The 144,179-nt window shown below is 45.4% G+C and overlaps 1 protein-coding gene across 1 annotated transcript; it reads left to right on the top strand.

Moving 5' to 3' along the window:
• The first annotated feature begins 10,810 nt into the window (after positions 1–10,810).
• On the top strand, positions 10,811–92,237 carry LOC123997539 (zinc finger protein 516-like). The gene is made up of 6 exons (XM_046301890.1): positions 10,811–11,018; positions 69,004–71,351; positions 80,586–81,947; positions 85,161–85,265; positions 86,848–86,915; positions 89,040–92,237. Exons 2-6 carry the CDS (start codon positions 69,557–69,559, stop codon positions 89,097–89,099), a joined length of 3,390 nt encoding a protein of 1,129 aa, XP_046157846.1. The 5' UTR covers positions 10,811–11,018; positions 69,004–69,556; the 3' UTR covers positions 89,100–92,237.
• The last annotated feature ends 51,942 nt before the right edge of the window (positions 92,238–144,179 follow it).

Genomic DNA, 144,179 nt, shown 5'->3' on the forward strand with positions numbered 1-144,179 from the left:
GGGAGGGAGGTTTTAGACAGAGCAGACAAGACCCAGAGCAGGGCCCCAGCCCAGCGAGTAGGAGGATGGGGCACCCTGCTGTGACCAGTCCCTCCTCATTAGATAAGGAGGATGTGATCATTCCTTTGTTTATTTGTATTTTTTACCTTTATTTAGCTAGGCAAGTCAGTTAAGAACAAATTCTTATTTACAATAATGGCCTAGGAACAGTGGGTTAACTGCCTTGTTCAGGGGCAGAACGACAGATTTGGACCTTGTCAGCTCGGGGATTTGATCTTGCAACCTTTCGGTTACTAGTCCAACGGTCTAACCACTAGGCTACCCTGCCGCCCCAAAGGACTGTCTCGATGATGATGATGATGATGATGATGATGATCGATGTGCACATTGAGTGAGTGAACCGTAAAGGCAAAAAGTGTTTTTGCAATTTCCATTATCCTTAGTGTGTCAACTGTGTAGCATCCTATTAATACACATTTCCTTTAGTTGACGAGAGTAAAACTGTTCCACTGTCCCATGCTTAGAAATGTCCTCTAAATGTAACTAAAGGTGCATATTGACTCCATAACATATCCTATAACTACACGCCGACACAAATACTTTGACAGACGATGTGTACTGTGCTTCTCTCAAGTTTGAGATATGTTGTTCTTCACTTGTTTATTGTATTTCAGGGTGTAGAGAGTGTTTTTCTTCAAGCACTCGAACAAAGATGAGAGGAGAGAACAGAGGAAGAGGGAGGAGGGAGAATCTAAAAACCACCCATCCCCCCTCTCACAAAAAGCGGTAGCTCCATGATTTCCTCCATTACCTTCTGATGTTGGCGCTGTTCTTTTCCCTTCTTTCTCTCCCTCTTTCTTTTTCTGAAACAATTCCATCTGCGCTTCTCGCACTTCAGGCTACTGCTGCTTCAACAACAACAAAATGAGTTGCCCTAATGTGAAATAGACTCAATCCTGTCAAGAATGCAACAGGTTTCCCAAACATATGTGAGAAAATGTACTTCGGTTATTCATACAGATAACATAACATTGTAGATGTAGTCGCTAAATTCTGAAATGTACTCATATCTCACTCCTAAAAGCTGGAAACATTTTCTCATTCACCTGTCGGATGATACTATATATCTCAAAGTCAGCTGGGCTTCTGTTGGCTTCAGCTATTATTGTCTGGAGTGTGTGTGAGTGAGTTCTTTTGTGTGTGCATGTGTCAGTTTGGGGGAGGGGTAGTGTGTCGAGGAGGGAGGAATTGGAGATTGGGGATTCCAGTTCCTCTATTTTTTTCCTCTACTCACTAAACTGAAGCGTTTGTCTAATTACAAGACGGGTTGAGCACTCAGCCCTACACAAACAACAGCTGTCTCTGACACACACACACACACACACACACACACACACACACACACACACACACACACACACACACACACACACACACACACACACACACACACACACACACACACACACACACACACACACACACACACACACACACACACACACACACACACACACACACACACACACACACACACACACACACACACACACGTGCAAACACAAACAAATGCACACACGCACGCACGCACACAAGCACACACACACAGTACTTACTTAGATGTAATTAGTGTGATCAAGATGAGTGAGGAGATAAGCAATAAATCTACATTGAGCCTGTGAATGTCCTAGTATGTGTTATACTGGTCTTGCAATATAATTGTACTTTGACATTTCAATTCTATAGACACCTAAAAGCAAGGCATTGGATTTGCATTATTTTGTAATATCTAATTTTAAGAATAAGTATTTAGGTTTTATTATGAGTCTACTGAGGATATCTCAGCAGCAATGTGCTAGCTGGAGAGCCCAGTCAATTGGGCTAATAGAATCCTAATGTCAGACCATGATGTGTATCAAAACCTTTAGAAGCTGCCGAGATGGTAAAATAAGATGATCAAATCAAGTAAAAAATCTAATCAAATGTTATTTGTCACCTGCTTCTTAAACAACAGGTGTAGACTAACAGTGAAATGCTTACTTCCTGGCGGATCGCCCCCAGGTGGTAAGGATAGGTAACAACACATCCGCCATGCTGATCCTCAACACAGGGGCCCCTCAAGGGTTCGTGCTCAGCCCCCTCCTGTAATCCCTGTTCACTCATGACAGCACAGCCAGGCACGACTCCAACACCATCATTAAATTTGCCGATGACACAGCAGTGGTAGGCCTGATCACCGACAACAACGAGACAGCCAATAGGGAGGACGTCAGAGACCTGGCTGTGTGGTGCCAGGACAACAACCTCTCCCTCAACGTGATCAAGACAAAGGAGATGATTGTGGACTACAGGAAAAGGAGGGCCCAAGCACGCCCCCATTCTCAGAGGAGCAGGTTGAAAGCTTCAAGTTCCTTGGTGTCCACATCACCAACAAACTAACATGGTCCAAGCACACCATGACAGTCATGAAGCGGGCACGACAAAACCTATTCCCCCTCAGGAGAATGAAAAGGTTTGGCATGGGTCCCCAGATCCTCAAAAGGTTCTACAGCTGCACCATCAAGAGCATCCTGACTGGTTGCATCACTTCCTGGTATGGACACTGCTCGGCCTCCGTCCGCAAGGCACTACAGACGGTAATGTAAACGGCCCAGTACATCACTGGGGCCAAGCTTCCTGCCATCCAGGACCTCTATACCAGGCGGTGTCAGAGGAAGGCCCTAAAAATTGTCAAAGACTCCAGCCACTCTAGTCATAGACTGTTCTCTCTGCTACCACACGGCAAGCGGTACAGGATCGCCAAGTCTAGGTCCAAGAGGCTTCTAAACAGCTTCTACCCCCAAGCCATAAGACTCCTGAACATCTAGTCAAATGGCTTCCCAGACTATTTGCATTGCCTCCCCCTCCCCCTCCCCCTCCCCTCTCCACACCACTGCTACTATCTGTTGTCATCTATGCATAATCACTTTAATTAACTCTACCTTCATGTTCATGCTACCCTCAACTAACCGGTGCCCCCACACATTGACTCTGTAGCGGCACACCCCATATATATTGTTATTTTTGACTGCTGCTCTTTAATTACTTGTTACTTTTATCTCCTATTCTTATCCATATGTTTTAAAACTGCACTGTTGGTTAGGGGCTCGTAAGTCAGCATTTCACTGTAAGGTTGTTGTATTCGGCGCATCTGACTAATAACATTTGATTTGATTACTTACGGACCGGGCCGTTCCCAACAATGCAGAGAGAAAGAAAATAGAGAAATAATAAAAAAGTAATAACATATAACAATAAATACACAATGAGTAAAAAATAACTTGGCTCTATTTACAAGGTACCAGTACCAAGTCGACGTGCAGAGGTATGAGGTAAATGAGGTTGATATGTGCAAAACATATAACTAGGAATAGAGTGACTAGGCAACAGGATGGACAATAAACAGTAGCAGCGTAGGTGAAAAGTTTTTTTTAAAGTATGCAGATAGTTAAATAGTTAACCAGATAGTTACGGGGACAAATGATTTAGCAGTCTGTTCAGGGTCCTGTTGGTTCCAGGCTTGGTGCACCGGTACCGCTTGCCGCGTGTTAACAGAGAGAGCAGTCTATGACTTGGGTGGCTGGAGTCTTTGACAATTTTTAGGGCATTCCTCTGATAGTGCCTGCTATAGAGGTCTTGGATGGCAGGGAGCTCGGCCCCAGTGATGTACTGTGCCGTACACACTGCCCTTTGTAGCACCTTGTGGTCAGATGCCAAGTAGGGATGCAGCCAGTCAAGATGCTCTCAATGGCGCATCTGTATAACTTTTTCTACAATTGCATGCCAAATATTTTCAGCATCCTGAGGGCGAAGAGGCATTGTTCTGCCTTTACTTCACGACTGTGTTGGTGAGTGTGGACCATGATATGTCCTTAGTGATGTGGACACAGAGGAACTTGAAGCTCTCGACCCGCTCCACTACAGCCCTGTCGATGTGAATGGGGGTTTACTCGGCCCTCCGTTTCCTGTAGTCCACGATCAGCTCCTTTGTCTTGCTGACGTTGAGGGAGAGGTTGTTGTCCTGGCACCACACTGCCAGGTCTCTGACCTCAATATACTGTAGGCTGATCAGCTCTGATTAGGTCTACCACCGTAGTGTCGTCAGCAAACTTAATGAATGCTGTTGGAGTCTTGCGTGGCTATGCAGTCGTGGGTGAACAAGAAGTACCATCTAAGGCACTGCATCTCAGTGCTAGAAGGTCAGTGCTGGTTCGAATCCAGGCTGTATCACAACCTACCGTGATTGGGCGGCACACAGTTGGCCCAGTGTCTTCTGGGTTTGGCCCGGTGTGGGGCGTCATTGTAAATTAGAATTTGTTCTTAACTTACTTGCCTAGTCAGGAAGTCCAGGATCAAGTTGCAGAGTGAGGTGTTCAGTCCCAGTGTCCTTAGCTTAGTGATGAGTTTGGAGGGCACTATGGTGTTCAATGCTGAGCTGTAGTCAATGAACAGCATTCTCACATGGCTGCTCCTCTTGTCCAAGCGGGCGCGGGCAGTGTGGAGTGCAATAGAGATTTCGTCACCTGTGGATCTGTTCGGCGGAATGCGAATTGGAGTGGGTCCAGGGTGTCTTGGATGATGGTGGTGATGTGAGCCATGACCAGCCTTTCAAAGAATTTCATGGCTACAGATGTGAGGGATACAGGTCGATAGTCATTTAAATGGATTACCTTGGCATTCTTGGCCACAGGGACTATGGTGGTCTGCTTGAAACATGTAGGCATTAACAAAATGGCATGTTTTGAATTAAATGACTGGTGGCTCACTCTACCTGATGAACTGTTACATGAAGTGTTACAATGACAAATAAATAAGGGGCTTATGTACAGGTGCCATTTTAGAACAATGTCATTGGACAACCTAAGCAGCAAAAAGTGCAACCAGCTAGCCAGTGACGTTACAGTACGACAGCAAACGTCTTGTATTGGAGTGTGCCAACGTAAAATGAGCTTGATAATCAGAAAATTTCACGTGCTGAGTTGCCACTCACACAGGCACACAGACACAACCATACACACAGTGTTGGTAGAAATGTATGTTCGACATGATTCAAGGGATAGTTCACCCAATCTACAAGATATTGGCTTCCTTACCCTGTAAGAGGGCAAGGTAAGACATTAAACCATGCTTTGGTTATGTTTACCTGGCCACTATCCTCAAATGCTAACTTTTTAGCATTACAAAACCAATACAAGTTAATATTATGTTAGCATTCTTTGCTCTTCATATCCAAATCATCTTAAAGTTACTATACCCCTAAATGCATAAGTGCATATTTTGCATTATTTTGTCACTATGAATAGCATCAAATACACTATATATACAAAAGAATGTGGACACCCCTTCAAATTAGTGGATTCAGCTATTTCAGCCACACCTGTTGTTGGGAAAGGCCCTTTCCTGTTTCCGCATAACAATGTCCCGTGCACAAATTGAGGTCCATACAGAAATGGTTTGGAAGAACTTGACTGTCCTACACAGAGCCCTGACCTCAACTCCATCGAACACCTCTGGGATGAATTGGAACGCCGACTCCGAGCCAAGCCTAATCGCCCAACATCAGTGCTCGACCTCACTAATGCTCTTGTGGCTGAATAGAAGCAAGTCCCTACAGTAATGTTCCAACATCAAGTGGAAAGCCTTCCCAGAAGAGTGGGGGCTGTTATAGCAGCAAAGAGGGGACCAACTCCATATTAATTCCCATGATTTTGAAATGATATGTCCGACGAGCAGGTGTCCACATATTTTTGTTCATGTTGTGTACTTCCTTCAAGGGCAGTGGGGTTTTCAACGAATTGTCAACAAGTAAAAGCCGTCTTAATGCATTCAAACAGCTACAAATGACCCTGCTAGAGGCAAGCGCAGCCCTGTATTTAAAAGATACTGATGAGGAGGGAAGGTTTTTCCTTCCTTTCTCCTCCATATAATGTGTCCTCAGCCACATACGATGAGACCATCATTCAAAGAGAAACCATGCATGGCAAGGAATGAGAAAGTACTTCCTGCCTCTGCGCTCCAAAACAGGATATGTATACAATGTATTCAATAAGCTGTAAAGGTAGGGTACGATGACAATGTGCAGTTCAGGAATCATATTACACTCTTTGTATCTTTGTATAAAACACATACATTCACGTCATAGACTCCTGGTGTTTTGTTTTTGTTGTTTGTTCTTGCGGCACCTGGTCTGTGTGCATGCTTCTCTTGCTTTGAATGGTCTCGTTCCTACACGTGTGGCAGCCGGGACTGCATGTGTGAGTGAGATAGGGGGGATACAGTGGTTTTGCAGAAGGGAGTATAGTGTGTGTGTGCATGTGTGTGTGTCTGCATGTGTGTTTGTGCCTGCGTATGTGTGTGTGTGCCTGTATGCATGCGTGCGTGCGTGCATATCTGCATGAGTGAGTGTGTGCCTGCATGCAAGTTGGCGTGCAGATATATGTCGAGGAGAGTGGGTTTTAGACAGTGATAATTCTGGTGAAGAGAGGCAGAGGAGGGGTAGGTGGGTGGAGAAAGGAGAGCTGAAGAAGACAATGTCAGCGCTGCAGTGGCATCACTGTGTGCCATATCCATCAGGCTCCCTCCTCCTCCTCCTCCTCCTCCTCCTGCAGTCACTGCTGTTAAAATGCACTGCCAGAGACACACACACACACACACAGCCCCCACAGGAAATGGGTTCACTTCCTGGGTTGGCTACTGGCTGCGCAGGAGTCCACTTTCTCATCCAAGATAGGATTAGCATGATATTACATGATTACACCACATGATTATATTAGCGGAGGAGGATGCAACCTGGGACTTCCCAATCAATTGCCTTATTCCCTGTCTGAGGCAGTACTTGTCAACACAATCACACACCCAATGAACAATGACGGGCATCTATTCATATTACACAACAATGTGGACCTGCATCAATATCCACTTCAATAGTCAAATGCAGACGAGACCAATGTGCAATGCCTAGATGTCAAGTATCGTCACCTTTTTATTAACGGTGCATAACACATTATTACAAAAGAACAGCATTTTAATGTGTGTGTGACGCCGTATGGTGTTCACTACCAACCCCGGTTGGTTGCCTGTTCTGTTGGCATTGATAACAGGGGTTGTTGTGATGTAATGCTTTGTGTTGCATGTCAAGGCCTGTGGTCGGATGTGTTCCCCGGTCCTGAACGACGTGGCTAAAATAGCATGATCAATGATGGGGGCGGATCCCCTCTCTAAAGCCACAGTGGAACATGATAAGAGGGAAAATCAAACAGTGCTTTAAAAAGACAGCGAGGTGGAGGAGAGAGACAAGGGGGGAGGAGAGAGAGAGAGAGAGAGAGAGAGAGAGAGAGAGAGAGAGAGAGAGAGAGAGAGAGAGAGAGAGAGAGAGAGAGAGAGAGAGAGAGAGAGAGAGAGAGAGAGAGAGAGAGAGAGAGAGAGAGAGAGAGAGAGAGAGAGAGAGAGAGAGAGAGAGAGAGAGAGAGAGAGAGAAAGGGGGGCGTTAAGGAAACTGATTAAAAAAACAACGAAGGATAAGGGATAGAAAACAGAGGGTAAATAGAGTGTTAGTTATTTGGCTCTTATTCAAAACAAGTAATCTGATATATCACATGAATATTTGATATTGTATAGCCTTATGGTGGGGATTGCGTGTGCTCATGATGTGGTCATTGGCCGTGAGGTAACAAAGCCCTCCCCTTCAATCCCAGTGGTAAGGCAGTAAGGTTATCGGTGCACACCAAACAGCTGACAATTAGCAAGGTGTCAAAATTTCACTGGGAGATAATTGAGCACAAGGGGCTGTGGTGTCAGTCAGTTGTGTAACACACCTTCACTGTTACTACAAACTAACTCAACTGAAGGGCTTTTAAAAATATAGTCTCTGTCGCGTTCCTGTATGAGTGGAATATTACATAGCGTATGGCATTGTGGTGAATACAAGTAGAAGCTATTAAAAGCCTGTCCTGAGGTTAGGACCAGCATGTGATTGTGTGTGTGTGTTTGTGTGTGTGTGTTTTTGTGTGTATGTGTGTGTGAGTGCGTGTGCACTACCCTAGTTACTTGTGTGTGAGTATGAATGAAGCCTAGAAGGCTAGGGTGACATTGCTTCGAATGACTCGTTGAAGTTTTGTTTACAACCCTGAAAGCAGCGTTATTGCAGTGTGAATAAAGAACCTGCAACAGGACGTTTGACAAATGACAGGGAAGCCTCTTGAATGAGTGGCTTACAGAGGACACCTTGTCTCTTGACCCTCCTTGCCTCTCAGATGGTAGAGATAGAGGGAGCTTGGAGTACGACCCCTCTATTGTGACAAGATGCATCTCAGAGCACTAGTCTAAGTCACTGCAGAACAACTTAAAGAGGAAGGGAGCTCTAGAGCCATGGTGTTATTATATGATATTGTGTGTTACTGTACACATGTACAGTGCATACACATTTTTTAAAAGGGTAAGTACCTCTCCCAAAATAACGGTTTGTCCGCTTGTCTTTGTGTATGTGTGTGTGCGCGCGTGTGCGTCTGTGTGAATATACAGTGCCTTCAGAAAATAGTCAGACCCCTTGACTTTTTTCACATTTTGTTACGTTACAGCCTTATTCTAAAATTGATGAAATCGTTGTTCTCCCTCATCAATCTACACACAATAACCCATAATGACGAAGCAAAAACAGGTTTTTAGAATATTTTGCAAATGTATCATTTAAAAAATATTTATACTGTATATATATATTACATGTACATAAGTATTCAGACCCTTTACTCAGTACTTTGTTGAATTACCTTTGGCAGCGATTACAGCATTGTGTATATTTGGGTATGATGCTACAAGCTTGGCACACCTGTATTTGGGAAGTTTCTTCCATTCTTCTCTGCAGATTCTCTCCAGCTCTGTCAGGTTGGATGGGGAGCATTGCTGCACAACTATTTTCAGGTTCCAAACTTCTTCCATTTAAGAATGATGGAGGCCACTGTGTTCTTTGGGACCTTCAATGATTCAGAAATGTTTTGGTACTGTTCCCCAGATCTGTGCCTCGACACAATCCTCTCGGCACTCTGCGGACAATTCCTTCGACCTCATGGCTTGGTCTTTGTTCTGACATGCACTGTCAACTATGGGACCTTATATAGATAGGTGTGTGCCTTTCCAAATCATGTCCAATCAATTTAATTTACCACAGGTGGACTCCAATCAAGTTGTAGACATATCTCAAAAAATGGTCAAAACATGTTGTCGCTTTGTCATTATGGGGTATTGTGTGTAGACTCCTGAAAAAAAATACTTGATCAATTTTAGAATAAAGCTGTAACCTAACAAAATGTGGAAAAAGTAAAGGGGTCTGAACATTTTCCAAAGGCACTGTATATGTGCATGCCCATGGAAGCCATTGTGAGCTGGAGGGTGGTGTGTCAGTGCATACCGATTCAAGGCCTTGTGGTTGATAAGATGTGTCAGTGGCTTAAATCACTGGTACATCAGAAGTTAGGAAGAAGGCTTCTTCCCTATGCATGTTAAGAAAACACCCCTATTCATGGCTTACTCACTGCAATGCAGATGTGAATCTACCCACAATCTAAATTTAACTCAAAGTGTAACAATTTAAATGTATTATCATATTATCTAGGCCTCTTAGTTTAAATTCAACCTACCTTAGACTAAAGTCAATTTAGGCTGTTCAAGAAATAACCCTCAATTTATATTTCAAATCGGTGTGCTTATACAGCCTTCCTATGCTAGTGAATCTACAAAAACCGGCCAACCTACCACGCAGATATTTTTTTCACTGAAAAAATATATGATTATTTTGACCTCTTAACACCACAAGTTGATTCCACTGTATCAAAAATAATAGATTATGTTACAACATATCCTGTATTAATGCAATTGACAAATTAATACACTTTGCTTTTAGCTATTTTTACAGAATAAAAATGTAATTACACCTTTGTAAAGGTTTTAATATAGCTAATGCATGTTTAATGAAATATATTTTAATAAAATGCCATGGTGTTGCAGCGAACGGAGGGAGCGGGAAGCTTACTGGGTCTCTGGAAAGGCAAACACCGTATGAATCGTACCAATAGGGTTAACTCACTTTGTGGAATTGTAATGTGGCTCAAATAACGAGGGCTTCACTGCCCTGTCGGAGCAGGAAGGTACGTCCCCATGCTTCGACTAACTTCAGTCTTACGATGCAATCCGATGGCCCCACTGCCCCCATCCCATTTCTGACACCGATATAGCTAACGAAGGGCGTGGGAAGCGAACCAGGGCCTATGTGAAAGGCATACAACCAACGCACCTTGCCAATATGTTAACTCGGTGGGAATTGAAACGTGGCTCATATATATACAGTATATTACTTATAATTACTTAGGCCAATTAGAAGTTAGCCTAGTTGAACTAGCCTATCTGTTTGGGATTTATCTGATTCCTCTGTCTGTAACTGCATGCATTCCAAACGGCTGTTGTCTATGACGTCCGTAAGCAGGTTTGAGAACCTGTCTGAATTGAATCCAAATGATAACACATTTGATACTCAATATTTTGGCGAATATACAAGTGTTAGGCCTACATGTCATGTCGTCGTGTATGTCAACCGAACACTTTATTTAGTATAGTATCAATAACTTTGTGCTGATGGAGACAATAGTAAATAGTTCATTTAATGCGGGAGAGACCATCCACAGCACTGAAAGGTGTTTCTATGAAACGATCGAGGCGCAAACGTCTTGGTTTTGCTCATAACGTAACACAGTCCAGGAAATAGGCTCTACTTAGGAGTTAAAGAAGCAATTGGAGGCTTTGCTTATCGTCATTGCTCGAGAGGAATCAAGCTCTTAGTGCATTGAATGCTTGGAGACCGCTGACTATCCCTATGTCACAGTGGTTTCGACTCACTCAATCATATGCACTTCAACATACAGCGCATGCTGCTTTCGCCTATTCTTTGGGAGTGCTTGCAGGATATGTTTCGATCACACACTTGCACACAGGTACGTAACTATATTAGATTACATTGATGTTTCGCTTCCGTGTGTTTTGGTGAGGGTGTTGAATGGCAGCCGAGTCGAGGAGTATGAGTAGGAATATGAGCGAATACGAACCTATTAACCCACTCGAGACTATATCAAACAAACCAACAAACATAATACACGTTCCATTAGCAATAGTCTGTATTGGTATCAATGACGACGTTAGTACGTGGTTATATCATATGGTTTTGATAGAGCTGCCCTAATATAGGCTACCTTTGCTTTGTCATATTCTTGAAAATGTGAAGTTGAAAACGTTGCTCTGTTATCATGCAACATCAAAACCCAAGGGATTAATCAGTTTGGAGGAACGTTATTGGAAGAGCTTGGTTGACTAGATTGATGACTGTTGTTATATAATCATAGTCAATTATTAAATGGTTATTTAGTAGACTTTGTTGTTTGTTCCTTAAAACAGGCAGAGACAGAGGAAAACAACCATATTAGGAAGTCAAATGTCCTACACATAGGCCTAATGGACATGCCATAGTTGTCATTTAGTTAGAGGAACATGGCACAAATGTCATGCGTACATAATAGCTGATTTTGAGATCGCTGACTCAAAAGTCCCCAACATCTTAAATAGCCTACCATCAAAATTATTTGGAGTTCATTAACATGTGGCGGGGGTGGGGAGTCGAAAGATGCGGGCTGAGTGGGGGTGTCGGGAAACAGCACAACTTTTGAACCACATGGTATTCATGTTTTATTGTCCTTCATAAACTTCAATAAACCATTGTGGACGTATGTCCTATGCTCTATATGGGGAAGCCTCAATCTCCTATACATGGAGATGTGTGTGACATTGTGGAAGGAAGAAAAGCAGGAGGGATGTGCCTTAACAATCGCAAAGTAGTGTCCACGTAGCGCAAGGGAGAATATCACAAGTCTGCGCACAGATTTCCGGCAATTAGGCTAAGCGTAGCCTATTCAAACCTCGTATATAAAAAAAACATGTATTTACATATTTGACTTGTTTTATTTACTGGCACAAAGGCTATAGGCACAGTACCCACATCTATTGCCTTATAGGCTAACAATGAAAGACGAAGGCCTAAACAATTTAAGCCAGCTGTGGGTTAGTATGCAATGAATAATGTTGATAAAACTTTTCTGTTTCCCTTTTTTCAACCTCGAGCTGCCTGTCCTCGGTTCTAGTTGCAGGGACGTCACGCGGGTGCTCTACATTCTTAGCGCAAGTGACACGAGAGAGAGAGAGAGAGCGGGTGACAGACAAACAGACAGAGAGAGAGAGAGAGAGAGCATGGAACCTGTACAGTCCTAGGGCAACAAGAGAGCAGCGCGAGGAAAGTACGCTAGAAACGTGTCATGCAATGGAACTAATAATGCATAGAATAAAAATATGATAGTGGAACCGGCACTCTCGAAATAGTGCCCCAAGTCGTCTAGGCCTATCTGGAGTAATTCCCTCATACTGCATAACCATATCTCTCCTAAGGGAAAACGGTTGTCCACTGTCGTACTGGGAAGGAAGTAGCTACATACATATTATTGTTCCTGGTTGCAGTTCGGAATAGTATTATAGCCTCAGACAGACTTCTTTGACTAGCCAAAGATTCAAAGCATTAATTTCCTTGCCCCTGTGAATACAGTGTTAGTTTTACTTGATGAGGAATGGGAGTGGTCATTAAATTAGGCTACTATTTAGTTTTATTTGCTTTTGCCCTGATTTGAAGAATGTCATAACATCAACACATGGCTGTTTTGTTTCGAGGACATTGCAACAATGTATCAGTATAGCAGTGTACTTGTCTGGCTACATTTCGGCAACAATGTAGTGTACAATCAGTGAGTGTTTTGAATGACCCTGCATGCTGAAAAAAGTTATGATGTAGTCCTACAACAAGACAAAACTTGAAAGATGGAAAAATAACCTGACATGTTTGATACAAAGCAGACTTTAGCAGGCTTATAACAGTGCAGCGGTCAGCATTGGGGACAGTTTCCTTAGCCTTTGCACACCTGTTTCACAGGATGCAGTTGTTATCTCTGGCGGAGTCAGGTTTCAGATTTATAGGAAAATTGTATTCACCTTTCAAAAGTCCGCTGATGAAAACTTTTTTTTTTGCGACCCACAATCTCTTCCGTGACATTTGGACACGATTGCAACACATGACGTAGCCTAATTGTTATTCTCCTTCATAACTGAGTAGCAAATGAAATTAGAATGATAATCCACCGGAGAGCCGCAGCCTGATGTAATAGGACGTAATGTTATCTTCAAATTCATTACAGTGAAAAGGTATCCATCCAACCTTTTTCTGAGCGTAAATCAAGTCGCATAAACAAAATGTCATGACAGGCCTGATGGAAAAGTCAAATTTTGTCGGTAAACTTTCCAAATGTCAACTAAACAAATAGGCTATGCAAGGTGGGATATTTTTGTGTTGGTAAAATGTATTATGCGAGAAATGGCTCTGGAAATGCTTGTGTGCGCAAATATTGATGTAATAACCGTTATATCAATTTGAAGTCACCAAATGAGATGTTATTTAGTCCTCCCACTACGACTCGGGAAAGCATGCAGTTTATTAGGCTACAGGTGAAAAAACAGGTTGATGAAAGTGCAAGGTGGCAAAGCAACATCCAATAACAACATTCACCTTTCCAATAAACATCAAAGGGTCTTATTCTGGTGGCATGGTGATCATCAATGCTTGGCTGCAGTTTGACAAATAATCATAATCTCGCTCTTTTGTCCTTAATAATCTCATCATGTAGGCTATACCTGCGCTGTAGGCCTTGTACGCAGTCTGTTGGTTAGAGCGAATGCGCATGTGCTAATACCGGATTGGGCACATTAGCTAAATGAAGCTTATTTTTTTGTTTGTGACAAAACCATTAGTAGAGTTTGAAAATGCGTCGGAAATGATTTTCATTTGTATTTTTATTAGGTACATGGGAATTTAACCCTCTATGGCATGACTTTTTTTTGTCGCTGGGGAAAACGATATGCTACGAGGGTACTGAAACACCAAGGTTTTCTATAATACATATAAGTGGAATAACGAAAACAAGCAAAAAATTCATTAGAAAAAGTTTTATTTTGACAAACATCAACCACAAATGGTTCCGACCAATCACAATCAGAAGCTTTAAAGTCAAAACATCAAACAATCAAACGAACAAACCACTACTAATTACAACTAACACCTCATGTAGAAATGTTTCTCACATTTCATATGAGCATATAGACCAACATCCAAATGTCTGTGTGTGTTTGTGTGTGTGGAGGGGTTAGCCCGTGTGTGCGGGTATATGTGCGAGTGTGTCGGAATGTGTGTTTGCTTGGGTGAACTGTTTGAATCAGTGTTTCTCTTTTTGACAAAGCATATTTTGATTTCCTATTCTGTGCGGAACCTCAGGAAGCAGTTGCTGGTGGATGTGAAACAGAGATGGACATCACATTTCCAGGCACTTGGCTTTTGGTGTACATGTGCACCCTGGCACCTTGCATCTCCCCTTTCTTTCAGCCATAATCATCCAGTAGGCTGTGGCATCCAGGCACCCATCAGGGACTAGAATTGGAGCAGCGGGTCCTCCTCTTCTCCTCATACTCACCGGCAATTGTGGAACCTCGACGACTAATCTTGCGCTCCCGACTCTTTCCACTTTGGCATAGGCCTTCAGCGATGTATAACTTGAAGGTTTGCAGCTTCATTTGTTCCTTCCTTCTCATGCCAGTGCCTTCACAATCTCTTTCGGTAGAGCCGCCAGGTGGTCACAATGATCATATCCAAGAAGTGGAACACCAGCTGGTGGTACCACTTCTTTGATCCAATTTTGTTCCGGTACAGTGCAATCAGTGAGTCAAGCAGATCCACCCCACCCATATTCTTGTTGTATTCTTTCACCACAGCAGGGCAGGGGACTTTGGTGATCGTCTTTTGAAGACAACGTTGCCACTTGCTCCCACATCTGCTAGCTCAGGGTTGTACAACTCTCCCTTTGCAGATTTCTGAGTTGTGCGGGACACCATCAGAGCCAGCCAAGACGAGTATCTTGTAGCCCCATTTCTTTGGTTTTGATGGCAGGTATTGCTTCAATCTATTTCTTCCCTTGAATGCGACCATCTGCTCATCAACAGCCACCTAGATAGATGTCAGTTTTGAGGTTAAATGAGTGACCAGTGGTCAGATTTTGTGGAGTGGATCATCATTTTCCTCCTGTCTCTCTTCATTGTTACTGAAGTGCAGGGAATTTTTTGATGGCCTCCCATCTATTCAGTATCATGGTGCCAGCTACTTGGGACACTTGGCAGGCTTTGTTCCAAAACATGAAGGTGCCTGGTAAACCAAACAATGACATGTACACCACAATACTCAGGAACTGCTCCAATTATTTTGTAGTGAGGTTAAGGGGCTTGTTTGCATTACATTGTATCACATATAGATTTGACTGCCCTACAATAACTTCCAGAATGTCTTCAGATAAAAACTGCTTGAAGTACTGGAGGGGGGACATGATATCATCAGATCTTGAAAGCAGTTCCTGCCATTCTGAGTAAGCATTGAAGTACGCATTGTGGTGTGTTCTCCATCAGGGTAGGCGTGGAACATCAATCTCTGCTACATCTTCATCCTCAGACTCAAGTCTCATTGTCAACAGACATATACCCATCTTCATCCACTGACACGCACACACACACACACACACACACACACACACACACACACACACACACACACACACACACACACACACACACACACACACACACACACACACACACACACACACACACACACACACACACACACACACACACACACACACACACACACACACACACACACACACACACATTACTTTGCTGACTGACCCCTAACTGACCCCTGACCTCCTAACTGTCTCTCAAACCTGATTCGGGGATCCACTCTTCCTGACTCTCCTCAAGCTCTGTCCTCACTGTCAGAGGGAATGACCCTAACTGCTTGATCATGTTCCTTCCGTCCATAAAATACTCTTGTGTCCATTTCCTGTAAGTATCAGTAGATAGTAAAGTAAATACATTGACTGTTGACTATGGTCATAATTATGCTTTCAAGCACATCTCCACACTTTAGCATGATATTGCCAGAACAAAAGTGGTCTAACTGCACATTGTTGCCCTTTGGCAACGAACCAAAAAACAGAGTTTTAGTATATAAATAAAAACGAAATAAGTCTTTAAACAATCAAACATACTTCTATACATACTCATGCACATGTATATATTTTTTTACATAAAGTTATTTCAATTTAAACATGTTAAAATTGATTTTATCTTACCAATTGGTGGCTCTGTGTCTCATGCGGCTTTGCTTCTCTGATGAGGAAATGTGTGTTTTATGCAGATTTTATAATATTAACTGTTGCAATTGGATGGAAACCTAGCTACTAACCATGTTTCCATCCACTGTTGTTATGCGAGTAAAGTCATACCATTTGATAAAATTAATATTGACAGCTGTGATTTTCTAAATGTTGACAGAAAATTTTTCATTTGAAAATGGTGGTGGAAAAGCCTTTATGCAATATTTTGATATGATAACCATCATATTCAATGTAAACTTGAAGTCACGCGATGATATGGTGTCTGGTCCTCACACTATGACTTGAGAAACCATGCAGTTTATTAGGCTACAGATTAAATAAGTTATTATGCACTTCACAGGGTGTTGAAAGTGCACAGTGATTTTGATGCTTTTCTATAAATATCGAGGGTCTTATTCTGGTGACATGATGATTGAGGCTTGACTGCCATTTGACAAATACAAATATTCTCGCTCTTATCCATAATCATCTCATGTAGACTAGCCTACCCGCACAACCAATCTGCGAGCTGTCGGCTAAAGCTCACATGCCAAGACCACAGTAGCCACATTTGCTATTTAACTCAACAGCCTTTGTGACAAACTCTCAGTAGAGTTGAAAATGCAATGGAAACACATTGAACTTTCAACTTGTTTTCGGTACATGAAAACGTAAGTGACAAAGTACATTTTGCGTGCACTATGTCATCACGGATGGATTTTTCCGCAACAAGTCTGTTTGGTCGGAACACGTCAATGGTGTTCTTTATGTGGAATTTAGAATATTCACATTAAAATCTGGCGCCAATTGAATGGAAACCAAGCTTGTGACTCAATGCGTTAGATTTGTATGGCTTTGTGAGAATGACACTTGACAGGCACATTTACCAGACTTTTTGTAAGTTAAAATTTTTACAAGAGTAGGGGATGTTATGGCTGTTGTGTCAGTTGAATTAAAGTCTGACATGAATTGAAATATTATGGTCATAATAGTCTAAAACTAAAGTACAGTACCAGTCAGAAGTTTGGACACACCTACTCACTCAAGGGTTTTTCTTCATCTTTACTACTTTCTACATTGTTGAATAATAGTGAGGACATCAAAACTATGACATAACACGTGATGGTGCTTTGATTGTGACACTGTCTGTGATTTATTTAGAATTCAAGGCACACTTAACCAGCATGGCTACCACAGCATTCTGCAGCCATCCCATCTGGTTTGCGCTTTGAAAAAAAAAAGATTTCACCTTTATTTAACCACGTAGGCTAGTTGAGAACAAGTTCTCATTTACAACTGCGACCTGGCCAAGATAAAGCAAAGCAGTGCGACACAAACAACAACACAGAATTACACATGGAATAAACAAACATACAGTCAATAATACAATAGAAAAAAGTCTATATACAGTGTGTGCAAATGAGGTAGGATAAGGGAGGTTAAGGCAATAAATAGGCTATAGTGGCAAAATTATTACCATATAGCAATTAAATACTGGAGTGATAGATGTGCAGAAGATGAGTGCAAGTAGAGATACTGGGGTACAAAGGAGCAAATTAAATGGGGATGAGGTAGTTGGATGGGCTATTTACAGATGGGCTATGTACAGGTGCAGTTATCTGTGAGCTGCTCTGACAGCTGGTGCTTAAAGTTAGTAGGGAGATATGAGTCTCCAGCTTCAGTGATTTTTGCAGTTTGTTCCAGTCATTGACAGCAGAGAACTGGAAGGAAAGGCAGCCAAATGAGGAATTGGCTTTGGGGGTGACCAGTGAAATATAACCTGCTGGAGCCCTACGGGTGGGTCCTGCGGGTGGGTGCTGCTATGGTGACCAGTGAGCTGAGATAAGGCGGGGCTTTACCTAGCAAAGACGTATAGATGACCTGGAGCCAGTGGGTTTGGCGACAAATATGAAGCAAGGGCCAGCTAACGAGAGAATACAGGTCACAGTGGTGGGTAGTATATGGGGCTTTGGTGACAAAACAGATGGCACTGTGATAGACAGCATCCAATTTGCTGAGTGTTGGAGGCTATTTTGTAAATGACATCGCCTACATCAAGAATCTGTAGGATGGTCAGTTTTCTGAGGTTATGTTTGGAACATGAGTGAAGGAGGCTTTGTTTCGAAATAGGAAGCCGCTTTCTAGATTTAATGTTGGATTGGAGATGCTTAATGTGAGTCTGGAAGGAGAGTTTAGTCTAACCAGACACCTAGGTATTTGTAGTTGTCCACATATTCTAAGTCAGAACCGTCCAGAGTAGTGATGCTGGACGGGCGGGCAGGTGTGGGCCTCGATCGGTTGAAGAGCATAGTTAACACCGTATCCAAAGAAGGGCCAGAAGTATACAGAATGGTGTCGTCTGCATAGAGGTGGATCAGAGAATCACCAGCAGGAAGAGCAACATCATTGATGTATACAGAGAAGAGAGTCGGCACGAGAATTGAACCTTGTGGCACCCCCATAGAGACTGCCAGAGGTTTGGACAACAGGCCCTCCGATTTGACACACTGAACTCTGTCTGAGAAGTAGTTGGTGAACCAGGCGAGGCAGTCGTCTGAGAAACCAAAGTTGTTGAGTCTGCCAATAAGAATGTGGTGATTGACAGAGTCGAAAGCCTTGGCCAGGTCGATGAATACAGCCGCACAGTATTGTCTCTTAATGATGGCGGTTATGATATCGTTTAGGACCTTGAGCGTGGCTGTAGTGCACCCATGACCAGCTCGGAAATCAGATTGCATAGCGGAGAAGGTATGGTGGGATTCGAAATGGTCGGTGATCTGTTTGTTAACTTGGCTTTCGAAGACCTTAGAAAGGCAGGGCAGGATGGATATAGGTCTGTAGCAGTTTGGGTCTAGAGTGTCTCCCCTTTTGAGGAGATGGATGACCGTGGCAGCTTTCCAATCTTTGGGGATCTCAGACGATGCGAAAGAGAGGTTGAACAGGCAAGTAATAGGGGTTGCAACAATTTTAGAAAGAGAGTGTCCAGATTGTATAGCCCGGCTGATTTATAAGGGTCCAGAATTTGCAGCTCTTTCAGAACATAAGCAATTTGGATTTGGGTGAAGGAGAAATGGGGAGGCATGGGCAAGTTGCTGTGGGAGGTGCAGGGCTGTTGACTGGGGTGTGGGTATCCAGGTGGAAAGCATGGCCAGCCGTAGGAAAATGCTTATTGAAATTCTCAATTATCGTGGATTTATCGGTGGTGACAGTGTTTCCTAGCCTCAGTGCAGTGGGCAGCTCGGAGGAGGTGCTCTCATTCTCCACGGACTTCATAGTGTCCCAAAATTTTTTGGAGTTTGTGCTACAGGATGCAAATGTATGTTTGAAAAAGCTAGCCTTTGCTTTTCTAACTGCCTGTGTATATTGGTTCCTAACTTCCCTGAAAAGTTGCATATTGCGGGGGCTATTCGATGCTAATGCAGTACGCCACAGGATGTTTTTGTGCTGGTCAAGGGCAGTCAGGTCTGGAGTGAACCAAGGGCTATATCTGTTCCTGGTTCAAAATGTTTATTTTTTATTTTCTATTATTATTTTTTTGAACGTTTACTTAACTAGGCAAGTCAGTTAAGAACAAATTCTTATTTTCAATGACGGCCTAGGAACAGTGGGTTAACTTTCTGTTCAGGGGCAGAATGACAGATTTGTACCTTGTCAGCTCAGGGGTTTGAACTTGCAACCTTCCGGTTACTAGTCCAACACTCTAACCACTAGGCTACCCTTGAATGGGGCATGCATATTTAAGATGGTGAGGAAAGCACTTTTAAAGAATAACCAGGCATCCTCTACTGACGGAATGAGGTCAATATCCTCCCAGGATAACCGGGCCAGGTCGTTTAGACAGGCCTGCTTGCTGAAGTGTTTTAGGGAGCGTTTGACATTGATGAGGGGTGGTCGTTTGACCGCAGACCCATTACGGACGCCGACAATGAGACAGTGATCGCTGAGATCCTGGTTGAAAACCTGGTTGTAGGATGGCCGGGGTGCTAAGCATGTCCCAGTTTAGGTCACCTAATTGCACAAGCTCTGAAGATTGATGGGGGCAATCAATTCACATATGGTGTCCAGGGCACAGCTGGGGGCAGAAGGTGGTCTATAGCAAGTGGCAATGGTGAGAGACTTGTTTTTGGAAAGGTGGATTTTTAAAAGTAGAAGCTCATTGTTTGGGCACAGACCTGGATAGTAAGACAGAACCCTGCAGGCTATTTCTGCTGTAGATTGCAACTCCACCCCTTTTGGCAGTTCTATCTTGTCTGAAAATGTTATAGTTAGTGGTGGAAATTTCAGGGTTTTTGGTGGTCTTCCTAAGCCAGGATTCAGACACGACTAGGACATCCGGGTTGGCAGAGTGTGCTAAAGCAGTGAATAAAGCAAACTTAGGGAGGAGGCTTTTAATGTTAACATGCATGAACCCAAGGCTTTTACGGTTACAGAAGTCAACAAATGAGAGCGCCTGGGGAATGGGAATGGAGCTTGGCACTGCAGGGCCTGGATTAACCTCTACATCACCAGAGGAACAGAGGAGTAGGATAAGGGTACGGCTAAAGACAATAAGAACTGGTCGTCTAGTACTTTTAGAACAGTGAGTAAAAGGAGCAGGTTTCTGGGCACGGTAGAATAGGTTCAAGGCATAATGTACAGACAAAGATATGGCAGGATGTGAATACAGTGGAGTTACATCTATGCATTGAGTGACGATGAGAGACCTGAGGTCACCCCATGTGTGGGAGGTGGAACTAAAGGGTTAACTAAGGCAGATTGAGCAGGGCTAGAGGCTGAGCAGACCTCGAGGCTCTACAGTGAAATAAAGCAATAATCCCTAACCAAAACAGCAATGGACAAGGCATATTGACATTAGGGAGAGGCATGCGTAGCCGAGTGATCATAAGGGTCCAGTGAGTAGTTACACGGTGATTCAGACAGCTGGCAGGCCGGGGCTAGCAAGCTATCAGAAGGGCCTGAGTGGGACGTCGTGACCGAAGATGTCTGTTGTTGCTCCCTCGTGCGGTTATGTCGGCAGACCAGTCGTGATGGATCAGCAGGGCTCCGTGTAGCAAAAGGGTCCAGGCCAATTGGCAAAATAGGTATAGTGGCCCAAGAAATTGGCCAATGGGCCGCTTCAGCTAACAGTCCGATATGCTCTAGACAGCTAGCAGGCCGCGGCTAGCAAACTAACAGATGGGCATTCAGGGGACGTCGCGATGGAGGAAAAGTTTGAAAAAAAACCTTGGGCAGATTACGTCGGTAGTCCAGTCGTGATGGATTGGCAGTTAAAGGGGTCCAGGCCAAATGGCAAAATAGGTATTGTAGCCCAAGGAGTGGCTGATGGACCTCTTCAACTAGCCGGGAGATGAGACTAGCATAGACTAGCTCCAGGGAAATTGGTGCTTGCCTCAGGACAGAGACGTTAGCCAGGAGTGGCCACTCAGGTAGCAGCTAGCTAGCTGAGCTGATCCAGGTGAAAAGTTTCAGAGCTTGTGATAGGAATCCGGAGATATGGAGAAAAATAAGTCCGATATGCTCTGGTTTGAATCGCGCTCTGCGGACTGGCAAGAGTTGTCCGGGATAAAGGTTAGCCGATGACCGCTAGCAGTGGCTAGCTGACTACTATCTAGTAGCTAGTTAGCTGGCTATCTCATGTTTGGGGTTCCGGTTCTAAAGTAAAGAATATCGCAGATCCATACCAGATTGGGTGTGAGGCAGATTGCAGGAGAGTATGTTGAAGTTGAGATTAAGAGAAATATAACAAAAAAAGATATGCGAAGAAAAAAGATATATGAAAATATATACACAGGACACGACAAGACGAAGACAAAGACGTCTGACTTATTACGCCATCTTGGAAATCCAAATCCATTTAAGGATCAACATTGTAGCAACATACCATGATCCACAGCTGATCCTGTTGGAGCTCCAAAAATGCAGAGCTTCACAAAAGAAAGCCACTGGTGGAAAAGCCTGTTGCAATGTTTTATATTCATGAATTCACACAGTGGCTCATACAGTACATGACCGAACAGAGATTTTATTTGATTGGGAAAGGGGGATACCTAGTCAGTTGCTCAACTGAATGCATTCGACCAAAATGTGCCTTCCACATTTAACCCAACCCCTCTGAATCAGAGATATGCAGGGGGCTGCCTTAATAAACATCCACATTATCAGCACCCAGGGAGCAGTTGTTGTTTGGGGACAATTGCCTTGCTCAAGGGCAGGATGGCAGAATGTTCCACCTTGCTGGCTCAGGGATTTGAACCAGCGACCTTTCAGTTACTGGCCCAACTCTTTTAACCACCAGGCGACCTGCCTTTTACCATCATGTGTTTTTTGACTCCAAATGAATGATGAATAAAATAAATCAATTGAAACATTGGTTTTTCTGTACAACTTTACTTTCCATCTCTTGGCTTATCACACTTAAACTTTACACACTGTACCACGAAATGTCTTTAAAAGACGTTTTGTTATAGTTCCCCCTCCCTTTCTCTATCTGTAGGAGTCAAATTAGCGATTTCATTTTTTTTGACCCGAACGTGTTTTATCGGCCTATGTGAAACAATGAGGACAAGGAAGGCCTTTGTGGTGGCTGCAATGCATTTTTAACTCATGTGAATGGTGCCTCACATTCCACAGCAGCAGGCCCTAGCTGAATGGCACCAGTAACTCCCTCTGCTGTTTTCATTGCTGATTACTCTGTTGGGCTTTTTGATCAACACACACACACACACACACACACACACACACACACACACACACACACACACACACACACACACACACACACACACACACACACACACACACACACACACACACACACACACACACACACACACACACACACACACACACACACACACACACACACACACACACACACACACAGGAGTCATACACGTCTTAATATATCTTATTTCATATCATTATGGAAGATCCGTAGAACCCCATTTAGAGACGCTGGTTATGCATCTTCATTTCCTGTGTATCCAGTCTCTTTGTCCAGATAAAAGACACACAGTTGGTGTGTCTTTTGTTTCCTCCATTTTTGTCTACCATGGCGACACCTTTATGGGCTAGTCCGATGTGGTAAACACACCACACCTCTACTACAGTCTAGGATATATTAGATACGTAGTGTTGTTGCATAACCTGTATCCAGTGTAGAAAATACTTCCTATCGTCTTTCATCCATACACGCAGTGTTGACTCTTTTCTTTGTGGCTCACTTGGTTTGGGTAAAACAGCTACAACAGCTATTTGTTTTTATGAAATGAATTTACTGTAATGGAATCTCTACCTGATGGCTATCGACAGACAATCTCATAATTAGTTTATCGTCAGACTGATAGGAAGTGGTACCGGGCTGTGTTAAGTTTGGGGCCATGGCATTGATTTCAGCTGCACAGTGGGACTCCTCATGTGAAAGGGCAGTCTCTCTCTTCCAGCTCTGAAAGACTGTGGCTCCTGGATTAAATTATAAATGAGCCCCTCCATAGGAAACTCATTGCTTATGTCCTCAGTATAATCAAAAGGAATGTATTTGGCAAAAGACTGACTGCAGTCCCTTTAAGGCACTGCTGTATCTTCTCTCATCATCACTACACACACACACACACACACACACACACACACACACACACACACACACACACACACACACACACACACACACACACACACACACACACACACACACACACACACACACACACACACACACACACACACACACACACACACACAGGAGTCATACACGTCTTAATATATCTTATTTCATATCATTATGGAAGATCCGTAGAACCCCATTTAGAGACGCTGGTTATGCATCTTCATTTCCTGTGTATCCAGTCTCTTTGTCCAGATAAAAGACACACAGTTGGTGTGTCTTTTGTTTCCTCCATTTTTGTCTACCATGGCGACACCTTTATGGGCTAGTCCGATGTGGTAAACACACCACACCTCTACTACAGTCTAGGATATATTAGATACGTAGTGTTGTTGCATAACCTGTATCCAGTGTAGAAAATACTTCCTATCGTCTTTCATCCATACACGCAGTGTTGACTCTTTTCTTTGTGGCTCACTTGGTTTGGGTAAAACAGCTACAACAGCTATTTGTTTTTATGAAATGAATTTACTGTAATGGAATCTCTACCTGATGGCTATCGACAGACAATCTCATAATTAGTTTATCGTCAGACTGATAGGAAGTGGTACCGGGCTGTGTTAAGTTTGGGGCCATGGCATTGATTTCAGCTGCACAGTGGGACTCCTCATGTGAAAGGGCAGTCTCTCTCTTCCAGCTCTGAAAGACTGTGGCTCCTGGATTAAATTATAAATGAGCCCCTCCATAGGAAACTCATTGCTTATGTCCTCAGTATAATCAAAAGGAATGTATTTGGCAAAAGACTGACTGCAGTCCCTTTAAGGCACTGCTGTATCTTCTCTCATCATCACTACACACACACACACACACACACACACACACACACACACACACACACACACACACACACACACACACACACACACACACACACACACACACACACACACACACACACACACACACACACACACACACACACACACACACACACACACACACACGTGTGTTTTCTCCAAATTCTGAGCAAGGGGCAACAGCTGGGTGTGTAATCCCCATATTTGGGTCACACCTGTAACTCCATGGCTGGATCAATAAAATGCCATGCTTCGTAAGCATGGGCTTGATAGTAAGCTATCTAGCAAGATATCTGGCCAAATTAGACAGGAAGAAAATTATTTAGTCACCGGGGGATTAGGGGTTAGAGGAGAGGGGTTGGAATGAGGTTGGGGGGAGGCTGTGGCCAAGGGATTTAACGTGGCACATTTGAGACTGCATGGTTAGGTAGTGAAGAGGCTGTGCTGTTGTGATGGAAGCTCAGTTAATATGGTGTATTGGTAACACTTGATAACACACATTAATGAATAAGCATAAAAAAATCAACATTAGAAGCATTATATTTGTAAACATTAGAAGCATTATATAAAAACATGTGTTACTGTTGTTTTTCAGGGACTGTTGTTGCGATACTGATTTTGGAATGATGCATCTGAGACTGAGTGAGGAGTTTCAATGGAAGGTTTGATTGGGGGATTCCGAGACTGCCTGGTGTGTGTTAGATTTATCTTCTTACACATATAAATGCTTCCTTTCCAATTAACACATCATGCCTATTATTGGCCATTCATCTCACATGAGAGCGAGAGAGAACGATTGAACACCATGTTGAACACCATGTTGATTATGCATCTGTCCCACTCCTGGTGAGTCAACATCTTACCCCCACAGCAGATCACAAATACATTCTTAAAACACTACTTTGATTACAGTAATTATTTGAATCCCCATCGGTTGTGGTATGCTATAATAAAAAGAACATAAATCTAATAGATTGTTTGCCTGCTCTGTGAACCAATGGTGGCATTGTTGCTCTGATTGCTAAGGGATTAAAGAAGAGAAATACGATTAGGGAGAAGTAGCCCTGAGCCACGTGGATGCAATCGGGGATTGGAAAGAGACTCCGTGTGTGTATGTGTGTGTGTGTGCACGCGCTGGGGCTAGCTCATTGTCCAGCCCAGATGTCACTAGCGACTAGCTCACTGGTGTTATTGATCCCCTTTTTATAGACCCACTGCTCAATAGAATAATGACATTATAAGCAGACAGTGTGTTGAATAGGACCGACATGATACAGTAAAAATGACTGTTGGTAAACGCTCGCTAATAGAATCATATTTTGTCTTTGATCAGTTACCTTCTTCCATTGCCTTTTTATTCAAATGACAAAGGTCATCAAATGAAATTGATTCAATTATAGGCCTTTCACTTTTGAACATGCCTCGTCCGTAAACAAAGAAAACCTTTTGGTAAAATGTACCAGTCGATCAAATGATAATCATTAAATCAATAATAAGTGGGACTTGAAGGAGGCCATTGCTCCTGTTTTGTCTACATTAGCAGGTAATATGTCCTCAATATATTTGTTTTACCCTTTGTGGTATCTCTCTATGCAGACACAGATAAAAACAGGTTATCTATCCCGTCCGGTGGTGACTGTCTTGACTGCTTCAAACCAATGTAAAGAAGCTTGCTAAGCTAGCTACCTAGGCTACTTGAAGCTATTCTGTTGCGCTTTCCATCCTTGTCCACAACAGCTCCATTCAGATTAAACAACAGCCTACCTGATGGTTGCTCATTGTAGCATACTCCTTCTCATTTAACTATCTTAATTCTGAAATTTTAACTCCATTTTGCATTGATTAGAGATCTCTCACGTTGGTTGCTACACATGGAGCCACTGACAGTGCCACTTTGATTTGCCAACAAACGTGTGAAACTGGTGTAGGTTTCGCAAGTAGTCAAACACTAACATCCGTTCGGATATTCGAATAACCATGCCCATTCCTACCTAACACTACTAGTGCCCTAACACTATTCCCCCAACACTATGCCTTCCACTGGCCATGCCTCTGTGTCTGTCTCTGCTGTGTGACTGAGGCCGTGGCCTTCCTCACGACCTTGTTCATATTTGATGAGCCACGCGAGTCGCTAAGCCCCAGCGAGCTCTAAACATCCACTGTCAGGCCTGAAGAGAGGAGAGGTGGAGGGTGGGAGGGGTGCAAGGGTAAAGGGGAAGAGAGGTGGAGGGTGGGAGAGGTGCAAGGGTGCAGGGGTAAAGGGGAAGAGAGGTGGAGGGATTGGGGTGAAGGGGTGGAGAGATGACGACACTTACAAACTTATTCCAAACTCTGTGTTCTAAAGGGAAACAAAGTGGGGTGGGGGTTGGGGCAACGATTCTCAAAGGAGCCTCCTCTGTCCATGGTTTTGGCCTATATCGCACTCAAATCTCGAGAGGTGACCACCGTTTTTAATGACAACGCTGGTTTAAAAATACATACTACTGTTTTTCTGCCACGGAAGTGGTGCTTCGAATTCCTTTGAATCCCAGTCGGATACAGAGCTCTTATACTTGTAAACAAACACGTCATTTAGCTGAGAGTTATGTAGAGTGGGACAACTAGCTGGCATGTTATTTTTGCTGGTCCATGAAGTGAACAACAGGAGATGTGATCCTGCTGTGAATGAGGCTGCTTGATGGTGGTTAGTGAATGTTCTTATTAGATGAGATTAACACGACATCGAAGGCTGGACAGGCTCACACAAAGACCACACCCAACAGTCACAGTCGTACATACAAATAGCACAGCAGACTCATTGAAGCATATTTAAAGTGGCTATACGGAACTTTTGCCTCTGGGTTGCACTTGAGCCAAAAGGGGTCCCGTAAAATAGACTGAACTATTGTCAAGAAAATACCTAATTGGAATGAAAGGGGCATATGTTTCCATAACCGTGAGCCAAAACATATATTGTTTACCCAAAACAAAGGATCTGTTTGGTCATCCCTAATATTTGTGGATGACAAATGTATTTCATTTATTTTATTTAACCTTTACTTAACTAGGCAAGTCAGTTAAGAACAAATTCTTATTTACAATGGTGGCCTACCAAAAAGCAAAAGGCCTCCTGCGGTGACGGGGGCCTGGGATTAACAATAAAAAATAAATACAATATAAATATAGGACAAAACACACATCACAACAAGAGACAACACAACACTACATGAAGAGAGACCTATGACAACAACATAGCAAGGCAGCAACACATGGCAACACAGCATGGTAGCAACACAACACAACAACAACATGATAGCAACACAACATGGTAGTAGCACAAAACATGGTACAAACATTATTGGGCACAGACAACAGCACAAAGGTCAAGAAGGTAGAGACAACAATACATCACACAAAGCAGCCACAAATATCAGTAAGAGTGTCCATGATTGAGCCTTTGAATGAAGAGATTGGGATAAAACTGTCCAGTTTGTGTTTTGTTGCAGCTCGTTCCAGTCGCAAGCTGCAGCAAACTGAAAAGAGGAGCAACCCAGGGATGTGTGTGCTTTGGGGACCTTTAACAGAATGTGACTGGCAGAACGGGTGTTGTATGTGGAGGATGAGGACTGCAGTAGATATCTCAGATATGGGGGAGTGAGGCCTAAGATGGTTTTATAAATAAGCATCAACCAGTGGGTCTTGCGACGAATATAAAGAAATTACCAGTTTACAGAGGAGTATAGAGTGCAGTGATGTGTCCTATAGGGAGCATTGGTGCAAATCTGATGGCGAATGGTAAAGAACATCTAGCCGCTCGAGAGCACCCTTACCTGCCGATCTATAAATGATGTCTCCAAAATCTAGCATGGGTAGGATGGTCATCTGAATCAGGGTTAGTTTGGCAGCTGTGGTGAAAGAGGAGCGATTACGATAGAGGAAACCAAGTCTAGATGTAACTTTAGCCTGCAGCTTTGATATGTGCTGAGAGAAGGACAGTGCACTGTCTAGCCATACTCCCAAGTACTTGTATGAGGTGACTACCTGTAATAACACCTGTTGTAAGAGGGGCATTATTCTTACCAAACCACATGACCTTTGCTTTGGAGGTGTTCAGAACAAGGTTAAGGTTAGAGAAAGCTTGTTGGACACAAAAAATGCTTTGTTGTAAAGCATTTAACACAAAATCCGGGGAGGGGCCAGCTGAGTGTAAGACGGCATCATCTGCATATAAATGGGTGAGAGAGCTTCCTACTGCCTGGGCTATGTTGTTGATGTAAATTGAGAAGAGGATAGGATCGAGCCTTGGGGTACTCCCTTGGTGACAGACAGTGGCTGAGAGCAGATTTTCTGACTTTATACACTGCACTCTTTGAGAGAGGTAATTAGCAAATCAGGCCAAAGACCCTTTAGAGACACCAATACTCCTTAGCAGGCCCACAAGAATGAAATTGTCTACCATATCAAAAGCTTTGGCCAAGTCAATAAAAATAGCAGCACAACATTGCTTAGAATCAAGGGCAATGGCGACATCATTGGGGACCTTTAAGGTTGCAGTGACACATCCATAACCTGAGCGGAAACCAGATTGCATACCCAAGAGAATACTATAGACAGAAAAGAAAGCCAGTCATTTGATTATTGTTAAGTTTTTCCAACGCTTTTGAAAAACAGGGCAAAATAGTAATAGGCCTATAACAGTTAGGATCAGCTTGATCTCCCCATTTAAATAAAGGACGAACCGTGGCTGCCTTCCAAGCAATGGGAACCTCCCCAGAAAGGAGAGACAGGTTAAAACAGTTGGAGACAGGCTTGGTGTCACGCCCTGGTCGAAGTATTTTGTGTTTATCTTCATGTCTTGGGTCAGGCCAGGGTGTGGCATGGGTTTTTTTGTATGTGGTGTGTATATATTAGGATTGCAGCTAGTGGGGTGATCTAGCAAAGTCTATGGCTGTCTGGAGTGGTTCTCAATCAGAGGCAGGTGTTTATCGTTGTCTCTGATTGGGAACCATATTTAGGCAGGCATATTCTTTGAGTTTGTCGTGGGTGATTGTCCTTAGTGTCCTTGTTCCTGTCTATGTGTTAGTGTACAATAGTATAGGCTGTTTCGGTTTTCGTTACGTTTATTGTTTTTTGTAGTGTTTGTATTTAGATTCGTGTTACGTTTGTTTATTAAAACATGGATCACAATCTACACGCTGCATTTTGGTCCGACTCTCCTTCACACCAAGAGAACCATTACACTTGGCAATGATATTGGGCAGCAACCTTAAAAGAAGAAAGGGTCTAAACCATCTGACCCAGATGGGTTTTTGGGGTCAAGTTTAAGGAGCTCCTTTAGCACCTTGGACTCAGTGACTGCCTGCAGGGAGAAACTTTAAAGAATAACTCGAAAACAAAATAGAACAGAAGTTATGTTTCTGCTTTCCACTTAACTTGAATTCTATGATGATGATCTAGTTTCTAGATAAAGACACTGAGTAGATGTGGGCTTTGAGAGTGGAACAGGATGGATGTAGGCCTAGTTATTGTGCTCTTTGATGCCTGGTGATGTTAGATGTCTGAATGACTTAGGGAAACAAGCTGGAAATGTCTCTGGGCTACAGCTAATCATTCACCACAGAGGAACTGATCGTTAGCCACTGATGTCAACCTAACCTTGCCATGATGGAGGGGGATATTTCTGTTCCTATTTGTATGGGTGTGTATTGGGTTGTGTGTGTGTACATGCATGTGTGTGTATGTGCATTCGTGCTTGCGTGTGTGTGTGTGTGAGGGAGGGGCCTCCCCCAGTAGCCAGGCCCAGCTGTTGTTAAACACACTACTTCACTAGAATTGTGTTTCTGTGTGTGAGTGTGTGCCTACGTGCGTACATATGTCCCAGTAGTACAGAACAGTAGTTCTGCTTTTACTTACTGTAATAAAGTGCTTTCATTATAGTATCCCCCCCCCCCAAAAAAAAAAAACCTGGGGAAAAAAAAACCCTGTTTGTTGTGGTTGTGTTCTCTCTTAGTTAGCATCTCTCTCACAAAGCTACTCATGTGGAAAGCCAGACGGAGGGAGGGATAGTCTAGGATGGTTATTTGATTTCTCTGTTTCTGTCAGTAGCTGTGTCTGCATTCTCAGAATGAGGGAGAGAGATGGAGACAGAGAAAGGGAGAATGAGGGAGTGAGAGTGAGAGAGGGAGAGAGCGAATCCATATTTATGTTTATTTAGGTTGTACTTGAACCTTTTCTACATCGTTACAACACTGTATATAAGACATAATATGACGTTTGAACATATGTTTCCCATGCCAATAAAGCCCCTTAAATTGAAATTCAGAGAGAGAGAGAGAGAGAGAGAGAGAGCTGTGGAAAAGGGAGACAGCGGCAGACTGGTTTTGAGGTCACTGAGGATGGGGGTGAGGATGATGACTGCCAGGGGCTAATGAACTTGCCCCATAGCCACGTGTGGAGCTGAATGTAAAGCTGGACAGAGGTAGCTACCACATTATCCACTGACTATGCTGGCCTCTCTCCACTACATCAGCCAAGGCAATGAAACATCACTGCTTCCTGAGTGGCATTTCTCTCTTCCACCCACCCCTCATCCTCTCTCTTTGCCTCCTCCCATCCTCTCTCTGCTGAAAGGCTCCACTATTGTCCCAAACTAAGCTTTTTTATTTTTTTTATTTAACTAGGCAAGTCAGTTAAGAACAAAATCTTATTTACAACGATGGCCTACTGGGGAACAGTGGGTTAACTACATTTACATTTACATTTAAGTCATTTAGCAGACGCTCTTATCCAGAGCGACTTACAAATTGGTGCATTCACCTTATGACATCCAGTGGAACAGCCACTTTACAATAGTGCATCTAAATATTTTAAGGGGGGGTGAGAAGGATTACTTTATCCTATCCTAGGTATTCCTTAAAGAGGTGGGGTTTCAGGTGTCTCCGGAAGGTGGTGATTGACTCCGCTGTCCTGGCATCGTGAGGGAGTTTGTTCCACCATTGGGGAGCCAGAGCAGCGAACAGTTTTGACTGGGCTGAGCGGGAACTGTACTTCCTCAGTGGTAGGGAGGCGAGCAGGCCAGAGGTGGATGAACGCAGTGCCCTTATTTGGGTGTAGGGCCTGATCAGAGCCTGGAGGTACTGAGGTGCCGTTCCCCTCACAGCTCCGTAGGCAAGCACCATGGTCTTGTAGCGGATGCGAGCTTCAACTGGAAGCCAGTGGAGAGAGCGGAGGAGCGGGGTGACGTGAGAGAACTTGGGAAGGTTGAACACTAGACGGGCTGCGGCGTTCTGGATGAGTTGTAGGGGTTTAATGGCACAGGCAGGGAGCCCAGCCAACAGCGAGTTGCAGTAATCCAGACGGGAGATGACAAGTGCCTGGATTAGGACCTGCGCCGCTTCCTGTGTGAGGCAGGGTCGTACTCTGCGGATGTTGTAGAGCATGAACCTACAGGAACGGGCCACCGCCTTGATGTTAGTTGAGAACGACAGGGTGTTGTCCAGGATCACGCCAAGGTTCTTAGCACTCTGGGAGGATGACACAATGGAGTTGTCAAACGTGATGGCGAGATCATGGAACAGGCAGTCCTTCCCCGGGAGGAAGAGCAGCTCCGTCTTGCCGAAGTTCAGCTTGAGGTGGTGATCCGTCATCCACACTGATATGTCTGCCAGACATGCAGAGATGCGATTCGCCACCTGGTCATCAGAAGGGGGAAAGGAGAAGATTAATTGTGTGTCGTCTGCATAGCAATGATAGGAGAGACCATGTGAGGTTATGACAGAGCCAAGTGACTTGGTGTATAGCGAGAATAGAAGAGGGCCTAGAACAGAGCCCTGGGGGACACCAGTGGTGAGAGCGCGTGGTGAGGAGACAGATTCTCGCCATGCCACCTGGTAGGAGCGACCTGTCAGGTAGGACGCAATCCAAGCGTGGGCCGCGCCGGAGATGCCCAACTCGGAGAGGGTGGAGAGGAGGATCTGATGGTTCACAGTATCGAAGGCAGCCGATAGATCTAGAAGGATGAGAGCAGAGGAGAGAGAGTTAGCTTTAGCGGTGCGGAGCGCCTCCGTGATACAGAGAAGAGCAGTCTCAGTTGAATGACTAGTCTTGAAACCTGACTGATTTGGATCAAGAAGGTCATTCTGAGAGAGATAGCGGGAGAGCTGACCAAGGACGGCACGTTCAAGAGTTTTGGAGAGAAAAGAAAGAAGGGATACTGGTCTGTAGTTATTGACATCGGAGGGATCGAGTGTAGGTTTTTTCAGAAGGGGTGCAACTCTCGCTCTCTTGAAGACGGAAGGGACGTAGCCAGCGGTCAGGGATAAGTTGATGAGCGAGGTGAGGTAAGGGAGAAGGTCTCCGGAAATGGTCTGGAGAAGAGAGGAGGGGATAGGGTCGAGCGGGCAGGTTGTTGGGCGGCCAGCCGTCACAAGACGCGAGATTTCATCTGGAGAGAGAGGGGAGAAAGAGGTCAGAGCACAGGGTAGGGCAGTGTGAGCAGAACCAGCGGTGTCGTTTGACTTAGCAAACGAGGATCGGATGTCGTCGACCTTCTTTTCAAAATGGTTGACGAAGTCATCTGCAGAGAGGGAGGAGGGGGGGGGAGGGGGAGGAGGATTCAGGAGGGGAAGAAGGTGGCAAAGAGCTTCCTAGGGTTAGAGGCAGATGCTTGGAATTTAGAGTGGTAGAAAGTGGCTTTAGCAGCAGAGACAGAGGAGGAAAATGTAGAGAGGAGGGAGTGAAAGGATGCCAGGTCCGCAGGGAGGCGAGTTTTCCTCCATTTCCGCTCGGCTGCCCGGAGCCCTGTTCTGTGAGCTCGCAATGAGTCGTCAAGCCACGGAGCGGGAGGGGAGGCCCGAGCCGGCCTGGAAGATAGGGGACATAGAGAGTCAAAGGATGCAGAAAGGGAGGAGAGGAGGGTTGAGGAGGCAGAATCAGGAGATAGGTTGGAGAAGGTTTGAGCAGAGGGAAGAGATGATAGGATGGAAGAGGAGAGAGTAGCGGGGGAGAGAGAGCGAAGGTTGGGACGGCGCGATACCATCCGAGTAGGGGCAGTGTGGGAAGTGTTGGATGAGAGCGAGAGGGAAAAGGATACAAGGTAGTGGTCGGAGACTTGGAGGGGAGTTGCAATGAGGTTAGTGGAAAAACAGCATCTAGTAAAGATGAGGTTGAGCGTATTGCCTGCCTTGTGAGTAGGGGGGGAAGGTGAGAGGGTGAGGTCAAAAGAGGAGAGGAGTGGAAAGAAGGAGGCAGAGAGGAATGAGTCAAAGGTAGACGTGGGGAGGTTAAAGTCGCCCAGAACTGTGAGAGGTGAGCCGTCCTCAGGAAAGGAGCTCATCAAGACATCAAGCTCATTGATGAACTCTCCGAGGGGACCTGGAGGGCGATAAATGATAAGGATGTTAAGCTTGAAAGGGCTGGTAACTGTGACAGCATGAAATTCAAAGGAGGCGATAGACAGATGGGTAAGGGGAGAAAGAGAGAATGACCACTTGGGAGAGATAAGGATCCCGATGCCACCACCCCGCTGACCAGAAGCTCTTGGGGTGTGCGAGAACACGTGGGCGGACGAAGAGAGAGCAGTAGGAGTAGCAGTGTTATCTGTGGTGATCCATGTTTCTGTCAGTGCCAAGAAGTCAAGGGACTGGAGGGAGGCATAGGCTGAGATGAACTCTGCCTTGTTGGCTGCAGATCGGCAGTTCCAGAGGCTACCGGAGACCTGGAACTCCACGTGGGTCGTGCGCGCTGGGACCACCAGAATAGGGTGGCAGCGGCCACGCGGTGTGGAGCGTTTGTATGGTCTGTGCAGAGAGGAGAGAACAGGGATAGACAGACACATAGTTGACAGGCTACAGAAGAGGCTACGCTAATGCAAAGGAGATTGGAATGACAAGTGGACTACACGTCTCGAATGTTCAGAAAGTTAAGCTTACGTAGCAAGAATCTTATTGACTAAAATGATTAAAATGATACAGTACTGCTGAAGTAGGCTAGCTGGCAGTGGCTGCGTTGTTGACTTTGTAGGCTAGCTGGCAGTGGCTGCGTTGTTGACACTACACTAATCAAGTCGTTCCGTTGAGTGTAATAGTTTCTACAGTGCTGCTATTCGGGGGCTAGCTGGCTAGCTAGCAGTGTTGATTACATTACGTTGCGTTAAAAGAACGACAATAGCTGGCTAGCTAACCTAGAAAATCGCTCTAGACTACACAATTATCTTTGATACACAGACGGCTATGTAGCTAGCTATGTAGCTAGCTACGATCAAACAAATCAAACCGTTGTGCTGTAATGAAATGAAATGAAAAATGTGATACTACCTGTGGAGCGAAGCGGAATGCGACCGGGTTGTTGAGTGAGGAAGTTCTATTCAGTAGACGTTGGCTAGCTGTTGGCTAGCTAGCAGTGTCTCCTACGTTAAGGACGACAAATAGCTGGCTAGCTAACCTCGGTAAATTAAGATAATCACTCTAAGACTACACGCTCTAAACTACACAATTATCTTGGATACGAAGACAGCAAAGACAACTATGTAGCTAGTTAACACTACACTAATCAAGTCGTTCAGTTGAGTGTAATAGTTTCTACAGTGCTGCTATTCGGTAGACGGTGGACGTATGCTAGCTGGCTAGCTGCTGGGCAGATAGCAGTGTAGACTATGTTAGGACGACGAAATACGAAGTTGCAATAGAAGTGCTGACTGTTTCACTTTGTTGTCCTCTTTCTTTTCCTTTTTCTTCTGTCCTTCTTTTGTCCTATTTTGTCTTCCTTTCTTCTGTTAACTAGATATTTTTTGTTGTTATTCTTTGTAAGCTAGCTAGCTTCTTCCAGGAGAGTCCCTAGCAACTGCTTAGCAACAAGTAAACAATTCTGCTAGCAATTCAGCTAGCTAAGATAACTGTACAATTTTATGAAAAATAGTTAATTTTTCAAAAGCCTGTCTTTTTTGGTTTGTTCCTTGTTTTGTCTTCTATTGAGTCTTGCAGTTTTCTCTTGATTTTTTCGATGTACTTCACTCTAAAAAAACATTTAAATCTCAATATATACAGGAGCTCATTTTTCAGCAGCTGCTCAATTTAGAACTCTCTTGTTCAGGGGCGGAACAACAGATTTTTACCTTGTCAGCTCGGGGATTCAACCCAGCAACCTTACAGTTACTGGACCAATGCTCTAGCCACTAGGCTACCTGCCGCCCCTGCTGCTATTTGCCGCACTCGGCTTAATCTGAGTCTGGGAACCCGACCCTCTATGTTTTCCACCTTCCTCTAGTCCAGATTCTGTCTTCTACCTTCTGTCTTCGATGGGCTACTGCTGCCAGCGACCAGTGTTTTCCACTGGGGTTGCACGTTTCCCAGCTGCTGCCTCTGTACCACTCGCCCTGTGGCTTGGTGGTGTAGTAGAGGTTCAGAGAGGGGAAACCAACGTCAGAGAGCTCTTAGCAATGACCCCCGACCCCCCTCTCTCCCCTCCTCATTGGTCCATTGGTGTTTTTTAAAGACCTAGATCTCCTTGCACTCCCCCCGTATACTCCCCTATCCCGCTGACCTCGGTGTCCTATTCCCACATTATATCCAGATGTGTGTGTGTGTGTGTGTCCTGTATATGTGTGTGTGTGTGTGTGTGTGTGTGTGTGTGTGTGTGTGTGTGTGTGTGTGTGTGTGTGTGTGTGTGTGTGTGTGTGTGTGTGTGTGTGTGTGTGTGTGTGTGTGTGTGTGTGTGTGTGTGTGTGTGTGTGTGTGTGGGAGGGAGGGGCCCCCCAGTAGCCAGGCCCAGACTCAGATTATCTGAAGCTGCTGTTAAACACACTCATTCACTAGACTTCTCTGTTTACCCTACTACTGAGAGAAAGGAAGTCAGATTTCATCATGATGAACTGACTACCATGTCCTCTTACAACTCTTTCAATTTAAATGTATTTCCATATAAATAAACATTTGACATTTTCCAGGGTCGAGCAGGAACCTGCCAGTAAGCATTTCGCTGGACGTTGTATACCATGTGTATCCTGTACATACGACTACTATTATTATTATTTTTTAAAGCATGCTTCCTTTTCCCCTTCCTTTGAAGCATCACTTATCCAGCATGATAATAGGTGAATGGAACTCTTGCTGTCACAGTTAATGTCAGAACACTGATAACTTCAAGGATGGTAGAAAGCGTACGTTAAGTATTCAAACAGGGCCCTGGAGATATCTAACCTCGCTTCTCTTAGCGCTACTGGGTTATAAACACTTTAGGAATGACAACAAACTCTTTGTTGTGGTCTCGTTTTTGTTTCCGCGATTCACTGTAACTCGACTCATTTCGAATCACATTTGATTTGTCCCGTGCTTTGTAAACAGCAGGTGTAGACTAACAGTGAACTGCTTACTTCTCGACAATGCACAGAACAATAAAAACAATCAAATATATTTGATAAACGAGGTATAAATAGAAGTATAATAACACAAGGAATAAATACACAATGAGTAACGATAACTTGGCTATATACACGGGGTACGAGGTAATTGAGGAAGATGTGTACATACATATAAATCAAATCAAATGTTATTTGTCACATACACATGGTTAGCAGATGTTAATGCGAGTGTAGTGAAATGCTTGTGCTTCTAGTTCCGACAATGCAGTAATAGCCAACGAGTAATCTAACCTAACAATACCACAACTACTACCTTATACACACAAGTGTAAAGGGATAAAGAATATGTACATAAAGATATATGAATGAGTGATGGTACAGAACGGCATAGGCACGTTGCAGTAGATGGTATTGAGTACAGTATATAGATATGAGATGAGTAATGTAGGGTATGTAAACAAAGTGGCATAGTTTAAAGTGGCTAGTGATACATGTATTACATAAAGATGCAGTAGATGATATAGAGTACAGTATATACATATACATATGAGATGAGTAATGTAGGGTATGTAAACATTATATTAAGTAGCATTGTTTAAAGTGGCTAGTGATATATTTTACATCAATTCCCTTCAATTTCCATTATTAAAGTGGCTGGAGTTGAGTCAGTGTGTTGGCAGCAGCCACTCAATGTTAGTGGTGGCTGTTTAACAGTCTGATGGCCTTGAGATAGAAGCTGTTTTTCAGTCTCTCGGTCCCTGCTTTGATGCACCTGTACTGACCTCGCCTTCTGGATGATAGCGGGGTGAACAGGCAGTGGCTCGGGTGGTTGTTGTCCTTGATGATCTTTATGGCCTTCCTGTGACATATAGGTAGTGATAAAGTGACTAGGCATTGGGGAAGATAATAAACAGTAGCAGCAGTGTATGTGATAAGTCAAAAGAGATTAGTGCAAAAAAGGGTCACTGCAAATATGCTGAGGTAGTTTATTGGTTAACTATTTAAGAAACTATTTAGCAGTCTTATAGCTTGGGGGTAGTCACTCTTCATGGTCCTGTTGGTTCCAGAGAACACTATGACTTGGTTGACTGGATTATTTGACCATTTTTAGGGCCTTTCTCTGACACCGCCTGGTATAGAGATCCTGGATGCCAGGGAGCCCGGCCACAGTGATGTACTGGGCCATAAGCACTACCCTCTGCAGCACCTTGCGGTCTGATGACAAACAGTTGCCATACCAAACGGCGATGCAGCCAGTAAAGATGCTCTCAATGGAGCAGCTGTAGAACATTTTGAGGATCTGAGGGCCTATGCTGAATCTCTTCAGCCTCCTGAGGGGAAACAGTCTGTCGTGCCCTCTTCACGACTGTGTTGATGTGTGTTGACCATGATAGTTCCTTAGTAATGTGGACACCAAAGACATTGAAGCCCTCACCCTGTTCCACAAAAAGCTCCATCGATGTGGATGGGGGGGTGTGCTCGGCCCTCCGATTCCTGTCGTCCACGATCAGCTGCATAGTCTTGCTGACGTTGAAAGAGAGGTTGTTGTCCTGGCATCACACTGCCGGGTATCTGACATCCGCCCTGTAGGCTGTCTCCTCGTAGTTGGTGATCAGGCCTACCACCGTTGTGTCCTATGCGATCTTAATGATAAGAATAGTTTGCAAGCCCTGTCACATCCGATGAGTGTTGGAGTCGGTGTAGTATGACTCGATCTTGGTCCTGTAGTGACACTTTGCCTTTTGGTTTGGTTTGTTGAAGGGCGTAGCGGGATTTCTTCTACGTGTCCGGATTAGTGTCGCGCTCATTGAAGGCGGCAGCTCTAGCCTTTAGCTCAGTGAGGATGTTGCCTGTAATCCATGGCTTCTAGTTGGGATATGCTTTATATCTCCGGTCACTGTGGGGATGCAGTTATTAATGCACGTCGTCGATGCAGTTATTAATGAAGCCGGTGACTGATGTGGTAAACTTCTTAATGCTACCGGATGAATCCCGGAACATGTTCCAGTCTGTGCTAGCGATACAGTCCTGTAGTTTAGCATCCACTTCATCAGAACACTTCCGTATTGAGCATGGTACTTCCTTACAGGTTTTTGCTTGTAAGCATGAATCAGGAGGATAGAGTTATGATCATATTTGCTAAAAGGGAGGGTGAGGGAGAGCTTGTGTGTGTCTTTGTGTGTACAGTAAAGGTGATCTAGAGTTTTTTCGCCTCTAATTGCACAGGTCACGTGCTGGGGAAATGAGGTAAAACAGTTTTCCTGCATTAAAGTCACCGGCCACTAGGAGCACCGCCTCTGGGTGAGGATTTTCTTGTTTTCTTACTGCCCTATAAGGCTCGTTGAGTGCGGTCTTAGTGCCAGCATTGGTTTGTGGTGGTAAATAGACAGGTACGCAAAATATTACCATGAGGGCCTCCTGAGTGTCGCAGTGGTCTAAGGCACTCTATCGCAGTGCTAACTGTGCCACTGGAGATTCTGGGTTCGAGTCCAGGCTCTGTTGCAGCCGGCCACGACCGGGAGGCCCATGGGGCGGCGCACAATTGGCCTAGCGTCGTCCGGGTTAGGGAGGGTTTGGCCGGCAGGAATGTCCTTGTCTTATCGCGCACTAGCGACTCTTGTGGCGGGCCAGGCACAGTGCACGCTGACACGGTCGCCAGGTGTACGGTGTTTCCTCCAACACATTGGTGCGGCTGGCTTCCGGGTTGGGTGGGCATTGTGTCAAGAAGCAGTGCGGCTTGGTTGGGTTGTGTTTCGGAGGATGCATGGCTCTCGACCTTCGCCTCTCTCGAGTCCGTACAGGAGTTGCAGCGATGAGACAAGACTGTAACTACTACCAATTGGATACCATGAAATTGAGGAGAAAAAAGGGAGAAAAAAAAGAATATATATATATTTCCATGAGAATTGCAGAAGTTGTTTGGTCTCTAGCATTGCTTCAAGTTTGACCTGTGTCACCATAGGAAAACCTTGCCATGCAAAAAACTACACTTGTTTTTGCTGAGCCCACATATGAATGGTAATCTAATAGACCTCGGAGAGTCAGAGCTCATTGTCAGAATATTATTGATTAGAGGTGACACACACACAGAGACCTTCTCGAATAACACTATCTTGCTCGGAATGATTGTTGTCATGGTATTCCCATAACAAAGTCAACGAGACAGAGGCTCTTTTGATCTTGAGGCTCTTGGCCGGGATAATCTAATCTCTGGCCACAGAACTCTATTTAAAGAGCAAACTAATCTCATTAGATTATACCTGGCCGACTACCACAAAATCACCCAGTTCATGCCCCGTCCCGTGGCCATGGGTGGAAAATTCTGTTCGCCGCCGTAACCGATGGAATATACAGGAGGGCTGTGTTCATTTGAGCATGACGCATAAAATGTTCAAAAACATTTAGTAACAGAAAACAAAAATGTCTGTTCCTTATTGGACAAGTCGAGGTAGTCCCCCCCCTGGTTCAGTCTGTCTTGTCCTGTTTGGTGCCTAATGAACACGACCCTTGCTATTAAGGCAGAAAGGGAGTCAGCTTACAGGGGGGCTGCAGGCAGGTGTCATTGGCCCAGATAATGCTAGCGGACAATTGTGAAGTGAACACTTGTGTTGTCTGCAGCCTGTTCCGTTGTGCTGCTATGTTACAGTGGTCCTTTGTCTCTGTGGATCTTTACAGTCAGTGTACCACCACTACCTTATACTGTATGTCTTCAACTGTCTTCAGCTGTGCCAATATGTTTTTCTCTCCTCTCCTCTCCTCGGTGCTCGTCTATTCTGGTCTAAACCACCTCATTCTGTGCAGTGCAGACATCACTGACATGAGTTCTATATAGGCTAGTGTATTGCTCTGTGCAGGGCGCTGTAGCACTGAGCTGCTGTGTGTGTTTGTGTTCCACTGTGCTGTTCCATGCTGCTGATTTACACAGAATACACACCCATACCTATGTCTGCTATTATATGCTGCTCTCTACAGTCATGGCACCCTTCTCTGCGCTTATAGACACATACGTGTACATAAGACAAACACACAGACATACAGATGTCGTATCTTAATTTGACCAGTTTCTCACAGCCGAAAAATTATCATGCAGCAACAGGCAATGTGAATTATTGTGTGGATTATAAGAAATTGCCATTTTTGTAGGGGTTAATACATTTGTTGTTAGGGGAAATCAAGTCTGACATTATATATATTTTAATTTTGTATATATATATATTTTAGTTGTATTTTACCCCCTTTTTTTCTCCCCAATCCATGATCTCCAATTGCGATCCAATTACAATCTTGTCTTATAGTTGCGACTCCCGAACGGGCTCGGGAGAGGCGAAGGTCGAGTCATACGTCCTCCATACCGCCATACCGTGCTGTAGCGACAAGGAGTTGCCAAGTAAAGCTACCCAGGCTAAACCCTCCCCTAACCCGGATGACGCAGGGCCAATTGTGCACTGCCCTATGGGTCACGGCCGGTTGTGGAAATTGCAAACGTTAGAAACCTTTTTAAACCTTGCATAAACCTACACCCCTCAAACGCAAATATGGTCCTCGAAGCCAGTGCCATTGCGTTTTTTCATTATTCCATTGTAATCAGGGATTGATTTAGACCTGGGACACCAGGTGGATGCAATTAATTTTCAGATACAACAGAAAACCAGAATTCTCCAGACCTCATAGGGTAATAGTTGAATACCCCCCACTACATGTTTGCATTTCCTGCAACAACTGGGGAATCAAATTAAGAGCGTACACCTGTGCCGGTCTTGTTGATGTTTCCATCAGTAATGCATCCTCACACAGCTACAGTATATACGAGAAACCATGCAAGACATCTAGCCTAAATGCTGCAAAAGCACACGCTCACACACACATATACACACAGACAAAGTGTGTTGTGTAAGGAAGGGCAGTAGCTCGGCCTGATGTGAAAAGAACTACATGAGTAGTAATCCTTTGCTTATTTGTTGTGCAACAGGGCTGAGGGTTTAGCATCGCTTGGGCAGACAGAGAGAGACGCGCACAGCCCAGGTCTCTGTCGTCACGGCAACCTGGCGGGCCCGCCTGGCAGGTGAATCCCGTTGGAATCATTGAGCTCCGTCACTGACTGTCTTGAGTTCTCCAGAGACCTGTAGACATGCTGTAATCACCACTGTTTACAGTATGGTTATGTTCAGCTGTGTGTGTTCAGCTTAGCCGTGCATATTAGTCCGCGCAAACCCTCTGATGACATCATTGTCTATGCTACTTTACCTTACTCATCGTTTACCTCACATTACTGTACTGTCTAAAACCAGTGCAGAAATTTCATTATCTCACCCCAGGTTAATATGGCCCACCGGGACACTAACATTATGTTATAAGTAAAATGGAGTGTTTTGTAACACTAAAACTAGTAGCAACTAAGCTGCCACCATCATTAAGGAGACAAAACCTTAACTTTCCTCGAGTTTTAAAACACAGGGGTGTAAGGGTGTACTGAAACATTCATCCTGAGGTGTTCTGTAACATGGAATAGTGTGTCGTAACAACACTTGATCAAGAGTCGGGCAACAACTTGCAAGAGACTGGGAGTGCTAACCCGGAAAAGGTTGAGTACACGTTTATGTCGTTTCGAGTCCTGTCTAATGCAGAGTTTGATCCCTTATCTTTTGGTGCCGTTTCCTCTCTCTTAAGCTCCTAAACACCGGTATGGTGTGTCAAATCCTGTCTAGTGCAAAAAAAGTTTCCAAATACTGTAAATGGGAGTTCCCTCCTCTTGTTGTATATTCCTTGCTCTTATATGGTGTGCTGATAAACGCCTCATTGGTCATTCCCAAAGGTCAAATATACAGTATTATGCTGAAACAAAAGGTCAAAGGAAATGTCGTTTTGTGAAAGTACAAATGAATACGATTGTCCAGGATAATAATTCATGAGCACAAAATGTATTTTTCAAGAAATGATTTTGAAGCTTCAAATGCTTTCTTTTCTTTGCAAATGTATTTGTTCTGTTACCTCATTTTACCTCTGCTGCTATAACTCACATAGCCCTAAATATTTTGATTGTAACATCATTTATAATCTCACAATGGGCTTGGCAACTGTAGCCTGTAATTAGTGTCATTGCCTACCCTAGGAAAAGCATTCAACTCCCACTGTCTCCTTTAAAATGTTAATTAAAGAATCAATATGTTCGCTATAAACTATTGGCATTTCAAAATCATTGAAATGATTGAATGAGATGCACAGTTTGCCAAAATCAGCTTTTTGTGTTTTGATTTTGCCTTTTACATGCACTGAAACACCAACAATGGTTTTTACAAGACTCTCTTAAAAACATGAATATTTCTCTTTTTCAGAGTACTTCCATTCTGTTTTTTTAGATACATTGTATTATAACACTTACATTGGGTTTACATTCAAACACCGCCCACAGATTTACAGCCATGTGCCTTATCTCAAATCGACCCCTTACCCCTACGTCTGCATTTCCCAAACTCGGTCCTGGGGACCCCAAGAGGTACACGTTTAGTTTTTTGCCCTATCACTACGTAGCTGATTACTTTAATGAACTAATCATCAAGCTTGGATTATTTGAATCCGCTGTGTAGTGCTAGAGCAAAACAACAAAAGGTGCTTCTCTTGGGGTCCGCCACGACCTAAGTTTGGAAAATGCTGACGCATGTCTAAGCAATGTGGTGAACGTTTCACCTAGCTTATCAAAGGCCGAGGTAGATTTAGAACCATATCAATCAAATTATCTCCGATCGTCACTGTTAATTGTACCTTTAATTCTACAGGGAGTCTCATTGAGACCAAGGTCTTTTTCACAAGGGAGCCCAACATTTGACAATTTCACACATTTTACAAAATAAAAGAGAATTTAAATAAAAATGACATGGGACATGCTATGCTAACACACAGTGACTGTGGCGTTATACTTGGTTGCCTTTGGGATGCAGAAAGAGACTCCTGTCTTCAACATGCATGTAGCATCCATAAGCTATAAACTGACAGAAAGAGGAAGGCTCTGAAATACTAATCCTATCAGATTCTCCCCCACAGGAGCTTTCTTGGCTAGGAGTGTTTGGAGATTGGAGAGCATGTAGCATTTCCTTGGTGTGGTTTGAGCCTGTGGTTTACCCTCTCTCTGTATCTCTCTTTCAATCATTCACACAATATCTTTTGTTTTCTCTTCATCTTGCTTTCTCATACTCTTAATATCTCTCTATCTCTCTCTCAACCTTCCTCCCCTCTCCCACCGCCATGCTCTTTTCAGAGGGAGCTTTCACTACTGCTTTCCTTCTTAGTTTATACTTTCCACTTGGTGAGATAACAAGCAAGGCTGATGTTCACCAGCGGGAATCAGTCAGCCCTGTAAAGACATGACCCAGATGTCCATGGTTCTGCTATCAATCACATCATTAAGCTCATTGTAACGTCTCAGAGGCAGTTTGAAGGAACTATTTTACATGTAGCTTCCTTGTAAACAGGCCTGGGTTCAAATGCTATTTTAAATCATGTCAAATACTTTATCTGAGCTTCATTGATCTGGTCTGGCTCAATAAACCAATATAATAGTTCCAAAACAACAAACCTTGCCATTCTGGCACTCCCGACTGGCTAGAGCAAACTCTCATGGTATTCAAAAGATTTCAAGTACTATTTGAACCCAGGTCGGCTTGTGAACTCCTTGTAAAGTCCTGTGTGAAACTGTGAAATATCAAACACCTAAAGTAGTGGTTTTCCTGTGTGCTGTTTCTGACTTATTGTTGTTGGCTCCGAGGCCTCGAGCAGATGTTTCTTTCTGTTCCCAGTCCAATAGTGAAGTGGACTCCGTGACACAATAACAAAGTGTTTGTGGCGAAGAAATTGGATTTCACCCACTGGTTATTTTATTTAGGTTGCACCTCTTTGTGTTATTGTATTTGATTTGAACAGCTTGAGCCAAGTTAGTGTTTGAGCATCCACAGTCTCCATTGAGCTGAGGAGTTCTCTGTGAAAACACATATCCTTGAGGGAGAGAGAGATATTTTCTCCATATAAAGTTTTCCATTCTCTCCATCCCTATTTGTCGTGCCTCTTCATCTCATCCTCCTATGCACTTCATTTTCTATAATGTACACATGCTATGTTATCATTAGGTTTTTACCTCAAGTTAGACCGCACGATTAAAAAGGATTAGAATGGAATAGACCAAAAAGAAAAGACAGAGGAGAAACCCTGGCACAGCTATACGTTGATAATGTCCTTCTTTCCATCCATTAGTTTTGTTCCCAATTTGTTTGTGGCCACGTGTGTGTGTTGCTGTGGGGCTGGCTGGAAGTGTCTCTCGTGGGCCTGCGCTGCAGAGGGGGAATGCACGGGGAGTTCAGTGGCCTAATTGCATTCCAGAGAGGCTCATTTAAGTTGCTGTTCCAGGGTTTATTCTGGGCTACCTACACAGGTGGGCGTAGCGAGAGAAGACCCTGGGATAGAGCCTGGGTTGGAGGTTCCATATGGGAGTCTCATCCCAGCCTACTACGCTCTCCCTCGCCTCAGTCACACCAAGTCCATAAGAAACCTGTTAGAACTGGTTTGGCAAAGAGCTCAACATGAAATGACCAAAAACAAACAAATGCATCCTATCACTGTCCAAGTGTGTTTATAGTTCCAGCATCTTGTAACGGCTGTTGGTGGAAGAAGATGAGGACCAAAGCGCACGTGTTTATGTTATTTATTAAACTGAACACTAAATACAACAAGTAACAAAAGAACAACCGAAACAGCTCCGTCAGGTGCAAACCACACTAAATAGAAGATAACTACCCCCACCACACAGGTGGGAACAGGCTACCTAAGTATGGTTCTCAATCAGAGACAACGATAGACAGCTGCCTCTGATTGAGAACCACACCGGCCAAACAACACAGAAATCCAAAACATAGAAAATGAACATAGAATGCCCTCCCTAGTCACATCTACTATTTTTGTTTGAATTTTTCTGTTAAACCAGATGTCTTGTCTTGGGACCTTAAACCGGATTTCTTGTTTTATTAGTAAGACAAATCCTATATTCACGCTAGCTCTAGCGATCTCTCATTTAGGGCTGGGAATTGCCAGGGACCTCACAATATGATATTATCACGATACATAGGTGCTGATATGATATGTAATTGCTATTCTCACGATTGCGACTGGATATTGTGATTTTATTGCGATTCGATGTTCCGAACATATTTTTTATTTTTTATTTTTATTTCACCTTTATTTAACCAGGTAGGCTAGTTGAGAACAGGTTCTCATTTGCAACTGCGACCTGGCCAAGATAAAGCATAGCAGTGTGAACAGACAACACAGAGTTACACATGGAGTAAAAAATTAACAAGTCAATAACACAGAGAAAAAAGGGGAGTCTATATACAATGTGTGCAAAAGGCATGAGGTAGGCGAATAATTACAATATTGCAGATTAACACTGGAGTGATAAATGATCAGATGATCATGTACAGGTAGAAATATTGGTGTGCAAAAGAGCAGAAAAGTAAATAAATAAAAACTGTGGGGATGAGGTAGGTGAAAATGGGTGTGCTATTTACCAATAGATTATGTACAGCTGCAGCGATCGGTTAGCTGCTCAGCTAGCTGATGTTTGAAGTTGGTGAGGGAGATAAAAGTCTCCAACTTCAGCGATTTTTGCAATTCGTTCCAGTCACAGGCAGCAGAGTACTGGAACGAAAGGCGGCCGAATGAGGTGTTGGCTTTAGGGATGATCAATGAGATACACCTGCTGGAGCGTGTGCTACGGATGGGTGTTGCCATCGTGACCAGTGAGCTGAGATAAGGCGGAGCTTTGCCTAGCATGGCCTTGTAGATGACCTGAAGCCAGTGGGTCTGGCGACGAATATGTAGCGAGGGCCAGCCGACTAGAGCATACAAGTCGCAGTGGTGGGTAGTATAAGGTGCTTTAGTGACAAAACGGATGGCACTGTGATAAACTGCATCCAGTTTGCTGAGTAGAGTGTTGGAAGCAATTTTGTAGATGACGTCGCCGAAGTCGAGGATCGGTAGGATAGTCAGTTTTACTAGGGTAAGCTTGGCAGCGTGAGTGAAGGAGGCTTTGTTGCGGAATAGAAAGCTGATTCTTGATTTGATTTTCGATTGGAGATGTTTGATATGGGTCTGGAAGGAGAGTTTGCAGTCTAGCCAGACACCTAGGTACTTATAGGTGTCCACATATTCAAGGTCGGAACCATCCAGTGTGGTGATGCTAGTCGGGCATGCGGGTGCAGGCAGCGATCGGTTGAAAAGCATGCATTTGGTTTTACTAGCGTTTAAGAGCAGTTGGAGGCCACGGAAGGAGTGTTGTATGGCATTGAAGCTCGATTGGAGGTTAGATAGCACAGTGTCCAATGACGGACCGAAAGTGTATACAATGGTGTCGTCTGCGTAGAGGTGGATCTGGGAATCGCCCGCAACAAGAGCAACATCATTGATATACACAGAGAAAAGAGTCGGCCCGAGAATTGAACCCTGTGGCACCCCCATAGAGACTGCCAGAGGACCGGACAACATGCCCTCCGATTTGACACACTGAACTCTGTCTGAAAAGTAATTGGTGAACCAGGCAAGGCAGTCATCCGAAAAACCGAGGCTACTGAGTCTGCCGATAAGAATATGGTGATTGACAGAGTCGAAAGCCTTGGCAAGGTCGATGAAGACGGCTGCACAGTACTGTCTTTTATCGATGGCGGTTATGATGTCGTTTAGTACCTTGAGTGTGGCTGAGGTGCACCCGTGACCGGCTCGGAAACCAGATTGCATAGCGGAGAAGGTACGGTGGGATTCGAGATGGTCAGTGACCTGTTTGTTGACTTGGCTTTCGAAGACCTTAGATAGGCAGGGCAGGATGGATATAGGTCTGTAACAGTTTGGGTCCAGGGTGTCTCCCCCTTTGAAGAGGGGGATGACTGCGGCAGCTTTCCAATCCTTGGGGATCTCAGACGATATGAACGAGAGGTTGAACAGGCTGGTAATAGGGGTTGCGACAATGACGGCGGATAGTTTCAGAAATAGAGGGTCCAGATTGTCAAGCCCAGCTGATTTATACGGGTCCAGGTTTTGCAGCTCTTTCAGAACATCTGCTATCTGGATTTGGGTAAAGGAGAACCTGGAGAGGCTTGGGCGAGGAGCTGCGGGGGGGCCGGAGCTGTTGGCCGAGGTAGGAGTAGCCAGGAAGGCATGGCCAGCCGTTGAGAAATGCTTGTTGAAGTTTTCGATAATCATGGATTTGTCGGTGGTGACCGTGTTCCCTAGCCTCAGTGCAGTGGGCAGCTGGGAGGAGGTGCTCTTGTTCTCCATGGACTTCACAGTGTCCCAGAACTTTTTGGAGTTGGAGCTACAGGATGCAAACTTCTGCCTGAAGAAGCTGGCCTTAGCTTTCCTGACTGACTGCGTGTATTGGTTCCTGACTTCCCTGAACAGTTGCATATTGCGGGGACTGTTCGATGCTATTGCAGTCCGCCACAGGATGTTTTTGTGCTGGTCGAGGGCAGTCAGGTCTGGAGTGAACCACGGGCTGTATCTGTTCTTAGTTCTGCATTTTTTGAACGGAGCATGCTTATCTAAAATGGTGAGGAAGTTACTCTTAAAGAATGACCAGGCATCCTCAACTGACGGGATGAGGTCAATGTCCTTCCAGGATACCCGGGCCAGGTCGATTAGAAAGGCCTGCTCACAGAAGTGTTTTAGGGAGCGTTTGACAGTGATGAGGGGTGGTCGTTTGACTGCGGCACCGTAGCGGATACAGGCAATGAGGCAGTGGTCGCTGAGATCCTGGTTGAAGACAGCGGAGGTGTATTTGGAGGGCCAGTTGGTCAGGATGACGTCTATGAGGGTGCCCTTGCTTACAGAGTTAGGGTTGTACCTGGTGGGTTCCTTGATGATTTGTGTGAGATTGAGGGCATCTAGCTTAGATTGTTGGACTGCCAGGGTGTTAAGCATATCCCAGTTTAGGTCACCTAACAGAACAAACTCTGAAGCTAGATGGGGGGCAATCAATTCACAAATGGTGTCCAGGGCACAGCTGGGAGCTGAGGGGGGTCGGTAGCAGGCGGCAACAGTGAGAGACTTATTTCCGGAGAGAGTAATTTTCAGAATTAGTAGTTCGAACTGTTTGGGTATGTACCTGGAAAGTATGACATTACTTTGCAGGCTATCTCTGCAGTAGACTGCAACTCCTCCCCCTTTAGCAGTTCTATCTTGACGGAAGACGTTATAGTTGGGTATGGAAATCTCTGAATTTTTGGTGGCCTTCCTGAGCCAGGATTCAGACACGGCAAGGACATCAGGGTTAGCAGAGTGTGCTAAAGCAGTGAGTAAAACAAACTTAGGGAGGAGGCTTCTGATGTTGACATGCATGAAACCAAGGCTTTTTCGATCACAGAAGTCAACAAATGAGGGTGCCTGGGGACAGGCATGGCCTGGGTTTACCTCCACATCACCCGCGGAACAGAGAAGGAGTAGTATGAGGGTGTGGCTAAGGGCTATCAAAACTGGTCGCCTAGAGCGTTGGGGACAGAGAATTAGAGGAGCAGGTTTCTGGGCATGGTAGAATATATTCAGGGCATAATGCGCAGACAGGGGTATGGTGGGGTGCGGGTATGGTGGAGGTAAGCCCAGGCACTGGGTGATGATGAGAGAGGTTTTATCTCTGGACATGCTGGTTGTAATGGGTGAGGTCACCGCATATGTGGGAGGTGGGACAAAGGAGGTATCAGGGGTATGAGGAGTGGGACTAGGGGCTCCATAGTGAACTAAAACAATGATAACTAACCTGAGCAACAGTATACAACATTTACATTTACATTTAAGTCATTTAGCAGACGCTCTTATCCAGAGCGACTTACACATTGGTGCATTCACCTTATGACATCCAGTGGAACAGCCACTTTACAATAGTGCATCTAAATATTTTAAGGGGGGGGGGGGGTGAGAAGGATTACTTTATCCTATCCTAGGTATTCCTTTAAGAGGTGGGGTTTCAGGTGTCTCCGGAAGGTGGTGATTGACTCCGCTGTCCTGGCGTCGTGAGGGAGTTTGTTCCACCATTGGGGAGCCAGAGCAGCGAACAGTTTTGACTGGGCTGAGCGGGAACTGTACTTCCTCAGTGGTAGGGAGGCGAGCAGGCCAGAGGTGGATGAACGCAGTGCCCTTGTTTGGGTGTAGGGCCTGATCAGAGCCTGGAGGTACTGAGGTGCCGTTCCCCTCACAGCTCCGTAGGCAAGCACCATGGTCTTGTAGCGGATGCGAGCTTCAACTGGAAGCCAGTGGAGAGAGCGGAGGAGCGGGGTGACGTGAGAGAACTTGGGAAGGTTGAACACTAGACGGGCTGCGGCGTTCTGGATGAGTTGTAGGGGTTTAATGGCACAGGCAGGGAGCCCAGCCAACAGCGAGTTGCAGTAATCCAGACGGGAGATGACAAGTGCCTGGATTAGGACCTGCGCCGCTTCCTGTGTGAGGCAGGGTCGTACTCTGCGGATGTTGTAGAGCATGAACCTACAGGAACGGGCCACCGCCTTGATGTTAGTTGAGAACGACAGGGTGTTGTCCAGGATCACGCCAAGGTTCTTAGCGCTCTGGGAGGAGGACACAATGGAGTTGTCAACCGTGATGGCGAGATCATGGAACGGGCAGTCCTTCCCCGGGAGGAAGAGCAGCTCCGTCTTGCCGAAGTTCAGCTTGAGGTGGTGATCCGTCATCCACACTGATATGTCTGCCAGACATGCAGAGATGCGATTCGCCACCTGGTCATCAGAAGGGGGAAAGGAGAAGATTAATTGTGTGTCGTCTGCATAGCAATGATAGGAGAGACCATGTGAGGTTATGACAGAGCCAAGTGACTTGGTGTATAGCGAGAATAGGAGAGGGCCGAGAACAGAGCCCTGGGGGACACCAGTGGTGAGAGCGCGTGGTGAGGAGACAGATTCTCGCCACGCCACCTGGTAGGAGCGACCTGTCAGGTAGGACGCAATCCAAGCGTGGGCCGCGCCGGAGATGCCCAACTCGGAGAGGGTGGAGAGGAGGATCTGATGGTTCACAGTATCAAAGGCAGCCGATAGGTCTAGAAGGATGAGAGCAGAGGAGAGAGAGTTAGCTTTAGCCGTGCGGAGCGCCTCCATGATACAGAGAAGAGCAGTCTCAGTTGAATGACTAGTCTTGAAACCTGACTGATTTGGATCAAGAAGTATACAAGGCATATTGACATTTGAGAGAGACATACAGCGAGGCATACAGTATTCACAGGTGTTGAATTGGGAAAGCTATTGTTCACTATATCTGCTGCAGAGAGACGAGATCGAACGAGAACTAGTTTTGATCAGTCAGGGAAATAGAAGTGCTGAAAACATGTTGGCTCACTATTAATAAGGAAGATGGAGAACAAGCTATGGGATGAACCAGAGTTTGGCGCAAGTGCAGTCGACTAGCGGTACAAAACAAAAAAAATGGCCGCAGTCTCCGTACTAACCATGCGATTAGCAAAAAACTCCTGACTGCATGTGCTGTCATTCAAGTCCATGGTGGTGTAATGAGTGGACTGGTGGCCATTGTGAGTGTATCCATAGGGGCAAAGCAGGAAATAAAAGCAGGAAGTGTACCCATCAATATTTGTTGATTCAACTCAGCTGACATTACAAAAATACATTTGATTGCGTGAGCCATATCAGTTTACGGGCGAGTTCGTAAGTGTTCTTAAAATTGCTCTTCTATCTACTCCGATTTCAGAGCACTCTCATCTGAGTTGTTCTCTCATTTATGTCTGGAAGTAGCTAGCAAGCTAACCAGTTTGCTTGAGTGCTTGACTGCCATTGTGTGGTCCGAACACTCTGATCAACCCTACTCCCCGGCCAGAGCATCCAGTGTGCTCTCTTAACGCTCCGAGATCTGACAACTCTCTGAATTTACAAACACCCAGAGCGCACTCTGGCACTCCAGAGTGAGAGAGAGTGAGAGTGAGAACGCACCCTACATCATTTGAATGAACATTCTAAATGATTGCATCACAATACCAGGCAGCTATTGTGAGTGTACCCATGGTTTTACCATTAAAATGTCCACAGTTATGGGTTCCAAGTCTGTTCTATTTATTCTAATTCTATGTGTGCTGCTGCTGCATTGTGGATGTTGTTGCCTAGGCAAGTGAAGACTTGTTTGCTCCAGCGCCTTGCTTGTTTCAGAAAGGAACAACTAAGTTTTATCATATTGCTAAGAGTCCATGTTACCGCAGAAATTAAATTGCCCCGCGGAAACTAAATTGACTAAATTACCCCGCAGAAACTAAATTGACTAAATTGCCCCAGAAACTAAATTGAAACAAAATTGACTAAATTACCCCGCAGAAACTAAATTGACTAAATTGCCCCGCAGGAACTAAATTGACTAAATTGCCCCGCAGAAACTAAATTGACTAAATTGCCCCGCAGAAACTAAATTGACTAAATTTCCCCGCCGTCCTTTCTTCAGTCAGCTGTTAGTTGATGCAATCATTTCCATGGTAATGAAGAAGATTCATTCAAAGAATGTAAACTGATGGGGCCATACCAAGTACCAAACAAATCAACTTAAAACAACAGTAGTGTATACTTGTTGTCTGTATGTTGGTCTGTCGAGTCCAAATGTGAGAAGGATCTGAAAAAAAGGGAAGCACACTAAGGCTGCCCGCTTATGAAAGACATCCTTAACTGGCCCTCACATCTGCAGGGTTAACTCCAGAGGGCCTTGTTTGTTTGTTATATATATGTATATATAAAAGTTGGTTTAAACTGAGTTTAAATGTATTTGGCTCAGGTGTATGTAAACTTCCGACTTCAACTGTATATATATATACAGATACATATATACAAATACATTTAAACTCAGTTTAAACCAAGTTGTATATATATATATATATATATATATATATATATATATATATATATATATATATATATATATATATACAATTTATTTCTAAATGACTTAAATGTTAATGTTATGTTAAATGTTTACATACACCTGAGCCAAGTACATTTAAACTTTCTTTTTCACAATTCCTGACATTTAATCCTAGTAAAAATTCCCTGTTTTTGGTCAGTTAGGATCACCACTTTATTTTAAGAATGTGAAATATCAGAATAATTGCAGAGAGAACGTTTTATTTCAGCTTTTATTTTTTTCATCACATTACCAGTGGGTCAGAAGTTTACATACACTTAATTAGTATTTGGTAGCATTGCCTTTACATTTTTTTTTTACTTCGGTCAAACGTTTCAAGTAGCCTTTCACAGGATTCCCAAATTAAGTTGGGTGAATTTTGGGCCATTCCTCCTGACAGAGCTGGTGTAAGTGAGTTAGTTTGAAGGCCTCCTTGCTCGCACACACTTTTTCAGTTCTGCCCACAAATGTTCTATAGGATTCAGGTCAGGGCTTTGACTTTCTTGTCCTTAAGCCATTTTGCCACAACTTTGGAAGTATGCTTGGGGTCATTGTCCACTTGGAAGAACTATTTGCGACCAAGCTTTAACTTCCTGACTGATGTCTTGAGATGTTGCTTCAATATATCCACATAATATTCCCCTCTCATGATGCCATCTATTTTGTGAAGTGCACCAGTCCCTCCTGCAGCAAAGCACCCCCACAACATGATGCTGCGACCCCCGTGCATCACGGTTGGGATGGTGTTCTTCGGCTTGCAATCCTCCCCCTTTTTCCTCCAAACTTAACAATGGTCATTATGGCCAAACAGTTCTATTTTGGCTCGTTGCGAACTGTGTGAAGTCCATTTATTCCTAACAAAGACTGTAATTAATTTGCCAGAATTGTACATAATTATGACATAACATTGAAGGTTGTACAATGTAACAGCAATATTTAGACTTAGGGATGCCACCCGTTAGATAAAATACGGAACGGTTCCGTATTTCACTGAAAGAATAAATGTTTTTAAATTTATTTAATGATTTCCGGATTCGACCATATTAATGATTAAAGGTTCGTATTTCTGTGTGTTATGTTATAATTAAGATGGGTAACGATGCTTCGAGGGTGGCTGTTGTCGATATGTTCCTGGTTCGAGCCCAGGTAGGGGCGAGGAGAGGGACGGAAGCTATACTGTTACACTGGCAATACTAAAGTGCCTATAAGAACATCCAATAGTCAAAGGTATATGAAATACAAATGGTATAGAGAGAAATAGTCCTATAAATACTATAACTACAACCTAAAATCTCTTACCTGGGAATATTGAAGACTCATATTAACAGGAACCACCAGCTTTCACATGTTCTCATGTTCTGAGCAAGGAACTTAAACGTCAGCTTTTTTACATGGCACATACTTTTACTTTATTCTCCAACACTTTGTTTTTGCATTATTTAAACCAAATTGAACATGTTTCATTATTTATTTGAGGCTAAATTGATTTTTTTAATGTATTATATTAAGTTAAAATATGTGTTCATTCAATATTGTTGTAATTGTCATTATTACAAATAAAATAAAAACGGCTGATTAATCGGTATCGGCTTTTTTTTGGGGTCCTCCAATAATCGGTATCGGTATCGGCGTTGAAAAATCGGTCGACCTCTAGTGTGTGTGTGTGTGTGTGTGTGTGTGTGTGTGTGTGTGTGTGTATATATATATATATATATATATATATATATATATATATATATATATATATATATAGTTTGTATGTATGTTTACATATGTTGTTTTTTATCTAACAGCTGACAGAAGGGACGGCTGGGTGTTCATGTGATTTAGGTAGTTTATGCGGACCCTTAACGTGATAAAACTTTGCTGACCCTTGTTACAACAAGCAAGGTGTTGTAGCAAACTATTCTTCATATTTACATTACATTTAAGTCATTTAGCAGACGCTCTTATCCAGAGCGACTTACAAATTGGTGCATTCACCTTTCAGTTGCCTAGGCCTTCAATGCAGCAGCATACATTAAAACATAATTATTACAACAGACTTGGAACCTCTAACCCTGGAAATTGGAATAGTAAAAAAAAAAAAAAAGGTTTCAATTTTATTTTCATCCTTAAGCCTCAGTTTACGCGGTTATATGTTAATTGTGCCATCCTTAATCACTACTTTCAATGTAAAGCCACTGCTGCATCTCTCAATCTCTCTGGGTGGTTTAGCTCAGTAGTAGTTCGTTTGGTTAAGTTAAGTGGCCAACTCTGCATCTTTGTGTGGAATGCTATCATGAGTAGAAGAGGTCATTCAGATTTATACAAACAGGGCGTTCCTGTGGGAGCAGCTAGGGGTTAACGAGTGGTGTGAGAAAAACAGACAGGGGTGGTGGGGGGAGGGAGAGTGAAGCATTCACACAAACGGCCCTCTGGAGTTAACCCTGCAGATGTGAGGGCCAGTTTGGGGACAGCCTCAGTGTGTTTCCCTCTTTCTCACATTTGGATTAGACAGCGCAGCATACAGGAAACCAGTATACAGTACACTCCACTCTTAGAAATGAAAGGGTTATTCAGCTGTCCCCATAGGAGAACCCTTTTACGTTCCAGGTAAAAACCCTTTTTGGTTCCAGGTAGAACCCTTTGGGGTTCCATGTAGGGCCTTCTGTGGAAAGGGTTCGACATCAAACCCAAAAGGGTTCTACCTGGAACCAAAACGGGTTCTTCAAAGGGTTCTCCTTTAGGTTCTAGATTGCACCTTTATTTCTAAGAGTGTCCTGTTGTTTTAAGTTGTTTTGTTTGGTAATTGGTATGGTTTCTTACTAGAAATGAGTAAGCCGCTGCCAGTAAAGCACATAGAATCAATTAGCAAAGTAGACAATGTGAGAACAACTCAAACAGATTCCAAGGTGTCCAGAACAATTCAATTTAAGGGGCTTTATTGGCATGGGAAACATGTTTGCATTGCCAAAACAAGGGAAATAGATCATTAACAAAAGTGAATTCTAGTGGTGAGAGGCCGGGTGCTGCAGAACAACCTTTTTTTTTGTGGTTGAAAACCCCTCCCTCCTTTCCTTGACCATGGAGTAAATCCAGCAGCACGGCCCATTCTCCGAAATCTAATATGACATTGTTGACCCAAACACCTGCTCTGGCCCCTGTTCTCTCCTACAGCCCTGCTATATACACCCAAGCAGGGATCCAGTGGGTGCTTTTCATTTGTAAGACCCATCTCACGTAAATAGAGAGACCCCCACCCTCCTCTTCCACCCACCACTCACCACCCTCCTCCCATCCCACTTATCAAAGGTCTGGAGACAACCAGAGACAGAAAGAGAGAGAGAGAGAGGGAGAGAGACGATCCCTCCATTATTTTGTCTATGCTGACACATTAAAGGTGGGTTTCTGTTGGGGCTGTGGCTGGGGTTGGGTGGGGGGGTATGATTGGTATGGGTATAGGGGACGGAGAATGGGGGGGATAATGGACGCCGTGAGCCCCCCGCTGGTCTCCCAGTCTGTGAGCTTGACCTGCTTTGACAGTCCTAGACCCAGACCTTGGCCCAGGCAGTCCACAGAGTGCTGGGCTATGGGACTCTGCTGCCCTCCACCCAAACACTACATGGGCCTGTCCCACGCACACACCACAGTGCTCATGCGCACACACACACACACACACACACACACACACACACACACACACACACACACACACACACACACACACACACACACACACACACACACACACACACACACACACACACACACACACACACACACACACACACACACACACACACACACACACACACACACACACACACACACACAGCAGGACTGGGACTGCACTAGAACGCAAAGCCTCATTATTGTCATTGAAGCTAATACATTCAGCTATATGAACAGGGAGCATGACAGGAAGAGTTAAACAACAAAGTAAGCTACAGAGAATCAAATTGATTAGATTTTTATTTGTATGTTACAGGCGACACCAATTGGTCATACGCACATGTACATTAACATGCATTGCATACGTACACAAGTCATTAGATAACATAACTGTGTCTGAAAAGTTGTATGCACAAGTAGTAGCCGATGCGTTTCCAAACTGGGCATGCCATGGGTCGTCTACTGCCCTGTCCTCCTGTCGTTGTTTATCCCTCTCTTCTTCTGGTTCTCTCCATCACACAGCTTACAGCAGGGCTCTTTGTCTGCCTGCCGGGAGTGGGGAGGCAAAGCAGAGTTTGTTCATAATGGATTATTGATTGGTCTGAGAATCCGCTGGCTTGGGGTTGATGGAGGGAGAGGCGAGGGGACGGGGGCTCTGTCCACACCACTGCTGTCCCGCTCTGAGCACTGAATGTCCACTTTATGAGCCCCTGTCTCTGTACTGTGTGTGTGTGTGTGTGTTTTAAAGAGTTCTCTGTGTCTAATGCCCAAAGCAACTCTCAGTAATGTACCAGTCACTTTCAAAGCTTACTTTCTCCCTCTCTCTGTATGGAGCAGTGTTAGAAGCTCACAGTGTGCGTGGACCTCGTCGAAATCTGGGTGGATAACTTTTGTAAAGCACCCCTCTGTTTGGCAATTTCATTTCTGTGTGCGTGTTTCTGTGTGAGTGTGCAGGCGTGTGTATGTGTGTGTTTGTGCATTTGTTCAAGCATGTGTGTGGGAATAAGCAGTCCACTTTTCAGTTTCTTTCCGTACAGGTTCCTCTTAAAAAATGTATTTATTTTTATTTCACCTTTATTTAACCAGGTAGGCCAGTTGAGAACACGCTCTCATTTACAACTGTGACCTGGCCAAGATAAAGCAAAGCAGTGTGACAAAAACAACAACACAGAGTTACACATAAACAAGGTAGGCAGTAAATAGGCCCTAGAGGCGAAAATAATTACAATTTAGCATTAATACTGGAGTAATAGATGTGCAGATGATGATGTGCAAGTAGAGATAATGGGGTGCAGAAGAGCAAGAGGGTAAGTAATAATATGGGGATGAGGTAGTCAAGTTTGCTATTTACAGATTTGCTTTGTACAGGTACAGTGATCGGTAAGCTGCTCTGACAGCTGATGCTTAAAGTTAGAGAGGGAGATATAAGACTCCAGCTTCAGAGATTTTTGCAATTTGTTCCAGTCATTGGCAGCAGAGAACTGGAAGGAAAGGTGGCCAAAGGAAGTGTTTGCTTTGGGGGTGACCAGTGCAATACACCTGCTGGTGTTGCTATGATGACAAGTGAGCTGAGATAAGGTGGGGCTTTACCTAGCAAAGACTTATAGATGACCTGGAGCCAATGAGTTTGGCGACGGATATGTATTGAGGGCCAGCCAACGAGAGCATACCATGCTGTGCTCTGTGTAACCAATGGGGCTACAACATGCCCCACACTGAAATGGCCACTGAAATGGCCCTGAGCCATTTTCTTTAATAAAGCGTATAGTGAGTGAGAAGGAGAGAGAGAAAGTGTGTTTTTAAAGGCCAAATCACCCCCCCCCCTCCTCTGTGTTTGGAGATGTGTGCTGCATCTCCGTCTCTCTTTGCACTGTTTGTTGTGATTGAGAGCCCTCCCTCTGGCTGACAGTGTCGTCCATCACGGCGATGAGAGTAAAGCTCTGGCCCTCCGCTCTCCTCACCCTCCTGCCCCTCCTTCCTTGTCTCTCTCCCTGCCTGACACACAGATGAATGTGCTGCAAGACCAGCTCCGGATGTCCTAAGAACCTCCCTGAGATCTGAGATGGAAATAGGCCCCCTTCTTTGAAGGGCTCTGGGCCGATGGGAAAATTAAGAGCGGATTTCCTTGTTTCACACAGCAGCTAGACCTTCAGCTGTCTGAGTTCAACATTTTGCGTGTGTGTGGGGGGGGGTGCTTTTTTCTTCCTCTCCACTAACACCCCCCTTATCTCAGCTGATAACGGTTATTTGGGTTTTAAACTCATGGTACGATACATTTATAGAGCTACAGTGTAATAGACTTAGCCCTTCTCAAACCATCACGTCTGCATCAGGGTTGGGATCAACGCTAGCAAGATGGAGTGGGCTACATGACAGCCAAGGCAGTCATTTCAAGGTTGGGCTTATCATGTATATGAGGATCTTTTTGGATCAGTGGGGTGGGGAGAATTGGGGTGGACATGTTGAAATCATGTCTTTGATTCATCACAGAAGTCATAATAATGAATGGTAACATTGTCCCTCTGGGGACACACACACACACACACACACACACACACACACACACACACACACACACACACACACACACACACACACACACACACACACACACACACACACACACACACACACACACACACACACACACACACAAAGTATTGTACAGCTAACCTCGTGGAGACACACAATTTAGTCCCATTCAATATCCTATTTTCCCTAACCCCTAAACCTAACCCTAACCCGTACTCTTACCTAACCTTAACCCAAAAACCTAACCTTAATCCTAACCCTAGCTCCTAACCCTGGCCCTAAACCTAATTCTAACACTAATTCTAACCTTAACCGTAAACCCCCTAGAAATAGCATTTGACCTTGTGGGGATAAACAAAATGACCTCAGTTGGTCAGATTTTTGTTTGTTTACTATTCTGGTGAGGACTTCTGGTCCCTACCAGTTAAACACGTCCACAGAGACACACATACACTATTAGCCAATTTGTCCTTTTTTTCTTACTTTGTGTTGAGAGGGGAACACATTGTTTCTCCTTCAGCTAGGCTAATCTCATTACAGTTTCATTTGGACATGTGATCGTCTGGTGGATGACAGGCTTAATGCTCGCCGAATACTTACCCAATCAGCAAACCCCATTTAATTACAAATAAGATCATTATCCTCTTTTTTTACGATTAAACAGTAAGAAATAAACCAGGAAGTATTTATTGAAGGGGCAATCTGCAGTTCGAACAATAATGAAGTGAACTCCCCGCCACTGAGTTGGTTAACAGCTGAGGAATGGGGCTGGAGAAATGTAACCACTCTCAGACTAAATGGGGTAAGAGACAGATGGGAGGGATATTAAGGAAGAAAAAGGGGGAGAATGAAGATCTGTTCAGATCAAGGTGTTTACTTGTCAGTCCTTTCTAGCAATGTGAATTCCTTATGGGCGATTCCAAGGTATTTACGCTTTGACTTTAAAATGGATTCCAAACAAAAACCATTGATTTCAAAGTATAACTCTATGCACAAGGAATAGTTTGAACCATTTCTACAGAAAAGTTTACAAAAACAAATTCATTGGAATAACTGTGCAGATGCAAACTTTGGTAACAGAGTTATGGTAAAATCTCCGGTTTTTATGCGACCACGTTTTCCAAAAGCTCTGTTAAATATATGCTCCGAATTATGATTCAAAGATGTCTGCGGAAGAATGGGGAGTCAGCTATGACATGGTACCTTGAATTTGAAAAAAAATCTCTTGGTTATTGAACTACAGTAACTGAAGTGGATTTACACCCTGTCATGCAGGTGAAAGAGGACCCAAACGCGACTTAACAGAAAAACAACTGGAGAAGCGGCCACAGACTGCAGGTCGCTTCGGGTAGGCGCAGGCCGTAGTCGACTGAGACACCTGCTCACACGCAGCGTCTGAAGAAGGCACAAAACACGACAGGACAGGGTGATACACAATCACGGCAAAAACACGACAGGACAGGGCGAAACGCAATCACAGCATGGTGAATACAAAACAAGGAACCGACGGCACAGGAACGGAACACAAAGGAATAAATAGGGACTCTAATCAGGGAAAAGGATCGGGAACAGGTGTGGGAAGACTAAATGATGATTAGGGGAATAGGAACAGCTGGGAGCAGGAACGGAACGATAGAGAGAAGAGAGAGCGAGAGAGGAGAGAGGGAGGGGGAGAGAGAGGGATAGAAGGGGGAAAGAACCAAATAAGACCAGCAGAGGGAAACGAATAGAATGGGAGCACAGGGACAAGACAAGATAATAAATGACAAACATGACAGTACCCCCACTCACCGAGCGCCCCTGGCGCTCTCGAGGAGGAACACTGGCGGCAACGGAGGAAATCATAGATCAAACGGTCCAGCACGTCCCGAGAAAGAACCCAACTCCTCTCCTCAGGACCGTAACGAAAAACGATAAAAAGGGAAACTAGGGTACTACTCTAAAAAAAAAATGAGAACTAGGGACAGACTGAGACACAGCAAGGGCAGGGACAAGAACAGGAGAGATGCGATGGCAGGGAACAGACTGAGACCCAGCAAGACCAGGAGCAGAAGCAGAAAAAAATTACCAGACTTCTTCTGCGCGCAGTCTGAACACGCAGCCACGAAACGGCGCGTGTCACGCTCCTGAGTCGGCCACCAAAAGCGCTGGCGAATAGACGCAAGAGTGCCTCGAACACCGGGATGACCAGCTAACTTGGCAGAGTGAGCCCACTGAAGAACAGCCAGACGAGTGGAAACAGGAACGAAAAGGAGGTTACTAGGACAAGCGCGCGGCGACGCAGTGTGCGTGAGTGCTTGCTTAACCTGTCTTTCAATTCCCCAGACTGTCAACCCGACAACACGCCCATAAGGAAGAATCCCCTCGGGATCAGTAGAAGCCACAGAAGAACTAAACAGACGGGATAAGGCATCAGGCTTGGTGTTCTTGCTACCCGGACGGTAAGAAATCACAAACTCGAAACGAGCGAAAACAACGCCCAACGAGCTTGACGGGCATTAAGTCGTTTGGCAGAACGGATGTACTCAAGGTTCTTATGGTCTGTCCAAACGACAAAAGGAACGGTCGCCCTCCAACCACTGTCGCCATTCGCCTAGGGCTAAGCGGATGGCGAGCAGTTCACGGTTACCCACATCATAGTTGCGCTCAGATGGCGACAGGCGATGAGAAAAATAAGCGCAAGGATGAACCTTATCGTCAGACTGGAAGCGCTGGGATAGAATGGCTCCCACGCCTACCTCTGAAGGCCAACCTCGACAATGAATTGTCTAGTGACGTCAGGAGTAACGAGGATAGGAGCGGACGTAAAACGTTCTTTTAGAAGATCAAAAGCTCCCTGGGCGGAACCGACCACTTAAAACACGTCTTGACAGAAGTAAGAGCTGTGAGAGGGGCAGCAACTTGACCGAAATTACGAATGAAACGCCGATAGAAATTAGCGAAACCTAAAAAGCGCTGCAACTCGACACGTGACCTTGGAACGGGCCAATCACTGACAGCTTGACCTTAGCGGAATCCATCTGAATGCCTTCAGCGGAAATAACGGAACCGAGAAAAGTAACGGAGGAGACATGAAAAGAGCACTTCTCAGCCTTTACGTAGAGACAATTCTCTAAAAGGCGCTGTAGAACACGTCGAACGTGCTGAACATGAATCTCGAGTGACGGAGAAAAAAATCAGGATATCGTCAAGATAGACAAAAACAAAATGTTCAGCATGTCTCTCAGAACATCATTAACTAATGCCTGAAAAACAGCTGGCGCATTGGCGAGACCGAACGGCAGAACCCGGTACTCAAAATGCCCTAACGGAGTGTTAAACGCCGTTTTCCACTCGTCCCCTCTCTGATGCGCACGAGATGGTAAGCGTTACGAAGGTCCAACTTAGTAAAGCACCTGGCTCCCTGCAGAATCTCGAAGGCTGATGACATAAGGGGAAGCGGATAACGATTCTTAACCGTTATGTCATTCAGCCTCGATAATCCACGCAGGGGCGCAGAGTACCGTCCTTCTTCTTAACAAAAAGAACCCCGCCCGGCCGGAGAAGAAGAAGGCACTATGGTACCGGCGTCAAGAGACACAGACAAATAATCCTCGAGAGCCTTACGTTCGGGAGCCGACAGAGAGTATAGTCTACCTCGAGGAGGAGTGGTCCCCGGAAGGAGATCAATACTACAATCATACGACCGGTGAGGAGGAAGGGAGTTGGCTCGGGACCGACTGAAGACCGTGCGCAGATCATGATATTCCTCCGGCACTCCTGTCAAATCGCCAGGTTCCTCCTGAGAAGTAGGGACAGAAGAAACGGGAGGGATGGCAGACATTAAACACTTCACAAGAAACGTTCCAGGATAGGATAGAATTACTAGACCAATTAATAGAAGGATTATGACATACTAGCCAGGGATGACCCAAAACAACAGGTGTAAACGGTGAACGGAAAATCAAAAAGAAATAGTCTCACTGTGGTTACCAGATACTGTGAGAGTTAAAGGTAGTGTCTCAAATTTGATACTGGGAAGATGACTACCATCTAAGGCAAACATGGGCGTAGGCTTGTCTAACGGTCTGAAAGGAATGTTATGTTTCCGAACCCATGCTTCGTCCATGAAACAACCCTCAGCCCCAGAGTCAATCAAGGCACTGCATGTAGCACCCGAACCGGTCCAGCGTAGATGGACCGACATAGTAGTACAAGATCTAGATGAAGAGACCTGAGTAGTAGCGCCACCAGTAGCCCTCCGCTTACTGATGGGCTCTGGCCTCTTACTGGACATGAATTAACAAAATGTCCAGCAACTCCGCAATAGAGGCACAGGCGGTTGGTGATCCTCCGTTCCCTCCTCCTTAGTCGAGATGCGAATCCCTCCCAGCTGCATGGGCTCAGTCTCAAAGCCAGAGGAGGGAGATGGTTGCGATGCGGAGCAGGGAAACACCGTTGATGCGAGCTCTCTTCCACGAGCCCGGTGACGAAGATCTACCCGTCGTTCTATGCGGATGGCGAGAGCAATCAAAGAGTCCACATCTGAAGGAACCTCCCGGGAGAGAATCTCATCCTTAACCACTGCGTGGAGTCCCTCCAGAAAACGAGCGAGCAGCGCCGGCTCGTTCCACTCACTAGAGGCAGCAAGAGTGCGAAACTCAATGGAATAATCCGTTATGGACCGTTCACCTTGGCATAAGGAAGCCAGGGCCCTAGAAGCCTCCCCACCAAAAACTGAACGGTCAAAAACCCGAATCATCTCCTCTTTAAAGTTCTGGAATCTTGTTAGAGCAATCAGCCCTTGCCTCCCAGATAGCTGTGCCCCATTCTCGAGCCCGGCCAGTAAGGAGTGAAATGACGTAAGCAACCCGAGCTCTCTCTCTAGAGTATGTGTTGGGTTGAGAGAGAACACAATCTCACACTGCGTGAGAAAGGAGCGGCACTCAGTGGGCTGCCCGGAGTAGCAAGGTGGGTTATTAACCCTAGGTTCTGGAGGCTCGGCAGGCCAGGAAGTAACAGGTGGCACGAGACGTAGACTCTGGAACTGTCCAGAGAGGTCGGAAACCTGAGCGGCCAGGTTCTCCACGGCATGGCGAGCAGCAGACAATTCCTGCTCGTGTCTGCCGAGCATGGCTCCTTGGATCTCGACGGCAGTGTAACGAGCGTCTGAAGTCGCTGGGTCCATTCCTTGGTCGGTTCCTTCTGTCATGCAGGTGAAAGAGGACCCAAAAGCGACTTAACAGAAACAGAGTTTATTAATGTCCAACAGGGTGATACACAATCACGGCAAAACACGACAGGAGTAGGGCAGTAATGTAGGGTAGAGTACAGTGCAGTAGAGCACAGTAGAGTTCAGTACATGACAGTAAAGTAGAGTATAGTTCAGTACAGTAAAAAGAATCTCTACTGTGCTGTACTATACAAACCTGTGAATCATATGTTTATGATAGGTTCAGATTTGTCCCAGTGTAACGGTTTTCTTCCTCTTCTGACGAGGAGTATGAAGGATCGGACCAATGCGCAGCGTGGTAAGTGTTCATGTTATTTTATTGGGACAGAAAAACTAAACATAATAACAAAGTCAATGAAAGTAACGAAACAGTCCTGTAAGGCGCAGCAACACAAAACAGAAAACAACTACCCACAACCCATAGTGGGAAAACAGGCTGCCTAAGTATGGTTCTCAATCAGAGACAACGATTGACAGCTGCCTCTGATTGGGAACCATACCAGGCCAAAACCAGAAATACAAAACATAGAACAAAAACATAGAATGCCCACCCCAACTCACGCCCTGACCAAACTAAAATGGAGACATAAAAAAGGAACTAAGGTCAGGACGTGACACCCAGTCCAGTCTGTCTGTGGACGTTAACATCAACGCCAGTGTGGACTGACCAAATTTCAACTACTTTTCAACGTCCATGGACGTCCAGTGCTTAGTGGGTGAAAATGCTGGTTACAGTAAATGGAAAGAGAGGGTGCTTATGGGTAGGTGTCAGTAAGAGCTGGGAGAGGTGACCTGGAGAGGGAGAGAGATCGAGGGAGGAGTTGTCTAGACTCAGACTGTATTATATGTCAGCAAAATAACTATAGCTAATTGATGGGTCTACCTTTACTTGTTACTCCTGTGAGCTTTCATTATCCTCCTTCCTCGCGAGGGAGATATATTTGAAAATATCTTAAAGATATGTAGGTTTTTGGTTACGGAATTACAAGGCACAAGGCCATATTGCTTAAACCTACAGGTCAACAAAAACGAAATATAAGTGTTGATATTAATTGGCAAGGTCTGTACGTCAACATTATTGTGTTTGATGTATTTTTGATACCTTTTAAGACTTTTTGTGATAGATGTTTTCTCAGACTCCTTCTCGACCGGTTTATCAAAAAAACAAAGCCTTTACGTATGCCTCATGTTAAAAAAAATGGAAAATGGTTGAAAAATGTATCTATGCCTTATTTTCCCTCAACGAAAGACTCCTAGCTTTCATTTGACATGCTCCTATGAACTTCACATGTTGGTGCTCATGGGTCCTTTTCCATGGGAAATGCCCTTGTGTAATTTGCTTAAGGCTTGTTTTAGTGTGATTCATTGAAGTCTCTTTTCGTTTTTTTTTTTTTTTTGCGATTACTACTATCTGTGTTTTGAGGCTCAATGCTCTGCCAGTAAAATCATTCTTAGACTTGACTTTGATCAAATCAAATCACGGTGTATTGGTCGCGAACACGGATTTGTAGATGTTGTCGCAGGTGCAGCGAAATTGCCAGTTGTCAAATGTTTCTAGCTCCAACAGTGCACTAATATCTAGCAATACAATAGCAATCCACACATAATCCAACAAGTAGAAAAAGAATAGCAAGAAGTTGAGAAACATCCGAAGGACCTATGTCAGAGACCGGAATACAAAAACAGTAGGAGCACCTGCTCTTTTCATGACACAGGCTGACCAGGTGAATTCAGGTGAAAGCTATGATCCCTTATTTATGTCACCTTTTATAAACCACTGCAATCAGTGTAGATGAAGATTAAATAAGGATTGTTAAACCTTGAGACAATCGAGACATGGATTGTGTACATGTGCCATTCAGAGGGTGAATAGGCAAGACAACATATTTAAGTGCCTTTGAACAGGGTCTGGTAGAAGGTTCCAGGCGCACCGGTTTGAGTGTGTCAAGAACTGCAACGCTGCTGGGTTTTTCACGCTCAACAGTTTCCCGTGTGTATCAAGAATGGCCCACCACCCAAAGGACATCCAGCCAACTTGACACAACTGTGGGAAGCATTGGAGTCAACATGGGCCGGCATCCCTGTGGAACGCTTTCGACACCTTGTAGAGTTCATGCTCCAACGAATTTAGGGTGTTCTGAGGGAAAAAGCGGGTGCAACTCAATATTAGAAATGTGTTCCTAATGTATTGTACACTCAGTGTATATAAATGGTGTGCATAGACAGTGTGGACAGTATATGAATGGAAACGTTGTGTACAGCACTAGTTATATAGTATTATCCATGACTAGAATACAGTATATACATATAAAGTTAGTAAAAACCGTGTGTAAACGTTATTGAAGTGACCAGTGTTCAGTGACTTTATGTACATAGGGCAGCAGTCTCTGCAGGGTAGAGGACTTTGAAGCACCTGTACTGTCTCACTTATTTAACAGTGACTGTTTATCATTTAGGTTGTGGCTGGCAGTCAGACCTTGAATCTTTCAGTAATTCTCAATGGAACATAATGTCTTCAGCACCTTCGAGAACAGGGGGGGGGGATAGAGGCCCGAAACCAAAGGGTTCCAACTGGTTTTTAACTTTAAGCGGCTTAGATTGTAACATGTGGATCAGTGAAATCTTAATGTCTGAGATATTCACTCTCTCTGATACAATACAATGGGCTTCTGTCATAGGCAGTAGGCAGTATCATGCTCCCACATGCTCCCAACTATGTAGGCACAATACCTATTGCGTTTATGCCTGACTTGCTGTTGACATATTGCTCAATCCGTATGATGTCCATGTTTAGCAGATGATAACTGCTTTGTGATAACTTACACAGGCACGGTTAAACTGACATATAGTGCGTGTGTGTGTGTTACGAATAATGAGTGAAGAGGTGTGGAGTCAGGCGCAGAGAGCAAAAGGATGTGGGAAAAACACGCTTCAATGTCCAGGAAAAAATAACATGAACAAAAGTAGAAAACCAATGATCAGAAATAATAACGGACAGCGCGAAAACCCGGAATACAAACAACAACACTCTAACACAAAACAGACGAACAAGCCCGCACGAAACAGAAGCGGGCTGAACAAACTTAAATAACTCCACCCTAACAACCAAACAAGAAACAGGTGATACCAATTAGACAAAATCAAACGAACAAAGAACAAGGGATCGGTGATAGCTAGTAGACCGGTGACGACGACCGCCGAGCGCCACCCGAACAAGAAGGGGAGTCACCTTCGGTAATATTCGTGACAGTGTGTGTGTGTGTGTGTGTGTGTGTGTGTGTGTGTGTGTGTGTGTGTGTGTGTGTGTGTGTGTGTGTGTGTGTGTGTGTGTGTGTGTGTGTGTGTGTGTGTGTGTGTTTTGATAGCCCCTCATTTCCCACCTCATCCTCTTGTGATCATGGCCAATTATCCACTTATAACGATAGTCAGTCACTCAGCCTGGTGAGTTATGAGCTGTGAGTTATGTAATAACCTGTAATCGTGCTGTCAATCAACCTTCCTCATAACTCCAACTCACTCCGCTATTATTCTTCCTTTCTATATATTTATCATCCCTTTTAGTCTCTTCTGGTATCTTGTCAAATTGAAATGAATCTGAATACAGTAAGGGGCTTTTCGAGGTAAAAAGTTCACATTAGTTGGTGCCTTTGTCCTTTGTTGGTATGTGTCCTGCACTTCAATTGGGCTTTTGTTGAGCCCACATGCATAATTGTGGAACTTGCAACAGTGAGATTGAGACATGAGAGAGAGTGTAAAGCAACTCATAAATGATCTCTCTCTCTCTCTCTCTCTCTCTCTCTCTCTCTCTCTCTCTCTCTCTCTGGAAGAGTAAAGAGAGCCACTTCCTGTTGTGTGCTTAAGATCTCTGCCATGTGATAGTGTCAGTTGAAGCGGGCGTGGGGAATATGTTGGCTAGGCTCAGGCTACTGGTGCTGATCTTGCTGATGTGAATGAACGTTGCTCTGCGGTGCGATTGTGTTCAAAGTGTCGACTCAGCTGGAGTGGCGTCAGTGGCAGCGCCATGCACAATCACACACAGTGGCCCTCTCTGTCTGACATTTCAACAGACTTACATATGATATCACCCCATACACACGCTGACGTGCTTACTTACATAGAAACGTACACACGTGCTGCACGCTCTGACACATACCTGGAGATATGAATATGCAAATATTTAACGGATCACTATAGGTGAAGTGGCATGCTTTGGCTATGCTAACGCTGTCTCTTTGTTCTGTCTCTCTCTCTCTCTCTCTCTCTCTCTCTCTCTCTCTCTCTCTCTCTCTCTCTCTCTCACTCTTTTTTTTTTCTCTCTCTCTCTCCATTTCTGTATTGCCAAAATAAGCATGTTGCACAAGATATAAAAGACATTTAGAAAGATTTATCATAATTAGTGAGTACTTGATTTCATTTGATCTCTCTCTCTCTCTCTCTCTCTCTCTCTCTCTCTCTCTCTCTCTCTCTCTCTCTCTCTCTCTCTCTCTCTCTCTCTCTCTCTCTCTCTCTCTCAGGGTGAGGACCTGCACAGGCTGTACAGAGAGCTCACAGAGAGTGATGCAACCTGGGAGCTGCTGATGTGATGAAAAATAAAGCCAAAGAAAAGCCAGCCAGTTGAACTGAACAGGAGTGGGGACATGGAGTAACAGCGTCTGACTATACAGAGCCACAGATAGAGCTCAATGTGTTGCCATATTACCATGGCGGATTCTGTCTGACACAGTGTAAGGTACCCAGAGATGTGCGATTCCAGATAGCGCTTGATGTCTTCACAAAGGGCCCTATAGCAGGTGCATCGACAGTGCTGGATTCACTGACTGTCACTGCATGGATGAAGACCGATAGATGGCATTGGATTCACTAAGCAAAGAGTGTCAGATGAACACGGCCTAAATAGCACTGGATGCACCCTTACAGTTGGCAGTGGATGAGCACGGACAGATAGCATTGGGATCGGCTGATACAGACGGAGAACGCTAGAGCTAGATGAGCTACTGCAGATAGCAGTGTAAATCCACTGTTAGCGAGCTAGCGCAGGCAGGGAGTTGGAGTGGGAGGCATAGCACCATGAACCCCAGAGAGAGCGGAGGAGGAGTGGAGGACATGGAGACCCAGGCGGGAGGGTTGGCGTTGGGGGAAGAGGGTGGCAAGGCCAGCCATGGAGGAGATGGAGAAGAGGGGGAAGAAGACAAGGCCCAAGCCTACGACTGCAACGTGTGTGGCCGCAGCTTCCCCTTCCAGAGCTCTCTATCGCAGCACATGCGTCGCCACACAGGCGCACGCCCCTACAAGTGTCCCTACTGCGACCACCGCGCCTCCCAGAAGGGAAACCTCAAGGTCCACATCCGCAGCCACAAACTGCGCACACTCACTAGCCACCACCCCGAGGAGGAGGAGGGGCCAGAGGAGGAAGAGGAGGGTGAAGTGGGTGTGTCCGAGGGCCTGGACGGTGGAACCAGTCCGACGAAGAGCAGCTCGGCCTGTAACAGGGTCGTCAACGGAGACGCTAACACAGAAGAGGGAATAGGGAAGACGGCGGTGAGGAGCGTCAAAAGGGAGAAGTGCAGCTCTGAGCAGCGGCCATATTGCTGCCGTCTGTGCGGGTACCAGACCCAGCGCGAGGACCAACTCCTCAGTCACATCGAGAAGGTCCACATCACAGCCGACATGGAGGACGAGACTAACCCAGTGAGTCAGGAGGCAGTGGCAACGGAGGGAGAAGCAGGGACTCAGGTCACTGATGGTGCCTTCCCCTGTGAGACGTGTGGCCAGGTGTTCACACAGGCCTGGTTCCTTAAGTCCCACATGAAGAAACACGCAGGCCTCCTTGAGCACTGTTGTCGGGTGTGTGGCCGTCGCTTCAGGGAAGCCTGGTTCCTCAAGAGCCACATGAAGACCCACAATGGTTCCAAGGCCTCCGGCCGGGGGAAGCCCAAGGCAGACTCTCAAGAGGCCGCGGCCACCATCAACGACGTGACCCAAGACCCAGAGACCAATGTGACCTCCACAAGCCTTTACCAGGTTTGCTCCAAGTGTGGCAACCTGTTCCATGACCGAGAGAGCCTGAGGGCCCACGAGAAGGTCCACAACCAGGCTAAGCAGCCGACACAGGGCCAGAGACCTAGTGACGACGGGGACTCTCCCAGTGCCAAAAGGCGCCTCTTGGATTACCTCAGCCTCCGCCCAGCTGCCGAAGAAAAGCCCCAGGAAGAGAAGAGGCGCTTGGGCCAGAGAATCCCCGAGCTGGACCCAGTTTGTAGCTACCAGGCCTGGCAGCTGGCTACTCGGGGCAGGGTTCTGGAGCCTGTGGAGTCACACAGTATAAAGGCTACGGTAGGTGGAGAAGGGGACGAGGCCCTGGCTGGAGGGACCGTGGTGTACGAGAAGGAGAGCAGCCGCTACATCCTGGAGGGTCAGCAGAGGGAGAGACGCTCAGGGAGACGCAGCAGCGCCAGCGGGGGAGGGGGTAGTAGCCACCACACCTCCCCGGGGGAGCGCACCCCCGAGAGCCTGAGTGACTCGGAGTACCGTCCTTCCTCCCGCCAGGGCCGACGTCCCTCGTCCTTCCAGCAGAGCCAGGCCAAGTCCACAGAGTGCTTCGAGTGCGGAAAGGTGTTCCGCAGCCGCCACCAGATGATTGTGCACCAGCGGGTCCACCAGAGGCGAGACGGGGGCAGGGGTTCCGGGTCCGGAGGGGACAACAGGGCAGGGCAAGGAGTGGACCGCTGGGGATCCACCAGTGACCCTGAATCAGGCTCCCCCAGCAGGCCCAGCACCCCAGGGTACGGGAACTCACCACCAGCCTCCACCCTAGGAGAGGACGCCCCTGAGATGAGCACCGCCAATGCAGTCCAACTGGCAGGTTAGTGAACATACCTCGACTGTTAATATAAGCCTTCTGTCGGGTGACCTTAGTTGGACTAGTGAGGGGGGAATTGGGCAATATTTGAGAGGAAATAGAATGTAAACAAAACCTTTACTCTGACAACAGGAAGATATTTAGCTCTGTCCTCAACACGCATTTGTATGCAAATTTAGAATGACAGCAGCCAAGAGATAAGCTTCAATGTAAGGACTATGTTAAGCATGCTGTAGGAGCTCATTCCTTTTCAAGCTCTTTCAAGGCCCCTGATCTTGACACTCTCACGAGCAAACATCTGTTGGTGAGATCCCTATCATTGTCATTCCATCTCATCAACTTAGCCCCATATAGAGTGGGGACATGAGCCACCCTGTGGCGATAGTCGGAACTGCTCAGGATCTGTTTTTGAGTGTGCTTTACAAAACCAACATGATAGACTGTATCATGTCGGGTCATTATATTCTCATTTGTGTTCAAGCCACTGTTGAAAACAACAAGACTGTTGACAAAAGCAGACCATGATGAAAAGTCAATGGGTCGTTTTATGAAAGCTTGTGCTTTGAAAGTGGCATTACAATGGAGTTGGAATTTTTGGAGCCATAAACACTGTGGGGAAACAATCATGATAAACACATACATCTGGGTTGATTTAAGATTCAAGATTGCTTGGTATGTATGTTTTGTATGTATGTTTTGTTCTTCCGCAGGGTACAGTCAGGTATTTGAGTGGGTGTCAGTGTTGGCACTAACTTGTTGAAAATATGTCTCTGCTTATCATGTTTTCATACACAGTCAAGAATCAGAGCTTAGTCTTTCACTCTCTTCCCTGGCGGTTTAGAATGTCAGAAATAGAAGTAGCTTTTCTTCGGGCTCGAGCAGTCTGCTATTTCAGCTTTTCCTGTCTCAGGAAACCCCCCCCCCCCTTTTATCTGTGTGAATATGTTTTTGCTCTCCTTTTTTAATTATTTACAGTGAAAAATCTGTATTCTTTTCTCCCCCTCAGCTGTCAACATGAGAATGTTTGAAAATTGAGCAGAAAGAAATAGAGAAATAGCATGAGAACACCCAACCATAGAAGTTCAGTCGACTAAAGAAAGAAAAGAGCACTTGTTGCTTTTTTTTGTCGACATTGTGTCACACACAAGAAAAAAAAGAAAACACCTTGTCATGTCTGTTGTGAACTTCCTGTTTTGCCATCCATGTACTAAATCCTCAGACAGAAACAGGTATTTATTCAGTTAGCATGCAGAGAAGGGATCTTACTTATGATATCCCTTAGAGCATATAACATCCTATGTATGAGAACATTAAGAATATTAGCTCGTGCAGTCAGAGCCATGAGTGAGTAGCCTGGTTCCAGAACTGCTAGTGCAGTATAGAGAACTCAACATGTTTGCCATCACAATGACCATAGGAGTCCGCACAAACAGATCTGGGACCAGGCTAATGAGAGATTGTGGAGAGTTTAAGATCACAGCAATGGATTTCTTAAGATACTCTTTGAAGAGGTCGAGTTTCACATGTTTTCCGAATATGGGCAGGGACACCGCTGTCCTAGTGGGAGGGTCAAGAGACCAGAGGTAGCAGAATGGAGCGCTCGGGTTGCGGGTGTAGGGTTTGAGTACAGCCTGAAGGGAGGGAGGGGCAGTTCCTCTTGCTGCTCTGTAGGCAAGTACCATGGTCTTGTCGTGGATCCAAGCTTCGACTGGAAACCAGTGGAGTGAGCAGAAGAGCGGAGTGACATGGGAAAACTTGGGAAGGTTGAACACCAGGTGGGCTGCAGCATTATGGATAAGTTGCAGGGGTTTGATGGCACAAGCGGGGGCCCAGCCAAGAGCGTAGTGCAGACAGGAGATGACAAGTGCCTGGATTAGGACCTGCGCTGCCTCCTGTGTGGGGTAGGGTCGCTCTTTACAGATGTTGTAGCGTATGAACCTGCAGGAGCAAGTCACTACTTTGACGTCTGCAGAGAACGACAGGGTGTTGTCCAAGGTCTCGTCAAGATTCTTTGCACTCTCGTAGGGGGACACCGTGGAGTTGTCAACTGTGATGGAGAGGTCTTGGAGCGGGAAGGCCTTCGCCGGGAGGAAGAGCAGCTGCGTCTTGTCAATGTTGAGCTTGAGGTGGGGGGCCAACTTCTAAGTTAAGGTATCTGCCAGGCACGCAGAGATGTGTTTCGCCACCTGAGCATCAGAAGGGGGGAATGAGAAAAGTAATTGAGTGTCATCCGCATAGCAATGATAGGAAAAATCATGTGAGGTTATTTCGGAGCCGAGTGACTTGGTGTATTGAGAGAAGAGGAGAGGGCCTAGAACCGATCCCTGGGGGACACCAGTAGTGAGAGTATGTGGCGCAGATACAGATCCTCTCCACATCACCTAGTAGGAGCGGCTTGCCAGGTAAAATGCAATCCAGGAGTGTGCAGAGCCTGAGACACCCAGCCCTGAGAGGGTGGAGAGGAGGATCTGATAGAGCCTGAGACACCCAGCCCTGAGAGGGTGGAGAGGAGGATCTGATAGAGCCTGAGACACCCAGCCCTGAGAGGATGGAGAGGAGGATCTGATAGAGCCTGAGACGCCCAGCCCTGAGAGGGTGGAGAGGAGGATCTGATGGTTCACAGTGTCGAAGGCAGCGGATAGATCTAGGAGGATGAGAACAGAGGAGAGAGTCAGCTTTGGCAATGCCGAGAGCCTCTGTGACACAGAGAAGAGCGGTCTCGGTTGAGTGAACCGTCGTGAAGCCTGACTGGTTGGTGTCAAAAAGATTATTCAGAGATAGATAGTGAGAGAGTTGGTTAGAGACAGCATACTCAAGCATTTTGGAAAGAAAAGAAAGAAGGGATACTGGTCTGTAGTTTTTGACGTCAGAGGAGGGGAGTGACTTCGGACCGTTTTGAAGTCAGAGGGGACACAGCCAGTGGTCAGGGATGAGTTGATGAGGGTCGTGACGAATGGGAGAAGGCCTCCAGAGATGGTCTAGAGAAGGGAGGAGGGGATGTGGTCGAGCGGGCCTCACTAGCCGCAGGATTTCATCTGGAGAGAGAAGGGAGAAAACGGTCAAAGTGTAGGGTAGTTCTGTGGGACCACTGGACTCAATAGGCTGAGCGAATGAGAAGCGGATGTCGTCAGTCTTCTTTTCAAAGTGGTTGTCAAAGTCGTCTGCAGAGAAGGAGGAGGGAGGCGGAGAGGGTGGAGGATTAAGTAGGGAGGAGAAGGTGGAAAGAGCCATCTCAGATCCCCTGTCAGACAGTCGGGTAACAGGGCCTAGTAGGGCGTCCTCTGCCCTACCTATACCCTCTATGTTCCACTGGCTGGTTACCTAATCCCCGCTGACGCCATCCAGTCACCCTGATCCCTCTCCTGCTCCCCACGTCTCAGGGATTTGTTATTTATAGAGACACTCCTAATGGACACACATACTCTCAGAGGACACACACACACATGCCAGCATACCTCCCTGCATCCCACTGCTGGCTTGCCTCTGAAGCTAAACAGGGTTGGTCCTGGGTGGGAGACCAAGATGCTGCTGGAAGTGGTGTTGGTGGTACCAATGCCCCAGTAGCAGTGATTGGGAACATTGCCCTGTGTAGGGTGCCGTCTTTCAGAAGGGAGGTTAAACAGGTGCCCTGACTCTCTGTGGTCACTAAAGATTCCATGGCACTTTATTATAAGAGTAGGGGTGTTAACACTGGGGTCCTGGCTAAATTCCCAATCTGGCCTTCATACCATCATGGCCACCTAATCCTCCCCAGTTTCCAATATTGGCTCATTCATCCCATTCCTCTCCTCTAACTATTCCCCCAGGTCGTTGCTGTAAATGAGAATGTATTGTGAGTCAACATACCTGGTAAAATAAGGGTAAAATACAAAAAAATGCATGTGCACTCAGTTATACACACACACACACACACACACACCCACTCACTCCGAGACTTCACTCGAGCGTGCTGACAGACAGGTGATCTGGTTGGCAGGTGGGCAGACTAAGGCCTAGATTCAATCAGATCAAGCGTTGAACGGCAATATCCGGCCAAACCGCATAGCCGATGTTTTGGCGGTGTCGGAGGTGGAACTGCGTTTCGATTTTGTCAAATGTGATCATTGTCACGAAGCCACACCAGTCCCACTCGCCTTAGAAGTTCAGAGCGAGAAAGTCCAGGCGGTATCAAAAATAATCATACTCCAAATTAAAATCATTAAACAAAATAATGAGGATTTATATCAGCCTGATCAGGGTGTAGATTACATCTCACATTCCTGTAAACAAGGCTGCATGGCTGCAACATTTCTCTTAATTCCACTCCGTGCAGCCAATGGCAATGTCCCGCTTTGGGTATACCGAGAGCCTCTTGTGGAGTTGACAGCTCTTACGCCGTTCCACCTCCGACACGTCAAGACATCAGCTGTGCGGATGTTGGTTAAAGCGGATGTGATTGAATCGGTCCCCAAGTCATTCAAATCAGGGGTTCATTCAAGCTTTGCACTGTTGACAATGTTGTTTATAGTTTGGAAATGCCAATGAACATGACTGGATGTCGGCAGGCGTGTGCTGCTCAGGTGATCAGGTCCATGGAGGTGAGGTGATACAATGCTGAGGAGTTGGCAGGTTGCCACCCTGTCCATCACTCTTATCGATCCCAGACAGAGACAGAGTTTAAAGTCCTTTTTTAACCATATTTACTATTAACAGTACATACTGTACAGGAGAACATGATCATTTTCAGGCCGTTACTTATGAAGTGTGGATAGGCTTTCTAAATGGCTGAGTAATGTAGGTTTAGAATGCTTGTATGGTTACTGTAGGCAGTGGAAATGGCGAGCGCAAGCAAGATCTGGTTCTGGGTTCCAGGATTCCTTGCATGGCTGCACTACACGTGGAGGAGAGGAGCGTCGCTACAGTGTCAGTCTCGATTGCCTTGACTCCCACAGATTACCGAGTAGGTGAGAGTGAGGGAGGGAGGGAGGGAGCAAGCGAAGGAGGGAGGGAGCGAGGGAGGTGTGCAGTTAATGGCAGACATCCCACCCAGTGTTTGTTTATGTCAGATGGATGTTATTTCCCCCCGTGGTTTCCCCTTGGCAGCGAGGCAGGTTATGGCACTGACAGCTCTATGGGAACCAGGGCTTTCCCCTCCTCAAACACAGACATGCACGCATGCACCACCTACGAGCACAGACTTTTCTGATAGTACATTTTTACTCAATAAAGTAGCTACGTATGACTGAGAGATGTGGCTGTCTCACCTAGCTATCTCAAGATGAATGCATTAACTATAAGTAGCTCTGGATAAGAGCTAAATGACTAAAATGTCAAATGTAAAACACACACACGCACACGCACGCGCACGCGCACACGCACACACACACACACACACACACACACACACACACACACACACACACACACACACACACACACACACACACACACACACACACACACACACACACACACACACACACACACACACACACACACACACACACACACACACACACACACACACACACACACACACACAGAGAGAGATTAGCATCCAGCCCAACCCTGGCTGGGTGTTAGCCACTGCAGTATGTGGATAATAGGGAAGCCAAAATGAAAAGCAGATGGCAGTGGCATGTTCTAATTGAGGAGTGGAAACACAGTGGTGTGGTGTGTGTGTGTGTGTGTGTGTGTGTGTGTGTGTGTGTGTGTGTGTGTGTGTGTGTGTGTGTGTGTGTGTGTGTGTGTGTGTTTGTGTGCGTGTGCGTGTGTGTGTGTGTGTATTTGTGTGCGTGTGCGTGTGTGTGTGTGTGTTTGTATGCGTGTGCGTGTGCGTGTGCGTGTGTGTGTGTGTGTGTGTGTGTGTGTTTGTGTGCGTGTGTGTGTGTGTGTGCGTGTGTGTGTGCGTGTGCGTGTGCGTGTGTGTTTGTGTGCGTGTGCGTGTTTGTGTGCGTGTGCGTGTGCGTGTTTGTGTGCGTGTGCGTGTGCGTGCCCATTTGTTTCAGTGGGCAAGGGAGGTCTTGTACATCACAAGGCACTGAGTGTGTGGACATGTCCTTCTTAATTAAAGGGGCAATCTGGAGTTGCTACATCCCATTTGTGTAATGATAAATGAAGGGTATGTACCCATTTGATTCTTGAAGAATATATCTTAGAAATGCCTGATGAGCTTAGTTCAACTCCGGTACTCCAGCACAACCCAACATATAAGCTTGTTTGACCCTGATGTTTGTAGTAAACATCCATTGCTCTGTCTATGAATTAGAGAGTGGTTACATATCGCCAGTCCCGGGGGCGAGGAGCACGCCTTGTTATGGTTTCAACTGCTGATTGTCGCCTTAAGGGGCCTCAAGGAGTGTTACTGGACATTGGTGTGTGTTTTGTGTTTCTTCCGGTGTGAGGGAGAGAGAGTGAGAGGTGTGTGAATAGTGCTCTGGAGTAGTGTGGGTGTGTGAGTGTTTTTGTATTCATGTTTACGTGTGATAGATTGCGTGGGGTTCTGTTTATGTGTGTGTGCAGGGGGAACTCAGTATATATTCCACCATGTGGCGAACATTGGCAACTGCACTCTACAAACAGTAGAAATATACACTGAACAAAAATATAAATGCAACATGCAACAATTTCAAAGATTTGACCGAGTTACAGTTCAGATAAGGAAACCAGTCAACTGAAATGAATTCATTAGGCCCTAATCTATGTATTTTACATGACTGAGAATACAGATATGCATCTGTTGATCACAAATACCTTAAATACAGGAGGGGCGTGGATCAGAAAACCAGTCGCTATCTGGTGTGACCACCATTTGGCTCATGCAGAGCGACCTCTCCAGCGTGCCAGGGCCATCGAAGGTGAGCATTTGCCCACTGAAGTTGGTTACGACGCCGAACTGCAGTCAGGTCAAGACCCTGGTGAGGATGACGAACCGGGTGTCCGGGTGGCTGGTCTCAGACGATTCCACAGGTGAAGAAGCTAGATGCGGAGGTCCTGGCCTGGTGTGGTTACACGTGGTCTGCGCTTGTGAGGCCGGTTGGATGTATTGCCAAATTCTTTCAAACGACTTTGGAGGCGGCTTTTGGTAGAAAAATGAACATTCCATTTTCTGCCAACAGCTCTGGTGGACATTCCTGCAGTCAACATGCCAATTGCATGCGCCCTTAAAACGTGTGGCAATGTGTTGTGTGAGAAAACTACACATTTTAGAGTGGGATTTTGCCTACAGCAAAAGGTGCACCTGTGTAATGATCATGCTGTTTAATCAGCTTCTTGTTATGCCACACCTGTCAGGTGGATGGATTATCTTGGCAAAGGAGAAATGCTCACTAACAGGGATTTAAACACATTTGTTTTAAGAGAGTTGAGCATTTTGTGACTATGAAACATTCTTGGTAATTTTTTACTTCAGTTCATGAAACATGGGACCGACACTTTACATGTTGCGTTTGTATTTTTCTTCAGTGTAGTAATGCAGCCAATTAAATACATTAATCAGGGTATCAAAAGGCAGGAAGACTATTTTCCCTTCAGTTATTCTTGTCGTGATATCAGAAACCATGATCATACCCATCATTAGGCCTACGAATACTTCTCGCGTCAGAGTGAATTTCTACACGTTGTTCAATTCCCGATACATACTCTCATATGTCGGAATAATCTGGAATGACACTATTTTGTGACATGTACAGATGCACTGAATCAGATGCGAATGCCACACATTTTAGCCTGTGGGAGAATCTCAATTGCATTTCCTTGACCCTTGTCCTTTCTCCTGGCCTCCTTCTCCAAACCCGTTGTATAAGAAAATCAGAATTCCCACCCCTCTGACCTGCTCCTATTGGTTTTGAGAAGGAGGTCGAGGAGAGGGGACATGAGGTATCCATTCAGATTCTCTCCATATATTCTTCTGGTTTGGTATTTAGGCCAACACTGTCACCAAGTGGTCATGAGGAAGCAGAACACCCCCTTTTGTCATGGAACATGACTCAATTAAACCTGTCAGCTACTATTTCAAGCACATCTCTAGGCAGATCAATGTTTTGTCATATGTTTCATAGACGTTAGTAAGACAGAATGTTCATATAATGCTTGAAGAATGCAGTGGTGTACATTAACTAAGTAAAAAAAAATACAGAAAGTTCAGAAAAGAAACACCAAGTAGAGATATGTTTAACCATTTATTAAAGAATGGATAATGCCAGTCTTGCCGATATCGGCTCGGCTCCTTCAGGGTAGCTCACTGCCCAAGCAAAACGTCAAAATATAAAATGACCTACAAGCAGTGAGCGCGGTAAGCTATACCAATCCCCCAGCAGGAAAACAGAACCTAACAGGTGGAGGCAAAAGAAGCAAACGCATACTATCAGTGGCAGCAGAACCGGGCCGCTTAAATACAATCCCGCCACCAAATAAGGCAGGCGCGATTGTTACTAGCGTCTAATTGGTGCAATCTCAGCTCATGCGTCTGCTGAGGCAGGGATTCAGGTTCTGTTTCTGAACTGGCTTCTTTTTGTATTTTTTGGGGGGTACCCGTACTTTACTTTCCTACTTAGTTTTTGACAACTTTGACTTTTACTCCACTACATTCCATGTGCTTTCTACTCATAACATACATTTTCCCCGACATCCAAAAGTGCTCGTTACATTTGGAATGCTCAGGCAGGAGAGCGACATGGTCCAATTCACGCACATTCATCCCTACTACCTCTGATCTGGCGGACTCACTAATCACAAGTACTGGATTTGTATTTAGTATTTGATTAGGATCCCCATTAGCTGCTGCCAAGGCAGCCTCTACTCTTCCTGGGGTCCATACAGGAATAAAACTACAGATCGCAACAAAAACAGTGTCCACATCATGAATAAAACAATGCATCACACAAGACGTTGTGCGCTACAACAATGTACACTGCTCCACAATCACACATTTACAATGTACTGTAGCGCGTGTCTCTTTGTGGCACGAGGTGTTGTTTTATCTGTTTGAAAAGAAATCAGATTTGAACGCTCGCTTGAGCTACCTGACGTGAAAGACTTCCATGTAGTCATGGCTCTATTTTCTACTGTTTGTAATCATGTCTGAGAGTGTGGCCCTGTCTGTCCATGAAGAAATACATCTGGTTTGCTTAATATAATATAAAGAATTTGATGCAATTACTTTTTACTCAAGTATGACAATTAAGTACTTTTCCCACCACTGGGTGAATGTTTCAGAGAGGTGACCAAACCATCTCTGTTCTGTTTTTCCTTCCACAGATGAGAAGCCTTACGTCTGCAGCCTGTGTGACTTTGTCAGCACAGAGTCCTCTGCCTTCCTGTCCCATCTACGTCTCCAGCACACCTGTGACGGCCGCCCCGTTCCAATTCCCAACCCCAGCTCCAGCTCTGAGAGAGGCACCCCCAGTAGCTTCCCCAAGCTGAAGAGGGCCCTCCTCGATGGGCTTGCTCAATCCTCTGCCCCCCACCCTTACCTCTCTGCCCGGCCGTCAAGAGACAAATGCACCGCCGAGAGCAGTTCACCCACTGACCCTCACCATGTGGCTCCTCTGGACCTGTGTGTGAGAGCCGAGGGTCACAGGGGCCCGGCCTCCTCAGCCCTTCAGCAGAAGGGCCTGCCCAGTCATAAGTGCTCCTACTGCTCCCACTCCACCCACTACCTGGAGGTGCTGTGGATGCACCAGACTGTCGCCCATCGTATCAACAGCAGCGCCCTGGCCCCCAAATGGGCCCTCCTGAAGAATGGCTTCAAGGGCCCCCGAGAGGGTTTGTCCTCCAGGAGACGCACGGGCCCTCCTCCTGCTCTGGATGGGAGGGAGTGTCCCCCGTTGCCCCCTGTGGTGCGCACCCCCCGCACACGCCCCCCATCGTTGAATGGGGGCCAGAAGAAAGACGGCAGGGACAGGGCAGCCAGTCAACCCAGCACCTCTTCCTCCTCCACACAAGGATCCTCCTCCTCTGCCTCAGGCTCCCAGAGTGTGCGGCCTCCCAGGGCAGGCAGCAGACAGAGAAGCGAGGCTGTGCCGGATCAGGGCCACCGCTCTCGCTCCAACTCCAGGCCCAGGGTGGAGATCTACCCACGGGGAGGCTCCTCGACCGGCTCCCTGGAGAAGAGCACTGCGGCCGGGGCTCCCCAGCGACCCTCAGCCCCTAGCTCCAGTGTTGGAGGAACCACCAGGTTGGTGGATAGGTACATGTTGCCTCAGGAAGGCCTTGGATTCATGCTGTCCAGCAAACATGGCCTGGCAGAGTACAGCAGAGCCAGGAGCTCACCTCAGCCCCAGCCCAAGTCCAGCAGCTCCCAGTCCCACACCCAGTCTCACCCCCAGTCCCAGGGCAGACCCAGGGCAGAGCACTCAGCCCACAAAACCACCACGGCAGGCCAGGGCTACGGAGCCTCCCACTCCCAGACACTAGGGAGCGCCGTCCAGGTATCCTCCGCCTCTTCCTCCTACTCCTCCTCAGCCCAGCATGCGGAGGTGAAACAGGAGGAGGCACGGAGGGGGGAGACACCAGAGCTGCCCATGGACATCTTGAGCTTCCTGAAGAACTGCAACTCCAATGACCTGGCGACACTCTACCACCGCTGGGGCGCCGCCAACCCCCTACTGGACCCCACAGGTAAGAGCCAGGGCAGAGCTGTCAAACAACCTTAGGTCCTTTAAATAGATAGGAAAGTATGTTTAGCCAACTTGGCACATGACCTAGACACAAAATAACATCAAGTAAACAGAGGGAACGTCCACTCATTGTTTGCCACTCTCACAAGAGATCTTTAATGACGGTAAAGTCACCCTCGGGCACAAAACTCACCCTTCTCACAAACAGTGAGGGGGAAAAAATGACGTTTTATTTCTACATTTAGGCCTACTCTAAATACTCAAATCCTCAGACATATTTTTCATCTATGTTACGTGGGCAGCCTGTCAGTGCCGTGATGAGAAGGGGAGACATTGAGGAGGGTAGCAGGGACGACGATAAACATGCCTTTTGGATCATGTGTTTCGAGGAATGGCCAAATGTGAGGAGATGTTGAGCAGACCTTTTTTGGCTCGCTGATTGACAGCTCGTGTCACATGTGGCGGGGAGATTCACTGGACTAGATTTGCCAGCAGGAATGGCCCCTGAGGTGGTCGTCACAAACACACGGGCTCAGTTGTGTACACAAACACATGTATGCAGGCATGCGCACACACCGCGCACGCACACAAACACACTCGCACGCCTACACACACACCATCTGGCAGAAGATGATTGATAGACAGGCCGACTGGCCAGTCTGACAGGAGCATATATAATGAAAGGGAGATGCATTAAAGTAGCTCTGTGTGTGCGTGTGTGTGCTGACCGTGTCAGAATACATGTGTGTGTGTGTGTGTGTGTGTGTGTGTAGGAGCACACAAGGTACTTTATATTGTAAAAAGGCTGTATCTGGGGCAGTGTGTGTTCTGTAGGGAGCAATGGCGGCTGGTGGAGCTATAGGAGGACGGGCTCATAGTAACGGCGACAATGGAATACATGGAATGGTATGAAACACATCAAACATATGGGAACCACACATTTGAATCTGTTCCATGGATTCCATTCCAGCCGTTACAATGATCCCGTCCTCCTATAATGCCTCCTACCAGCCTCCACTGGTAGGGAGTGATGTTATAACAGTGAAAGATGTGGCAGGACCTTCGTGGGTCTGTCTGTTCTGCAAGGCATATCTCCGCTCTCCCGGGAACCTGTCGCCAACTGTTTGGTTCAGGACTCCAGGCTGATGATACTCTCACAGACGGGGGGGGTAGAGACATAATAATTAACCCAGCAGCAGCTGCTTTAGAAATGGTGATTACCAAAACATCCTGAATTTCCCCCGTATTCTGCTGCTGCTTTCCTAAGGTCAAGTGGGCCTCTGCTTAAGACACCCAGCTGCCAGGCTTCTATTCCTCCCCATGTTCCAGAGAGAGAAAACAGCCTGGGAGGCAGACGTATGACATCGCTGTCACCCGTCCAGGCAGATACCGTCACGCTCCGCCTTAGCCCTTTGAGTCAGATGCTATAAAGTGACCTTTTTTTGAGAAAGCCAGGATGTGTGTTGTTTGTGTGTGTGTGGCAGGGGGGTGGTGTGTGTGTGTGTGTGTTTTTAGTCCAGCTCACTTGTCTTTCATTGGTGCCTCAGAGGGAGAGAGAGAGAGGCTTGTGGGTCTGGCTGGATGTTTTCTGGGGCCAGGCAGGGTTAGATCTGCCAGAGACACTCTCAGTCACCTCCCCTCCCCTGTCACCCATACCACCAGCGGGTACCACGAGCCCAGGTACATGCCAAGGCAGGGCTGGGAACTCACCCCCTCACTCACTGCACACACCCCAAGGGCTTTTTGGCTGGCAGGGGAAGAGGTCATAGGAGGGGTTGGTAGTGGCGGTGGTGGGGAGGACAGGGGATTTGTGACGATGGATGGACCAAGTTGGTCTCTCTCGTCTTCCTGCTGCCTCCTTGCATCCTGCATCACCGGATGACACGCCGAAGATCTTTTATATTCCCCTTCTGCACATGTACACACACGTACAAATAAACAGAACACACTCTCTCTCTCTCTCTCTCTCTCTCTCTCTCTCTCTCTCTCTCTCTCTCTCTCTCTCTCTCTCTCTCTCTCTCTCTCTCTCTCTCTCTCTCTCTCTCTCTCTCTCTCTCTCTCTCTCTCAAACACACACACACAAACACACACACACCTGACATGTGACACGCGGCCGGGCAGCGGAGCGGGCACATCACAGCCGGGGCGTTTTAATTGGCTGTAATTTATGCGGCGGCCGTGTAGCTGTGTGTGTCTGCCTGTCAGAGCCTGAGATGATGCTGTGTGACAGCTGCAGTCCAACCCCTGGAGCTAGCCTCCCATAATGACACATTAGACATACTAATGATGCTTCCCTCTCCATACTCTACTCTCCTCTACTAGAGTCGAGGCTAGCTCTTACCAGCCAGAGACGAGAGACTCGTCTGACCATGTCTGTCGGTGTCTACTCCTTTATGGCCCTGTGTTCCATTCATATACTTCCAATCAATCAATTACATGTGATTATAAAGTCCTTTTTACATCAGCAGATGTCACAAAGTGCTTATATAGAAACCCAGCCTAAAGCCCCGAAGAGCAAGCCATGTAGATGTAGAAGCATGGTTGCTAAGAAAAACTCCTTTGAAAGGTAGGAACCTAGGAAGAAACTTAGAGAGGAACCAGGCTCTGAGGGGGTGCCAGCCGTCTTCTGGCTGTGCTGGTGGAGATTATAAGAGTACATAGTTTACGTCATTTTATGTATTGTTCGTCGTATTAAATGACTCCCAAATGAAATCGCTCAAGGGGAGAGTTCTGCCACCACCTGTCCTCTCTGGAAGGTCATGCCATCTCTGCCTTGACCTGTGCCGGTGGATATTATAAGAGTACATGGCCATTAAGGTGAGATCGTTCTTCAAGATGTCCAAATGGTCATAGATGACCAGCCGAGGTCAAGTAATGATCACAGTGGTTACAGAGTGTGCAACAGGTCAGCACCTCAGGGGTAAATGCCAGTTGGCTTTTCATAGCAGAGCATTCAGAGGTCGAGGCAGCAGGTGCCGCCCTTCATTTAGTCCTTCCCTTCTACCTCTCCTTCTTTCTTTCCATCCTCCCATCCATCTCCACGTCTTCATTTTGGTCGTCGGGACTTTTGTGTGGATTTTCATATATTTTTTCTCTCAATTCCCCATTCCCCGTACTCGTTCCCTGTTACATCTCTTTCTCTCTTCCCGTGTCCCTCTCTCTGTGTCGTTTGAGATGACATTTTAGCCCGTGTTCCTCTCTGTCTGTGTTGTAGGGATGCTGAGGTCTCTGGTTCGACAAGGGGAATATGGCTGCCAAGAGTGTGGGAAGAGCTTCAGTCAGCCCAGTCACCTCCGCACACACATGAGATCCCACACAGGTAAATGGAGATTAACACACACACACACACACACACACACACACACACACACACACACACACACACACACACACACACACACACACACACACACACACACACACACACACACACACACACACACACACACACACACACACACACGAGATCCCACACAGGTAAATGGAGATTAACACACACACACACACACACACACACACACACACACACACACACACACACACACACACACACACACACACACACACACACACACGAGATCCCACACAGGTAAATGGAGATTAACACACACACACACACACACACACACACACACACACACACACACACACACACACACACACACACACACACACACACACACACACACACACACACACACACACACACACACACACACACACACACACACACACACACACACACATGAGATCCCACACAGGTAAATGGAGATTAACACACACGCACACACACACACACGCACAGACGCACACACACAAGCACATACATACGCAGGTGTGTGAATGCACAAGTGCACATGTATGTGCGCACAAACACATATGCCTGTAAACACACACACACGTGTACATACACATACAATCACATATCCAATACTGAACATCAGTAACATTCAACTAGATTATTTTTCATTTGCGCTCCTCAGCCTGTGGGTTCATTCTTTGCCCTCGACCAGAATAGCTGCCTGTAGGTTGTAAACTAATATGATTTGCTGACCTGTGACAAATATTCTACATCATTAATCACGTGTCAGTTAGAGAGAAGGAATTGTGCACGCTGGTGAACCATAGGATTTGTCCATCATGCCCACATATGTCTCCATTATCACTCATCCTTGTTCAGCAGCCAAGCCAGTTGTTGTGCCTCCTTTCTTATCTCTTCCTCTCGTCTGCTCCTCCTCTCCTTTCTCCTCTCCTCTCTGGTCATGTCCATCAGTGGGGGCCAGCTGTAATAGTGGTAGACAGTGAGATAAGTTACTTCTTTATGGAGAGTGTGAATGATTTGTGGCACAGCCAGTGATGCTAAGTGACAGGAGCCAAACGGTAAGTGATGCAGAGGGAGTCCTCTTCCCCCTCAGCATCCACTGTAAACACACGAGCGTGTGCAGGCACACACACACACACACACACACACACACACACACACACACACACACACACACACACACACACACACACACACACACACACACACACACACACACACACACACACACACACACACACACACACACACACACACACACACACAGAGAGAGAGAGTGAGCTGTAATTAATGTTGTCACCGATGGTTTTATTCAGCATGGACGTCATCCTCACGCGAAAGGCCAGTCACCCCGAGGCCTCCCATTAGCATGTCTGTGTCATATTAAATCACTGGCTTCACTCCACCAGGTCTCATCATCATCATCATCAACATCATCTAGCTCCACTCTGCTCTGCTGTTGTTGTGTTGTCTCTCTCTAACTAACTGGTCGTTGCTGTGGTGATGCTGGTGAATGGAGACTATGAGCTTCTTTTTTTTAACAAGTCCCCCCCCCCCCCCCCCTCCTTCTTCCCCACAGTCGTGTTTGATTATAACGGACTCCGAGGTGCTGACGCTCAAACCAACCCCTCGGAAGCTCCCAAACAAGTATGTTGTTCCCATCGATTCACGTTGGGTTGCTGCTTCCCATTGCTTATGCCCGTTAGTTCTATGTGCATGTGTTTGTCTGTGTGCATGTTTGTGTGCATGTGTTTGTCTGTGTATGTCTGTGTGCATGTTTGCGTGCATGTGTTTGTCTGTGTGCATGTTTGTGTGCATGTGTTTGTCTGTGTGCATGTTTGTGTGCATGTGTTTGTCTGTGTATGTCTGTGTGCATGTTTGTGTGCATGTGTTTGTCTGTGTGCATGTTTGTGTGCATGTGTTTGTCTGTGTGCATGTTTGTGTGCATGTGTTTGTCTGTGTATGTCTGTGTGCATGTTTGTGTGCATGTGTTTGTCTGTGTGCATGTTTGTGTGCATGTGTTTGTCTGTGTATGTCTGTGTGCATGTTTGTGTGCATGTGTTTGTCTGTGTGCATGTTTGTGTGCATGTGTTTGTCTGTGTATGTCTGTGTGCATGTTTGCTGGTGCTCATGTCCTTATTGTTTTATATTCATTCTGTCTTTTTCCACTATGAGTTATGTGTCCTTCTGGAATCATCCGCTTTCAGACTGCCCATATTTCTTGTTGTCACTATGTCACCAAGTGACTAGAAACGTGGACGGCGACAATACAGTTCTGGTCGTCTGTCCCTGTGTGAAGGATTGGCCCTGAGAACACACAAAATGTCTCTTTTCTCTCTGCATCAGATGAAAGTTTTCTGAGAGAGAGAGAGGGAGAGGAGAGGAGAGAGAGAGAGAGAGAGAGAGGGAGGGAGAGAGAGAGAGAGGTGAGAGAGAGAGAGAGAGAGAGAGAGAGGGTTAGGTGAGAGAGAGAGGGAGAGAGAGGGAGGGAGGGAGGGAGGGAGGGAGGGAGAGGGAGAGAGAGAGAGAGAGAGAGAGAGAGAGAGAGAGAGGGAGGGAGAGAGAGAGAGAGAGAGAGAGAGATTAGGGAGGGAGGGAGGGAGAGAGAGGGAGGGAGAGAGAGAGAGAGAGGGTGAGAGAGAGAGAGAGGGTGAGAGAGAGAGAGAGGGTTAGGTGAGGTAAATCTCCTCTGCTTTGACATTCGGAAAGAGCCAGGTCTGCAAGCCGCACCTCCATCTTAATGAATCACCCATCCGCAAATGTATTGCGACGCTATGAATGATGGGAGAAGAAACAGCGTCGGGGTCCAATCAGATGTAGTGTTGGCGGTGCTTTACGGTGACGATAACCTTTAGTGTAATTTAGTGCACCACTCCCATCCAGCCTGCCTCCCCGCCTCGCTTCCTAACAGGACAACGGTGTCCTAGAGGTGCTCGCTTTCCGCTCACGTCTCAACCTGATCGCCTGGCTCTGCTTTTAGATTCCGCGTGATTCATTGTGTATTTTTTGTGGTTTTATTTCCCCCACCGCGATATAATGATGTATGATAACACACATATTTTCCTGTTTCTTCTTCACGTAACAAGAGAGGGAAGAGAGGTTGAGGGCAGAAGGAGTCATTTTTGTTTTCCCCCATTTATATTCCTCCATTTATCATAATGATAATTAGGCGCAATTAAATGGCACTGTCATTTGTTTAGTTCAGGTGTGCTGCTGCTTATTTATGTGATGGCGTCAGAGCCGTTGTAGGTCAGTCTAATTAGCCAAGCGAGTGGGTGGGGCCGGCTGATTGGGGGAAAGAGAGAGAGAGAAATGAAGTAGGACTTCACTGACATCAGGGTTGCGTGGCCCTTTTCCACACACGCCAGGCTTCTCTCACAGGAGACGAGGGCAGGTTCATGTCGGTTGGACAAGAGGAAAGTGAACGTGTTGTTTTAGGAATCAGGTGCGGTATATTTTTATGGTTCGAAGTCTGTTGCCATGAGGTTTCATGATTTGGCGTTAACTTCGTTTTTGTGCCTGTTTTGTGTTACAACTGTGTGTATGTGTTCATGTCTTCTTCATTGTGCTGTTTAACTACAGTCAGTCCCAGTATGGTGTACGTCATTTTATGTATTGTTCCTCGTATTAGATCCCACGCAAATGAAATCGTTCCAGGGGAGATTTCTGCCGCCGCCTGTACTCTCTGAAAAGTTAGGCCATGTCTGCCCTCCGTGTGACCTTTGAACTCTATGTGTGACCTCTGTGTGTGTTGTTGTGTGTGTCCCAAAGGGGAGAGACCGTTCCGGTGCCGCCTCTGCCCGTACCGAGCCTCTCAGAAAGGGAACCTAAAGACCCATGTCCAGAGTGTCCACCACGTGCATTTCGACAACGCCCAGTGCCCTGATTACAGACCACCGGAACTGGGCCCCGAGCAGGAGGAGGAGCAGGTTCGGGGTGGCGGTTCTCACCACCTAATAACAGACCCACCAACGTGACATCCCCAGGGCCTAAGATAGAGATAGAGACTCCATCCATATTCCCAGCCCCTCCCCAAAGACAGCAGAGAGACCTGAGAGATGTGTCAGAGACACCACCTGACAGCGTGACATCCGAATGAACTCACCCCTATTGCCCTTTTAGGTGAAATATTACCAGGACTATTTGAAATGTGTTTAAAAATAAGAAATAAAAGGATTTCTTGGAAAGAGAAGAAAAATCGGACACAACCAAATGCTGTTTTGTTTCCTCTGTGGACCCATGGGCAAGGATGGCATGGTGGCATAGTGACGTTCCTATAGCTTTCCATTTCCCTATTCTTCCCCATTTGATTTAGATTGTGATGAAATGGTTTTGTGCATTCCTCAGGACACTGATCCCTTAATAACACACGGCAGAATGGAGCAGCCAAGTTGGTGATGATTACACTGACTGAACTGAACTCACTTAGCTAACCCTCCGATTGCAGCTAACTTGACAAGCTCAAGACGGTGTGTGTGTGTGTGTGTGTGTGTGTGTGTGTGTGTGTGTGTGTGTGTGTGTGTGTGTGTGTGTGTGTGTGTGTGTGTGTGTGTGTGTGTGTGTGTGCGTGTGTGTGTGTGTGTGTGTGCGTGTGCGTGTGTGCGTGTGCGCGTGTGTGTGTGTTCTATCCCCTCGAGCACCACTATGATGAGTCCAGTATGAGTGGCTGTATTGAAGTGACCACTACACGATCTGACTCCGAGGCTGTTTGGCCGGTCATTAAAGAGAGAGAACACGAGAGAGAGAGAGTGAGAGAGGGAAGGAGAGAGGGCTAATGACAGTGTGAGAGGAGGTGCCTGCTTTGCTGCTCATGAAAAAGAGTCTGTGCTTTAAATGGGGGGTATAAACGAGCGTGCGGTTTTAACAGTCGTTCAATTATTGGGAGGAGAAGAAGAGGCCGTTTTCTGATCCCTCTGATCCGAGCGCAGTCCTCCTCCCACACCCACACCTCCAACCTCAAATTAGACCCACTTACTGAAACCTCTTAGCAGGAATAATGTGGTCGGACTGTTTGGTTCAAGTTGCCCTTACTCTCTCTTCTACTTAAGAGTACACTCCTAAAAGCTAGTCCTCACAACAGTAGCTTTTTATTTTGGGGGGGGGGGGGGGTCAGGCGTCTAGAGCTTTCAGGGAGCATTGCTGGAGACAGTGTTTTGTGTCTGATGGCTGCGGAGCCGTCGCAGGGTTGGTGTGTGTGTGCGGCTTGTGTGTGTGCTGCTTGTGTGTGTGCGTGTGTGTGTTTTGCCCCTCCTTGATTACCTCTGCGTATTAGACTCCCTTTAGACGCTTTGCATACTACCTCCTTTGCAATAAAAGCTTGTTTTGGTTTTTGTACAGCCAGGTATGAAGTGAGGACCAAAGCCATGCTTGTATACTGTATATACGATATAAGGAGAGGCTTCACTGTAACCACATGTGTGATGTTTTTCTCAAAGTTGCATTCACCCTCATAAAACGCCTCCTGGATTCATAGCCATGCCTATGACTATTGGATTACCTGTTTGTTAGGGCAGACACCAAAAAAACACTTTTTGCAACGGAAAACAAAAATGAGCATTTCTGATTGGACAAATCAGGAAGGGCCCTTCCCGTTTCAGTCCACCTTCTTCCGTTGGGTGCCTAATGAACGCCACCCAGGTGAGGTGAAGCTCTAATAAGTTAGTAATTCTTGTTTTGGTGGGATGGGATGTCAACATGTTTGTTCAGACAAGCAGACTATTGGTCAGACAGTCTTTTTGAGCAAGCGGTGTGTACACGCAAGGCCACGCACACTGTACAAGACACTGCAAATGGCAAAGTGTGAGACAGATAGAAGTGAATAATTATCAGCTGTTTAGAATTAAAACAACAACAGAAAATTGGGTGAGGATTCAAAGATATGGAATTATTGTCATGGGATATAATACGGTCTACTTTGAGACCTCGGTAGTAGTTTTTTACATGAACACAAGATGAAACCATTTCTGTGTCAGTTACTTTATATGGTTGGTTGAACATGCATACAACAGTGTGCTTGCGTATACCTACACATACTGTACGTGTATATTAAAGATGAGAATAGTCAAATACTTGGAACGGATAATACAGCCTATCAAGTAGTGTCCTTCATAATTAGTGCCCTTAAATACTGTTGTACAGAATGACCCTTTAAGATGAACTCCTAAAAAACACATTTGTACTCCTAAGTGTGACTTAGCAGATATGAGCAGACCACGCGGGAGTGAGAGAGTGAGCATTTGTGCGTGTGTGTGTATGTAAAGTGTGTGTGTCTGTATTATAATCTTACCGAACCCGTTACAGCGTTAGATACCAAATGGCATTTCCGGTGCACTTAGTCTAGGTTAGTGCTTCAACCCGTTATGACTGTCTTCTGTCTTGTTCTATTATTATAGACATCCATGATTCATTTCATGTCATTTGCTATGTGTGTTTTTTTGGGTTTTGGCGTTTGTTTATTTGATTACACTGCTCAGTTCAGTTTTCGAATGGAGAACGATAGGCGCATAAATATGTTTCATAAAGAGCGTGTTTTTATTAGTCTCTCTCTCTTTGCTAAACTATAAAGTAGAACCTCTTCAGTAGATAGCCATGGTTACCCTCCCAAATAACGTGGTGGAAGTCATTATTTCTATTTGGTTGGGGTTTTAACAATGTCTCCAAGTTGTGTGTGTGTGTTTGCTTTTTATTTGTAATTAACTACATTGTAATTGTTCCGTATGATGACATTATTTGGAATGTATTTGGTCGACATCTGTATTTATTAGTTACAATGATCAGAGCAGAAGCAGACAAGGACTCGTTTTATTTGATTATTTTCAAATGTGTTTTTATACTTTGTTTTCACTGTCCCCGATGTGAAAGCTCTACCTCGTCTGAGACCTTCTCGGTTCTGTTAAAGTTGTGTACATCGTTGCAGAAAATGTAAAGTCATCATGTCCACATTAAATACACAAATATGGCACCATTCAACCGGTTTCATCAGTCTCCCCTTGCTTGCATGTGATAGAATGAGCAGCATCCTGTTGGGATCTGATGGAATACTGTCAGCTCCTGATGCAGTAGGGGAGGGTGGGGTAAGTTGTGCCATTTTTTTGTTTGTTGAATATTCAGGATCACTCCGTCAAGGGAAATATAGTATTCTTTCTAACAAAGATATCTACATATATTTCAGGATGTTGTGTATCTCTGGAAATAATCTGAATTCACGTTACCATTACAGTTTTGAAAAAAAAAAAATATATAAATATATATATATATATATATATATATATATATATATATATATATATATATATATATATATAAATAATATATATATAATATAGCTCGTCCAATAAAGTGGTCTCTTGGCACAATTGACTTAAGTTAAAGGTACCTACACATTTTTAGACTGAATGAAATATTCCCGCTACCTTTTTAAAACCATGTCTATGTTAATTTCCCAAATTCAATTCAACATCACTTTTTTTTGTCTTTTAATCATTGAAAGCATATTTTAACACAGGCTTAACACCTTACAGACACTTTTTTTAAAAACACTTTGAACATCGTTCCAGTGACAATTCCTTGCATTACACCTGGGGGAAAAAACACTTCAATTTGCTCAACTTGCCATTGGCTCAACTTAGCCCAAGGCAAACATTTTGGGGCGGCAGGTAGCCTTGTGGTTAGGCTACCTGACGAGGCAGTTTACCCACTGTTCCTAGGCCGTCATTGTAAATAAAAATGTGTTCTTAACTGACTAAAAACATTTAGACTATATTAGCCCACGCAGCTACAAGGATGCACTTTCATGCTAGGTTTAGGACCTCATACTGAAGCTTATAGAGACCCCAACTGATGTATAGAACAATCTTAAAATGATCTACTTTGGTTTAGTTACAAGCATCATGAAACCTCTAACACAATCAATTCATTTCACATTGTGAAATTAGTTTTATTGGACCTAACTTGTTTACCACTTTTTCCATGTGGTTGCTTCCTTCAACAATTCCATGAAAGAAATGATTACCTCTAACCACAATTGTTGGTCAAATCATACATTTTTTCTATGGTTTCTTAGAAACAAGGGCTGCTCAACTTACCCCTTTAGCTCAATTTATCCCACTCTCCCCCTACAGGTCCAAAGAAGTACTGGGTCATGTTCATTAGGCACCAAATGGAAGAAAATAGGGAAGGACTAACTGAACACTTGTTTGTGTTTACTGTTGCATAAGGTTCTAAAACATTTTTTGTTGTTTTTTAGTGGCTTTAATGAACACGACCTTGTTCTACACTATTCTACTATCCTTATAATTCAGAGATCTGACTTTCAACTTGCAGTAGCATGCCATTTTCATTAGGCATAAACCATTTTCAGATGCAAGTATGGTAGACCAGGAGGGACAAAAATAGATTTTTAGGGGTTGACCATCATTTATTATGAACCACGTGACACTTGAAATGAGATGCTTACTGACACCTATGATTAAAGGCCTAGTCCAGTCAAAATTCATTTTCCATGTGTTTTGTAACATATTGTATAACAGGTGATGAAACTAACTAAAAGTATGAAAAAAATGTTGATCAGTGTTATTTCTTGATAGTTCCTGTTTGAAAATTAAATCTACTCAGGACCTTCTAATCAGCAGGTTTGCTTGGGCTGAAGTTTCAGATTGCCAGGGGACATCACCAGGTGGTAAATTGGTGTTTCAAACTTCTCTGCTAGTAACAGCTAGTTTTCCCCTGCCCACTCAGACCACTCCCAGAATATTTTGGGGCTAAAAAGCTATTTTTGGCAATTCTAATCAAAAATGAATACTTAATACCCATAAATGATTTGATTTAAAATATGACTACAATGGGCCTTTAATGTGGAAAAATAGCTTGAGCTTGTTTCTATTTCTGATGTTCTGCCTAGTTAGGGCCAAAGTCCACTTGAGGCAATGTTCAAAAATTGGACTCCCAGTCTCCCACCCACCTTTTGCAGAGACACACTGACTGCCTTGACAGTACTGCTGCTCACTTTACCAGTCCTTTTCATGTACTAGCCTGTGACTGTTCGCTTTGAGACCTGACTGACAGAAGGACTGACTGGCTGAGTGGTGAGTGACAGGTTTTCCCGGAGAACATGGCACATGACGTTAATGCCAGCGAGGCCTGCAGGCCGGTGGACAGACAGAGAGACAGCAGCTGCCTGTCACTCTCCCCCTCATCAGTCACTGAGAGCGGCCGCCCAACATGACGGCCATGCAGGCAGCACTCACTGAGAAACCTGTTCCCTGACATCTCTGCTTTCTGTCTTACTGACGGGGGAGAGAGAGAGAGAGAGGAAAGAGGATCAACCTTCAGGCAGCAGACTCCATTTTGATGACTGATATGATGTGTGCCTTCTGAATAGATTTATCCATTTGAACTTGAATAAACTTGTGAAATGCAGTTTCTGCAGTTTAGAGTACTTCAGGGATCATCAACTAGATTCAGCCGCTGGGAGATTTTCCCTTGAGTGGATAGTCGGGGGGCCGAAACATCATTACAAATCATTTGTAGACTGAAAATTGACCTCAAGAAGCCCAAACATATATTATTTGACCAGAACATAATCATTTCAAACCTTGCTTACATTGTTTACGATCACGTGTCTATATTATCTGTTAAAAATGTAAGGTCTTTTATGTCCAACCATGAAAAATAAATAAAAACTTGAGGGGTCAAATAAAACCCCCTGTGGATAAAAATCATTAGGCCTATATTTTATAAATGTTTGTGATCATACATCTGTTTTCACACCGCAGAGAGACACAAAATATCACGCGTCCCTTTACAATACACACCTCAGACCTTAGTGGTAGTATTACTGTATGTACAGTATGCTTCACAGCCACAGGACATATCTTCAGTGCTCTTTGCTGTTGTTCTACTGCGTAAACATGTCTGTATCTATCGTCTCTTCAGACTTGCTCTCCTACGTGCCTCTTGTCTCTGTACGGCCCTCTGTTGTGTCTGTGTCAGGGGGGCATGATCTGAGCCTGCCACCAGAGTGCAGCATTCTGCTCTAATAGTCACTAAACTACCATCTTCGGGAGGACAAGGGCCACATCAAACACCAACCCTGACCAAATGGCACTTGTACCGTGTGGGGGTGTGCGAGTGGGGGAGGGGGCCTAAATAAACTTAAAAACACACACACACACACTCGCGTACACAGAACAGTAGAGCTCTGCTCGGCAAATCCAGGCAAAAGGCCAAACACATTTACAACACTTCAAGTGTCGGCGACACGAGAATGCCCTCTCCACCGAGGAATATGTAAATATTGCACTAATCAAAGGGTTCCGGAATCGCCAAATGCCACAGAAAAGGTTATGACCTGGAGCCTGTGGTAATAGGAGAGTGAAGGCGGGTTGGGGGGAGGTCGAGAAGGAGAGGGTGTCAGAGTGACAGCTTCCACAGGCACTCCTCCTGCCTGAGGAGGACCTTCACATGGTGACCTCTGCCTCCTGTGCCTCACCGCGCCTCCTGCACTCCACCAACGCTGACAGTAATGAATAGAACGGGGCTGTGTATGAACCACAAGAAGAAAGGGAAATAAATAGAGAGAGAGAGAGAGATGCAGAGCCCTCTGTGCACAACGCATAGGAGGACTGTGTGGACTTTGCTTTGAGTGGAGGTCATCTGTCACTCATTTAAAATAACATGTCATGTTTGTTGTTTTATCTTTCATGGACGGATGTTTAAGGGTTCATTCATCAAGCACACAAATACGGAATTGTGAATAGAGATGATAATTCATGATTTTTTAAAGATATATCAGTCTGTTTAATAATTTTACCCCAAACCAAAGCAAACCAAACCATAAGCAACAACTATTTATGGCCCTGCTGTAAAACACTGAAAGGTACCAAATACTGAGACAGAATCAGGAAATACATACATTCCAGTCATGTAATTTATTTTAGGTGGGATTAATTCTTTTTTACATTGACGTGATTGGTCTTAAATACCCCTGGAACCTTAAAGGCCAAAAAGGAAGAGAAGCCTGAGTGGAATTATTTAAGGGAATGATATTCTCGTGATGACACGCTGAAGAAAATAACCTTGAGCCAGCGAACAATGAGCAATCAGCTGCCAAAAAAAGCGTATGTGCTTTTTAACACTACGTGTCAACATCAACGGTTTACCGCTCTGGTTCGTTTTATATCACTCCTTGCAAGAATTAAGTTGGATCTTAAGTATGCAAATGGGAACCTATTCTGTGCCCCCCACACTCTCACCACCACCACCCTCTGTATGATTCCCTGGACAGACCATGGCATTTAACATCTCCTTCACTAATTTGTGCTTAATAGCCAAAAAGTGATTAGAATTAACATTAATGACATTTCATATGTCTTCCCCTCCACACTCATGTCCCCCTATTCTGCTGATACTTAACCAGCTAATGCTTGTGGCTGCTTCCTCTTACAGCTTAAATTTAATGGAACACTTTTGGCAGAAATACTTCAGTCGCTTTGACTTTCTCTCTCTCTCTCTCTCTCTCTCTCTCTCTCTCTCTCTCTCTCTCTCTCTCTCTCTCTCTCTCTCTCTCTCTCTCTCCTAACAGCCGCCCTGCTTCTCTTGAGGAGTAACAACAAGGAAGGAGAAGAGAAAAGACTTAAAGCCAGAGATTGTGGATTGTAGTAAACCCCTTTAAGTTTAGAATCTATTCTACAGGTCACAAACTCTTTACCAATTGACATCCGCATCACTAGAGATTAAGAGGGGGGGGGGGGCGGTCGCATTCTCTTGTCTCTTCTGTGCACGTCTCTAATTTTAGCTCCCGCTCCCGCTCTTTAAACAAATGCTGTCCGATACCCTTCATCTTCAAACTCCAACCCTGTGGCATGCCTATAGTCTTCCTCTCAACGCCAAATCACAGAAAGGACAACGTGGATATAATATAAGAGGAGGAATGCTACCATGTCTTCCCACTCATTCCTAGGACTGCACAGAAAGAAGAAAAACATGGACATTGAGCACTGAACAGCCAGTCCCTTCCTGTGGCTTGGCAGTCCCATGTGTTCTTTGTGTGTAAACCAAACGTGCAGATGAACACGTCAGCATTGCCCGGTGACTGAGTGTCAGAGCAGGAGACAGCGAGGACAGCAGCTGAGCTCATCTCCTCTTGTTCCATCTAATCGCTCTAACTGGTCACTCTCCCCTGGGGGAGGGAGAAGAGGAGAGGTGGAGGGGTAATACGGGGGGGATGGGGGAGAGGTGGTGGTGGGTGCTCATGGGTAATGGCAGGGGCACTGGCGCTGACGGACAGCCCAATCTCCCGCCTGGACAGGCTCAAGAGAGACGTGTCACTCTCCTTAGGCACCCCAGGCCGGCCGAACCGCTACAGTGCTAAATGCATATTGGCAAACTGTCCGTGCCAATGCCATTAGCCAGCAGACTTAAATTCCCCTGTAATTTTCCATGGGCCCCTCGTTATTGGCACCTCTGATGGGTTAAGTATTTGAGTCCAGGTTCAGCTTTAATGGATGACTGCATGGTGGTGGGGAGCAGGGGAGCGGCTCACGATTTCACCCCCAACCACTCTCTGTCTGCACGTCCCAATGAGACAATCACTGACGCTACCCAGCATCCTTCATTACACCAACAGGAGAGATCTAATGGAGGAAACCATGGGAGAAACAGAGGAGATCCGGAATGGACAAACCCCTGTTTCTTCTTGACTTTCTGGAACCAACTGTCTCCTCTCAAAACTAACAACACTGAACAAAAATACCAACGCAAAATGTAAAGTGATCATCCCATCTAAAATAAAACATCCCAGAAATATTCCATAAGCACAAAACGCTTATTTCTCTCAAATGGTGTTCACAAATTTGTTTGCATCTCTGTTAGTGGATATTTCTCATTTGCCAAGATAATCCATCCACCTGACAGGTGTGGCATATGATTAAACAGCCTGATCCTTACACAGGTGCACCTTGTGCTGGGGACAATAAAAGGCCACTCTAAAATGTGCAGTTTTTTCAAACAACACAACGCCACAGATGTCTCAAGTTTTGAGAGAGTGTGCAATTAGCATGCTGACTGCTGGAATATCCATCAGAACTGTTGCCAGAGAATTGAATGTTAATTTCTCTACCATAAGCCACCTCCAACATCATTTTAGAGAACTTGGCAATTACGTCCAACCGGCCTCACAACCACAGAACACGTGTATGGTGTCGTGTGGGTGAGCAGTTTGCTGATGTCAACCTTGTGAACAGAGTGCCCCATGGTGGTGGTGGGGTTATGGAATGGGCAGGCATAAGCTACAGACACTGAACACAATTGCATTTTATCGATGGCAATTTCAATACAGAGATACTGTGAGATACCCATTGTCGTGCCATTCATCCGCCATGACCTCATGTTTCAGCATGATAATGCGCGGCCCCGGTTTGCAAGGATCTGTACACAATTCCTGGTGGCTGAAAATGCCCCAGTTCACCCACGGCCTGCATACTCACCAGACATTTCACCCATTGAGCAAGTTTGGGATGCTCTGGATCAATGTGTACGACAGCACGCTCCAGTTTCCGACAATATCCATGAGGCAAATGGTGTTCACACCAGATACTGACTGGTTTTCTGATCCACGCCGCCTACCTTTTTGTGAAATCCATGGATTAGGGCCTGATGAATTCATTTCAGTTGACTGGTTTCCTTATTTTTTATTTTTATTTTAATTTTATTTTTTCACCTTTATTTAACCAGGTAGGCTAGTTGAGAACAGGTTCTCATTTGCAACTGCGACCTGGCCAAGATAAAGCATAGCAGTGTGAACAGACAACACAGAGTTACACATGGAATAAACAATTAACAAGTCAATAACACAGAGAAAAAAGGGGAGTCTATATACAATGTGTGCAAAAGGCATGAGGAGGTAGGCGAATAATTACAATATTGCAGATTAACACTGGAGTGATAAATGATCAGATGATCATGTACAGGTAGAGATATTGGTGTGCAAAAGAGCAGAAAAGTAAATAAATAAAAACTGTGGGGATGAGGTAGGTGAAAATGGGTGTGCTATTTACCAATAGATTATGTACAGCTGCAGCGATCGGTTAGCTGCTCAGCTAGCTGATGTTTGAAGTTGGTGAGGGAGATAAAAGTCTCCAACTACAGCGATTTTTGCAATTAGTTCCAGTCACAGGCAGCAGAGTACTGGAACGAAAGGCGGCCGAATGAGGTGTTGGCTTTAGGGATGATCAATGAGATACACCTGCTGGAGCGCGTGCTACGGATGGGTGTTGCCATCGTGACCAGTGAGCTGAGATAAGGCGGAGCTTTGCCTAGCATGGCCTTGTAGATAGACACAGATAGACACACATACACAGAGAGAGAGAGAAAACAGTACCACGAACAGCCACATGCTACTTAGCAACATTGATTGGACTAAATTGTTTTTGTTATTTTTAAATTCAGAGTATTAAACTAAGCATATACTGTATAGCATTGTTCATTTGATGATGTTTAAATGTTTAAACTGAAATGGTGCTGGAATTTCGGAGGATTTAACCCTGATGTCTTTTCTGCTGACTTGCGGTTACTACGTGGTTCTAAATCACTAGTTGTTTGGTAAAGTGTGGAAAACATGAACTCCTTGACCGTGCTGCAGGTCACATAACTGTGTGTTACTTGGATTGTTTGCTTTGTGAACTTTGCTCTCCGGTTGTGTGATGAAACAAATGTAATGAGCGGTTGAATTTATCCCGCCACTGTGTGACTGTTGTCTTTTTGTTGTCACGGCCTTATTGTACAGTGGCTAGTGAAAGTATTCACCCCCTTGGCATTTTTCCTATTTTGTTGCCTTACAACCTGGAAGTAAAATGTATTTTTGGGAGGTTTGTATCATTTGATTTACACAACATGCCTACCACTTTGAAGATGCAAAATATGTTTTTATTGTGAACCAAACAAGAAATAAGAGAAAAAAATAGAAACTTGAGCGTGCATAACTATTCACCCCCCCCCCCCCCCACCAAAGTCAATACTTTGTAGGGCCACCTTTTGTAGAAATTACAGCTGCAAGTCTCTTGGGGTATGTCTCTATAAGCTAGGCACATCTAGCCACTGGGATCCCCCCCCCAATTCTTCAAGGCAAACTGCTCCAGCTCCTTCAACTTGAATGGGTTCAGCAGGTGTACAGCAATCTTTAAGTCATACAACAGATTCTCAATTGGATTGAGGTCTGGGCTTTGAATAGGCCATTCCAAGACATTTAAATGTTTCCCCTTAAACCACTCGAGTGTTGCTTTAGCAGTATGCTTTAGGGTCATTGTCCTGCTGGAAGGTGAACCTCCGTCCCAGTCTTAAATCTCTGGAAGACTAAAACAGGTTTCCCTCAAGACTGTCCCTGTATTTTGCGCCATCCATCATTTCTTCAATTCTGACCAGTTTCCCAGTCCCTGTCGATGAAAGACATCCCCACAGCATGATGATGCCACCACCATGCTTCACTGTGGGAATGGTGTTCTCTGGGTTTTCCTTGATGGCCAAAAAGCTCAATTTTAGTCTCATCTGACCAGAGTACCTTCTTCCATATGTCTGGAGAGTCTCCCACATGCCTTTTGGCGAACACCAAACGTGTTTGCTTATTTTTTTTCTTTAAGCAATGGCTTTTTTTCTGGCCACTCCGACGTAAAGCCCAGCTCTGTGGAGTACACGGCTTAAAGTGGTCCTAATGGACAGATACTCCAAGCTGTGGAGGTTTGCAGCGCCTTCAAGATTATCTTTGGTCTCTTTATTGCCTCTCTGATTAATCTCCTCCTTGCCCGGTCCGTGAGATTTGGTGGGCGGCCCTCTCTTGGCAGGTTTGTTGTGGTGCCATATTCTTTCCATTTTTTAATAATGGATTTAATGGCTGTTCAAAGTTTCTGATATTGTTTTTTATAACCCAACCCTGATCTGTACTTCTCCACAACTTTGTCCCTGACCTGTTTGGAGAGCTCCCTGGAGAGCTCCTCCGAGCTGCTTGCTCGGTGGTGCCACTTGCTTAGTGGTGTTGCAGACTCTGGGGCCTTTCGGAACAGGTGTATATATACTGAGATCATATGAGGGATAATGTGACACTTGGATTGCACACAGGTGGACTTTATTTAACTAATTATGTGACTTTTGGAGGTAATTGGTTTGCACAAGATCTTATTCAGGGACTTCATAGCACAGGGGGGAATTCATATGCACGCACCACTTTTCCGTTTCATTTGTATTTTTTGAAACAAGTCATTTTGTTCATTTCACTCCACCAATTTGGACTATTTTGTGTATGTCCATTACATGAAATCCAAATAGAAATACATTTACATTACATGTTGTAATGCAACAAAATAGGAAAAACGCCAAGTGGGATGAATACTTTTGCAAGGCACTGTATATCACGGGGGCGTATGAACGAATGGGTTATAGAGCAACATAAGTTGTAGTATGGCTTTTCTATTGGCTTGGATTCACCGGTGATTTGACAAAATGCAACGTCTTTCCTATGAGTTGTCTTTACCTGCTCAACAGAGACCAATTGGTTATAATCTGGTTACAAGATGTCTTCATAACCTGAAATCCAGTTCACATCCGTGTTGCCTGCTGTGTAGGGACTAGGAATAGAACTGTCCCTGGGTTAGTGATTAGTGAAAGATCGAATACACTCCCACCATTGATTGCCTGGCAATAGAGACAATATGAAATCATTATTTACAGAGTCTTATCAAAGGCTAAAATACATATCGAGTGGCATATCATCAACTATAAGGCAGGTCTATTGTGAGTTGTGGTTCTATAGAAGTTTGAAACTAAACAGATTTATCTTTCTCCCCCCCCCACTCTCTCTCTCTCTCTCTCTGCCCCGTTCCTATGACATTGCCCACAGTGTGCTGCTTTGCGCCAGGGGAGTAGGCTTTGTCAGGGCTAAGATAAACAAACCACAGAGGTAAATAAATATATAAATACACAAGAGCAATTTAGGTCTATTGTAATTTGTATAGCATTTGACAACCTTGCTGGAAAGTTTCACCCTAGAAATGCTAAGTACTCCCAGCAGGAGTCAGTCAGGGAGAAGGGGCTCTTTGGTTTTAATGTATTCCGAGGCTGCCGAGAGGCCTCCAAAACGGCAGAGATGTGGAGAAGACATACACACGCATATCTAAAGCTAGGCACTGAAGGAGTGTTGCTAATGGGCCTGTTTTTAATGAGCCAAGGAAGAGGAAGGGAGGAGTGACCCGACGAAGGTGAAACTCTCTCTCTCTCTCTCTCTCTCTCTCTCTCTCTCTCTCTCTCTCTCTCTCTCTCTCTCTCTCTCTCTCTCTCTCTCTCTCTCTCTCTCTCTCTCTCTCTCTCTCTCTCTCTCTCTCTCTGCTCACACACACTCACAAGCGTGCTAACAGGCATGTATGCACGCTTGCAGACAGACACACACACATACACATTGTATACATAGATCTATCTCTGCACTGAAAATTATACTTTGCTAGTGTGGATATTTTATATGTATTTGGTCGGCAACAGAACTGTGTATGTAATATTCACATGTTTTTGTTCCCAGGACTGTTTCAATGACTGTAAGGTTTATTGAAGGACCATCTGTTGAATATCCATTCTGTGAGAAAACAGAAAAGAGAAACATTACAAACTACTCCAAAATACAATGTGGTATTGTATTTCAAAATATTCCACCTTCATCATCATCAGCCAACAAGACCTCATAGTTTCCCTTTGAAACTCAATGTATTATGAAAGAGCGTCTATTAATTCCACGTGGTCACGGGGTTAAAACCTAAACAACTCAAAGGTTTACCGTTTAGGCATTCATTCCGAGTGGTTAAGGTTATAGTTTGGGGAAGGCTTAAAACAAAAGAATAAAAAACGATACGCTATTACCATCAAGTATGATCAAGTATTCTGACGGCTTGCTGAAATGTGGTGGCGCAGTGTTCTAAGCAGCACGCTCTGGCGCTGAGCGTCACCAGTTCGCCCCCAGTGCTGGGTCATGTTTTTTTTTTTTTTTTTTTTGTGAGTGCCGAGAGAATATATCTTTTCAATCATCTGAAATCGAAGTCTATTTCTGGTGATCAGGCTGCACTGTTGGCACAGCACTGCCATTCAAGCTACAAGTTGCAGAAGATGCTTCTATTTCTTTCAGCTTACCATTCCCATGAGTCCAACACATATCCCAAGATGATGACACCCATTTCACTGGTGTTCAGTCATTTTAGTTCATTTTCCAGGTAAGAGAGAGATGAGCTCAACAAGGTGCAGTTCCTCAGATGACCAAAAGATGGCACACTATGGTAAGCGAGTGGCCTGTAACATACAGTATACTACTGGTAGGGCTGAGCCATGTGCTACTGTTGCTGTTACTGCTCTATAGTTACAACAGACTGGAAAAAACCTTCCTCTACTGAGAGATTACTGGGGTCTGTTCAGAATGGCGCAACACTACAGCACGTAAAGATAGAAATGTATTATGCAGAACCAACCCGATTGTCTGCCATGTAGAATGAGGGAACCATGTCAGCTCTATTCATTCCATTTCTATCTGCAACATTCTGACAGAACTTTCGGATGTGCTGTGTTGAACAAAACCGATTGTCTGCCATGTAGAATAGGGGGGGGGGGGTCATGTCAGTTCTATTCGTTCCATTTCTATCTGCAACGTTCTGAATGTTTCACCTTTTTGAACACACCGCTGGTTAGGTTTCATAGAGGAAGAGCAAGAGAAGCACTTGAGGTGAATAGATGTAATGTGTACATGTAATATCCTTGCCCCTATTGTTGAACAAGCTTGGCCGTTTACACAGTGATGGACTGGAGGATATACTACCACAGCATTTAGGGTACTCTTCATCTAGACTCTGGCACATACACTGGTCCATTTCATCTAGAGGTAATATAGTGTCATGTTAGGGGAGTATAAATGTTCTCATTTTGATTTTTGACTGCACACATGTCATTATCTTATTCATCATTCATTTCAGCGAATTGTCAGTGTCACTAATTTAGTTCGTCTAATCCACCCCAAACAGAAGAAAATGTCATTCTTTCATTTCAGGTAATATTTTACAGTGCTAGTATCTTGTAATTCTGATGTACTGTTTGTATCACATGATACATACCATTGTTTTATTATTATACATGTATCAAAAAGCACATTCTCCTTTTAAATGGCTTTTTCTTCCATTGTCCAATTGATTTTGTCTAAGCACAGCTTCTGTTGATTGCAGTTGATTCTTTTTCCTTTTAAGACAGCCACTGGTACTTGCAGATAGGATGCTTGGAATGTCCCCATTAAGTTGGGTTAATTGCATACGGACTTGGGATTTGGGAATTATTACATTATCATTGAAAGAAATATGATCTGTGGAATGTGCGCTCTTTTTGCTGTGTCGGTACGTCCTCTGTAAAGATTTACAACAGTGGTGCTATCTTCCTAACACATCAGTTAGCAATAGAACCAGTGCAAAAACATCTCATTTTTATTATATTCCTATAATTCAATCTGATTTCATAATTTGAATGAACCTTCATTTTTAGAATTAACCGATGTTGGCTATAATTATACAGTACTATCCTTTATAAACCTTCGTAAATGAAGCCTCTCTTATTTTGTGTTTTTGAATGCTGCCACAGTGTATCTAAGCAATGGGTTTGAGGTGGGTACACTGATCGTTTCCCACAGCCTGACTACAGCTATTCTGTCCCCAGTACACCTCCATAGCTCAGGTCCCTGCCTTAACTTACTCTACTCAAATACACAGCTCTCCTTTCCAGCAGACTGACACACACACAAGCACGCACACACACACACACAAACATGAGACTGCTGAAAATCAATGTGACAGGTTTCAGTCTTCCCTCAGCATCTCCCAGATTCTCTTCTGACATCTGATCCATTACCTCCCCCCTCTACACACGCACATGCACTGAAACACACAAGCGTACATGCACACTCACACACACATACACGCATGCATGCACACATACACAAACACAAATGCACACATATAAACACACACACACACACACACACACACACACACACACACACACACACACACACACACACACACACACACACACACACACACACACACACACACACACACACACACACACACACACACACACACACACACACACACACACACACACACACACACACACACACACACACACACACACACACACACAGAGACACACACACACCCTCCCCTGGCCGTTCTAAGCCCCTATGAGCCATGTGAAATGTACTCTGTGCAGGAGAAACCAGATACTGCTCGCTATGTCACATCGCGTTTGCCAGAAAGCGTCAGGGCCAGGCCTGTTTGACTGCCAGGCATTCTGACAGTGTCAGTCATCTGCTCAGAGAACCCAGTGTGTACCCACAAGCAGTACAGAGACTGAGAGACAGGGAGCTGAGAGCCCTTCACTAGCTACATGGATAGTGTGTGTGTGTGTGTGTGTGTGTGTGTGTGTGTGTGTGTGTGTGTGTGTGTGTGTGTGTGTGTGTGTGTGTGTGTGTGTGTGTGTGTGTGTGTGTGTGTGTGTGTGTGTGTGTGTGTGTGTGCCAGTGTTCGTATGTGCATGTGCAGTACTAGTCAAAAATTGGGATTATTTTTACAATGTAAAATAAAAGTGAAGACATCAAAACTATGAAATAACACATATGGAATCATGTACTAACCAAAAAATGTTCATCAAAGTAGCCACCCTTTTCCTTGATGACAGCTTTTCACACGCTTGGCATTCTCTCAACCAGCTTCACCTGGAATGCTTTTCCAACAGTCTTGAAGGAGTTCACACATATACTGAGCACTTGGCTGCTTTTCCTTCACTCTGTGGTCCAACTCATCCCAAACCATCTCAATTGGGTTGAGGTCGGGTGAATGTGGAGGCCAGGTCATCTGATGCAGCACTCCATCACTCTCCTTCCTGGTCAAATAGCCCGTACACAGCGTGGAGATGTATTTTGGGTCATTGTCCTGTAGAATAACAAATGATAGTCCCACTAAGTGCAAACCAGATGGGATGGCGTATCGCTGCAGAATTCTGTGGAAGCCATGCTGGTTAAGTGTGCCTTGAATTCTACATAAATCACCGACAGTGTCACCAGCAAAGCACCCCCACATCATCACACCTTCTCCTCCATGCTTCACGGTGGGGACCACACATGCGGAGATCATCTGTTCACCTACTCTGCATTTCACAAACACACAGCGGTTGGAACCAAAAATCTCAAATTTGGACTCATCGGACCAAAGGACAGATTTCCACCGGTCTAATTGTCATGCAGGTGAAAGAGGACCCAAAAGCGACTTAACAGAAACAGAGTTTATTCAAGTCCAAACAGGGAATAACAGAAATCCTCTAGTCTGTAGAGGGGAATAACAGGAGAAGCGGCCACAGACTGCAGGTCGCTTCGGGTAGGCGCAGGCCGTAGTTGACAGAGACACCTGCTCACACGCAGCATCTGATGAAGGCAAAAAACACGACAGGACAGGGCGATACACAATCACAGCAAAAACACGACAGGACTGGGCGAAACGCAATCACAGCATGGTGAATACTAAACAAGGAACCGACGGGACAGGAACGGAACACAAAGGAATAAATAGGGACTCTAATCAGGGGAAAGGATCGGGAACAGGTGTGGGAAGACTAAATGATGATTAGGGGAATAGGAACAGCTGGGAGCAGGAACGGAACGATAGAGAGAAGAGAGAGCGAGAGAGTGAGAGAGGGAGGGGGAGAGAGAGGGATAGAAAGAGGGAAAGAACCAAATAAGACCAGCAGAGGGAAACGAATAGAATGGGGAGCACAGGGACAAGACATGATAATAAATGACAAACATGACAGTACCCCCCACTCACCGAGCGCCTCCTGGCGCACTCGAGGAGGAATCCTGGCGGCAACGGAGGAAATCATCGATGAGTGAACGGTCCAGCACGTCCCGAGACGGAACCCAACTCCTCTCCTCAGGACCGTAACCCTCCCAATCCACTAAGTATTGGTGACCCCGTCCCCGAGAACGCATGTCCATGATCTTATGTACCTTGTAAATAGGTGCGCTCTCGACAAGGACGGGAGGGGGGGAAGACGAACGGGGGTGCGAAGAAAGGGCTTAACACAGGAGACATGGAAGACAGGATGGACGCGACGAAGATGTCGCGGAAGAAGCAGTCGCACAGCGACAGGATTGACGACCTGGGAGACACGGAACGGACCAATGAACCGCGGAGTCAACTTACGAGAAGCTGTCGTAAGAGGAAGGTTGCGAGTGGAAAGCCACACTCTCTGGCCGCAACAATACCTTGGACTCTTAATCCTGCGTTTATTGGCGGCTCTCACCGTCTGTGCCCTGTAACGGCAAAGTGCAGACCTCACCCTCCTCCAGGTGCGCTCACAACGTTGGACAAACGCTTGAGCGGAGGGAACGCTGGACTCGGCAAGCTGGGATGAGAACAGAGGAGGCTGGTAACCCAGACTACTCTGAAACGGAGATAACCCGGTAGCAGACGAAGGAAGCGAATTGTGAGCGTATTCTGCCCAGGGGAGCTGTTCTGCCCAAGACGCAGGGTTTCTGAAAGAAAGGCTGCGTAGTATGCGACCAATCGTCTGATTGGCCCTCTCTGCTTGACCGTTAGACTGGGGATGAAACCCGGAAGAGAGACTGACGGACGCACCAATCAAACGACAGAACTCCCTCCAAAACTGTGACGTGAATTGCGGGCCTCTGTCTGAAACGGCGTCTAACGGGAGGCCATGAATTCTGAATACATTCTCAATAATGATTTGTGCCGTCTCCTTAGCGGAAGGAAGTTTAGCGAGGGGAATGAAATGTGCCGCCTTAGAGAACCTATCGACAACCGTCAGAATCACAGTCTTCCCCGCAGACAAAGGCAGACCGGTAATGAAGTCTAAGGCAATGTGAGACCATGGTCGAGAAGGAATGGGGAGCGGTCTGAGACGACCGGCAGGAGGAGAGTTACCCGACTTAGTCTGCGCGCAGTCCGAACAAGCAGCCACGAAACGGCGCGTGTCACGCTCCTGAGTCGGCCACCAAAAGCGCTGGCGAATAGACGCAAGAGTGCCTCGAACACCGGGATGACCAGCTAACTTGGCAGAGTGAGCCCACTGAAGAACAGCCAGACGAGTGGAAACAGGAACGAAAAGGAGGTTACTAGGACAAGCGCGCGGCGACGCAGTGTGCGTGAGTGCTTGCTTAACCTGTCTTTCAATTCCCCAGACTGTTAACCCGACAACACGCCCATAAGGAAGAATCCCCTCGGGATCAGTAGAAGCCACAGAAGAACTAAACAGACGGGATAAGGCATCAGGCTTGGTGTTCTTGCTACCCGGACGGTAAGAAATCACAAACTCGAAACGAGCGAAAAACAACGCCCAACGAGCTTGACGGGCATTAAGTCGTTTGGCAGAACGGATGTACTCAAGGTTCTTATGGTCTTGTCATGCGGGCGAAAGAGGACCCAAAAGCGACTTAACAGAAACAGAGTTTATTTAAGTCCAAACAGGGAATAACAGAAATCCTCTAGTCTGTAGAGGGGAATAACTGGAGAAGCGGCCACAGACTGCAGGTCGCTTCGGGTAGGCGCAGGCCGTAGTAGACAGAGACACCTGCTCACACGCAGCATCTGACGAAGGCAAAAAACACGACAGGACAGGGCGATACACAATCACAGCAAAAACACGACAGGACAGGGCGAAACGCAATCACAGCATGGTGAATACTAAACAAGGAACCGACGGGACAGGAACGGAACACAAAGGAATAAATAGGGACTCTAATCAGGGGAAAGGATCGGGAACAGGTGTGGGAAGACTAAATGATGATTAGGGGAATAGGAACAGCTGGGAGCAGGAACGGAACGATAGAGAGAAGAGAGAGCGAGAGAGTGAGAGGGGAGGGGGAGAGAGAGGGATAGAAAGAGGGAAAGAACCCAATAAGACCAGCAGAGGGAAACGAACAGAATGGGGAGCACAGGGACAAGACATGATAATAAATGACAAACATGACAGTACCCCCCACTCACCGAGCGCCTCCTGGCGCACTCGAGGAGGAATCCTGGCGGCAACGGAGGAAATCATCGATGAGTGAACGGTCCAGCACGTCCCGAGACGGAACCCAACTCCTCTCCTCAGGACCGTAACCCTCCCAATCCACTAAGTATTGGTGACCCCGTCCCCGAGAACGCATGTCCATGATCTTATGTACCTTGTAAATAGGTGCGCTCTCGACAAGGACGGGAGGGGGAGGGAAGACGAACGGGGTGCGAAGAAAGGGCTTAACACAGGAGACATGGAAGACAGGATGGACGCGACGAAGATGTCGCGGAAGAAGCAGTCGCACAGCGACAGGATTGACGACCTGGGAGACACGGAACGGACCAATGAACCGCGGAGTCAACTTACGAGAAGCTGTCGTAAGAGGAAGGTTGCGAGTGGAAAGCCACACTCTCTGGCCGCAACAATACCTTGGACTCTTAATCCTGCGTTTATTGGCGGCTCTCACCGTCTGTGCCCTGTAACGGCAAAGTGCAGACCTCACCCTCCTCCAGGTGCGCTCACAACGTTGGACAAACGCTTGAGCGGAGGGAACGCTGGACTCGGCAAGCTGGGATGAGAACAGAGGAGGCTGGTAACCCAGACTACTCTGAAACGGAGATAACCCGGTAGCAGACGAAGGAAGCGAATTGTGAGCGTATTCTGCCCAGGGGAGCTGTTCTGCCCAAGACGCAGGGTTTCTGAAAGAAAGGCTGCGTAGTATGCGACCAATCGTCTGATTGGCCCTCTCTGCTTGACCGTTAGACTGGGGATGAAACCCGGAAGAGAGACTGACGGACGCACCAATCAAACGACAGAACTCCCTCCAAAACTGTGACGTGAATTGCGGGCCTCTGTCTGAAACGGCGTCTAACGGGAGGCCATGAATTCTGAATACATTCTCAATAATGATTTGTGCCGTCTCCTTAGCGGAAGGAAGTTTAGCGAGGGGAATGAAATGTGCCGCCTTAGAGAACCTATCGACAACCGTCAGAATCACAGTCTTCCCCGCAGACAAAGGCAGACCGGTAATGAAGTCTAAGGCAATGTGAGACCATGGTCGAGAAGGAATGGGGAGCGGTCTGAGACGACCGGCAGGAGGAGAGTTACCCGACTTAGTCTGCGCGCAGTCCGAACAAGCAGCCACGAAACGGCGCGTGTCACGCTCCTGAGTCGGCCACCAAAAGCGCTGGCGAATAGACGCAAGAGTGCCTCGAACACCGGGATGACCAGCTAACTTGGCAGAGTGAGCCCACTGAAGAACAGCCAGACGAGTGGAAACAGGAACGAAAAGGAGGTTACTAGGACAAGCGCGCGGCGACGCAGTGTGCGTGAGTGCTTGCTTAACCTGTCTTTCAATTCCCCAGACTGTTAACCCGACAACACGCCCATAAGGAAGAATCCCCTCGGGATCAGTAGAAGCCACAGAAGAACTAAACAGACGGGATAAGGCATCAGGCTTGGTGTTCTTGCTACCCGGACGGTAAGAAATCACAAACTCGAAACGAGCGAAAAACAACGCCCAACGAGCTTGACGGGCATTAAGTCGTTTGGCAGAACGGATGTACTCAAGGTTCTTATGGTCTGTCCAAACGACAAAAGGAACGGTCGCCCCCTCCAACCACTGTCGCCATTCGCCTAGGGCTAAGCGGATGGCGAGCAGTTCACGGTTACCCACATCATAGTTGCGCTCAGATGGCGACAGGCGATGAGAAAATAAGCGCAAGGATGAACCTTATCGTCAGACTGGAAGCGCTGGGATAGAATGGCTCCCACGCCTACCTCTGAAGCGTCAACCTCGACAATGAATTGTCTAGTGACGTCAGGAGTAACGAGGATAGGAGCGGACGTAAAACGTTCTTTTAGAAGATCAAAAGCTCCCTGGGCGGAACCGGACCACTTAAAACACGTCTTGACAGAAGTAAGAGCTGTGAGAGGGGCAGCAACTTGACCGAAATTACGAATGAAACGCCGATAGAAATTAGCGAAACCTAAAAAGCGCTGCAACTCGACACGTGACCTTGGAACGGGCCAATCACTGACAGCTTGGACCTTAGCGGAATCCATCTGAATGCCTTCAGCGGAAATAACGGAACCGAGAAAAGTAACGGAGGAGACATGAAAAGAGCACTTCTCAGCCTTTACGTAGAGACAATTCTCTAAAAGGCGCTGTAGAACACGTCGAACGTGCTGAACATGAATCTCGAGTGACGGAGAAAAAATCAGGATATCGTCAAGATAGACAAAAACAAAAATGTTCAGCATGTCTCTCAGAACATCATTAACTAATGCCTGAAAAACAGCTGGCGCATTGGCGAGACCGAACGGCAGAACCCGGTACTCAAAATGCCCTAACGGAGTGTTAAACGCCGTTTTCCACTCGTCCCCCTCTCTGATGCGCACGAGATGGTAAGCGTTACGAAGGTCCAACTTAGTAAAGCACCTGGCTCCCTGCAGAATCTCGAAGGCTGATGACATAAGGGGAAGCGGATAACGATTCTTAACCGTTATGTCATTCAGCCCTCGATAATCCACGCAGGGGCGCAGAGTACCGTCCTTCTTCTTAACAAAAAGAACCCCGCCCCGGCCGGAGAAGAAGAAGGCACTATGGTACCGGCGTCAAGAGACACAGACAAATAATCCTCGAGAGCCTTACGTTCGGGAGCCGACAGAGAGTATAGTCTACCTCGAGGAGGAGTGGTCCCCGGAAGGAGATCAATACTACAATCATACGACCGGTGAGGAGGAAGGGAGTTGGCTCGGGACCGACTGAAGACCGTGCGCAGATCATGATATTCCTCCGGCACTCCTGTCAAATCGCCAGGTTCCTCCTGAGAAGTAGGGACAGAAGAAACGGGAGGGATGGCAGACATTAAACACTTCACATGACAAGAAACGTTCCAGGATAGGATAGAATTACTAGACCAATTAATAGAAGGATTATGACATACTAGCCAGGGATGACCCAAAACAACAGGTGTAAACGGTGAACGGAAAATCAAAAAAGAAATAGTCTCACTGTGGTTACCAGATACTGTGAGGGTTAAAGGTAGTGTCTCAAATCTGATACTGGGAAGATGACTACCATCTAAGGCGAACATGGGCGTAGGCTTATCTAACTCTCTGAAAGGAATGTCATGTTTCCGAACCCATGCTTCGTCCATGAAACAACCCTCAGCCCCAGAGTCTATCAAGGCACTACATGTAGCACCCGAACCGGTCCAGCGTAGGTGGACCGACAAAGTAGTACAGGACTTTGATGGAGAGACTTGAGTAGTTGCGCTCACCTGTAGCCCTCCGCTTACAGATGAGCTCTGGCTTTTACTGGACATGAATTAACAAAATGTCCAGCAACTCCGCAATAGAGGCACAGGCGGTTGGTGATCCTCCGTTCCCTCTCCTTATTCGAGATGCGAATCCCTCCCAGCTGCATGGGCTCAGTCTCAAAGCCAGAGGAGGGAGATGGTTGCGATGCGGAGCAGGGAAACACCGTTGATGCGAGCTCTCTTCCACGAGCCCGGTGACGAAGATCTACCCGTCGTTCTATGCGGATGGCGAGAGCAATCAAAGAGTCCACATCTGAAGGAACCTCCCGGGAGAGAATCTCATCCTTAACCACTGCGTGGAGTCCCTCCAGAAAACGAGCGAGCAGCGCCGGCTCGTTCCACTCACTAGAGGCAGCAAGAGTGCGAAACTCAATAGAATAATCCGTTATGGACCGTTCACCTTGGCATAAGGAAGCCAGGGCCCTAGAAGCCTCCCCACCAAAAACTGAACGGTCAAAAACCCGAATCATCTCCTCTTTAAAGTTCTGGAATTTGTTAGAGCAATCAGCCCTTGCCTCCCAGATAGCTGTGCCCCATTCTCGAGCCCGGCCAGTAAGGAGTGAAATGACGTAAGCAACCCGAGCTCTCTCTCTAGAGTATGTGTTGGGTTGGAGAGAGAACACAATCTCACACTGCGTGAGAAAGGAGCGGCACTCAGTGGGCTGCCCGGAGTAGCAAGGTGGGTTATTAACCCTAGGTTCCGGAGGCTCGGCAGGCCAGGAAGTAACAGGTGGCACGAGACGCAGACTCTGGAACTGTCCAGAGAGGTCGGAAACCTGAGCGGCCAGGTTCTCCACGGCATGGCGAGCAGCAGACAATTCCTGCTCGTGTCTGCCGAGCACGGCTCCCTGGATCTCGACGGCAGTGCAACGAGCGTCTGAAGTCGCTGGGTCCATTCCTTGGTCGGTTCCTTCTGTCATGCGGGCGAAAGAGGACCCAAAAGCGACTTAACAGAAACAGAGTTTATTTAAGTCCAAACAGGGAATAACAGAAATCCTCTAGTCTGTAGAGGGGAATAACTGGAGAAGCGGCCACAGACTGCAGGTCGCTTCGGGTAGGCGCAGGCCGTAGTAGACAGAGACACCTGCTCACACGCAGCATCTGACGAAGGCAAAAAACACGACAGGACAGGGCGATACACAATCACAGCAAAAACACGACAGGACAGGGCGAAACGCAATCACAGCATGGTGAATACTAAACAAGGAACCGACGGGACAGGAACGGAACACAAAGGAATAAATAGGGACTCTAATCAGGGGAAAGGATCGGGAACAGGTGTGGGAAGACTAAATGATGATTAGGGGAATAGGAACAGCTGGGAGCAGGAACGGAACGATAGAGAGAAGAGAGAGCGAGAGAGTGAGAGGGGGAGGGGGAGAGAGAGGGATAGAAAGAGGGAAAGAACCCAATAAGACCAGCAGAGGGAAACGAACAGAATGGGGAGCACAGGGACAAGACATGATAATAAATGACAAACATGACAGGTCGCCCCCTCCAACCACTGTCGCCATTCGCCTAGGGCTAAGCGGATGGCGAGCAGTTCACGGTTACCCACATCATAGTTGCGCTCAGATGGCGACAGGCGATGAGAAAAATAAGCGCAAGGATGAACCTTATCGTCAGACTGGAAGCGCTGGGATAGAATGGCTCCCACGCCTACCTCTGAAGCGTCAACCTCGACAATGAATTGTCTAGTGACGTCAGGAGTAACGAGGATAGGAGCGGACGTAAAACGTTCTTTTAGAAGATCAAAAGCTCCCTGGGCGGAACCGGACCACTTAAAACACGTCTTGACAGAAGTAAGAGCTGTGAGAGGGGCAGCAACTTGACCGAAATTACGAATGAAACGCCGATAGAAATTAGCGAAACCTAAAAAGCGCTGCAACTCGACACGTGACCTTGGAACGGGCCAATCACTGACAGCTTGGACCTTAGCGGAATCCATCTGAATGCCTTCAGCGGAAATAACGGAACCGAGAAAAGTAACGGAGGAGACATGAAAAGAGCACTTCTCAGCCTTTACGTAGAGACAATTCTCTAAAAGGCGCTGTAGAACACGTCGAACGTGCTGAACATGAATCTCGAGTGACGGAGAAAAAATCAGGATATCGTCAAGATAGACAAAAACAAAAATGTTCAGCATGTCTCTCAGAACATCATTAACTAATGCCTGAAAAACAGCTGGCGCATTGGCGAGACCGAACGGCAGAACCCGGTACTCAAAATGCCCTAACGGAGTGTTAAACGCCGTTTTCCACTCGTCCCCCTCTCTGATGCGCACGAGATGGTAAGCGTTACGAAGGTCCAACTTAGTAAAGCACCTGGCTCCCTGCAGACTCTCGAAGGCTGATGACATAAGGGGAAGCGGATAACGATTCTTAACCGTTATGTCATTCAGCCCTCGATAATCCACGCAGGGCGCAGAGTACCGTCCTTCTTCTTAACAAAAAGAACCCCGCCCCGGCCGGAGAAGAAGAAGGCACTATGGTACCGGCGTCAAGAGACACAGACAAATAATCCTCGAGAGCCTTACGTTCGGGAGCCGACAGAGAGTATAGTCTACCTCGAGGAGGAGTGGTCCCCGGAAGGAGATCAATACTACAATCATACGACCGGTGAGGAGGAAGGGAGTTGGCTCGGGACCGACTGAAGACCGTGCGCAGATCATGATATTCCTCCGGCACTCCTGTCAAATCGCCAGGTTCCTCCTGAGAAGTAGGGACAGAAGAAACGGGAGGGATGGCAGACATTAAACACTTCACATGACAAGAAACGTTCCAGGATAGGATAGAATTACTAGACCAATTAATAGAAGGATTATGACATACTAGCCAGGGATGACCCAAAACAACAGGTGTAAACGGTGAACGGAAAATCAAAAAAGAAATAGTCTCACTGTGGTTACCAGATACTGTGAGGGTTAAAGGTAGTGTCTCAAATCTGATACTGGGAAGATGACTACCATCTAAGGCGAACATGGGCGTAGGCTTTTCTAACTCTCTGAAAGGAATGTCATGTTTCCGAACCCATGCTTCGTCCATGAAACAACCCTCAGCCCCAGAGTCTATCAAGGCACTACATGTAGCACCCGAACCGGTCCAGCGTAGATGGACCGACAAAGTAGTACAGGATTTTGATGGAGAGACTTGAGTAGTTGCGCTCACCTGTAGCCCTCCGCTTACAGATGAGCTCTGGCTTTTACTGGACATGAATTAACAAAATGTCCAGCAACTCCGCAATAGAGGCACAGGCGGTTGGTGATCCTCCGTTCCCTCTCCTTAGTCGAGATGCGAATCCCTCCCAGCTGCATGGGCTCAGTCTCAAAGCCAGAGGAGGGAGATGGTTGCGATGCGGAGCAGGGAAACACCGTTGATGCGAGCTCTCTTCCACGAGCCCGGTGACGAAGATCTACCCGTCGTTCTATGCGGATGGCGAGAGCAATCAAAGAGTCCACATCTGAAGGAACCTCCCGGGAGAGAATCTCATCCTTAACCACTGCGTGGAGTCCCTCCAGAAAACGAGCGAGCAGCGCCGGCTCGTTCCACTCACTAGAGGCAGCAAGAGTGCGAAACTCAATAGAATAATCCGTTATGGACCGTTCACCTTGGCATAAGGAAGCCAGGGCCCTAGAAGCCTCCCCACCAAAAACTGAACGGTCAAAAACCCGAATCATCTCCTCTTTAAAGTTCTGGAACTTGTTAGAGCAATCAGCCCTTGCCTCCCAGATAGCTGTGCCCCATTCTCGAGCCCGGCCAGTAAGGAGTGAAATGACGTAAGCAACCCGAGCTCTCTCTCTAGAGTATGTGTTGGGTTGGAGAGAGAACACAATCTCACACTGCGTGAGAAAGGAGCGGCACTCAGTGGGCTGCCCGGAGTAGCAAGGTGGGTTATTAACCCTAGGTTCTGGAGGCTCGGCAGGCCAGGAAGTAACAGGTGGCACGAGACGTAGACTCTGGAACTGTCCAGAGAGGTCGGAAACCTGAGCGGCCAGGTTCTCCACGGCATGGCGAGCAGCAGACAATTCCTGCTCGTGTCTGCCGAGTATGGCTCCTTGGATCTCGACGGCAGTGTAACGAGCGTCTGAAGTCGCTGGGTCCATTCCTTGGTCGGTTCCTTCTGTCATGCAGGTGAAAGAGGACCCAAAAGCGACTTAACAGAAACAGAGTTTATTCAAGTCCAAACAGGGAATAACAGAAATCCTCTAGTCTGTAGAGGGAATAACAGGAGAAGCGGCCACAGACTGCAGGTCGCTTCGGGTAGGCGCAGGCCGTAGTTGACAGAGACACCTGCTCACACGCAGCATCTGATGAAGGCAAAAAACACGACAGGACAGGGCGATACACAATCACAGCAAAAACACGACAGGACTGGGCGAAACGCAATCACAGCATGGTGAATACTAAACAAGGAACCGACGGGACAGGAACGGAACACAAAGGAATAAATAGGGACTCTAATCAGGGGAAAGGATCGGGAACAGGTGTGGGAAGACTAAATGATGATTAGGGGAATAGGAACAGCTGGGAGCAGGAACGGAACGATAGAGAGAAGAGAGAGCGAGAGAGTGAGAGAGGGAGGGGGAGAGAGAGGGATAGAAAGAGGGAAAGAACCAAATAAGACCAGCAGAGGGAAACGAATAGAATGGGGAGCACAGGGACAAGACATGATAATAAATGACAAACATGACACTAATGTCCATTGCTCTTGTTTTTTGGCCCAAGCAAGTCTCTTCTTTTTATTGGTGACCTTCAGTAATGGTTTCTTTGTAACAATTTGACCATGAAGGCCTGATTCACGCAGTCTCCTCTGAACAGTTGATATCAAGAAGTGTCTCTTACTTGAACAATGTGAAGCAAGTATTTGGGCTGTAATCTGAGGTGCAGTTAACTCTAATGAACTTAACCTCTGCAGCAGAGGTAACTCAGGGTCTTCCTTTCCTGTGGCGGTCCTCATGAGAGCCAGTTTCATCATAGCACTTGATGGTTTTTGCGACTGCACTTGAACATACTTTGAAAGTTCTTGAAATGTTCCGCATTGACTGACCTTCATGTCTTAAAGTAATGATGGACTGTTGTTTCTCTTTGCTTATTTAAGCTGTTCTTGCCATAATATGGAGTTGGTATTTGACCAAATAGGGCTTCTTCTGTATACCACCCCGACCTTGTCACAACACAACTGATTGGCTCAAAAGCATTAACTTCTTATGGCTGCAGGGGCAGTATTGAGTAGCTTGGATGAAAGGTGCCCAGAGGTGCCCAGAGTAAACGGCCTGCTCCTCAGTCCCAGTTGCTAATATATGCATATTATTATTAGTATTGGATAGAAAACACTCTGAAGTTTCTAAAACTGTTTGAATGATGTCACCAAGATGGCATAGCAGTCAGACGTCCTTTGTCCTCGTCTTGTCGTGTCCCGTATATATATATATATATATATATATATATATATATATATATATATTTACAACTTTCTTCGCATACCTTTTTATATATAGATTTTTTTATTTTCCATAAACTCAACTTCAAAACACTGTCCTGCAACCCGCCTCACCAATTTATAAAAAATGTAAAAGTATTACTAACCAGAAGCTAGCCAGAAGCTAACCAGAAGCTAACCAGAAGCTAACCAGAAGCTAGCGAGAAGCTAACCAGAAGCTAATCAGAAGCTAGTCAGAAGCTAGCCAGAAGCTAGTTAGCTTCGTTACCGGCTAATCGTTAGTATTCAGCTAACGACGGTTTGTGGTCATCAGCTATCCTTTAGCGTGAAAATCTATCGCCAGTTTTGTACGGCGCGGCTCGGACCGGAACATACCGGACCCATTTTTCTCTCCATGTCACCGGATTTCAACCGCAAGCTCTGGACATTTATACCTGGATCTCGCAGCTAGCTAGCTGCTATCCGTGTGACTATCGGCTTACGCCGATCCCGGAGCAAACATCAATTATTGCAGAGCTAGCCAGCTGAAGAGTTCCATCAGCCACTCCTGGGCTACAATCACCTATCCGGACCTAGCCCCCCGGGCCTTCACAACTGGACTACCGACGTTATCTGCCCGAGGGAATTATCCAGCTGGCTCCTCCGTCGCGACGTTACCTGAACGCCCATCTCCAGCCCGCTAATCGTTAGCTGTCTTATCGGCGGCTATCTGAATAGCCTCTATAACTATATCTATTTTTACTTTTATTTTTTATTTTTTGCGAATCGGATTGATCCCCTCTACCACACGGAACCCCACTAATCCTACCGATGGAAACGCACGAGGTGGCTAAAAACAGACCTCCATCCTCTGCTAGCTTGCTACCGATGGCCTGGCTAGCTGTCTGAATCGCTACTATCCAGGTCTGTACCCAAATTTGAACTTCTACTTTTAAAAATCCACCTCTCTAAAAACAAGTCTCTCACCGTTGCCACCTCCTATAGACCACCCATCTGCCCCCAGCTGTGCTCTGGACACCATATGTGAACTGATTGCCCCCCATCTATCTTCAGAGCTCGTGCTGCTAGGCGACCTAAACAGGAACATGCTTAACACCCCAGCCATCCTACAATCTAAGCTTGATCCCCTCAATCTCACACAAATTTTCAATGAACCTACCAGGTACCTCCCCAAAGGCACCCTCATAGATATTATCCTAACCAACTTGCCCCCTAAATACACCTCTGCTGTCTTCAACCAAGATCTCAGCAATCACTGCCTCATTGCCTGCATTCGTAATGGGTCAGCGGTCAAACGACCTCCACTCATCACTGTCAAACGCTCCCTGAAACACTTCAGCGAGCAGGCCTATCCTGGAAGGATATTGATCTCATCCCGTCAGTAAAGGATGCCTGGTTATTCCTTAAAAATGCCTTCCTAACCATCTTAAATAAGCATGCCCCGTTCAAGACATTTAGAACCAGGAACAGATATAGCCCTTGGTACTCCCCAGACCTGACTGCCCTTAACAAACACAAAAACATCCTATGGCGTTCTGCATTAGCATCGAACAGCCCCCGTGATATGCAGCTTTTCAGGGAAACTAGAAACTTACTTCCTGCATCACTAACTCCAAAAAGTTCTGGGACACTGTAAAGTCCATGGAGAATAAGAACACCTCCTCCCAGCTGCCCACTGCACTGAAGATAGGAAACACTGTCACCACTGACAAATCCAATATAAATGAGAATTTCAATAAGCATTTTTCTACGGCTAGCCATGCTTTCCACCTGGCTACGCCTACCCCAGTCAACAGCACTGCACCCCCCACAGCAACTCGCCCAAGCCTTCCCCATTTCTCCTTCTCCCAAATCCAGTCAGCTGATGTTCTGAAAGAGCTGCAAAATCTGGACCCCTACAAATCAGCCGGGCTAGACAATCTGGACCCTTTCTTTCTAAAAGTATCTGCCGAAATTGTTGCCACCCCTATTACTAGCCTATTCAACCTCTCTTTCGTGTCGTCTGAGATTCCCATAGATTGGAAAGCAGCTGCGGTCATCCCCCTCTTCAAAGGGGGGGACACTCTTGACCCAAACTGCTACAGACCTATATCCATCCTACCCTGCCTTTCTAAGGTCTTCGAAAGCCAAGTCAACAAACAGATTACCGACCATTTCAAATCTCACCATACCCTCTCTGCTATGCAATCTGGTTTCAGAGCTGGTCATGGGTGCACCTCAGCCATGCTCAAGGTCCTAAACGTTATCTTAACGGCCATCGATAAGAAACATTACTGTGCAGCCGTATTCATTGATTTGGCCAAGGCTTTTGACTCTGTCAATCACCACATCCTCATCGGCAGACTCGACAGCCTTGGATTCTCAAATTATTGCCTCGTCTGGTTCACCAACTACTTCTCAGTGTCAAATTGGAGGGTCTGTTGTCCGGACCTCTGGCAGTCTCTATGGGGGTGCCACAGGGTTCAATTCTTGGACCGACTTTCTTCTCTGTATACATCAATGATGTCGCTCTTGCTGCTGGTGAGTCTCTGATCCACCTCTACGCAGACGAAACCATTCTGTATACTTCTGGCCCTTCTTTGGACACTATTAACAACCCTCCAGGCAAGCTTCAATGCCGTACAACTCTCATTCTGTGGCCTTCAATTGCTCTTAAAAACAAGTCAAACTAAATGCATGTTCTTCAACCGATCGCTGCCTGCACCTGCCAACCTGTTCAACATCACTACTCTGGACGGCTCTGACTTAGAATACGTGGACAACTACAAATACTTAGGTGTCTGCTTAGACTGTAAACTCTCCTTCCAGACCCACATCAAACATCTCCAATCCAAAGTTAAATCTAGAATTGGCTTCCTATTTCGCAACAAAGCATCCTTCACTCATGCTGCCAAACATACCCTTGTAAAACTGACCATCCTACCAATCCTCGACTTCAGCGATGTCATTTACAAAATAGCCTCCAATACCCTACTCAACAAATTGGATGCAGTCAATCACAGTGCCATCCGTTTTGTCACCAAAGCCCCATATACTACCAACCATTGCGACCTGTACGCTCTAATTGGCTGGCCCTCGCTTCATACTCATCGCCAAACCCACTGGTTCCATGTCATCTACAAGACCCTGCTAGATAAAGTCCCCTCTTATCTCAGCTCGCTGGTCACCATAGCATCACCCACCTGTAGCACACGCTCCAGCAGGTATATCTTTCTGGTCACCCCCAAAACCAATTCTTTCTTTGGCCACCTCTCCTTCCAGTTCTCTGCTGCCAATGACTGGAACGAACTACAAAAATCTCTGAAACTGGAAACACTTATCTCCCTCACTAGCTTTAAGCACCAGCTGTCAGAGCAGCTCACAGATTACTGCACCTGTACATAGCCCATCTATAATTTAGCCCAAACAACTACCTCTTTCCCTACTGTATTTATTTTATTTTATTTATTTATTTATTTTGCTCCTTTGTATCCCATTATTTTTATTTCTACTTTGCGCATTCTTCCATTGCAAATCTACCATTCCAGTGTTTTACTTGTTATATTGTATATACTTTTCCACCATGGACCTCTTTTTGCCTTTACCTCCCTTATCTCACCTCATTTGCTCACATCATATATAGACTTGTTTCTACTGTATTATTGACTGTATGTTTGTTTTACTCCATGTGTAACTCTGTGTTGTTATATGTGTCGAACTGCTTTGCTTTATCTTGGCCAGGTCGCAATTGTAAATGAGAACTTGTTCTCAACTTGCCTACCTGGTTAAATAAAGGTGAAATAAAAAAATAAATAAATAAATGTCTGTGAGTATAACAGAACTCATATAGCAGGCAAAAACCTGGGAAGAAATCCAAACAGGAAGTGGGAAATCTGAGGTTGGTCGATTTTCAACCCAGCCCCTATTGAATACACAGTGGGATATTGGTTATGTTGCACTTTCTAGGGCTTCCAATATATGTGAACCGTCTTTAGAAACTTGAATGAGGTTTCTACTGTATTGTGGGGCCGGATGGGAGCTGTTTGAGTCAGTGGTCTGGCAGAGAGCCAGGTCCTGGTCACGCGCATTTCACATGATAGCGACCTGCGTTCCATGGTATTTCTACAGACAATGGAATTCTCCGGTTGGAACATTATTGAAGAGTTATGATAACAACATCCTAAAGATTGATTCTATACTTAGGTTGACAAGTTTCTTCGACCTGTAATATAACTTTTTGAAGTTTTCATCCGACGTTCGGCTGGACCTGCACGAGCGTTTGGATTTGTGTACTAAACGCGCTAACAAAAGTAGCTACTTGGAAATAAATAATGGACATTAGCGAACAAAACAAACATTTATTGTGGAACTAGGATTCCTGGGAGTGCATTCTGATGAAGATCATCAAAGGTAAGGGAATATTTATAATGTTATATCTGATTTCTGTTGACTACAACATGGCGGATTTAAAAAAATAACAACTTCTGAGCACTGTCTCAGATTATTGCATGGTTTGCTTTTTCCGTAAAGTTTTTTTGAAATCTGACACAGCGGTTGCATTAAGGAGAGGTATACCTATATTTCCATGTCTAACAATTGCATTTATCGACATTTATAATGAGTATTGCTGTAAAATGATGTAGCTCTCTGCAATATCACCGGATGTTTTTGGAACTAGTGAACGTAACGCGCCAATGTATACTGAGATTTTTTTTATATAAATATGAACTTTATCAAAGAAAACAAAATATATTGTGTAACATGAAGTCCTATGAGTGTCATCTGATGAAGATCATCAAAGGTTAGTGATTAATTTTATCTCTATTTGTGCTTTTTGTGACTCCTCTCTTTGCCTGGAAAAATGGCTGAATCTTTCTGTGAGTTGGTGATGATCTAACATAATCGTTTGTGGGGCTTTTGCTGTAAAGCCTATTTGAAATCGGACACTGTGGTGGGATTAACAACAAGATTACCTTTAAAATGGTATAAAATACATGTATGTTTGAGGAATTTTAATTGTGAGATTTCTGTTGTTTTGAATTTGGCGCCCTGCACTTTCACTGGCTGTTGTCATATTGATCCTGTTAACGGGATTGCAGCCCTAAGAAGTTGTAAGGCACACCAGGTGACTATCTTATGAAGCTGGTTGAAAGAATGCCAAGAGTATGCAAAGCTGTCATCAAGGCAAAGGGTGGCTACTTTGAAGAATTTCAAATATATAATATATTTAACTTTGCTTTACACTTTTTTGGTTACTACGTGATTCCATATGTGTTATTTCATAGTTGTGATGTCTTCACTATTCTACAATGTAGAAAAATATTAAAAATAAAGAAAAACCCTTGTAACTGTAATTTGCTGTGATAGTCTGTATGTGTGTGCGTGTGTGTGCGTGTGTGTGCGTGTGTGTGCGTGTGTGTGTGTGTGTGTGTGTGTGTATGTGTGTGTGTGTTTGTGCGTGCGTCTGTGTGTGTGTGTGTAAGGGGTGGGGACTTTTACAGATTAAGGCTGATTGAGGTGCTTATCCTGTCAAGTTTGATGGGTAGACGCTCATTTTTATTTAATTGTATGTTTCTTTATTTATTTCTGAAGCTCAGATGGAGAGCGAGTGCAATATGTTGGCCCAGAGGAGTAGAGAGTATGACACAAACATACACAAACACACACACACCAAATGTGATGGCAACCTGGTTTGTCAGCCTTTCAGACAGCACTCAGCAAGGTGAGTTCCCATGTGGCCCTGCAGATATCGGAGACAGGGGGACAGGATACCTGGATACCAACACCTCCTGGCCTGTATCCTCACCCCATGCAAGCTTCTTACACGCAGAACAGCTGAAGGGCCTGTCGGACTGAAGGTGATGGACAGAGTATCTCCAGCGTGAATTTAAGAAGAGAAGAGTGACCCTACGATGTCTCTCTCTCTCTCTCTCTCTCTCTCTCTCTCTCTCTCTCTCTCTCTCTCTCTCTCTCTCTCTCTCTCTCTCTCTCTCTCTCTCTCTCTCTCTCTCTCTCTCTCTCTGGGAATTATTACATTATCATTGACATAAATATAATCTGTGGAATGTGCGCTCCTTTTGCTGTGTCGGTACGTCCTCTGTAAAGATTTACAACAGTGGTGCTATCTTCTTAACACATCAGTTAGCAATAGAACCAATGTAAAACACATCTAATTTTTAATCTAATTTCATAATTTGAATGAACCTTTTTTTATATAATTAACTGATGTTGGCTATAATTATACAATACTTTCCTTTATAAACCTTTGTAAATGAAGACTATCTAATTTTGTGTTTTTGAATGCTGCCACAGTGTATCTAAGCAATGGGTTTGAGGTGGGTACACTGATCGTTTCCCACAGCCTGACTACAGCTATTCTGTCCCCAGTATACCTCCATGCACGCAAGCACGCACGCACACACACAAACATGAGACTGCTGAAAATCAACGTGACAGGTTTCAGTCTTAGCATACACATCCTCAGCATACACATCCTCTCCCAGATGTTCTCTCTCTCTCTCTCTCTCTCTCTCTCTCTCTCTCTCTCTCTCTCTCTCTCTCTCTCTCTCTCTCTCTCTCTCTCTCTCTCTCTCTCTCTCTCTCTCTCTCTCTCTCAGGGCGAAGTCATCCTGTCTGCCTGCCTGCCTGCTTGCCTGCCTGCCTGCCTGTCTGTCTGTCTGTCTGTCTGTCTGTCTGTCTGTCTGTCTGTCTGTCTGTCTGTCTGTCTGTCTGTCTGTCTGTCTGTCTGTCTGTCTGTCTGTCTGTCTGTCTGTCTGTCTGTCTAAGCACCAAGAGGGGGGAGTTCTTCTGACTTCTATCTATCTGTTGAAGAAACAGGTCCTAGCTTTTACGAATGATTAATAAACAAATCTATTAACATTGCAGCAGACATTTTACAAAAAGGTTCATTTTAGGAATCACAATCTCCCTTTTGTTAATAATGTCCATTAATCACGGGAGGATGTCACTTAACGCAAGGGTAATGAAACATTGTTAATGCCTCGCTAATCTATTCCGAGTCAGAAAACCCTTAGAACTGTAATTCCTGACCCCTAAACTATTTCCTGGAGAATTTTAAGTGGCTGATTGATGGGTGTAGGACAGGGGATGTCCATTATTTTTAAGTGGAAACACAAAGGCAGCATGTGGGGGTCAACCTGGGCAGAACTCAGAATGCTTTACCTGTCCAAGGCTGTAATGAACCAATGCAAAGATATATGAGAAACACTTTGGAGAAGAATTTAAGTAGGACATAACAGCTTCGTAATGGATTTACTGTGGCATTCACAACCATTCATTAACAATCAGCAATAATATCCACAGCCACCTTCCATAATGCTCTGCTTTGAGACAGTATATTCCATCATGCTGATAGTCTGTGACTTATACATGACTTACATGACTGAAGCCAGGATTCAATCCAGAAAGGCGGAAGAACCGCATTGTAGCTGTTACGAATAAATTAGTGAGGAGGTGTGGAGTCAGGCACAGAGAGCAAAAGATGTGGGAAAAAACGCGCTTTAATGTCCCGGAAACATAACATGAACAAAAGTAGGAAAACAAATGATCAGAAATATAAACGGACAGCGTGAAACCCAAATTACAAACAAAATACTCTCAAACAACAAAACAGACGAACAAGCCCGCACCCTACCCTAACAACCAAACAAGAAACAGGTGATACCAATCAGACAAAACCAAAGGAACACGGAACGACGGATCGGTGATAGCTAGTAGACCGGCGACGACGACCGGCGAGCGCCACCCGAACAAGAAGGGGAGTCACCTTCGGTAATATTCGTGACAGTAGCACGGTTGCATTGCCTTTAAATGGTGAATAGCCCGAAAAGGAGGAACAGGATCGAATCCCGGCCTAAGGGGAAGGAAGGGATCAGGTTGGCATGTGATGTAGTCTGTGTTTAGGCCTCAGCGATTTATGACGACAGTCAAATTAACCTGTGTTTGGGGCATAAGCCCTTTACTCCAATAATTGTTCTTCCGCTACCGAGCCCATATATATTCACAAAGATTCTCAGAGTATTGCTGATCTAGGATCAGTTTAGCCTTTTAGATCACATTGAGTAGGATTATATGGATAGGGGAAACCTGCTTTGAGATGCTCTGTGAATATGGGCCCTGAACTCAAACCCATACTTCAACTTAGACAGAGTATTGTCACAGTTTGTGTTTTTTTTGTGACATGGTGTTAGCATGTAGTGCTAACTGCTTAGTGTTACATTAGGGGGGACGTTTGTTGTAATCTGGCTTGCTGTCTGGTTGCAGCTCAGCTGCTCAGCTCCAAGGCGTTTGGAGAAGCGGATGACTGTTTGTTTGATTGTTTGATGACAATGTGAGGCTTGCATCTCTATCCCTTTCGTCTGCGTCTCTGAAGAGCCATGACATTAGATGTTTGATGTAGGTGTGTCGATCTGATGTACAAACACAAACCCTACCAGAGAGACCAGACAGCTTTTTTTACACAGCGTTTGTTGTTTTTTTCTGTTGTTTCGAAAATCTGGTCGAGTTTTCCCTTCCGTTCTTTGAAAGTTTGCATTGTTTTTTAATCAGATATTTTCCAAAATTGAATTGTTTAAAAATAATAATAATTTGGGGTGAATAACTTTTTTGTAATAAGTGTGTGTGTGTGTGTGTGTGTGTGTGTGTGTGTGTGTGTGTGTGTGTGTGTGTGTGTGTGTGTGTGTGTGTGTGTGTGTGTGTGTGTGTGTGTGTGTGTGTGTGTGTGTGTGTGTGTGTGTGTGTGATACAGAGGGGACGAGGTAGAACAGGTTCTGGTCAATATGAGCTCTAATAAACCAGGAGTTCATTTCCACCCTGCTCTCCCCCTGGCCAGGGGCCACTCCATATACAAGTCAAATCGGCTTTTTGCCTCCCAAAGCTCTGTGATTTATGACCCGCTTCCATTGACCAGACCAGCTAGTTTTCATTTTTGTTAAATCATGCTGGCCCCTAAATGAAACTATCGATTTACAGTCAACTTACTGAGGATTTAATTTGTATTTGGAAAATTAAAGCAGGTAAAGTGTTATAATTTCACACTACAATGGAAATACCAGCATAATCCCCCACCAGCCCGGCATCCACATACGCTGAAGCATCACACTGCTACACTGCCTCCCCCTCTCTCCTCTCTTGTTCTCTTTGTGTAGCCATTAATGAATTTTGGATTGAGAGACGAGGGATTTATTGGCCTAGGAGTCATAGTTGGACTGTCCCAGAGTTATTGGCCTCTGTCCAGACCTGTAGAGAGCTGTGGCGCATGAGCATTGGACCGTCGCCGCTCACCCTTAGTCCCTCTTTGACCTTGACTTGCACTGCCGCCTCCACCGCCCCCCCTCCTCTTCCCCGGGAATCTTCCCTGGAATCCCCACCTCTTCCCTGGGATGAGACGGACAGCGTGGCACCCTCACCTCCCCTCATCCTGGCCCCGCTGAACACTCTCTTCACCAAGCCCTTCATTAACTCCCCACCCTCAACCCTCCTCTCACTGGCATTGAAAAGGCACTGTCTTTAAACCTGTCCTCATCCAGCGCCCTAGCATTGAGGTTTAAATAGGGGCCCTGGGGGGGGGGGGGGGGGGGTGGATCGTTCTCTCGCCCCCTCGCTGGCGGTTTATATTATATTTAGTCATAATAATCACAGCTATCTGTGGCCCGGCTCCCCCCACTCCTCTCCCTCTTTTTTGTTTGAGTCTCCCACTCGCAGGCTGGTAGGATGGGAGTGCTGTCTCCGTCGCCTCCACACCTCAGCAGGGCTGTGTGGTGTCGCTCACAGGCCCATAAAGGAGAGGGAGGAGCGGAAGGACGTGAAGCTCTAGGGTGTCATTAACTCCTTTCTCCTGCCCAGGAGGAAACAGCGGGTTGACTAGCATGAGCCTGACCCCCCCCTCCTCAACCCTTTCTCACCCCTCACACAAAGCCCCTTCGCGGCCCTCACCCCCAAGCTCCTCCATAAGTGTTTATTAACATGCCGTCGACTTCCCCAGGGCCTTTAAGCTAAAGCTGCTAATGCTATCCCCTCCACCATCCTCACTCACACAGTTTACGCTTGTACTGTTATCAGCATAGACCTGCAAAATGTTGGACACTCCACCTTTCCCCTGCTTCTTCCCTTTCTTTTTGTTTTCTTGTGTTCCGTGGTGATAACTCAGCTGACAACAACACATTTAAATGGCTAACTTAAAGGCAAATGTCACTGTGCACTATTTAAAAGACCTGTCTCGCTTACCCTTTTTGAGAAATGTATCTGTGAGGAAGACATTTACAAAATAAACAGCTTTTTTCTGTTACATCAAAAGCTGCATCAGCCTCATCCCAAAAATAGAGTGGAGGTCTCCGGTCAGCGTCTTGAGAAGTGGGGGGAAGTTTTCGGAGAGGTTTTGCAGTGCAGTGGGGACAAGAGGCAGCTGGCGGCAAGGGAAGGGTGGATGGATTCTGGATGGTCTGGGACAGCTCAGTTCTTGACTGTGTGGAGGTCCCTGAGGGAGGGGCGGAAAAGGTTGGGGGTGGGGGGGACCGTGGAGCACCATGTCTTTCTCCTCCCATAAACATCATGAGGGGTGATGGCTTTAAAAGGCGCTGAATGACATCTGTGAATGGAGGAACGCTAGTGATTAATCACCACGGTGATTCTCATGGAAATCAACCCTGTCGAGAGAGAGAGAGAGAGAGAGAGAGAGAGAGAGAGAGAGAGAGAGAGAGAGAGAGAGAGAGAGAGAGAGAGAGAGAGAGAGAGAGAGAGAGAGAGAGAGAGAGAGAGAGAAAATGGAGGGAGAGAGAGAGGTGGGGAGAGAGAGGGGGGGTGGGTTCACAACCGTGTGAAACCCATCTCTGGCAAATACTGGGGAGCCTGATTGCTCACAAGGGGATTTTTATGTTATTCAAAAAATAAGTTCTGTGAGCACAATGGTCTCCTCCCCTGCAAATGCATTACAGTGTATTTTCAATCTATAGCTTATAGATTAGAGAGACAATTCTGATCGTTCCGTATATTAATGTCACACTCATAGCGTGAGCAAATTACGTGGTTTGGCTCAGTTACTAATCGTATGCCATTCATGGAGCCAACACTATAGAATTAGAAAAGCAGAGAAAATGAGTCACAGACTCATATACTGGTATCATGCTGTGGTCCTTTGTGGCTCAGATGGTTAGCACGTGGGGCCAGCAACGTGGAGGCTGTGGGTTTGATTCCTGCATGGATCACACACTTAAACTAAACAGTTAGCATTTACTGTAAGTGCAAATAAATATTTCACTGTACTGTAAGTGCTTTTGGATAAAAGTATCCGCTAAAGCATATGTTTACTAAATATATATTCCGTATATATTTAGTATAGGCAGAAATATGGAACATTTGAGACCCTTACTGTCACTCCATGTTCCCATCAGGTGAATTAGCTGATGTGTTGCTGCGGTTAGGGGGGTTTGGATGTAGTGTCACTGACTCAGATTTCCCTGTGGGGTGGTTCTGCCTGCTACGCTTCTAGTTCTGTATTGTCCAGGTCATTCAGATAGACTGATCGCAATGACAAATATTTTTTTCCACAGACAGAGATGGATCTGTGAGCAGAAATCTTCAAATATATCTCCGGCTGCCATTCCTGAGCAATGTCGGAATTCATACCGCTACCTCTTCGTGACAATGCCTCCAAAAGTTACGGCTGACACAGTGAAATGAATGAAAGTTAAATAGAATTCGGAGTGTTTGTCAGAGGTTGAGTTTATGCAGTTCTGTGTTACGGCCTTCCTGAACCAATAAGTCTATGCCAGCATTAAAAGCAAATAGCCAAACAGAAAAATATGGTTGGAGGAAATTTGCCAAAGTGAGAAATTGATTTTGTCTGGCTCTGGAGAGTACTTCATTCTTGGTCACAGCAGTAGGAGGGTTTAGAGACATGTTTTACTAACGGGAAGAGCAACAGCACCGAAGCAAAACAATTTTTTAACTGTGCCTGGAAAAATCGACTTCTCCTGTACTTCAATATTTTGTGTGGGTGCGCAGAAGACACAATTACTTTCCAGTCGCACATCACATACAGGAGCATCTCATGGCCACTTTTTTGATTTAAAGCTACAGCAGAGCACCATGCTACCCATGTCATTATCAAAGTAGTATGGGCCACAGAGAGAGATGGTTTACGGGATGTTGGATTGGCTGGTACTGTGGTACATTTACCAAAATAATTCGAACCATCATTGAAGTGTCAACAACGCACAGGTCCTTACTCCCTAACTGGACAACTACAAATACCTAGGTTTCTGGTTAGACTGTAAACTCTCCTTCCAGACTCACATTACGGTAAGCATCTCCAACCCAAAGTTAAATCTAGAATCGGCTTCCTATTTCGCAACAAAGCCTCCTTCACACATGCTGCCAAACATACCCTCGTAAAACTGACCATCCTACCAATCCTCGACTTCGGCGATGTCATTTACAAAATAGCCTCCAATACCCTACTCAACAAATTGGATGCAGTCTAACACAGTGCCATCCGTTTTGTCACCAAAGCCCCATATACTACCCACCACTGCGACCTGTACGCTCTCGTTGGCTGGCCCTCGCTTCATACTCGTCACCAAACCCACTGGCTCCAGGTCATCTACAAGACCCTGCTAGGTAAAGTCCCCCCTTATCTCAGCTCGCTGGTCACTATAGCAGCACCCACGTGTAGCACACACTCCAGCAGGTATATCTCTCTGGTCATCCCCAAAACAATTCTTCTTTTGGCCGCCTGTCCTTCCAGTTCTCTGCGGCCAATGACTGGAACAAACTACAAAAATCTCTGAAACTGGAAACGCTAATCTCCCTCACTAGCTTAAAGCACCAGCTGTCAGAGCAGCTCACAGATTACTGCACCTGTACATAGCCCATCTATAATTTAGCTCAAACAACTACCCCTTCCCCTACTGTATTTATTTATTTATTTTGCTCCTTTGCACCCCATTATTTTGATTTCTACTTTGCACATTCTTCCACTGCAAATCTACCATTCCAGTGTTTTACTTGCTATATTGTACTTACTTTGCCACCATGGCCTTTCTTTTGCCTTTACCTCCCTTATCTCACCTCATTTGCTCACATCGTATATATAAAATTTTTTCTATTGTACTACATTTACATTTACATTTAAGTCATTTAGCAGACGCTCTTATCCAGAGCGACTTACAAATTACTATTGACTGTATGTTTGTTTTACTCCATGAGTAACTCTGTGTCGTTGTATGCTTTGCTTTATCTTGGCCAAATAAATAAAGGTGAAATAAAGAAATAAAAATAAAAACTAGAAACCTAATAATTCGTTAACATGTCTAAACGTCAACTTACCCTACCAAATACTCTTACTCAGAGGATGATGATGATGATGCGGGTGATGGCGATGATGTTGTGGAGCAGGAGGAGGAGGAGGAGGAGGAGAAGGAGGAGGAGCAAGATTACGATAACGACATATGCAACGACGAAGGAGAGGACAATGAAAGCAATGAGGGTTGTGATAGTGACACCAATCACAAGGATCATAATTATTCTGATTAGTGTAACGATGTTATCATCTGAGACATTACCACAACACGCTGAGAACGATACTGCTTTCACTTGAGCTGTCACAGTTTCTGTCCGCCTCGGCAACAACCTCAGTTTTATGAGGGAATAAAGGAGAGGAAAATGGGAATAATGGAATTTGGAAAGCCTGACTCCTCGTCTGTACTAATTTAGTGTGTGAGCTAAGTGGCTGCTTTTTATGTGAACACCATTGTGTTCCTAACTATGCAGCAAACAATCGCTGTTCGGAGGCAAAGAATGACACAGTGTGAACAATGGAACAATGAAGGCCTTTTTTCTCGGTTGCTGCCTGGAGGAAAAGATCCCAACAAAACAAAACTAGGCTGGTATAATTGTTTTCTAAGGCTTTTGATTCAGGGATGTTAAATATGGCTGGAAAAAAACAGACGAGACAAGATGCTATAGAACATACAAAAGAATGGTCTGTGTGCCTGTCAAAAGCGTACCCTCGGAAAACAGGCTTCTTCAACCTCAAACAGAGGTGGAATGAATCTGAGTTCACATGCATACGCACAAACACATGCATACACACACCGACATGCACACAATGCACGCATACACACACAAACATGAATGTGCACACACACATGCACGTGTACGCACACACACACACACACACACACACACACACACACACACACACACACACACACACACACACACACACACACACACACACACACACACACACACACACACACACACACACACACACACACACACACACACACACACACACACACACACACACACACACACACACACACACACAGGGTATCACACATTTCATACATTCCTGAGTGATGCCATATGTGTTAGTGTGTATGTTGACAGGGATCAGTGATGTGTGGGAAACCTTTCAGCCCTCCTCCCCATCCACATCCATGCCATTGACAGTGTGAGACCTGCCACTGTGCTCCCTAACCACTATCTATCACTGGGAGCATGCAAAAGTCAATGCTACAGTGGACACACACACACACTCACACACTTGTGTGTAAACATACACACATGTGCGTCGTAAACATACACACACACACTCACACACACAAACACAGCCATAGAAAGCAGACACACCTTATACAATTAAACAAGCAACTTGCTATTTATGTAGATAATGTGATGCTAATACAAACCAGTGAGCACACCTTAAATCTCACCCATCATACAGTGACTTCAGAAAGCATTCATACTCCTTGACTTAATCCACATTTTGTTGTGAACTCAAAATTGATTAAATATATTTTTTGGTAAGCAACTCCAGCGTAGATTTGGCCTTGTATTTTAGATTGTTGTCCTGCTGAAAGGTGAATTCATCTCCCAGTGTCTGTTGGAAAAAAGACTGAACCAGGTTTTTTCCTCTATGGTTTTGTTCCATTCCAATTTTAGCCCGATTCCATAAATTGTTTATCCTGAAAAACTCCCCAGTCTTTAATCTGTAAATGAACCGATGATATCAAGCCACACCCTGCCATGATTACAGACACCTGTGTGTCCTTTGAAACTATATAAACTAGTGACCCGCAGTGCTTGTCATTATACCCTGATGAAGACCGCTTGTCTGTCGAAACGTTGGATATTACATTTTTGCATCTGAGTTCCTTGTGTGTGTGGCTCTCCTTTTCTTTTTTAAGTGTTGAACTCCACTAGCTAGCACCTCGTCTAAACTGGTGTGCGTTTTTTCCCAACTCCAGATACAACCATACCCATAACATGATGCAGCCAGCCACCATTATGCTTGAAAATATAGAGGGTAGTACTCATTGGATTGGATTTGCCACTAACATAAATCTTTGTATTCAGGACAAAAAGTTAATTGTTTTGCCACATTTTCTTGCAGTATCGCTATAGTTCCTTACGGCAAACAGGATGCATGTTTTGAAATATTTTTATTCTTTACAGGCTTTCTTCTATTTCAAGTTAATATTGTGGAGTAACTACAACACTGTTCATCCATCCTCAGTTTTCTCTTATCACAGCCATTAAACTCTGCACAGTAACTGCTTTAAAGTCACCATTGGCCTCATGGTGAAATCCCTGAGCAGTTTCCTTCCTCTCTGGCAACTGAGTTAGGAAGGGCACCTGTATATCTTTGCAGTGACAGAGTCCATGCAACTTATTATGTTACTTGTTTTGCAAATTGTTACTCCTGAACTTAATTTAGGCTCGTCATTACAAAAGGTTTGAAAACTTATTGACTTAAGCTCCTTATTTGTATTAATTTGAACAAATAAAATTCCACTTTGTCATTATGGGGTATTGTGCGTTGGCCAGTGAAACATAACCTCAATTTAACCCATTTTAAATTCAGACTGTAACACAACAAAATTTGGAAAAAGGCACTGTACATCTTCCATCACGTGTCCATGGTAGATCAAACACAGTTCCTCCCTCGTATCTGCCCACTGGGTACATACTGGAATTATGTTGAATTGATATCTGTGCCCAGTGGGTCGGCCTGGTGTCCACCTACTAGCATGTCTCTCTCTCTCCCTCTCGCTCTCTCTTTCGCTCTCTCTCTAGCTCTCCTGGATGATCCTACAATCACACACACACACACACACACACACACACACACACACACACACACACACACACACACACACACACACACACACACACACACACACACACACACACACACACACACACACACACACACACACACACAAACAATCGCTTTCAAACACTATTTCAAAAACATCCTTTTGTTGCTCTTGTCATGTCTATTTATGATATACAGTACAGTACAACACAATATCTGAGACACACACCCTGACATCCTATACAATAACAGTACACAGAGTAATAGACGCCCTGTACTTTTCCATTAGGGTCTTGCTCTAAATGGCCCCACTACCCATTTCAACCCTTATAACACATACAGCTGATAATAGCAGACATGAATCTGTGTCTCTCTGCACTAAACAGATGCTGGCTGTCCATAAATCAAATCACCTCCATTTTGTTTCAGAACAAAAAAGCAGTGTGTTTCAGCGGGCCTGGTAGTAATCCCATTGCCTCGCGTTGTGTTTTGTCCCTCTCCTCTTTCCTCTTCTCTCTTTCCTCTCTTCTCTCTGTCACGCTCCCGCTATTCCAGACGCAGTACAATGGGGGCAGCGAGGTGATGAATATTTGTGTCCGGCCTGGCGTTAAGATTTCATTAATCACGCAAAAGACTACTGAGAAGCAGCATACCTGGTCCTAGCTAGCAGGCCTTGCACCAAGCTCCGGGTATACATCAGCCTTAAAGACCATTTGCAGATCAACCATATGCTTATTTTGTGTCGTTGTCTTTCTCCAGTCGTTCTCTCTCTCGCCCCCTTTCTATCTGTCCTTCTCTGTCGTGGCATGATGGAGTGACAGATGAAAAGAGACAGAAAGGAGGGGATGATAAGGAGGTCAAATGTGCAACATTTACTCATTCTTTTCATTATTGTCTTTCGCCCCGGGAGAAAAAGGGAAGGAAGGAAGGAGGGAGGGAGGAAGTCAGGGAAGGAGTGAAAACAAACGGGTGAGGTACAAGGACACCTGGGCCGCCTGAGCCTCGTTCACAAACCACTCAGCCTTGATAGGATTCACCAGCTGCCATGGATACATACCAGTCGTTCTCTCTCTCTCTCCCGCCCTTACTCTCCCTCACACTCGCTTTCTGTCTGTCGCTCAATTTCATCTCTCTTTCTCTGTCTGTGTGCACCTCCCCTCCCTCTCTTTCTCCCTGTCTGTAGCCCAGTGTGGTGATGGATAGACATGTGCTGGCATGCAGAAGAACCTATTTGGACTGGTGTGTCAGCCCATCTTTATCAAATGTTGTACAGGTATATTCTCTTGTTATGCTTCATTACTCTGGAATGGCGTGACTGAAATGTTTGCCTGCACTGTCTTCTTCTCAGACCCCTCTGCCTCACCACTCCCTCTTTCTCTATCTCTCTTGCTCTCTGTGCTCCTCCTCAGTGGCGGTCCTGGGGGCCCAGGGGGGGGGCCAGTGCCCCTGCGACAACAATTTTGGACCCCCTTGTGGCCCCCCTAAATGTAGAGTATGAAATGATTTTTCCACAACAAATTTTTGCTATCGTTCTTTTTTTTACACCTGTTATTAGAGAGTGGCAACGATGATGATTACGAAAATGGTATTTTGCCTGCTAATGCCTGCATTGCAGTGAAGAAAAGGATGACAACAATAACGTCTAATGTAACTGGCCCCTCTAACAGTACAACTGGCCCCAGCTTGCCCCCCCCCCCTGCTCCTCCTCGCTTCTCCCATTCTCATTTAGCTGCTGTGGTTCCCTCTGCCTGAGCTATGCTGGAGCTAAGTTGCCCTCTGTCTGTGGTTAGAGGAACATGGCACTGCCTGGGGGACAGATATTGATTCCACTGTCTGGCTAACAATGCTAACAATGCCTAGCCCTCCCCTGCCAAACAGCTGCCATTGGCTGCTGGTCAATGTAGGCCCTGCCAATCAGAACTCCTGAGAGGGCCCTGTTCCCTGACAATGACCTCAAGATGAGACATGTCAGGGCACATTGTAGGACAAAAATGTATGTCACCTTACAAGACAGATTCAATGACCATTCAGCATATAACCGATCAAGTGAGCTAGGTATTTTTGTATTTTTTTTACCATGTGTGGTTCCAAGAATGTAGAATTGTTGCATATCTTATTTTTCACCCAGGATTGAACCTTTGGTCACCTTTTATGAAGTGTGTCTCAGAAAACGACTCTGTGTCTGTCCAGTTTCCTTTTACAGTATATCTGGGCTTCACACCTTGACTGCAAAGCCCCGGTGTGGATGTGTGGATGAATGTACCAAGCCAGAGGAAGTGGAGATCAATAGTAAATCCTCTTGAGCTGGTGGATATCTCTCCAGATAGGAGGGGAGTAGAGGGGAGGGTCTCAACCAATCAGTGGGGAGTCCAGACACACATCCCTTGGACTTGATGGACGTTTTGACTGGTTTGAGACATGACTCAGGCCGGTGCTATACACCAACTGGAGTAAGTAAGAGTGTAGACAACAGCTTAAATATAGAAGAAGTCGCTCTGGATAAGAGCGTCTGCTAAATGACTTAAATGTAAATGTAAATGTAAAACAAACATAAAACAAATGTACACGTGTGTCACTGTAGCCTACTCTACATGGGTCATCACATACTCTGGGTTGAGTCAGCGTTTTTTCCACCTCTTATTAAAGACATACTCCGGAACTTTGGCAACTAGTAAGTTTTTATAAAACCTCCCGCTTTGGGATGGATGTGTCAATATTTTCGGTCATTCACGTATAATCTATGAGAAGCATGATTGTGTTACCTCAATTGGCCACAAAATCCCTAGTTTGAAAGGGAATGTTTACCGGAAGCTGTGAAGTGCCATTTCCCCTACATTTTCCCTACATTTTCCCTCACGTGGGCCAGTCCTCCAGCAACACAAGTTCCAGGCAATTAGCTTCCCTACAGGACTCCAATAGGACTGGTTCCAAAATCGGATATTATTTTTCTATTGGATTCTTGTATTGGAATTCCATAGGAGTCCAACGCGTTTCTTTTCCATTTTGGAGACCTCCAAATCAAAATGCTTCGCTCCAAAATGTAGCTGGTTGTCCTCTAATGAGTGATGTAAAAATATGTCCAGTTTCCATGTGGTTTTTGACTTGTCCCTAGTCAAAAAAAAACTAACAATCCTATTAGAAACTATTGGAACCTATCCTTTATAATTGTATCCTATAAGACCTATTTTGATCTATAGGAGTGGTTCCCAAATCTTATTTTCTGTTTTTTTTTTTTTGGAGGGGTGGAGGGGGATTCTTGCATTGGAATCCTACAGGATCCTATAGGTTAGAATCCTGTAGGAGTCCAATAGAGCTGGTTCCAAAATCTGATAGGGTTTTTCTATTGGATTCTTGTATTGGAATCCTATAGGATCCTATAGGACACAATCCTATAAGTTAGAAACCCATAGGAGTCCAGCAGGACTGGTCCAAAAGTCTGAAAACATGGTAAGATGGCATAGGAGAAGAAGGCAGACGTTTTACGTGCCCCCAACTGATTGTGTTCTGTGTTTGCATTGTTTGTAGCTTTAAAAAAGATTTTGTACATAATGTTGCTGCTACCGTCTATTATGACCGAAAATAACTTCTGGACATCAGGACTGCGATTACTCACCACCGACTGGCAGATTCTTTTTTTTTCCTTTAACGAGACTGACGAGACCGACGCGAACAATATACTGCTTTCTCAGGAACAGGCCTAGATCACCCGTGATTTGCGTGAAGAGGAGGCGGAGAAAAAGGGGCCGGAGGGCGGGCTGCCTTCTGAGAATTCGTAGGCCATCGAAGAAAAAAAAGCCACTTCCTTCCATTCCGCTAGCAAACGTGCAATCTCTGGACAATAAAATAGATGACCTACGCAGAATATTAAACTACAAACGGGACATTCAAAACTGTAATATTTTGTTTCACAGAGACTAGGCTGAACAACGACACTATCAACATACAGCTGGCTGGATATATATGCTGCACCGGCAGGATAAAACAGTGGCATCTGGTAAAGACAAGGGGCGGCGGACTATGTATTTTTGTTAACAACAGCTGGTGCATGATATCTAAGGAAGTCTCGAGCTATTGCTCACTTGAGGTAGAGTATCTTATGATAAACTGTAGACCACACTACCTACCAAGAGAGTTTTCATCTGTATTTTTTGTAGCTGTTCACATACCATCACAGTCAGGGGCTGGCACTAAGACAGCATTGAATGAGCTGTTTTCCACCATAAGTTAACAAGAAAACGCCCACCCCTAGAGGCGGCCCTCCTAGTAGCCGGGGACTTTAATGCAGGGAAACTTAAGTCCGTTTTACCAAATTTCTATCAGCATGTTAAATGTGCAACCAGTGGGAAAAAAAACTCTGGACAACGTTTACTCCACACACAAAGACGCATACAAATCTCTCCCTCCATTTGGCAAATAATTACATCCTCCTGATTCCTGCTTACAAGCATAAATTAAAGCAGGAAGCAACAGTGACTAGATCAATAAAATTGTGGTCAGATGAAGCAGATGCTAAGCTACAGGACTGTTTTGCTAGCACAGACTGGAACATGTTCCGGGATTCCTCCGATGGCATTGAGGAGTACACCACATCAGTCATTGGCTTCATCAATAAGTGCATCGAGGATGTCGTCCCCACAGTGACTGTACATACATACCCCAACCAGAAGCCATGGATTACAGGCAACATCCGCACTGAGCTAAAAGCTAGAGCTGTCACTTTCAAGGAGCGGGACTCTAACACGGAAGCTTATAAGAAATCCCGCTATGCCCTCCATCAAACAGGCAAAGCGTCACAACAAGACTAAGATCGAATCGTACTACACCGGCTCTGACACTCGTCTGTTGAGGGGCTTGCAAACTATTCCGGTCTACAAGGGGAAGCACAGTCGAGAGCTGCCCAGTGACACAAGCCTACTAGATGAGCTAAACTAATTCTATACTCGCTTTGAAGCAAATAACACTGAAACATGCACAAGAGAACCGGCTGTTCTGGAAGACTGTGTGATCATGCTCTCCACAGCCGATGTGAGTAAGACCATTAAACAGGTCAACATTCAAAAGGCCGCAGGGCCAGATGGATTACCAGGGAGAATGTGAGCATGAGCGCTGATCAACTGGCAAGTGTCTTCAATGACAATTTTAACCTCTTCGTGACCGAGTCTGTAATATATAGGAACACCTATGTGTTCTACCTATGTATAAATGGAACACCTATGTGAGAATGCTGTTCATTGACTACAGCTCAGCATTCAACACAATAGCGCCCACAAAGCTCATCACTAAGCTAAGGACCCTGGGACTAAACATCTCCATCTGCAACTGGATCCTGGACTTCCTGATGGGCCAGCCCCAGGTGGTAATGGTAGGCAACAACACATCTGCATACGCTGATCGTCAACACTGGGATCCCTCAAGGGTGCGTGATTAGTCCCCTCCTGTACTCCCTGTTCACCCATGACTGCGTGGTGAAGCATGACTCCAACATCAACATTAAGTTTGCTGACGACACAACAGTGGTAGGCCTGATCACCGACAACGATGAGACAGCCTATAGGTAGGAGGTCAGAGACCTGGCAGTTTGGTGCCAGGACAACAAACTCTTTCTCAATGTGAGCAAGACAAAGGAGATGATCGTGGACTTACAGGAAAAGCAGGGCCGAACAGCGGGTCGAGAGTTTCACGACAACACCTTTTCCCCCTCAGTGATATATTGGGCCGCATACATTACCCTCTGTAGGACCTTAAGGTCGGACGCCAATCAGTTGCCATACCAGGCGGTGATGCAACCGGTCAGGATGCTCTCGATGGTGCAGCTGTAGAACTGTACCGGAGCTCCAAGTCTAGGTCCAAAAGGCTCCTTAACAAGGCTCCTTAACAACTTCAACCCCATGGTATAAGTCTGCTGAACAATTAATCAAATGGCCACCCGGACTATTTACATTGACCCCCCGCTGTATATTATCTGTTCATAGTCACTTTACCCTTACCTATGTACAAATGACCTCAACTTGCCTGTACCCCTGCATACTGACTCGGTACCGGTACCCCCTGTCTATAGCCCCATTATTGTTATGTCATTTTATTGTGTTATTTTTGTCATTTTTTTACTTTAGTTATTATATATTATATAGTTACATCTTTTTTTAACTCTGTTTCTTCAACCAATTTGTAAGTCGCTCTGGATAAGAGCGTCTGCTAAATGACTTAAATGTAAAATGTAAAATGTAACTGCATTGTTGGTTAAGGCTTGAAAGTAAGCATTTCACGGTAAGGTCTACACCTTTTGTATTCCGCGCATGTGAAAAATAACATTTGATATGATTTGATTTTGACTAGGGTTCAGCCCCTTGCTATTTGTGACTGCTAGTAAGATGCACACACAGCAGAGCAAGAGAGAGAGAGCAATGACTTGTGCACATATAGTGCATTCAGAAAGGATTCACACCACTTCCCTTTTCCCTACATTTTGTTACGTTACAGCCTTATTCTAAAATGGATTAAATCAAATAAAATCCTCAACAATCTACACACGATACCCCACAATGACAAAGTGACAACTGTTTTTTTTTCAAAATGTTTGCTAATTGAACAATAAAACAGAAATACCTTATTTACATAAGTATTCAGACCATTTGCTATGAGACTCGAAATTGAGCTCCTGTTTCCGTTGATCATCCTTGAGATGTTTCTACAACGTGATTGGAGTCCACCTCTGGCAAATGTAATTTATTGGACATGAGTAAAAGGTCTGAATACTTATGTAAATGTAATATTTCTGTTGTTTTTTAAAAACATTTGCAAACATTTCTTAACCTGTTTTTGCTTTGTCATTATGGGGTATATTGTGTGTAGATTGATGAGGGAAAATAACAATTTAATCAATTTCAGAATAAGGCTGTAACGTAACAAAATGTGAAATAAGTCGAAAGGGTCTGAATACTTCCCGAATGCACTGTATTTGACGTAGTAAGCAAGACCTCCCTGGGAGAATCTCAATTTAAATTCCTTGACTCCTTGCGTCCACTCTCCTCGCCTCCTTCTCAAAACTCATTGGAGGAGAAGGTCAGAGGGGAGGGACCTCTAACTTTTTTATCCAATAGGTTTTGAGAAGGACCCGAGGAGAGAGGATGTGAGGAGTCTGGGAAATGGAATTGAGATTCTCCCACTATTATGTTCCTATTTCGCTCCATTTGGATCTGTATGTATGGTAACGTCATGGGCAGTGCCTTTTCAAAAGGAGCCAGAATGGCCCTATAATCTATGACAGAAGGGGGCACTATGGGATTCAAAGCGAAACTATGGAAAACATAGCAGCCATAACTTTGTGGGTTAATTATGTTTGGAGTAAATGTCAGTGCACCCCAGACGTCTGGGACTCAACGGCCTCCTCGTAATACCAACTTTTGTCATTCTATCAAACAAAATCACATTTGGACCAAAATATTTAGAGAAGGAGCATGTTGGGGATTCGCTCCATGCTGTGCAGTAAATTAGCAGAGAAATGTAAACTCGGAACTCCTTTATGACATGCGCAGTAAACATGCTGTAAATTGGATTGTCAAATGGTTGAATTCTTTTTCATGGTTGAGATGTTCTAGAGATGAGTGTAGGGCGTTTAAAGGGAGTGGTTGAGTTGATGGTTGTGGTAGAGGAGTTTCTGAATCGAAGGGAAACCAAAAGGATGGTCCATGCGTCTGTGATAATTATGATTACGCTCTGTTTTGCATAATCACCCTAAAGATAAAAAAAAAATAGAGGACAGAGCTTTATCAAAATGACGCAATCTTCAAGGGAGGATGTTATCAATATATCTATTTCACGTCCAGATTTCCTTTTCATGTTTAGCACATTTAACCTTCTTTGTCTGTTTCTCAAATGAAATTGCAGTGTGAAAAATACAGACTCGTATTAGCATGAAAAGATGGCTATTTTCTGGAACAAATAGCAGTCCTTGAACTCGACATCATTAAAGGGAACGCCATCCTTTCCTTTTATTAGGATGACTGCGTGCAGACACATATTGCAGTAGCATCGACAGCAGCAGGAGACTCATTTAAAACCTCCCTAATCTACAAGATGATAGCCGTAGCATTTAGCCTCTCTCTGAAAATGCCCGTTAGGAGGTTTTGTCATTCAACTATGAGAACAATATTTTTAGACATGTCGCAAAAAAAGATATGATTTCCCCCAATTTCCCCCGGAATCTAGCTATTCTGTAACATTACACCTGAGACATGTCCTGTTCTATCATATATCCTCTATATGCCTCAACAAGTCCGAAAATGGCCTTCCTGTTTTGTAATGTATATCGGCCTACTGTATGGAGAGAATATATCTATGCTCTGCTCTCCTATATCCATGGTCCATGGACAGGAGTCTGAAAGACAATTGTAGGAAGAACGGACATGGACATAAATATCCTCACAAGGTGCTTTGTAATAAAAAATAACAATGTTATGAAACGCAGTGAGACATAGAGAAAGGGCAGGGAAATATCCATCAAATGAACACGTCAGTGGCTTTGATTGTAATCTTTTCCGGCCCTGAAGCAGGCAAACGCGATTTATCAATGCAAACCTAATAGCATCAATATGAATCTAACTAAAAATCAATATTTCATTACCAAATTGTTAGCGAGAATGAAGAGAAATGGCCACCGTCAGTGCGTTCTCCAGGGTAGGAGCATCTGGAGTTCAATGTGACAAGATGAGAGATGCGTGACTCGGGGCTCCAGGAAGGACACCACGAGGACAGGACTCAGTCTGTGCACACTTTGAACTCTCTTTTTCTCTCTTCTTCCTCCCTCTCTCTCCCTCTCTCTCCTTCTCTCTATTCCTCCTCCTCTCTCACTCTCTCTGCCCCTTTCTGTTTCTCGCTCTCCCACAGTTTCATTATTCTCTGACAATTTCATTGTTTTCAATGCAATTTTCTATCCTTTGCTATCTCACTCTCTCGCCATTTCCTCTGTCAATCTGTGTGTGTCAGTTTGGTTTCAGTCTAGGACCACACAGTTTTTCAACACTCTTCTTCACTTAATGGAAAACTCAAACATGGAGGCACTCAATCTCCCACCACCTATTTCAATTATTTTTTCTCCTTTGAAGACAAGTCAGTAGATTTTTATTAAAATATCTCCCTCTCTCTTTCTCCCAGTAGATATTTCTCCCAAGGCTCATCATGCTTTCCCCTAAGCAGCTCAGCACGGCTTCCTCGGTAATGAGAGAGAGATGGGTTGCTGTGGTGAGGATATATCTACCTGGACTAGATCACACCTCCCACAGACCTTCACTTTATTTGTATTCGCTGTGTATTTATTAGCAGGAGTTGTGATTGTGGCACTTTTCCAGGTAAGTAATGATGTACCCCTCTTGCTTGTGCAGCAGCCCCCAATTCGCAATTAAGAACAAACCCTTTTTCCCCTTCTCTGCATCAATAAACACTCCAGCTCCTAGCTACCCTTTCCTTTTTCCCCTTCTCTGCATCAATAAACACTCCAGCTCCTAGCTACCCTTTCCTTTTTCCCCTTCTCTGCATCAATAAACACTCCAGCTCCTAGCTACCCTTTCCTTTTTCCCCTTCTCTGCATCAATAAACACTCCAGCTCCTAGCTACCCTTTCCTTTTTCCCCTTCTCTGCATCAATAAACACTCCAGCTCCTAGCTACCCTTTCCTTTTTCCCCTTCTCTGCATCAATAAACACTCCAGCTCCTAGCTACCCTTTCCTTTTTCCCCTTCTCTGCATCAATAAACACTCCAGCTCCTAGCTACCCTTTCCTTTTTCCCCTTCTCTGCATCAATAAACACTCCAGCTCCTAGCTACCCTTTCCTTTTTCCCCTTCTCTGCATCAATAAACACTCCAGCTCCTAGCTACCCTTTCCTTTTTCCCCTTCTCTGCATCAATAAACACTCCAGCTCCTAGCTACCCTTTCCTTTTTCCCCTTCTCTGCATCAATAAACACTCCAGCTCCTAG

Source organism: Oncorhynchus gorbuscha, linkage group LG15 (assembly GCF_021184085.1).
Source record: "Oncorhynchus gorbuscha isolate QuinsamMale2020 ecotype Even-year linkage group LG15, OgorEven_v1.0, whole genome shotgun sequence".
Taxonomy (NCBI): domain Eukaryota; kingdom Metazoa; phylum Chordata; class Actinopteri; order Salmoniformes; family Salmonidae; genus Oncorhynchus; species Oncorhynchus gorbuscha.

Excerpts from the sequence above, each read along its gene's own strand:
- LOC123997539 (XM_046301890.1), top strand. The coding sequence starts at position 69,557 with ATGAACCCCAGAGAGAGCGGAGGAGGAGTGGAGGACATGGAGACCCAG. Across the intron at positions 71,352-80,585 it reads CAATGCAGTCCAACTGGCAG|ATGAGAAGCCTTACGTCTGC; the intron begins GTTAGTGAACAT and ends TTCCTTCCACAG. Across the intron at positions 86,916-89,039 it reads CCTCGGAAGCTCCCAAACAA|GGGAGAGACCGTTCCGGTGC; the intron begins GTATGTTGTTCC and ends TGTGTCCCAAAG.